Below are 140,738 nucleotides of genomic sequence, written 5' to 3' on the forward strand. Positions count from 1 at the left end.
CATGCTCTCCCTCCCTTTTCCTGAAATGGGGCAGGGAGGCTGGAGCCACAGCTTTGGCCTCTGGGAGCACTCAGTCCCACTCCCATAGGACAGAGTTGAACCATGATTATGCCTAGAGAAGCCAAGGATTATTGTCAGGGGCACGAGAGCCCCCAAACTGTCCCTCTCCCCATCAATATCCCATATACAGGCTGAGTTCCCTGTGCCTGCCTGAGAACAGGGCTGTTTTTGGTTGTCTGTGGCACACGTGTAGCTGTGTCTGGGCAATGGGAAATATGACTTGCTTCCTGCTCTCTCTCAGCCTCTGTCCCCAGAGTCATTTTGTTCTGGGGCTGGAGTCTCCCTTCTGTCCTCATCCTTTCCACTCTGTTTACACAGGTCAAGGCCAGGCATCAGCCACCAAACTGTATTCTCAGGAGTGGGCAAGCCTGGGTTACTTGAGAGACCTGGCTTTTTGAATTTTCATTTTATAGCTCTCTGCTCCTGCGGAGGTCATGGGGGTGGGGTGGGGAGGAACTAAAGTCCAGCGGTCAGTGCATAAGGGCCCAGACCCAAAGGCCAGGGGCCACAGTCTGGTGTGGTTAGGCTCCTCCCTGCCTCTGCCCGTGTGTGCACCCCCAAGCCTGCCCTGGGATTTTGGCTGAGGTCACAGTCCAGCATGACCCCACTGAACACTATCCTGTGCCCTGCCCCAGCAGGCAGGGTTTCTTTTTTTTTTTTTTTTTTTTGAGACGGAGTCTTGCTCTGTCACCCAGGCTGGAGTACAGTGGCCAGATCTCAGCTCACTGCAAGCTCCGCCTCCTGGGTTCACGCCATTCTCCTGCCTCAGCCTCCCAAGTAGCTGGGACTACAGGCGCCCGCCACCTCGCCCGGCTAGTTTTTTGTATTTTTTTAGTAGAGACGGGGTTTCACCGTGTTAGCCAGGATGGTCTCGATGGTCTCGATCTCCTGACCTTGTGATCCGCCCGTCTCGGCCTCCCAAAGTGCTGGGATTACAGGCTTGAGCCACAAATGCCCTTGCTCCCATCCTTTGTGATATAGGTGACAGAACTGGTACCCAAAGAAGGGTAAACCTTAGACCAAGTTCCAGATTGGCCATCTTTATTGGAGACCCTAACTCCCACACTGTTCTCCATGTGGCCATTTCCAGTCACTGGATGTTTAATCAATGACAGATATTAGCAAATAAATGGCAGTCATGGAAAATGCCTCAGAAAAGGCATGGATTGAAATCCTGGTTTTGCTACTTTGTAACCTCACACAGGTGTCCAAGCCTGTGGATTTAATAAGCCTATGTTCAAAAAGCAATTAGCATGGTCCCTGACAAGCAAGAGCTCAGAAAGATTCTGGCTACAATTGTTATTACTGGTATCTCTTTGGAGGCCAAGCTTCGGGCCCAAGGCAGGTAGGGGACTCCTCCTTACCTTCAAAGGATTTTCATGGCGGGAGGTGGTGGCAAGGGGATGAGTGGTGAGATGAGCAAATAAAAGCTATTTCTGTGCACTGTGGTCACTGTGGCCATAGGAGAGGTCCCAAAGCCAGATGAGGGACCCAAAGCCAGGCCACAGAGTATAGCTGTGCAGTACATGCACTGCAAAAAGGCACCTAGCAAAGGGACCTAGGAAGCTGAAAGGCAGTCTGTGACCTCCTTCGGGTTTCCTGTATCTGCCAAAAGTGGGTACCTTTTTCTGATTTGCACAAAGGCTAGTGGTGGCCCTGTAGGTATGGCCCGAACTCAGGCTGGAAGTGGCAGTCTGAGACGCTTCCCAGGTGATATGTGCTCCTGGTCTTCCATGAGGAGTTCATGAGCTGAGCTTGATGAGGCCTATCTTAGCAGAGGGAATGGTACATGCAAAGCTCTGGGAACCTGGAGAGGAGTCTTAGGGTGTCAGGGAACTGCCAGTGTTCAATGGCATTGGTCAGCAGGGCCTGGTGGGGAAGAGGGCCAATTAGGGAAGCCAGGCTGAGTAGGGTAGTCTGTGAGGAACCACTGCAGGATGTGAAGCAGATGAGCCTCACTGGAGGCTGTGGAAAGCCTCCCTAGAACAGCACATGGCCTCAGGGGTTCGAGAACAGCTCTGATGCCAATTTCATTTCAGTTTCCTCATCTGAATAAAGGGGATGACATTATTGCAGGGGCTGCTATAAGGACTAAATGAGATAATGTACCTTAACTGTTTAGCACAATGCCCTGCTCAGGGTAAGGGCTGCACAAATACCAGCCATGGGTGTTATCAGCAGGATCCAGGAGAGCACAATCCAGGATCCCGGGCGGACACACCCCTCCCTAGAAGACAAGGCCGGCGATGCAGGGGCCATCTTCCCCAGCGGTGCTGGAGACTGAAGGAACTTCTTCCTGACTTGAAGGCTGATTGTTTCAAAAAACTCAGCAAAAAGTTTAATAGCAAGGTGAGACTTCAATACTCCTTTTTGAGGTAGGGAGAGGTGGGAGAATAGTGAACCAGGCTTCCCTTCTTCTTGGAGAAGGGGGCTGTGTTGGGGACAGTCTCACCCAAGGGCAGAGACCCTCATCCCATCCTTCCTGAATGTCCCCCACTTGTCTCATTGGCATCTGTGGTGGAGAGTTCTTTGTGGATGGCTTGCACGTGACATTTTCTGTTTCTGTAACACTTTCTGTGGGGACAATTCTGCCCTTTTCCTCTGTGGCTCCCACATGGGTTGGATAGGTGAGAGTCTAGGTCTCCCTCCTGAGGTGTTAATTTCCAGCAAGGGAAAACTCCAAGATCCACCGTCTAAACTGGGCCAGACATGTCAACACCCCTTCCCTGCGGAAGCCATCACCACTGGGACCACCTGGCCTTCCTCAATTGCAGCCTGTGGCTCCTTGACCTTTGCCCGCCTGAGTTGGGGGTGGGGGTGGCGGCATGAGTCTCAAAAAAAAGTGGGTAATAGCAATTCTCTAAAGTGGAATTACTACCCACCCTCCCCCATGGACCCCAGCATAAAGCTTTTTGGGGGGTGTGCATGACCTGACTCCCGTACTGACCTTAGGCTTCAGGAGATCTGTGGCATAGAGTTTCACTTCATGGATCCTAACCCTCTGAGACCTGCTGCTGACTCCCAGGGAACAGGTCCTCCCTCACAGTCTGTGCCTCAGCTTCCCCAGAAAAGGCAGATGGAGGTGGGTTAAATGCTTGGAGATCCTACACCTGGGATTTTGCTTCCTTTTTCCTTGCACGGTCAGTGCCCAACGCAGTGCCTGATACTCACACTCAGGCCCAGAATACCCATCTTTAAGCAGTTTAGAAGTAATCTTATGGGGGTGATGGGCATCTTAAAACGGTTTCCATAGCAGGCACCTTACTTTTACTCACATGGCATGTTTGTTTGGAGGGAGGCATTAAAAGGGCTGCCGGTGAGGAGGAGAGAAACTAAACACCTCCCCAAGGGAGCCATTTCTTGGCATAGTAGTTAAGGGAGACCACTTCTCAGCATTCGGAAGGAACTGGTTGGGAGGAGGTGTCCACGATGTCTGGGGAAGGGTCACTTCGTGTGGTCTTGGATATCAGGAGTGGGAGAGAGGCGACACATTCCAGATGAGCTCTGCCCTTTGACACCTCCCCCCTCCACACCACTCTGGCTGGGTCAAGGCCCCAAGGCCACATATAGAAGGCGTGGAAGGTGGGCACCAGCTGCTGCTGCCAGGAGATCCATGCTCCACAGCCCTCGCGCCAGCCTCGGAGACAGCCAGGCTGCGCAGAGCAGAGGAGAGGAAGCAGCGAGGTGGGAGACAGTTTCGCTTCTCCCACCGAGGCCGCGCCTGTGGCTGCAGGCGCCCGGATCGCCTCAGTTAACTCCCTGTTATCTGGGCCCCAATCGATCTCAGGCTGTAACGTTTAACCCTAGGCTGACTTCCCCAACTTGTCCTCCCCCTCTCCCTCCCCTGCTCGGGTCTGGGGACCGCGTTTTCTTCGCCTCGCAGATGAAAGTCGGCCTTGCACAAACACGCCCCCACGAATCCCAAAGAATTGGAGAAAACTTCCACTTTGGGATTATATGCAGTTGGGATTATATGAGCCCGGGGCTTGCACCATGGGTACGTGAGGTTAAGACATCTGCAGCAGCAGGATTAGCCCAAGATGAGCAGATGAAGGGGGGTCAATGATGTGAAAGCGGGATATGTGGGTCCAACTCTGTCCCCACTGGGCGCCGACTCTGGCAAGGCTGAGTTTTCCTTCTGTCTTTCAACCAGTACCTATTGAGCGCTGCTGTTCCAAGCATTGTTTCGGGTTTTGAGTGCGTAGGCCATGGTCTCAAGGTACCAAATATAGGTAGTCATTTTAGCCCCGGGACTCGAGAGTTGAGGCTGGTGCCTGTCTAAGAGACAAACTATCCTTTCTCGCATCAGTTTCCTCATCTGAGAAATGGGAACGGGAATCTCCGCCCCTTTTCTCCCGGGGCCCTAGTGCCCACTGAATCCATTAAGGTGCTCTTGGAAGGGTGGGGTCTTGGAACACGCGACTCCTTCCCAAGAGCCCTAGGCTAGGAATCTCTGGCCCGCCGCGCACCTGAGCTGGGGGTCGCGGCCAAATTCTCCCTCCCGGTCCTCGAAGCTTCTGGCCCCGCTGAAGAGGGCACAGAAAGATAGCAGATTTCCCCGGAGGTGCGTCTCTAAACCCAGACCGCCTCACCAAAGCAGGGAGGTCGTCCTTTTTTTTTTTTTTTTTTTTTTTTTGTAAAGTTGGGGGAAATAGGCGAAGACAGGGCGCGCCAGGGAGCTGAGCCTGGGTGGACCGCGTAAGGGCGCGGGGAGCTCGAGGCGCAGCGGCTGCAGCTCCGGCCTCAGAGCCCGCGGCGTCCAAGTGGCCCGAGCTGCGCTGGGAGGGAGGCGGCGGGAGGAGGGAAGTGAGCCGAGGTGGAAGGCGGGTTGGCGGGGGGGAGGGAGCGGCGAGTCCGGTCCGGGTTTTGCCGGCAGCCCCCGGGCAGCGTTCATAGCTCCTGCTCGGGCGGGCGCGCGGCGGCGGCGGCAGAGGCGGCTGAGCCTGAGCGGGGATGTAGAGGCGGCGGCAGCAGAGGCGGCACTGGCGGCAAGAGCAGGCGCCCGAGCTGAGCGAGAAGAGCGGCAGAGCCTCACCCCCTGAAGCCGGGCCCCGCGTCCCAGTCCTGCCCAGCCCGCGCCCAGCCATGCGCGCCGCCTGCTGAGTCCGGGCGCCGGACGCTGAGCCCTCCGCCCGCCGAGCCGCGCTCCGCTCGGGGGTGATTAGTTGCTTTTTGTTGTTTTTTAATTTGGGCCGCGGGGAGGGGGAGGAGGGGCAGGTGCTGCAGGCTCCCCCCCCTCCCCGCCTCGGGCCAGCCGCGGCGGCGCGACTCCGGCTCCGGACCCGGGCACTGCTGGCTGCTGGAGCGGAGCGCACCGCGGCGGCGGTGCCCAGAGCGGAGCGCGGCTCCCTGCCCCGCCCCTCCCCCTCGGCCTCGCGGCGACGGCGGCGGTGGCGGCTTGGACGACTCGGAGAGCCGGTAGGTGTCGGGCCACGGCCCTCCCTCGACCCCCCCCGGAGGCCGGCCCCCTCCCCTTCCCCGCCTACCTCCCTCTCCTCCCCCGGGGTTCGGTGCGCGGCCGGGGCCGGAGTTCGCTGCAAGTCGGCGGAAAGTTTGGCTGCGCGGGTTCCCCCTAAGTTCAGGTGCGGAGAGCCGGGGACGGGGAAGGAGGGGTCCGTGTTTGGGAGGGGCGGGGGGGCGCCCGCAGCATGAGCCGCGGTGCTTGGGAGCCTGGGAGACCTAGCGCCGGTGATCGCTCGGTGGCCGCTGCTATACCCAAGCCTCCCTAAGCCGCAGTATGCTCGGTCGCAGATCACTGAGTTCAGACAAAAAGAGGGGTTTTAGGGTCTGGGACAGCGGCTTGGGCGCCGTGGAGTGGGGCTGGGACGCTCCCTGCGTGGTGCCGCCCCCCCCCCGCCACTACTCCAGCTCTCCGGCGCTGGGGCGGCGGGCGCCCGGGGTCCTCACCTCTTGGCGTTGGGCGGGCGCTCAGCCTGCGGGGGAGGCTGCTTGTAGATCTCTGGCGCGCACTCCCCTCATCAGACCCCACTCGCAGTCCTGTGTTGAGGGGCGACGTTAACTGCTCTGGGCGCCCTCGACCACGCGTGACTGAGCCTCCCCCACCACTTGGAAGAGGCGGCGGCTACTTCTGCATTTCTCCTCCGGCTCCTCGCCCCCGCTGCCCGCGGGGTGCCCGGCAGGCTGATGAAGTTTGACCTTTTTTTTCCATCAAAGTACCCCACCACCACGGTGCCCCGCGGCCCCTCCCTCCCTTCCCTGCCTTGGGGAGTCTTTGGGGCTGTCTCCCGAGCCCCGCGTGGGCCAAGCAGCGTGCAGAGCCTGGGAGGGAGAATGGGGGTGTTCCTCTAGCTGCGGAACTGTGGGGGGGCGTACGTCCCAGGTGCCTGCCACGCTGCTCCGGCCCCAAATTTACCCATGAAGTTCCGCCTGAGCCCCCCTCCCCTTCGCATCCCCGGAGCGGAGTGAGGGGCTGAACCGCCGCGAGAGGAATGTGTTAATTTTCTGGCTGGGGGAAGTTGTCCTCGCCCGTAATGGGCTGCTTTCCGGCGGGGAGCGCGGGGTGCGCCTGGCTTTGTTTATTTGTAGGATCGACGGAAAGTGAGTGACCCCGGTTTTTAAATGAGGGGCCACCTTCGGGACCTGTCAGAAGAGCTGAAGTGCCCAAAGTGGGAGCAAGATCTCTTTTTGTTCTTTATTCCCCCCCGGGAATCGGAAGGGGTGTGCGGAGTTGGACTGGTGCCTCCGGCTGCAAGGAAGCACCAGTAAATTTGGGGGGTTCTGTAGTGCCTCATTCGGAAAGACCCGCTCCCTGAAGTCTCCCGCGACAGGGGTCTGAAGGTTTGGCAACCGCGCCCTACTTTGCCCCCTGGACCTTGGGTGGTCTGAGAGAGTCGCGTCTTCGGATCGGGGCTGGGGGGAGGGGAGCTAAGGGGGTGGCCGGCGGACCAGACTCCTGACCCCCGCCTTTCCCCGCGCGGCGGGCGCTATTTGGAGCCCTTGGATTTGTGGTGGGCCCTGTCCCCGCCCCCCGCATTTTCTTTGGAAGTGTTGGGGAGGGGGCGAGTGTGCGATCGCTCGGCCCTCGCCCCCGCCGGAGCCGCCCCAGGGCCGCCGGCAAACAGAGTCCCTTTCAAGTTTTCCGCTGGGGCCGCCTGGCGGGGGCTGCGAGCGCAGTCGCTGCGGACTTGTTTGGAGCGCGATTTGAACGCCCGGCGCCACCTCAGCTGCCCCAGCCCGTGGGGTGGGGGGCGTCTGTCCTTTGCAGTTGGGAGTATTTAAATTGGACGTTTTGGGGGGCCTCTGGCCTAAGCGTCACCTGGTCGCCCTCCTGAAAGACGCCCGTGCCTTGGTTTCCAACCGCCACTAGAAAACCGGGAACTGAGACCGAAGCCCCCTCTAAACCCCTTTCTGAGAGCCGTGCGGGGAGACTCAGGCCGGCGGGCTACCTACCCGTAACTGCGTATTGTTGATTTAGCAGTTTCCCTAGATGAGAGTCAGGCTGGAGCTTGGGGGGGTGGGGAGTGGCTCGCTCTGCAGCTGTCACCCCCCTCCCAGAACGGAAATTGTCCTCTCCTTGGGGAGGAGGGAGAGGGGGTGACGGTTTGATTTTTGCCCTGGGAAGAGATGGGAACAGCTGAGGGAGGTTGGCCTCTGAGTTCCCAGCCAGCCCCCGGAACTTGGGTAGAACCCCCCTACCCCTCATCCTCGCAGGAGCTGGGTCTTTCCCAGGGACGTCCCTAGTCAGCCTTGGCCACCCTCTCCATGCCACCTCCCTTTCCAAGGTGAGCCTCTGCAGAAGACAGACCCTTGGCAGGCTGGCTGTCGGGTTGGTGCCTTATTTATGTGTGTATCTGGTCCTGGCTGTTTTCGCCGCTCAGCAGGTGACCCTGGCCAGGGCCTCCTATCTCTCCCGCGACAGAGCCTGTTGACTTACCCGAGGGCCAGTGGCCTCGTCTTTATCACGTGAGGCCTGGAATGTCCACCCGGCTGGGCTGGGCTGGGCTGGGCTGGGCTGGGCTGGGGTGGGTGGGGGAAGGGGAGGGGAGGATTCTACATCCAGGGCCCGGGCCAGCAAAGGCCCATGTTCCAAGGGTTCCCACTGTGACCCTAAACTCTTGCTGCCGCTTTCCAGCTCTGCCTGCCTCCTACCCATTTGGCACATGTGAAACTGAGACCCATAGGAGTGTGGGGGCAGGTTTGTATCTGGGTGAAGAAACAAGTCCAGGGGAATTAAATACCCTGCCTTCTTTTTTTTTTTTTTTTTTTTTTGAGACGGAGTCTGGCTCTGTTGCCCAGGCTGGAGTGCAGTGGCCGGATCTCAGCTCACTGCAAGCCCCGCCTCCCGGGTTCACGCCATTCTCCTGCCTCAGCCTCCCGAGTAGCTGGGAGTACAGGCGCCCGCCACCTCGCCCGGCTAATTTTTTTTGTATTTTAGTAGAGACGGGGTTTCACCGTGTTAGCCAGGATGGTCTCGATCTCCTGAACTCGTGATTCGCCCGTCTCGGCCTCCCAAAGTGCTGGGATTACAGGCTTGAGCCACCGCGCCCGGCCTACCCTGCCTTCTTTAGGAGTGACTGCACCTTGTTGTTTATGGGAGGATGGAATGGAGGGGGTCTTGCCAGGAGGGAGAGAGGGATGTGGGCTGGGCTGACTTTCCAGGTTGCAGGATAGGGTGGAGAAATGAGGGAATACGGGTGAGCCAGACCCAAGCCTGGGTTCCTAGAGCCCCTGTCTGGTGGCTTGACGATTTAGTCCGAATTAACAAGCATGATGCTCTGGGGCATGCTCTAATTGAACAACGATGGGGGTTCACACATTGTTATTACTGTTATTATTGCCCACTCTTTATATGTTATTCATTTGTTGGCCCAATATGTTTGTATTGAGCACCTACTGTGTATCAAACCCCACCCTTCTGGTGGTGCACAAATGAATCACTGCTCCAGCTCTGGAGGCAGGCCCAGGATAGAAGCTCCGCCCCCTTTCCCCGCCCTCTGGGGCCCTGATTGGGGCTTTCCCTCTTTTCTTTTTTCTGGGGCTCTCCCTCTCTTACCCCCACCACCTGGTCCCATCCTAGCTGCGTGCGTGCGTGTGTGTGTGTGTGTGTGTGTGTGTGTGTGTGTGTGTGTGTGTGGCGCTGTATGTGTGGCTGTGTATGTGTGTGTGAAGTGTCCTTGATTAAGTGTATTAATAGTTAAACTCTCACTCATAGCTGGAACTCACCAGACCACAAAAAACCTCCCCCGTTACTCACGCGCTACTGCCCAACAAGAATATCCCACTAAAGTTTTTTCCTGCTTTCTCTTACTCCCCCTCACCTCCCCCCAACACTGAGCCCACCCTTCCTGGATTCGAGCAATGAGAAAGGACTGCCCCCTCAAAGACCCAGGAATCTCCAACCCTCCACCTGCCCCCTAAAGCCAGAGGCAGTGTCAGCTGACAGAGATGAGGCTGTGTGGCACTAGTCTGTTGCTCTGGGATGTGGGAATCTGGGTGATGTGTGCTTATGACTCAGGACATGTGTGTCTCTAAGTCGTGTGTCTGTATTTGTGAATCTCTGTGTTGAATGTCTTTCTCAGGGTGACTTCTCAGAGTCTGAACATACATGGATTTATGAATCAGGGCATGTGTGTCTGTCCTGATCTAGAAGTATGTGGATCTGTAGTGTATGTGTACATGTGTGTTTGTGAATCTGAGATTGTATTTCTGAAGATTGGCTATGTCCCTGTGAATCTGGGAATGAATATATTCTGTGAGTTGTGTGTGCTTGGAATTTTGGAGAGTTTGGATTTGTGATTTGTGTGTATCTGTGTGCTTTGTATATGCTTATAAATCTGGGGGATCTGACTGAGTAGGGTGTGTCTGAATTGTGAATGTGGGAGTGGGCCTGTCTGTGCTGTATGGACAGTGGTTTCTCTCTGTCTGTGGCGGTGGCGGCTGGCTATGTTTTCCTTTCTCGTTCTGTATCTCTGTCTTACTGAATCTCCCCCTCTGGTTGTTTGAGGCCCTGAATGTGTGTGTGTAGAATTGAACCTCTCACACCCAGTCCTTTCCCCTGCAACCCCTACAACCCTTCCCTCCCCAGCAGTCACTGGGCAGCCTCCCCGTCTGCCTGCCTGCTGGGAGTTTTGGAAGCCACAGAGGGAGATAGGGCCAGGGTGACAGCGTATATCCACGGCAATGGTAGCATGTGATTACGGGAATAAAAGGATTTTAAGGTCATGGGTGGGTTTTCTTGAGGGAGGGGTTGTGCCCCCACAACCCACCATTTGGTGGAGCCAGTGGCAGCAAAGGGCTGGCCTGTGTGTCTCCAGGCTGGGAGACCTGCCCCTATGCAGGTGAATGTGGATATATGGGGCTTACCTGGGAGTGTAAGCACATGCTTGCACACATATGAATGGAGCCTGTGAGAGCATGTGAGTCTGGCTGCCAAATCCCCAGATGAGAATCCATAGACTTGTTCCCTGGGGGAGGATTCCCAGGAAAACTTGCTTCTGGGTATCACGTGGAGCTGGAACCTTGCGGTCCTCTATATGTTGAGAAGCAGTCTGGTCCCAACCTTTGCCTGTACCCATACTCCCAACTCCAAGTCTCGTGTCTCTGGCCAGAGATTGGCTGGGCCAAGTCACCTGGGCCAGGCCACATCTTGGGGTGTCAGTGCCCCTGGCCCCGCTCCAGCCCCTGTAATTGCATTCTGCCGCCTAATCCCCCGCCAGCTCAATTAGATCGCAAATTCTTCTTCATTTCCTGCCTCTGATGCTGGCCTCCCTCTGGGCTCACAGGGCCTAGGAGGGAGGGAGGGGGGGGATCCTGCCCCGTCTTCCACAGCACTGGGGGCTCTGAAGAGGTGATTAGTTCCAGGCACTCTGGCCCCGGAGCACAGGTTAGAACCCTGGGGACCAACAACACAGGGCTCCATTGGCCCTTTTTAGGTCAGCCTCAGTATCCTCACACTGGGGCAGGGCCAGTGTTACCTGGTTCAGGGGCTCTGGGTAGACCAAGCAGATTACTCTAGCCAGGACCCTAGCTTGTACCCTCACCTGGAGCTCCTACAGGCTCTGTGCCTCTCCCATCCTCAAAACAGTTGCCATTTCCCCAACCCCCACAGCAGTTGTGACCTTGTTTTTGACCTTTTCTGGGTATCCCTTGTCGGAGCCAATTGAACCACTGAGCTCCACTCCTACCAGGTCCTCCTAACCCCCACCCAGACAAGTGTGTATGAGCAGTGGCTCTAGAGTCCTTCAGATCTGACTCCAAATCCTGGCCATGTCACGGCCTAGCTGGATGTATGACATTTGGGCCAGTTGTGTTATCTCTACAAACCTCAGTTTCCTAATCTCTGAAATTGGACAGTAAGAGAATGCCTGCCTCACAAGGTCATTTTCAGATGGACACAGATGGTTGCATAGTGCCTGGCAGGGGGAGGTGCTCACCTACAATCTGTATTCAGTAAACACCGGCTTTTATAGAGACAAGGAATGCACATCCCCCGTGAATCCTAAGAAAATAACATGTGGCTCACACCTAGCACTTCTGTCTCCATTCTGCTGATTACCAGGTGTGTGACTGTGGGTGCATCACTTTGTCTGACTTTCTCTTCCCCATCTGTAAAATGGGACTGATAATAGGACAGACCCCATGGGGCACATGGTACCCTTCTCTGGGATGATGCGTGCAGATTCTTGGCCTCAGTATGTTTTCAAGGTGTTATTTGCCTTCTTTCTTTCCTCACACCAAGCCTAGGGTGGAGTGGAGCTGGTGAAGACACAGGCTCAGGGACAAGGGGACTGACCAAGGTCGTGAAGCTAGTAATGACGCCAGGCTGGGGTAGGGTGGGAGGGCTGGGGGGTGACCTGCTGGCTCAGCTGAGCTGTGAGGCCCAGTCGTCCCTCCCCGCAGGTCTCTGTGGAAAGTGGTGGCTTGGCTGATTTTTCCTGGGAAGGAGAAGCTGGATGTCTCCCGCTCCTTCCCCAGGAGGTGCCATGGCAGCGGCTGTGTTGACAGGCCTCCTGGCTTTCTTGATAGGGTGGCTGGCAGCTCTGGAAGGCCGGCTGTGCCCAGATCAGCCTGAGGGAAGAGGGAACCGCAGAGGTCTCCCTGCCATCACTAATCCCCACAGCCCCTCCCACCCTCAGCCTGTCCCTCTATCGCAGGAGACTGGCTATGATGGAGGTGGTGGAGAGACAGGCCAGAGGTGGGGCAGCCCTCCGCCTCAGGGTCCCCCATCGCTCCTCGGCTAGTCTCCTGCTTCCTATGACCTCTGTCACTCACTGGCCTAGCTCTTTAATATTTAATGGCCCTTCAAGCCGGCCCCCTGCCCCAGCCCACACAGCCCCCTTTGTCTCTGCCTGCCACCTGCCCCCCTGGGGCATCCCTGCTGCTGAATTACTGACCCAGAGGCTGCCTCTGCCCTAACTGTCCCCCACTGTGCCCGCCCCTGACACTTTCCCTGTCCCTCCTGACCTACCTCCCCCACACCTCTCCTTGTGACACCCTTCATCTCTTCGGGATTCTCTCCCCTTCCCTGACATCTCTGACCATCTCCCTGCCCTTTTCCTCCATTTTCCTCTTTTGTTGGCCTCCTCCTTCCCAGTGGGACAGAAACCGCGGCAACTGGTCCGCCTGCCTGTCCACCCCGCCAACCCCTGTCCATCCCTTCCTGCCCCCTCCCCCACCGGCTGTGCCGGCCGGCCGTGAGAGCTGGTTTTATTTATTTTTCTGTTTGTTTGGGAAGAGGGCAGTGGCGGCTCTGGGCCCTGGCTGCTGCGCTCTGCTTAGAGCAGCGGGCAGGCGGGCCTCACTGGCCTCCCAGGAATGTGGCCGGGACGCCCCAGCTATATTTACTCCCCTCCAGCTGCCGGCCCCAGCAGGGCAGAGCCAGGCCTGCCTGGTGGCCCCCGGGGAGCCCTGTACCCACCTTCCCCTGTCTGGCACACCCCACATCACCCTTGGACCCACCACTCCCTCCCTCGCCTGTGACCTTTTCTGACCTCCTCAGACGTGCCCAGCCTGCCAGCAGGAACACTTACTTGTGTGCCATGCCAGTACGGGCGTAATGTTCGGGCACTGGGGGCCTGGGTTCCTGTGGGGCAACACCTAGTGGCCCCTATACCCCTAAGTAGGGGCCTAGGCTGGGCCTGTAATCCGATGGCCAGAACTATGCAAAGCATCTTTCCAGGCCTCTCTCCATGGACCTGGCCCCTGCTCTTGCCACAGTCCCTTCAGCTCTGCTGTGATCACTGGCAGGGGTGATGTCAGGTGGGGGCCTGAGTGGGCTTGAGTGGCTGTGCTCCTGGCATCACTGGATCCCCAGGTCTCTCACACAGGCATACATACGTATGTGTAACACACCTGCTTATACACACACACGTGTGTGCAGAAAGACACACTCACCCATGAAAACATGCTGGCTTATACCTTCCTTGGAGGCAGGGCTATGCCTCCTGTCATTGATCCCCTCATTCATCAGATGCTTATTGGGGCTTTTTGAGCCTGCTCCTTGCCAGCCTTGCAATGGGATATGGCAGTGATTCTTCTTGTACCCCCAGTGCCTGGCACCAAATAAGTGTTTGAAGAACTTTAGCTGCTGCTGTAATCAGTTGTGGCCCCCAACTGTTAACTGCTTTTTTTTTTGTCTTTTTTTTTTTTTTTTTTCTTGAGATGGAGTCTCACTCTGTCACCCAGGCTGGAGTACAATGGCACCATCTCGGCTCACTGCAACCCCTGCCTCCTGGGTTCAGGCAGTTCTCCTGCCTCAGCCTCCGGAGTAGCTGGGATTACAGGCGCGCGCCACCACACCCGCCTAATTTTTGTATTTTTAGTAGACACGGGGTTTCTCCACGTTGGCCAGGCTGGTCTCGAACTCCTGACCTCAAGTGATTTACCTGCCTTGGCCTCCCGAAGTGCTGGGATTACAGGCGTGAGCCACTGCGCTGGCCAACTGCTATTGTTAGAATAGATTGTAACAAAGTCAGTGATAATGGGTAGCCCAACAAAAGTTCTCTCTGTGGCAGGCACCATGTTAACAGCTTTCTGACTTTCACCTTTTTTCATCCCCATAGTAGCCTCGGGTGACATGAGCCCGTACCTGGGACAGATGTGTGTTGTTAGCATCCCCATATACAGATGAGGAAACTGAGGCCTTGGGAGTTTGTGGCTTGCCACTGCCTAGTGGGATGGAGTCCTGGCAGAGCCCTTGACAGGCTGTTGGCCTTTGTATGCTGCTTCCTGAACCTTCCACACTACCTGGCACACAGAAGGGACTCCTTAAATGCTTGCTGGGCACAGGCCTTGCTCTTTCCTCTTTGAGGCCCCCATAACCCTTGGCAATGGGCCAGATGTGGTAGGGAGATGGGCTGATAGGCTAGTTGGGTGGATAAAAGTGGATGAATGAATGACTGGATGACTGGTGGTGAGGATGAGTACTGTCAGGGGACACTGGAATGGGGGTGTGCTGGTGGACAGGCTGGCATGTGGAGACCCACTGGCCCTGTGGAGGATTCTGGGAAGCAAGGTGGGGGCAAGGCGGAGAGATGTGACCAGAGAGCAACAGGCTGCTGAGCCAAGCCAGTGGGGCAGGTCCTATCTTCTTCATGGACCACAATTTTTCCATCTGTCAGATGGGCTTGGGAGCCTTTGCCCTGGCTGGCCGCCAGCTGGCCTGGGCTGGAACTGGCCTGGGAGGTGAGGGGACTGTGGCGGGAAGGAGGAAGCAGTGGGTGGTGAAGACAGGAAGATAAAGCGTGGAGCTTGGCTTGGAACCTGAGAAGCAGAGAGACCAGCCCTGACCTGACGCCCGCCCTCCCTCCCTCCTAGCTGCAGGATGGGGTGCAGGCATGCAAACCCCCCGCCACCCACTCTCTCACTCTCTCTGGTGTGGGCTGACTTCCTGACATCTGTGGCATTAGTGGCTGTGTGTGCCAGGAGGAGGTGGCCTGTCCCCTAGGACTAGACCAGTTTCTGTCCGGGCCAGGGGCCCCACACAGCTTCATGCCAGTTCCTGCTGACTCTGATGAGAGAGACCCAGCCCCTCTCCTGCCTGGCCCACCTTCCCCAGAGCTAGATGGGAAATTAGTTAACTGGGCTCATAGCAGTAGGCAGAAGTGGACCTGGTCCCCTTTCTTCCTGGGGGTGTCAGATCTTGGTGACCTAGAATTTCTTAGTCATGGGAGTCTAGAATTATAGAATGCTTGGAATGGAGGCATTTTTCAAGTCAGGATTCTTGTTGGGATTCTGGAGTCACAGAACCATGGATTTTGCTGCTAGAAGGAAGTGTAAATGGTCATGTTTCAGTCTCCTTGTTTGATGCCAGGGGACATTAAAGCTCTAGGGGTCAGGCTGCCCTGAGGTCACAGGGCCTGGTGCCCTCAGGTGACATGAGCCCATACCTGGGACAGAAATGCCTGTTCTGCCCCTAGCCAGCCCCTCTCTGGAACTCTAGCCGGCGTGGAGAGTGGGCTGTGGGCCCAGTCAGGCAGTGAGGGGATGTGGCTGGCCCACAGGCACAGGAGGGGTCCTCTCGGCGGTGCCCGCCGCCCGCTGCCCACGCTTCCCGAGGCACCAGCGTGAGGAGGAAATGCAGGCTGTTGCTTCCAGCAACAGCCGGCAGGGCCGGGCGGCTTCCCAGCTCCCCCTCTGACTCATGGCCGCCTGCAGCTCCCCCTCCCTTGGGGTCCTCAGCAGCCCCATCTGTGCAATGGGGAGAGGAGGCTTTATTCAAGGTCTAATGTCACCATGACAATACCTTGGGATTGTTTTCAAGACCACTGCTGAGCTGTGGGAGAGTTGGGATCGTCATCTAGAGCAGCCTAACTGGGCATTTGAACCCAGAACACTGAGAGGTTCTGTTTGGAGTCATCCTAATGCCTCCAGAAGCCTGGGAGGGCTCAATTGGCTCCCGAGGCAGAAAGTGTGTTGGGAGGCAAAGGAATAGTGAGGGGACCTGCAGTGAGCCCCTTTCAGGAAGAGCACAGTATGGGAGGCCTGGCTCTCTGGGCTCTCCCCTGACCTTGGTTTGCCCATCTGCAGAATGGAGGTTGTTACCCATGAGGTCATTCATTCAGTGCCCGTGCTGTGCCTAGATGCTGGGGCTAGTGGCAGATTGGCCGGGAGGGGAGGATTCCTCTGCTGTAGACGTGGGGTGGGGGTGTGATTTGGTGACTCCCAGGGAAGGACTGAGGTGGGGGGAGGTAAGGAGCCAGCCAGTGAGGCGTAGTGTCCAGCAGAGAATCCCAGCTGTTGTCAGGAAGTGTTTCCTCCACTGGTTTCCTGGGAGGGAGACGAGGCTAGCAGGAAGGAGGGCAGTGGGGACAAATAAGGCCCCCAGCCAGTCCAAGTGGAGACATCCCAAGCTTGGCAGCTGGGCGGGTGTGCCCTGCACACTGCAGGAGGGCTGGAATGCACCCCTCATGCTCTGAGGCTGGGCCTATGCTGGGGGGCTGGGACTGCCAAGAGGGGCTGGGCCCTGGTCCAGATTTCAAAGCCTTCCCTAGGGGCCTTGTAGTGCCCTCCGCCCTGTCCTGAGCTGCCGCCGCGGGGGTGGCAGATGCTGTTTCATCAGCCGAGGCAAGTGGGAGGCCTCCGGAAGGTCCTCCTGGGAAGTTCCGGGGGGCAACAGGGGTGTCGGGGGGCAGCGGGGGTGTCGGCAGCTGCTGCCCCGCCTGGGCTGGCTCTCTGTGGCCTCCCAGGTCCCTCAGGCCCCGGGGGATGGGGGTGGTGCTGCTGCATTGAGGCTGGTCCCTCCTGCCCTTGCTTTCTCCCACTGCCCACTGAGCTTCTTGACTCTGGCCCCCTCCCATCTCTGGCTGCGTCTGCAGAGCCCCCCGGGAAGGCAGGGAGGAGGCGCAGCAGGCTCAGAACAGCGGGTGCCCGCGCAGCCAAGTATTTGCGCGAGCTGTCAGAGACAGACAGGCATGTGGGGAATTTGGTGCGTGTGGGGCTGGGGGAAGCAGCCGGGTGGGCAGGCAGGCAGGAGGAGGGAAGCTGGGGCTGCCTCTCAGTCTGTGGAACCCTGCAGAGACCACCTCTCCCCAGTCCTAGAGGCGAGCTGCATTCACGCACCTTCCTCCTGCCTGTGCCAGTGCAGTGAGGGGAGTGGGATGATCCTGTAGGGTCTGATAATAGCTCTGACACGGGGAAGGGGGTGCCTTGTGGAGGGCCTGCAGCCTGGAAGAGGCTCTGGTGGAGTGTGGAGCCAGGCAGGAATCCGGGTTGTGCCCGACCGTGGCCTCCAGGAAATAGCAGCTGTCATGCTCCCGCCCCTCCACCCCAAGCCTGGCACAACTTGTTTCCTGGCCAGGATCCGGCCAGGGCAGATTGGAGGAGCCTGGTATTGCCCGGCCTGGGCAAAGAATGGGCAGGATGGAGGGGCCGTGTTTATAAGCCTAAAGGCGCTTGGGGTGCTCTGGGGAGGGGACCTCAGCCCTTATCTCCTATGCGAAGACCCCAACCCAGTCACCTTTGTGGTCTATACTCCAAAAGCACCCATTAGGTAGGGCAGGGCCCAGAGCTGAGAAATGCTTGTTTTTTTGTAGCTTGAGAGCCCAGAGAGGGGGATCCGCTGCCCCAAGCTCACACAGTGGGCTCCTCAGCCTTCCCCTCTGGTTGGGGTAGGGGGGGGTATGTGGGTGGAGCCTCATGTGGGTGGGGCCGCTGGGAATTGGTGAACATGGGGGGTTTGCTGGGGTGGGGGGCCTATATTTAGTCAGCCCTGCAGAGCCAGGGCGCCTCTGGGAGCAGCTGCTGGGGTGGGGGGGGTACACAGACAGAGGCCTAGAGCTGCATTTAGTCTGGACAGAAATATCCTCCCCCCACCCAACCACCCACTGGCTGGGAGGCCAGGCTGCGGGCCTGTCCCCTGAGGGGCAGCTTGCCTGGGCCTGGTGGCCGGCGGGACAGGCAAGATGACCCGATAGGCTTTTCCCAGCTCAGGTTTCGATGAAACAGGAACCCCGGAGCCTCAGCCTGGGCCGAGGGGGCCAGGGCATCCGGAGCCTAGGGGGCCAGGACAGCCTCCCCCACCTCCACCCTCATGCTCCTCCCCATGCTGCAGCCTCCCCTTTTCAGAGGCCTGGGGAAGCAGCAGGTTATTTATCAAGCCAGCCTCCCCGCCGTGGCTGCCCGCGCCACCCCCCCACCTCTTGTGCTGGCGGCCATCAGCCCAGCAGAGCAGGGTGAGCTGGGCGGGCGGGCGGCAGGATTAGCTCAGGAGACGTGAGTCACCCCATCCCCAGCAGCCCCAAGAGGCCCTGCGGCCTGGCAGGGAGAGTGCACACTCACGCACCCCACACGCGGCACAGCCGGGCACACACTTAGGACAGACACAGTCACTTGCAGCACACGTAGTTCCACACGACTCAGCACACCCAGCCGACACGCATGGTACAGACTCGGTCACATGCACCATGCACACACAGCTCCCATGTGGCGCTCCAGAAGCACACTCATGGTTCCAGCCACAGCCCAGCCTCTGGCGCACACACACACCAGCACATACCTAGGCGAATGCACATACACAGGCACACACGGGTGTGCCCCCTGCGAGGAGGCCACTCTCACCCCATTGGCCCCACACGCTGGGGTCTGATCATTCTCAGGCCATAGCTTACCCCCAGATGATGCCATTGGGTGGGCCAGGGCACTGGCACACACAGGCACACCTGCTGTGGTCAGGGCTCTGCTCCCCCAGACGCCCTGTGTTTAGGCTTACACAGAAGAGGCCTGGCCTTCAGCCATGTTGTGTCCACCGGGTTCTACAAGGTGTGGGTCGGGAGGTGGAGATGGTTTGTTCCCATAGCAAACCTGGCTCTGCCCTCTGGGGAGGAGGCCCAAGTATCAGGCATGAGAGTATTAAACCCACCTGCCCTCAGGCAGAGTGGGTTGGGTACATGGGGGAGGGATATAGGGGAGCTGGGAAAAGGAAAGGCTGGAGAGGGAGTGCCAGGGAAAGTCGATTTCCCCAGGACCACTAAGTGGCCGGCTGGTTCCCAGACCCAGGGCATGGGGTCCTTGGGAGGTGGCAGGGGTGTGCCAGAGATGGGGGAAGAATGATACCTCTGATCAAATGGACCCAGGAGTCTTTCTGCCCACCTTCCCTGCTTACCGCACACCTACTTCTCTCTGTTCCCTTAGTTGCCAAGGCCCTCATTATCCAGTGTCCCCACTTAGATTTTGGCCATGGCCCTGGTTCTTAAGTCTACAGCCCTGCAAAATGGGTAGAGAGCTGGCTTGTGTATAAGGGAGTCCTGGGGTGCTGAGAGCTGAGGATATGCCCTCAGGGAGCCTTTTTAAGCCTCTGCCCCACTTTGGGGTTGGGACCTGCCTTCCTCGCACTGGGCAGAAATAAGGGTATACCCATTTTCCATATGCTGCCAAAAAAGCAATTTTTCAGATGACAGAAGTGAGTCTGATGGGAATGGCTTCATGGTCATGAAGGGCTTTGGACACAGTCTCCTAACACCCAGACTACAGGTCATTCTGGGCCTACAGTACTGAGACAGCCTAGCAGTGGTCAAAGGGCATATGACTATAAGGACTTAGGCCCAGTTGGGCTCCCTCCTCCTGGCCACACAGGTCTCCATAAAGGACTGGGCCGTGGTTGAGGAGGAGAGAGGGACCCAAGCATCCTGAGGGACACAAATAGCAGTGGCCAGTCAGGAAACTGGATGCCCCTGTGCCACGGACTCTGGAGTTGGACAGGCCTGGGCTCCACACCTGGATTGGTCACTGCCTGCTGTGTAATCATGGGCAAGTCTGCTCACCTCTCTGACCTCATGTTTGTCACCTGTGAGATCGGTATGACTCTCATCTCTGTCTCAAAGCTGCAGGACCTGAAGTAGAGGGTGGGGTATGTTGTCATCAGTTCTCATTGTGTCACACGTGGATCTCCAAGCGAGTGTGCCCTTCCACCTGCTCCACTAGAGCTGGCATTTTTCTGGGGGTGGCATCCCATAACAAGGGCTCCTTAATTAGGTCTTGGCTTTAGCCTTCTCTAGGGCTGTTCTCAGATGGGGATGATGAGGTACCCGAGTGAAGAGGCTGAGCTGGGGGCCAGGGGTTGCGGGGAGGGATGGGAATGGGTTGGACCTAGGGCAGAGGAACCCATGGTCCTTGGGTGGAAAATCCTGGAGGCTTCCTAATATCAGAGGGAACAGAGAGCCGACTATAGTTTCAAGGATTTCTCTGTCTCCCACCCCCTACACTCACACAGCAAGTCTACAAGTTAGACTTGAGCAGGGACTTCCAAGTGGCAAATGGAGCCTTTGCAGGGTAGCGAGAGGCTTGGGATGTGCCTTTGTGAGGGCTGACAGGGCTGTGGGAGATGTAAGAAGAGCCAACATGAGCAGGCAGGGCTGAGGGCCAGAGAGGCAGGAGGAAAGGCTGTCCAGAAGTGTAGGTAGGCCTTCTTCCTTTGGGCAGAAGAGGAGATGCAAGCCTGACCAGTGGGGTGCTACCCTCATTGTAACCTTCAGGCTTCTACCACATGTCCATCTCCCCATGGTCCTGCAGGCTAGAGGGGGAATGCTCTGTATTTGGGGCTGGGGAAACTGAGGCATGAAGGATTGCCTCAGAGCTCAAAAGCAAACGGTGAGAGAACCGGGGCCATGACCTGGCTTACCCAACACGCCTGGCCTGACTTGTCCGTGACGTTCACGCTTATGCTGGCAGATGATGACAGTAAAAACAACAACACAGCTATCCTTAGTTGAGCACCTACTGCATGGGGACCCTACAGTGACCCCTTCACATAGGTTCTCTCCAGGACCTGACGAGGTGGGGGCTGTCAGCAGCTGCATTTCAGTGGCTAGCGGTTGGGCTCAGCGAGGGTCAGCAACCTGTCTAGGCTGGAGACAGCAGAGCTAGGACAGGAATCCCTACTCCAGCCTACTTGGACCCTGGCATGGCCTGAGCCTGTGTCTCTGAGATGAGGGGCTCCCCTTGCCCCATTACACACAAGATGCGTAGTGTTCTAGTTGAGCCAGCCCCCTCCCCCATGCCCAGCACCTTAACTCTCCTAGGACCCTCTGGTATCTCAAGGCACTGTCCAGGTTTGAACCTAAGAGCCTTGGAACTGCTAACCTAACCCCTTAACTCCAGGGGAGAGGGTGGGTGGGTGGGCGGGGGACCCCCTGGGGAGCAGATGGATGCCCCTTGGGGTTTCTGGGTTCTTCTGTAGACAGGTTCTGGGAAACTCCATGGTTAGGTCCGGGGAAGCTGCCTCGGGGCCTGGTCAGGGTTGCTTACCTTCTCCACCCCCTCCCCAGGGGCTCCATTTCCCTCTCCTGGGCACCCTTCAGGGAGGAGTTGAGCAAGTGCCCTTGAGCTGGCACTTCCTCTTTGGTATACAGGGACATAGCCACAATGACCCCCTATCCCGTGGTCCGTGTGTCACTTAGCACCAGGCGCTGCATGGCCCTGGGTCAGGGCTCACTAAAGTTCACTTCGTCGGGTTGACTTTACTACGGGCTGGTCCCAGCCTCAGGTCATTTCCCCTTTCTGGTCTCAGTTTCTTCATCTGTGAAATGACTGTGCAAGTCTGCCCTGCACATTCTCTGAAGCAGGGGTAAGTCCATTCCCTGCAGACACACACTTAGGAGCTTTGTGACTGGTGTTCCAGTTCCCCAGGCCCAGAGCTCCTGTAGCCCTCACACCTGCACGGGGGTCCAGGGGAAGAAGGGTGGGCTGTAGAGTTGGGCCAGCCTGCATTTCAGCGTCGCCTCCACTGTCCACACTTGCTTGACCTTGACCCACACCAGTGCCCCACTCAGCTCTGAGCCTCAGTGTCCTCATCTGCGAAACGGGAGAATCATGTTGCCTACTTCTGTGGGTTGCTGTGAGCATCAATCAAGATGATGTGGACAGAGCACCTGGCACAGAACCGACAGAGGGTGGTGACAGCGGAGCGCCTCCCCCCCAGACTATCCTCCTGGTCACTGTACCCCAGCCTTGGTCTTGAGGATTCTGGGAAGGAGACAGTGCCAATCTGCTGGCTCAGCCAGCTTGGCCAGTGACCTTCAGAGCACCCAGGCTGTCAAGGCCGCCGACTGCCTGCCGGGCGGGCAGGGGGGAGTGCCAACCAGCTCCTCGCCTGACGCTGCCCGCTCCTGCTCCCACTCTCCTCTCCCTCTCTGCGCCTGTGTGTGAGCTAATTAATCTCAGCCCCTTTGGGAAATTAGAACGCCGCAGCCGCGGCCTTCTCAGCCTCGCGGTGCCTGTGCTGCTACTGGGCCATGCCAAGACCCGCTGTGGTTTAGGGGCAATGGGGTGGGGGATGGGGCATCCCAGTGAGCTGGGCTGACCATGGGTCTCCCTGAGCCCCCACCTTCTTGCTGGAATGCTCTAATCTCTCAGCCTCCTCCCTTCCCAGATAGGATCCATAAGGATGCCAGGCCAGTGCCCGACTGTAGTGAAACCTAACCCCCAGTGGCCTCTCTGACCTGGCCCCAGGGCTGGTATGGCCACCCCCTTACACCACATTCCATCTCATTGCAGGGTCCTCTTGCCTGCCCAGCTTGGACTGATGGAGACAGATGTAATTATGGAATTTTGCTTGGGAAATTAATTTGAAAAAGTTAATTAATTGGCGGTTCCGGAGGTGGCGGGCTCCACGCCCGGCCAGTCTTGCTGACGTCAGTGCTGACCCACTGGAGATGTACAGCTTCCGGGCAGGCTGGGGAGAGGGACCCCAGTGACCTGGCTGGGCAGCCCTGAGACAGGTAGATGGACAGCGAGGAGCAAAGGGCAGACCAGTGTCCTGGCCCAGAGTCGGCACCTGGGAAGGATTTGTTGACCAGACCTGCTGAGGATAAGAACTTGGCCACTTGTTTGTGTGTTCAACAAGCCATTTTCAAGCTGCTATGGTACACTGACCCCAGTGTCCAAAGTGCCCCCAGCCGAAAATAGACCAGTTCTTCCAAACCCCTTTTCTCAAGGAAAACCTCTAAACCTATTCTCAAAAACTTTTTCAAAGCGCTCAAAGGACATTATCGGGCCAGTGTGCAGATGAAGCCACTGAGGCTCGGAGAGGGTGAGCCTTGCCTGGCTCCTCAGCAGTGTCCTCCAGCAGGGTGGAGCAGGGGCAGGTAGAACTTGGTCTCATTTCCAGAGGATGTGTGCCCCAGCTTCAGAATCCCATGGGCGGCCTCCTCCCAAGTATGGGTGATAGGGGCCTTGAAGTTGACTCTTCCCAGGAAGGAAGCCACAGAATATGGCCAGCCCCCTCACCCCCATCACCCCCATCCCTGTGTGTGCCTGTGGGAGCTTCCCCTACTACCCCATCCAAGCCTCAGAAGACCCCCATGCCCCAGGGGTCTCAGGGTACACAGACACCCCCACTACCTCCTGGACCTCCTGTGGGTCTTCTGACCACAAGCCTCGGCCGGATCAAGTCCTAGTTTCTGGAGGAGTGTGGGCTTTGGTGTGGTCTTTGTCTAGACAGGAGAAGGGTCAGGGTTGGGGCAAGAATGGCCAGGCCTGGGACAGGTCAAGGATACTGAGCCACAAAGAGGCCAGCAAGATGAGGAACGTGGGCCCTCCTGAGCTATGTGGTGTTGGGCAGGTCCCTTAGCTTCTCTAAGCCTCATTTTGCTCATCCGGGAAATGGGGATGATCATAGATGCCATTCAGAGAGCTGCAGAGAGGTGCAGGGATGCATAACCACTTGAAGTGGTGCTGGCCCTGGCACGGGCTGTTTCACTGCCCACTGGAGGCAGGCTGGGTGGGAGAGCAGCGAGCTGACTGGCACTGTGCTGTGGCTGGGGCCTGAGGACCAGGTTTTGAGAGGGGAGCCTGGTGCATGTGTCAGAGGAACTGAAGGATACAAGAGATGATATTTGTGAGACCCTGAGCCCTGCTCCAAGGGAGTCAGGCCACCCAGTATTTACCTTCCGACTTGTTTCATGTGTTCCCTCACCTTCAGGATTTCCAGGGGCCAGGTGGGCCCTGCTCAGTTTAGTATGCCTCACCTCCCATAGCTGTTCAGGATCAAAGGGAGCATCATGGGCAGGCTGAGCTGGGCACTTTGCATCCCTGTCACTCCGATGTGGTCTGTAGTTCTGGGTTTCTTCAAGGTCCAACCCCAGTCTTGGGTTTAAGTGGACCACACCCACTCCTGAGCATCCTGTGTGGGCTGGTTATGGGGTCAGAGGAGAGGCATTTCCTCCTCCCACCTCACCTCCTCCAAGAAGCCCTCCGGGTACTGCTCCCCGGCACTTTACCCATTGACTGAGCGCTCAGGGTTCTCTGCACAGACTTTGTTAAACCATGGGGTCCATGGTATCTCCTGTCTATCCTAGTGCCTGGCACTGGGTTAGCACTCAATGTGGGGGCATAGGGCTCACGTGCTCCTATTTTACAGAAGGGTCAGTTAAGGCCCTGCGAGGTTGCACAGCCTGTTGAGGGGCAGAGCCAGCCTGGCTCAGGTGGGTGTGGGGCCACTTGGTACCGACTGGGGTCTTTTTTCAGGCCTCAGGACCATTCCCAGGCTTCCTTAGGCCCTGCAGCTCCTGACCCTCCTGGCAGGCACTATTCCTGGAGGGTGAATAGTCAGTCCCGTGCTCTTGAGAGCTTGGGGGTTGGGGGCTAAGGGATTGTGGCATCAGACTGAGGGTCAGAGGGCAGGCCTTTGAGCCTCAGTTTCTTCATCTGTAAAACAGATACTAGTGTTTGGGGGAGCAGGGGTGGCTGAAAGAGATCACGTATATGTTGTTCTCGCCATCCTTATTATTACTACTGACACTGTTATTTTGTTATCATCACATTATTATTCATGCTCCCAGGGCCCCAGCAGCTGCGGTGGCTTCAGGCCTGGATGCAGAGCTCTGGTGTGCTGAAAAGAAGTTGCAGTTCCTAATTAGTCGGCGCTCCAAGGAGAGGGCCTGGGTTTTAATTTTTGCTGCAGGGTCCCACCTGCCCGAGGCTTCCCAGCCCCTCTCATCCCTTCCTGGGCTGGGGCTGCGGCACCCTCCCCAACCTCAGGTAGGGAGCCTGGCCCCAGGCAAAAGCCTCCCCAAATTTCCCCTGCCACTCCCTCCGCCTCCCAGACCTCTGGGGCCATGAATCATTTATGAGGCAAAAATGAAACCAATTAAGGACAAACTTTGAAAGCCTCTAATTGCTGCGCCTGGTGGCACCGAGGAATGAGGGGAGGCCGGCCTTCTCGGTGCGGAATCTCCTTGGCCCAGGCCTTCCCAGGCTGCCCGTCCCGCCGCGGCTCAGGGCGCCTCCCGGCTCCCTGCCGCCTCCCAGCCGGACGCGGACGTGCCTGCGCGGCTCTGGCGGCCGCGTCTGCCGCCCCGGCGCCCGCCCGGGTCCCAGGCCGACTAATTAGGCCCGGCTCCCTCCCGCGCCGCCCACTGCCCGCTCCAGGCCCGCTGCCCGCTCCAGGCCCGAGGTGATGGCGGCTGTTCCTGCCGTTCTGGGGCCTGTGCCCCAGAGCTGGCCGCGTTTCTTGGGGCGGGAGCCAGGTCTGCTCGCCTGGCTTAACCCAGACGAGCCCAGGACGCCCTGTCCCTGAACCCCATCGTGGCGTGCAGGTCTGAGTAGGCTCTGGGCCATGCCGGGGTACCTGGGTTGGAGGCTCTCTTCAGTCTCTAGGAGAGATACGCTTATCCCAGGCGGAGCGGAGAAGGCTGGGGGATGACTGATGATAGGGGGAGTCACGAGGGGGTGTTGAGCCCTGAGGTGTTGCACTGAGCACGGATCTAGTTCCTCTTGGCTTTGCCACAAACACAGTGACCTTATGTAGATTCCTTAGCCTCAGTTTCCCCGTTTGTAAACCATCAGCACCAGCCCATTTTCTCCTGAATTTGGGATTTAGGGAGCTGGGCTTTGTATCCCCCTGCCAGTCTCCTCTCTTGGGGGGCTGCTGAGGGAGTGGAGGTAATGTCTGGACCCAGGAGGGCCTGCCTTACTTCCGTGAGTCCTGGGTGCCACTGGCCAGCCTGCTCGCTGTGCTGAGGGCCAGGCAGGCCCTGGGCACTCAGGCACGTTGTTTGCTGAAACCAAATTTCCGTGCTTGTGTTTTTCCATAATTATATTAGCAGGTGGGATTTTTCCTCGGGGAAGCAGTGGGAGGGGGAGTGCCATGGCAGTGTCCCCGCCCGCTCTGAGCGTGAGCTCACACTCAGCTCTGCCCGCCTGCAGTAATGATTTTTTAATTATGCAGCCAGTGCTCGGAATTGCTAATCCACCTCCAGCCCAGCATCCCCTCCTGCAACTCACCCCAGCCCCTGGCTGATGTCCCTAGAGTGGCGGTGCGCAGCCCCGTGCCCATCACTGAGTGCCTGGGACAACCGCTATAGCAGGAGAGAGGGTAGGTCAGGAAGGGCCGGAGAGGCGCCTCTCCCCCATCTGCAAGTGACAGGACTTGTGGCTCTCTTTGTCTCCCATCCTACCCCTAGACCCAGCACAGCTCGCACCCACCAGGACAGCTGTGACTCTAAATGAGTTTGGGGAGTGATCAGTGCCAACACCGAGTGATGTGGCCACACCCATTTCAGGGACATGAGCCTGTCTTCCCAGCCTCGTGTGACCCCGAGGACACATGCACACAAGTACAATTTTTGTCACACCAACACTCACGCTTTACTTCCCTTCTCCACACACACAGCCCCACAGCCAAGCTACACACACACAATGGCAGGCTCTGTGCGCTTCTCACACATGTAGCCTTACCTGAGGGCAGGGGCACCCTCAGAAGACCCCACTACTGCCTTTTGTGCCCTGCAGTGGCCCTGCTCCCACTCCCTTGCCTCCAGACACCCCTACCCCATCCCCCCTACTGGGAGGTGCTCCGAGTCCTTCTGGCTCCCACCTCATGGGGTGGCTGCCTCTGGCTGGGGCCAGCTTGAGCCTCCATCGACCCTGGCCTGGGGGAGGTGCTGGGGGGGTTCTGCAGCACTGTGGCGCGGCTCCTCTCCAGGCGCCCAGCTGTGGCATCTGTCAAGGTCAGATAGCGACTCCGGAACTAGCCGGCTTGGCCCCATGGCCCCTCTCGCCTCATTATTTTTCTGTTCCGGGGCTGCGGCGACACCTCCCTCCCTCCTCCTCAGCCTCCCGCCTCTTGCCTGCCTCCCCTACGCCTCTGCAGGGAGGGCCTGCGGTCTGGGGGCTTTTGTTTTCCAGTTTTTTCCACGCTCAGGCCAGGCAGGCGGTAGACACTGGCCAGAGCTGTTGGACCTTGAACAGCAGACAAGGCAGGTGTCCCCCTTACAGCTGGGACAGATTCTCGGCTAGTGGAACCCTGGGTTGGTTTCATAGAGGCACAAACTGAACCTGGATGGAACCCAGCCCCCACCACAGCCCAGGTGCACCTGTGGGCAGCTTCCTGTTTCCATAGGGGCCCTAGCAGCTGGCACCAGTTCCTGTCTACACTATCCCCGTTCCATTAGGGCCCCAGACTCTCATACAGCCCAGAGCTCCTGACACAACTCACAGTGCATGTGAACACACACACACTGACATTCATGCGGCAAAGATAATGTTGACATGTACAGACCAGAAGAACCCACAAACATTCTCTCACCACATAAACCACCCTATTCGCACATGCGTGCACTTGGACATCCATATACATTCACAGACGTGGGTCGCACACACATACCTCCACTTTACCCTCAGAGGTCACAGAGTCAAAGATCTCCCCCAGCACTGGTACGTGATCCCGGTATATGCTTTAATGCTGTGGTCTGTAGAGGGCGACATCTGAGACTACACACTCAACTGGGCACATTCAGAGTCCACTGGACGCACTCACACACAGTTGTGCAGCACACCTCCCGGGTAGACACGTGAAAACACACTGTATGCAGTGCTTTTGTCACCATACACACTCCAGCCCCCTGAGCTCACTCCCACATGCCCAGCATCCTTGGGCAGTTATGCCACCCGAGGGGCTTTTGTCCCCCAAAATACTGGGAAGTGAGCTTGAGGCCTCAGCTTGCTGAGCCTTGTGTGTCCGGGGAGCCTCGGAGAGTGGGAAATGGTTTGACATGGACTGCCTGGCCCACTGCCCAGCTTCACTGTGTGCACCACTCTAGGCCCAAGAGCGCCAGGATGGCGTGGGATGGGGGGTGTTCCAGGTGTGTCATGACAGGCTTGGTGGCTGCTGGCAGAGGCAGACTCGGGGGGGTGACCTCAACTCTGTCTCTGGGTCCCTCTTCCCACCTTCAGCCCCTGATTTGGGTGTGTAAATGTTGGAGGAATGGGGTGTGGGCAGACTCCAGGCCCCCAGGGTCTCTAGAGTGGCCCTGGCCATCCCCTCTCTTCCTCCTCCAGCTGTGGACTGCTGTGGCTGCCCCCAGGAGGGGAGCTAGATGGAGGCTTAGCAGTGGCTGGGCCCCCACCCCCCAGGAAACTCAAAACCCTGGGCCAGCCGCGGGTGGCGGGTTGGGGCAGGCACAAAGAGGGCCTCTGTGCGGCCGGCTGGGCTGCCCACAGGATTCTGGGGGAGGAGGCAGGAGCTGGTTTCCGTCCCGTTCTGCTTCCTGCGGAGGCCGCCGGAATGCCCGGAGCTCTGGCCCAGCCTGGCCCGTCTGGCCCACCCGCAGCCCCTTCCCCATCTTTTCCTGGGCCATGGGGTACAGCTGCAGACTTCTCTGCAACAGGGCCCTGAGAGCCACCCTCCAGGACCCAAGGGAAACCTAGGGGATTTCCCCAAGCCGAGAGCTGAACTGAACCTCACCCTTTAGCTGAAGTCTTCCCTCCATATGCTGTGGAGCCCTCAGCCAGGGTTGGAGCACCAGGCCCTGGAGTCGTACAGACCTGGATTTAAATCCTGGCTCTGCCACTTACTGACATTGTGACCTTAGGCAGGTGACTTTATGTCCCTGAACCTCAGTTGCCTCATCTGTAAAATTAGGATTATAATAATGGTAGTAGAATCTGGTGAGAAAATGCATGTGAAATGCTTAGCACAGTGCCTGGCAAACAGTGAGTGTGCGCTATTAGGACCTGCTGTTTATTTTTATTTACTTACTTATTATTTATTTATTTATTTATTCAAGGTGGAGTTTTGCTCTTGCTGCCCAGGCTGGAGTGCAGTGATGTGATCTTGGCTCACTGCAACCTCTGCCTCCCAGGTTCCAGCAATTCTCCTGCCTCAGCCTCCCGAGTAGCTGGGATTACAGGCATGCGCCACCGTGCCCGACTAATTTTTGTGTTATTAGTAAAGATGGGGTTTCTCTATGTTGGTCAGGCTGGTCTCAAACTCCCGACCTCAGATGATCCACCCGCCTCGGCTTCCCAAAGCGCTGGGATTACAGGCGTGAGCCACCGCACCTGGCCAGGACCTGCTGTTTATTTTAATGTCCTCTGGGGAACTTAAGAGTAGAAGGGACTGGATGTTCCTTGCCCCAATGGGTCTCACCTCTTCTAGCGTTCAGTCTCAGCCCTGCGTCCTGCTCAAAACCCTTCTCTCAAATCAGTTTCCTACCTGCAGATCATATCAGTGACTGATCGGGGCCTCTGGGGCCTTCCTCCTGAGGTCTGGAGGGTGGAGGGGATCACTGTCTGGAATCCTTTTTTTATTCCCTCTGTATCTCTACCTCCTTCCCCATAGTATGCCCTGGGATCGTGACTCCTCCAGTAGTTTGGAGTGAGGAGCAAGAGCCATTTGTTTCCATTTTACAAATGGGAGACAGGCTTAGTAGGGGAAAGAGCTTGGTAAAAGTCACTAGTCAGGGAGGGACAGGGTGGAGCCACAAACCTAGACCTCAGGACTCCAGTTCCCTAGCCAGTCCTATGCACATATGCCTCCCCAAACCCCAGACACGCAAACACACCTCACATAGGAGCCCCAGAAGAACAGTGCCCCATCTCTGATTTCTTGGCTCATGTATCCCCGGGCTAGCCTTCCCTGGCTTGTCCCATGGTGAGCCCATCAGGAGGGAGGTCCTGAGGGGGTACATGGGCCCTAATTTCTGATTGGTGTCAGCTCAGAGATCACCACATTGGAAAATGTTTACTACAAGATTCAGGGGATCCCAGATAGGCAGGGCATCATCACACCTGCTTAATAAAATTGCCTGCTCTAAATGGGGCAATAATAGGACTTCCTTTAGAGATGGGGTATGAGGATAACGTGAGATAAAGCATGGACAGTGTGGCACGTAGCAAGAGCCCCGTACGTGTTAGCTGTGGTTGGTCCTATGTGACAAATGGGAAAACTGTCTCGGAGGCCAGTTTTTTCCCACGGTCAAAAAATGAGGAAGGGTCTTCCTGAACTTTGACTCTTCCAGGAAAGGAACCTGGCCTGAGAGAGGTGCCTATTGAGGAAAGGGCCTGTCTTTATCAGAGGCATACCAGGCATCTCACTCCCTAGAGTCCCAGGTCAGAACATACATCCTGGCTGGGTGCGGTGGCTCACGCCTGTAATCCCAGCACTTTGGGAGGCTGAGGTGGGCGGATCACAAGGTCAGGAGATCAAGACCATCCTGGCTAACACGGTGAAACCCCGTCTCTACCAAAAATGCAAAAAATTAGCCGGGCGAGGCGGCGGGCGCCTGTAGTCCCAGCTACTTGGGAGGCTGAGGCAGGAGAATGGTGTGAACCCTGGAGGCGGAGCTTGCAGTGAGCTGAGATCGCACCACTGCACTCCAGCCTGGGCGACAGAGCGAGACTCCGTCTCAAAAAAAAAAGAACATACATCTGCCCGGGGCCTCAGTGTTGCTGTTCATGAATGGGCTGATCCCCTCCTCCAGCTGTGTTGGGGAGCCCTTTAAAACAGAACAGAGTCTGGCTGGGTGTGGTGGCTCACACCTGTAATCCCAGTACTTTGGGAGGCTGAGGTAGGTGGATCACCTAAGGTCAGGAGTTCAAGACCAGCCTGGCCAACATGGTGAAACCCCATCTCTACTAAAAATACAAAAATTAGCCAGGTATGGTGGTGTGCGCCCGTAATCCAAGCCACTCTGGAGGCTGAGGCAGGAGAATTGCTTGAACCCGGGAGGTAGAGGTTATAGTGAGCCGAGATCGGGGCTTTGCACTCCAGCCTGGGTGACAGAGCAAGACTCCGTCAAAAAAAAAAAAAAAAAAAAAAAGAGGGAGAAAACAGAGCTCTACGTACTCCAGGTTTGCTCAAACCCTTGTGTCCCAGCCCAAACCCTTTAGTCCTCAGGCCAAGGCATGGTTGGTACCTGCCCTGGGAGGAGCGGTGTAAGAGGGTCAGGGGTGTGGAGTCAGGGACATAGAAATGCTGTCCCTTGTTCTGTCTTTGGCAGTCAGTCTTGGGGTGACTCTAGTGGGGTTGAGGCCATGTCTCACCCCAGTCCACCCACAGGGTGCTCACAGTGGCCATCCATAGCTGGATGTGTGCCCTGTGCTCTCCGCCTGGGGCTGCATTTCTCCCTGCCTCCAAGACCAGTCTCCCTGGGCTTGAGCAGGGCTTCTTTTTTTCCCTCTGGAAACTCCCCAGGCTGAATCATGGAAATCAGAGACGGAACACCCTCCCTTCCACCCCACTGCCCGGCTTGGTTCAACCACCATAGCCTGTGGTCTGCTTTGCGCACCATCAGCCTGTCTGCCTATTTTGCCTCACTTGGAGGCCAAGGAGACCAGCCCACCAAGGTGGTGGGGAGGGGGCAAGTCGGGGGTGTCAAGTGCTGCATGGAAGCGTAGAAAGTGGTGCATTGAGCCAGGATGTGCAGCTCTGCTGGGCTGGTGTTGGTGGTCCTGAAACACAGCCTCTTCCACAAGCCTCCCTGGGTAGGCAGGATGGCTGCAAGGCTGGTCAGCCAGCAAGGAATAGAGGGGGGATGGTACCTTGGTCAAACCCTGCCCTTGGTAGTGGTGATGGTTGCATAACTCTGTAGATTTACTAAAAGTCATTAAATTATATGTATACTTTAATGTGGTAGAATTTTATAGTATGTAAACTATACCTCGATAAAACCATTTTTTAAGAATCCTGCCAGCCAGGCGCAGTGGCTCACGCCTATAATCCCAGCAGTTTGGGAGGCCCAGGTAAGAGGATTGCGTGATCCTCATAGGAAGACCTCATCCCTACTAAAAAATTTAAAAAATAATAATAATAAAAATGCTGCCCTTGGCCTCAAGGCTCTGCACAGTTGGGACCCTGTCAGCCTCACAGACATACCTCACGCCCACTTCCCCGCCTGCCTAGGCTCTCTTTCATGCCTTTGTCCCCTCTCGTTGCTTCTCCTTATCCTTAACTCTCAGCCTAGCAGTCCCTTCCTCCAGGAAGGCCCCAGATAGTTCACTGTGTCCCCTTCCGGCTCTTGTTTCACACTGGTTCATGTGACTATGGGCCCAGCTCCTGTGTGCTCCTGGAAGACAGTGCTGGAGTCTGAGTCTGTGCTCTGCTGTCTCTCCGGTATCATAAGGTACAGGGCTGCTCTCCGGGTATGTGCAGGGAAGATGTGTGCAAATGAATATCTAGAACATCCAGCTGTGGGCCACCTGTGTACATGTCTGTATGCAGATGGCACCATCTCATCCCAGGATGTCCCCTCCTTCCCAGTGCTTTCTGGCCCAAAAGTTCAAGATTGAACCCTGCAGGGGGTGAAGTGAGGCTCTTCTAGGGCTGAGGGTTGAATAAGGGCACTGCCACCACCTCCAGTGACCTCACTACCAGCTGGCATTATGATGTCACTGGCTTAGCATTCCGGGCCCTGGGCATCTCCAAGTCCCCCAGGTGGGGGCACTCTCCTGGGGTCTGTGACAGCTTGCCCCCAACCACGGAGAGGTGACAGGCACGGTAACAATCCTGGGGATTAAGAGCAGCCTTAGGGGTACCTAGGTCACCTGCCGTGGGCCACTTTGTCAGTTGCCAAGGTGGCCACAGAGCAGGGTGACTAACACTTGGGCTCTGGGTTCAAGCTCTACCCCTGCTAGGCACCAGCTGTTTGACCTCAGACTGACAGCTTGAACCTCTCTGAGCCTAAATTTCCTCATGTCTGAAATTGGCAATTAGTTTTTGTCTCCCCAGGTTCTAGGGAGGCATTCAGGAGCTAAGACTTGTAAAGCATAAAAACACAGGGCATGGGACACAGTGGATACTCAGTAAATGCTAGTTGATAGGGTCCATTGGTTAAGGAAACCGGAGTGGCAACACAGGTGGTGGGGGCTGGCTAGAAGGGGGCAGGCTCCCTGCCTTCTGGGGCTGGCCAGAGCCTTAGGGTAGAGGCATGGGGTGGCCTATACTGCCAGGAGGGTGGCCCCAGGTATGACTCTCCCTCTCTTTCCAGCTCAGCCAGTGAGCTGGAGCCTACAGGAGGCATTGGGCCCTGCAGCCATGCTCTGGGGTCAAGAACCCATTGCCCCACCTCCTCCTCAGTCCTCACCAGTCCTCCTCCCCACCTCCTCCTCAGCCCTCCTCCCCAGCCTCCTCCCCACCTTCCCCCAAGCCCTCCTCCCCACCTCCCCCCAGTCCTTCTCCCCACCCTCCTCCCCATCTCCTCCCCACCTCCTCCCCACCTCCTCTTCTCAGGCCTTGGGCTACACAGTGGGTCTGATCTGGTGTCCTCGGCACTTCTCCTCTACCCTTCCCTCTGCGTCCCTCTCCTATGGGCATGCCCAGCTGCCTTCTGGGACTCCCTCCTGAAGGCTGTTTACTTGTCTTTTAGACCCTTAAGTCCCTGAGCCTAGACAAGGTGTCGTGGGTCCCTGGGTCTCTGAACCCTGTTGCCCCAGACACTGCTTCCCATGACACTGTCTCCACTAACCTTGACCCTCTGCCCCCTCCTCTCGAGCTCTCCTTTTCTCTGACCCACCCCTCTAGTTCTCTGTCTCAAGATTCTGCCCCCACCACCTGTCTCTGTTCTGCCCCCACATGCCCCTCTGCCCCCCAGCTTTCCGTAACTTGTCCCCCCCTCAGCCCCCCGTGCTCTGTCCCCGCCCGTCAGCCCCTGGTCCCAGCGCCCGGCTGGCCGGCTCCTGCATGGACAAAGGGGTCCTTTGTGGGCTGACCGCGGCTGGCGGGGCGGCGGGGCGCTGGCTCCGCATTGCTGATGAAACGGAGCCCTTTGTTGTCCCTCCTCAGGCGCAGTATTTCTTTTTGGGGGCTGGATGCGTTCCTGGCAGGGCCGATGATGGATGCGCCCGCCGCCGCCCGCCTGCCCGCCAGCTTTCCCTCCCGCTCATTCCCGCTCTGCTTCAACACAGCCCTGACTCCTCCCCTGCTGCCTGGGCACTGCCAGGCCCTTCCTGGCCTGGAATGGGGTGGCTGTGCGCCCTAGAGTAGAAGGCTGGGACCTGGGAGAACGTCCCCTCTATGTCCTCCCCTTCCATGAGTAGGGCAAATGGGATTTTTGGTCAGTGGTCCACTGGGACCAGGGCATCAGTTTTTCCTAAGGTCTGAAGGAGAAGATGAGCCAGGTACCAGGGCCGATTTGGAACAAGCTTGAGGACCAGATGTTCATGTCTGTCCACTCTGGATTTGAAAACAGAGTTGTCCCTGTGAGCCAGTCCCCCTGTGTACCCACCTCCCTCCTACTTCTGTGACTGAAAAACCATAGTGTTCTGCCTGCAGCACCTGTTTGGTGACATATCACATCCTCTGGTCCCAAGCTCAGCATGTCCCAGGACCTCAGAGGGTGGGGGTGGGTGGGCCCTGAGGAAGGACAGAATAGTGGAAGATCAGAGAAATTCCAAGAGAGGAGCAGAACATGAGGTTTGGTCCCCACCAGGAGAGACTCAGGACAGAGACAAAAGCCGAGACATTCAGCCAGAGCGCCAGCCCTGAGCGCAGGCTGGCTGTGTTGGAGGGAGCTGACTTCTAATTGACCTGCCCGCCCCGCACGCAGAGCCAGATCCTGGAGCTGGGAGGAGGGAGGGGGCGAGCGAGCAGAGCAGGAGCAGCGTTAATGCAGCTATCGATTTCTGCCACCAGCCAGCAGGCCGCAGAGGCGGGGGATGCACACAGGGTCTGGGGCACAGCCTGCCCTCCTCCCCATCACGCCAGCCCACAAGACACCTGCCTTCTGCCTTCTCCCCTCACCCAGTATCTGGGCTGCCGGCGTTGTCATCCGGGGCAGGGCAGATGTGCTTAGTTGAGCAGGAGCTGGATGAGCTGACTTGATGGTTTCTGTCTCTGACCTCACTGACCCTGGTCCCCAACACCTAGCCAGAGTCACTGATTCCTGTAGGGGTCACCAATCTCTAAGGAGAGGGGCTGAAAAGACCATCCTGGTCTTGGCCCTTATTAAGTGGGAAGGAACACAGCTATCCTTGGACACACATGGTCTTCTTGCTTCAGCTCTGACCTCTGATGCCCCCCATCCCAGCATGGATTTTCTGCCAGGGCCCCCCGGCTCTGTCCTGGTGGAATCTGCCAGCTTGCCCAGCTCTTCCTCCCCACCCATTTCCCTCTGCAAGGAAGGAGCCCTAGGTGGTTCGGTGCCCACTGGGGAGGGAGAGGGAGTACCTGGCTGTTGATGCCAGCTACTCTTCTTACCCTAGAGACAGAGCTTTTCCTTTCCCCACACGCAGTCCTCTTTGGCCACTCCTTAGTCCTGGGGAAGCCTCCCTCTCTCCTACTTGGGGGCCTCAGTTTCCCCCTCTGTAAATGCAGAGGGTTGGACTAGATGCTCTCTTGGGACAGGCTTGAGTCCTGTGACTAGGGGGGTGGTGGGGTTGCCTGGGGACAAAGATCCAGTGTGTGCTGCCCTCAAGCCCAGGGCGCAATGGGGCCCGCCAGATGTGCGCCTCCCCCTTGAGCCGCCAGCTGCTCTGGGGCTGGGCCCTGTCCTCCCACCCCTCTCCTGGGGGATGCTAGGCCACAGCAGGCAGACGGAAGGGAGGCTGGAGAGCCAGGACTGATGAGGAAACCGCCGCCCTGCTCCATCTGGCCCAGTTCCTTTAGCTGAGGAGGCAGCTCAGACGCCTTAGCCTTGAGACCTGAGTAGAGCAGGCCCTGTCCCATGAAGGGCTGCCTCGGAAACGTGGAGGTGGCCAGAGGACAGGTTCCTGCTGGGCTCCACTCCCTTGAGGGTCATGCCTACTCCTCAGTGCCAGCCTGCCCCAGCCAGAGGCCCCTGGGTTCTCACTGAGGCAACAGCCCACCCCGGCTCTCTGGGTTCTCACTGAGGCCTCCACCCAGGCCCTACTCTGCAGGCCTTGTGAGGCCTCGGCCCCCCCCAATCTGGGAGCGAGGCCAGAGCACCACAGTGAGGCCTGAGTAGAGACAAGAATGGGGTCTGAGACGATAATGATTGTGGTTCGGGGGTTGAGGAGGAAGTGTGTGCCAGGGTATGCACAAGCATGTCCTCTCACTGTGGCAGGGGACGGTTTGTCCTCTGGCCCTGTGCTGCTCGCCCTGTAGGAGGGGAGAAGATCCCTGAAATAAGTGTTCTGCACTCATTAGCAAACTCTAGGTTACACAAAGGCAACCAGGTTCCTTTGCCTGCAGGACATGTCAGAGCCTTGAAATAACTGATGTGTATTAGGAATCCCCAGATGAGGATTCAGGGGCCACCTTCCGGAGTGTATAATCTGTACCATTAAGCACTCTTCCCCTCGGACAGAGAAGGAAGATTAGGATGTGGAGGTAGTTTTTTGTTTTTTGTTTTTTGTTTTTGACAGGGCTTCACTGTCACCCAAGCTGGAATGCAGTGGCATGATTATAACTCATTGCATCCTCAACCTCCTGGGCTCAAGCAGTCATCCCATCTCAGTCTCCTGAGTAGCTGGGACTACAGGCATGTACCACCACACCTGGTTAACTTTTGTATTTTTTGCAGAGATAAGAGTTTCACCATGTTGTCCAGGGTGGCCTCAAAACTCCTGAGCTCAAGCGATCTGCCTGCCTCTGCCTCCCAAAGTGCTGAGATTACAGGCGTGAGCCACTGCACCCAGCTAATAAGCATCTCCAACACTCTCCCACCCCAGCACGAGGAGGACTGCCTGCTTCCGGCAGGTTTTCCTAGACCCTAGCAGGGCAGATTTGGGCTGCGGAGGCCTGGACTAGGGCCTCCACCCTGCCACTTGGTGTCTGTGCGTTCATAGAGTGGTAGTTCTCCTAAATCTTGTTTCCATCATCTATAAAGTAGAGAATTACCAGCCACTGCTTCTAGAGTTCTTGTGGATCTTAACTGAGATAGTACAAATAAGAAATTTCTCACCAGGGTGGATCTGATGATTAATAAATGCCTGGTCAAGCTCATGGTGGTCAGGATGACAGGACAGTTGATAGTGGCGGTGGTGGCGATGTTGAAGAGGGAGGTGTTCACTGCTGCCCTGACCCTATATCCTCTTGTTGTGACAGAGTGAAGACATTTCCACCTGGACACCTGACCATGTGCCTGCCCTGAGCAGCGAGGCCCACCAGGCATCTCTGTTGTGGGCAGCAGGGCCAGGTCCTGGTCTGTGGACCCTTGGCAGTTGGCAGGCTCCCTCTTCAGCAGGGTCTGGGCCTCGGCCCCACCATGTCGAGCCTCGGCGGTGGCTCCCAGGACACCGGCGGCAATAGCAGCAGCAACACCAATGCCAGCGGTGGCAGTGGCAGCAGTGGCCCAAAGGCAGGAGCAGCAGACAAGAGTGCAGCAGTGGCTGCCGCTGCACCAGCCTCCGTGGCAGATGATGCACCACCCCCCGAGCGTCGAAACAAGAGCGGTATCATCAGCGAGCCCCTCAACAAGAGCCTGCGCCGCTCCCGCCCGCTCTCCCACTACTCTTCTTTTGGCAGCAGTGGTGGCAGTGGCAGTGGCAGTGGCAGCATGATGGGCGGGGAGTCTGCTGACAAGGCCACTGCAGCTGCAGCCGCTGCTTCCCTGTTGGCCAATGGGCATGACCTGGCAGCGGCCATGGCAGTGGACAAAAGCAACCCTACCTCAAAGCACAAAAGTGGTGCTGTGGCCAGCCTGCTGAGCAAGGCAGAGCGGGCCACGGAGCTGGCAGCCGAGGGACAGCTGACGCTGCAGCAGTTTGCGCAGTCCACGGAGATGCTGAAGCGCGTGGTGCAGGAGCACCTCCCGCTGATGAGCGAGGCGGGTGCTGGCCTGCCTGACATGGAGGCTGTGGCAGGTGCCGAAGCCCTCAATGGCCAGTCCGACTTCCCCTACCTGGGCGCTTTCCCCATCAACCCAGGCCTCTTCATTATGACCCCGGCAGGTGTGTTCCTGGCCGAGAGCGCGCTGCACATGGCGGGCCTGGCCGAGTACCCCATGCAGGGAGAGCTGGCTTCTGCCATCAGCTCCGGCAAGAAGAAGCGGAAACGCTGCGGCATGTGCGCGCCCTGCCGGCGGCGCATCAACTGCGAGCAGTGCAGCAGTTGTAGGAACCGAAAGACTGGCCATCAGATTTGCAAATTCAGAAAATGTGAGGAACTCAAAAAGAAGCCTTCCGCTGCTCTGGAGGTAACAGCGCCTTAGAGGGAGGTGTGTGGGCTCTTGTGTCTGTCTGGCAGTCCAAACCCACCCCCATCCCCTGACCCCACCTTTCCTACCTGGGCAAGTGTCTGGGGGATGCCCCCCCAGTCCTTGGGGTCTGGGGGTCTGGCTTCAAGACACCAGTTTACTGCCCCAAAAGTCAGAACCACATTCTGAGAATTCCATCAGGCCATAATTTGCAAGGCAAGCTTGAAATTCCAGGTAAGGACCTAGCATTCTCAGCCAGGCCCTAGAATTCTGATTCCTCTCCTGGGGTTCTGGGTCAGGTATTGATATTTCCATACAGGTCCTAAGTTTCTTTTTTTTTTTTTTGATACGGAGTCTCGCTGTGTTGCCCAGGCTGGAGTGCAGTGGCCGGATCTCAGCTCACTGCAAGCTCCACCTTCCAGGTTTATGCCATTCTCCTGCCTCAGCCTCCCGAGTAGCTGGGACTACAGGCGCCCACCACCTCGCCCGGCTAGTTTTTTGTATTTTTTTAGTAGAGACGGGGTTTCACCGTGTTAGCCAGGATGGTCTCGATCTCCTGACCTCGTGATCCGCCCGTCTCGGCCTCCCAAAGTGCTGGGATTACAGGCTTGAGCCACCGCGCCCGGCCAGGTCCTAAGTTTCTGATGTTCAGACATGGCCTAAAGCATCCAGTCCATGACTTAGAACTCTGCGTCTCTCCCCTGCCCTGTTTAAGGGATTCTGTTTCACAGGCTCTGTGCCCTTAAGCCCTTCATTTGCCCCTCCAGGGCCATTTTTCCCCCAAGGCCACCCAAGGATAGAGCTGCTCCAGTGCTGGGTGCCCTGCTCTGAGGCCTGGAAGAACCCTTGGTCTGGGCACCTACTTGACAGATTTTTGGGGCTGGGGTAAGGGAAGGTGACCATGAGCCCAGAGTGGTCAAGGACCTAGCCACTGTGGGATTGGCTTGGAGAAGGCAAGGGGTTCCCATGCTGCTGTCTCTGCATCCCTGTGGCAGGGCCCGTCCCTGTGCCCCTGGATGCAGCAACCTAGCTGGAGTGCCAGGCCTGGGTACAAAAGCATCTTTTCAGCCTGCAGTCCCTGCCCCTATCCCCGCCCCTCTACGAGTGGGCTTGACGCAAATGTCCAGAATGGTTGGAAAACAACAGTGGTGTATCCCAGCCATGGCCTCCTGGTTACCCTCCCCAACCCAACCCCAACCCCAACCCCAACCCCAGCCCCAGCCCCAGCCCCAGCCTTTCCATTTCTGCTCTCCTATGTACACACAAAGGCACCCACTTTAGTCCAGTGTAGACACACATGCACACACACATAGACAGGGCTGCTTGAGAAATAGCCCAAATACCCACCTCCCACAGCTCCATACCGCACAGCTCAGCATAGCACGAGGCACACACCCATATGCACACCCGCTGCACGTGCTCGCACGCTCATTTACGGAAACATGCCACAGCCACCTGGCGCTGTTGCCTTTGGGCCAGGGGAAGGGTCTTCCTCTCTGGAAGGAGGGTTCCTGGGCACAGTGGCTCAGGAGGCCTCAGAGTCCTCCGGGCCTTCCAGCAGCCCAGCAGGTTGAGCTCCTCCTTTTGCCTGGCTGGGGTGGCAGGAGCTCCGAGGGGTGGCTGCTCTTCCTCCATGCCTGTCCCTCCACCATGAGGCCATCCACGGGGGAACGTCTTTGCTCCAGGCCTACCCGGACCCTGACTGAACTCTCTCCTTGTTTTTGTCTCCTGCCCCCGCCAGAAGGTGATGCTTCCGACAGGAGCCGCCTTCCGGTGGTTTCAGTGACGGCGGCGGAACCCAAAGCTGCCCTCTCCGTGCAATGTCACTGCTCGTGTGGTCTCCAGCAAGGGATTCGGGCGAAGACAAACGGATGCACCCGTCTTTAGAACCAAAAATATTCTCTCACAGATTTCATTCCTGTTTTTATATATATATTTTTTGTTGTCGTTTTAACATCTCCACGTCCCTAGTATAAAAAGAAAAAGAAAAGAAAAAAAAATTTAACTGCTTTTTCGGAAGAACAACAACAAAAAAGAGGTAAAGACGAATCTATAAAGTACCGAGACTTCCTGGGCAAAGAATGGACAATCAGTTTCCTTCCTGTGTCGATGTCGATGTTGTCTGTGCAGGAGATGCAGTTTTTGTGTAGAGAATGTAAATTTTCTGTAACCTTTTGAAATCTAGTTACTAATAAGCACTACTGTAATTTAGCACAGTTTAACTCCACCCTCATTTAAACTTCCTTTGATTCTTTCCGACCATGAAATAGTGCATAGTTTGCCTGGAGAATCCACTCACGTTCATAAAGAGAATGTTGATGGCGCCGTGTAGAAGCCCCTCTGTATCCATCCACGCGTGCAGAGCTGCCAGCAGGGAGCTCACAGAAGGGGAGGGAGCACCAGGCCGGCTGAGCTGCACCCACAGTCCCCAGACTGGGATCCCCTACCCCAACAGTGATGATTTTGAAAAAAAAAAATGAAAGTTCTGTTCGTTTATCCTTTGCGATCTGGGGAGCCCCGTCTCGATATTTCCAATCCTGGCTACTTTTCTTAGAGAAAATAAGTCCTTTTTTTCTGGCCTCTCTAATGGCAACAGAAGAAAGGGCTTCTTTGCGTGGTCCCCTGCCGGTGGGGGTGGGTGCCCAGGGGGCCCCCTGCGGCCTGGGCCCCCCTGCCCACGGCCAGCTTCCTGCTGATGAACATGCTGTTTGTATTGTTTTAGGAAACCAGGCTGTTTTGTGAATAAAACGAATGCATGTTTGTGTCACGAAGCACCTCTGGCTTCTTGCTCTCCGGTTTTGGGGGGCTGACTTGGGGGCCGTTCTTGAGCAGGGGTTGTCTGGGACCACCTGGAGGAGGAAGAAGGATGGCCCAGGGACATTTAGAATGGGAATTTCTTGGGGAATAGAGGCCTCTGGATCCAGAATGGGCAAGAGCAGGAGCAACCAGCCCAGCAGACAGGAGGGAAAGGCTCTTAATCTGGAAGTCGCTGGTACCAGAGTACCTCATCTGCCTGGTTGCACCCCATGCCCCAGAACCTGGACCTCCAGGGACCTTCACTCACCTGGGGCCACCTCTGTTCACCGAAGTTCATCAGGGCCCGATGAGTAAAGCAACCAGCAGCATAAGGTGGGTGGGGGTAAGGCTGAGCCGCCTGTTCAGCGTCTTCTTTCTTTCTTCTTACCTGGCAGGGATCTGGTGTTCCCGAAGCCACCAATGTCATTCTCCAGGGAATAGTTTCAGCTCAGCTTCGTGGGGACCTGGCTGTGCATACACGCCCATTTCTCTTTAGGCCTGAGGGCTGCTAGACTGAGTTATAGGGGTGTCCTTGGCTTTGACTGTCCCCACTCTCAGAGAGTTTGTGGTACAAGGTTGTCGGGGACCTCAGAGGTCAAATGTCTGGGGAAGTCACCACACAGCCACATGGTCTGGGCCAGGGCAGCCTGAACAGGAAGGGGTGGCAGTGGCATGCCCCTCCCTGTACATCACAGAGGCCAACCTGAAGGAGGAGGCTTAGCCATCCTCTGGGGGAGCGTTCTTGTCATCCAGCTGCTTTGAGCCTGGCTGAGATGGAGGCTAGACTTGAGGAAGGACTTCCTGACAGTGTTGGGCCCTGGCTTCAGGTGGGTGAGAGCTGGAGCGATTTCTGAGGCTGAGTGAGCAGTGAGGTGGGGGAGATGGGCTATCTCTGCCATTGTCCTGAGAGGAGAAAGCAGCGATGTTGAGTGGGGGTGGCGCTGACCCCCAACCCCTTCCTAGGTGTCACAAGCTCCCTTCGAGCACCAGGGCCTCAGCAGCCTGGCCTGGCACAGCGGGGGCAGGCAGGGGCGGTGGGAGGCAGCTTTCAACTTCAGCTCTGCCTGGGAAAAATTCCCTTTCATGTGGCCGCCTGTGATCTCTCCAGGCGGCTCTGCCGAAGGGGGGTGTCCAGCAGGGAGTAGGGGGAGGTGTTGCAGCTGGGGGGCACCCTCACCCCCAGCACAAGGCAAACGGCGGCACCTCCAGAACCTCGAGGAGGGTGGGGAGAGTCCTCCCGTGGGGAGTGGGGGGAGCCTGGCCAGCAGGGGGCACCGGGCAGGAGGCCCCTTCCTGCCCCCGCCCGCTGCTGGCAGCACACAGGCTGCAGATGGCCTCAGCCGGCCCTCGTTGGCACACCTACAGGTGTGGGGTGGATGGCTCTGGTGCCAGCCCCGAGGGGGTGCTGTGACTCAGCCGGCCTGTACCTTTCAGTGTGCCAACCCACAGCCCAACGCGTCTCCTGAGCCCACTCCCCAGCACACAGCCGAAGCTCAGAGCTCCTCACCTGTTCCAGTTTCACGCTGCTTTGTGGAAATGGTAAGCCAGCCCCTCTGTGTTTGGAGGCCAGGGGTGGGGACAGCTGTGAGGCTGGCTGAAAACATGCTGAGGACTCAGTTACCTCATCTGGGAAACGGGACAATAATTGTTTCCCCCATAAAGTTGCCTGAGGATGAAATGCGATCACACTTGGGAAGGACCTGGCTTGTAGTAAGCTCTGTCAATGGCAGCTGGTGTTGCTATTTTTAAACTATTATTCACCTAAATCTCACCAAGATGTCCCTCACCTTCTGCCCGGCTGTGTGTCCTCCCTGAAGCCCTGGCCACCCCCACCTCCATAGAGTGGCCAAGCCTCTGGCCCTTCCCCTATCTGGGTGCAGGCCGACCCCAGCCTGCACCAGCTTTCTGTCTGTCTCTGGCTCACTCTCTGCATGTCCTGAAGGTCTCTTTCAGTCCCTGACGCTCCTGTGTCTTTGGGTCTCCATCTTTCCTGATCTCTAAGCCTCTCTGTGTCTCTGCCCCTCCTGTCTCTCCATCTCTATATCTTGTCCTCTGTCTGTTGTAGGCTCACCCCTGCTGTTCCCTGGCTGACAGAGACATCCTTAGAGGCAGGCTCCCTGGCAGGGTTGTGTACCCAATTCCTCTCGCCTCAGGTGCCCTCACCTCTCCTCTGCTACAGTTGGGAAACTGACTTCCTGGTGACCCAGGAGCCTTTCCTCTGGGTGATCTGGCATTCAGAGCCAGCTCTGGACACAGAACGGTGGGGGTTTGAGAGGCTGCGTGCACACACTGGGCTGGAGACAAGTCCAGCCTCCAGGTAGCCCTGCATGGAGAGTGTGTGTGTGTGTGTGTGTGTGTGTGTGTGTGTGTGTGAGAGAGAGAGAGATGCTTTAAGGGCCTCACAATTGCGTGAGGCTTTGTGCAGTAATGTGGCTATGTGTGACATTGGGTGTGATATGCAGATGGGTTTGTGACAGTGTATTGGAGACTCAGATGTGAGACCTGTGGCTATGGGTTGGTGTATGTCAGTGGCCACACTTTGGAATGTTCTGTGACATTGCATGTGTGATCTTGTGACATTGTACAGTTCTGTAACAGACCTGGTGTGATACCGGCTTGTACAACTGAATGTGTGACTTTGGGTGATTCTATATGAGTGTGTGACATTGGGTGATTCTATGTGAGTGTATAACTTTGGGTTTACAACACACATGGCATTGTGTGACCCTGTGGCAAAACTGGGTGATTCAATAAGTGTGTGACTTTGTGTCTGTGTGGCCATCATGGATGTGGGCTGGGACTGACCAGGGGTTGTGTGTGTGTGATGTCTGTGTGACTATGGTGTGACCCTGTGATACTGCCTACATCACCCTGGGTGTGTGGTCATGGCTTTGTGTCAGTGTGCACCTGTGATCCTCTCAGTGATGCTGACGCTATTGCCTTGTGTGTCTGCCTCCAGCATTTCCTGGGTCGCCACCCTGAAAGCCGTGCATCTCTGGGGAGAGAGTGGGGGATCTGACAGCCCCTCTCACCCGCAGCCTGCGCCCTCGCATGGTCCTGAGGCCCACTCTGGATGGGGGAGCTGGCGTGGGGGCAGCAGGCGCAGTTCCCACGGCTGCTGCGGCCCCTCTCCCAGCCCCATCACCACCGGCTTCAGCTCCACAGAATATCCTGGCAACCCCAGCCTCTTTGTTCTCTGAGGCCGCCAAAGGCCTCCCCCTACCCCAGCCTGCCCAGCGCCTGCCAGGCGCCCCCTCCCCCGACAGCAGCCAGTCAGCCTGACCTAGTCTCTAGCTGCCTTTATCCCCCACCCAGACTGAGGCCCCTGTCCCATGCCCTGGACTTGACTCAGGACTCCAGACGGGGCCTTTGACCCTCTGCTCTGAGCTTGCTGTGGTTGTGCTGTGCAGGAAGAAGGAAGCAGGATAGGTCCTGCGGCTATGCTGGGTGATTGTGGGCCAGGAGCTGGGATGTCTGTATGGGTACTTCCCCTTGGCCCAAGGCTGGTTGGAGGCCCAGGGGTGGTTTCAGTTTGTCCAGTAAGTTTACTTCTTTAGCCCCCGGAGGTCATCAGGACAGGACTATTACCCATTTTACTGGTAAGAAACTGAAGCCTAGAGAGGGTATATGACTTCCCCAAGAACAAGAACAAGATGGTAGCAGGGACCTGATTAGAACCCAGGTTCCTGGCTACCTTGGGAGAAAGACCAGGTGCTTCCAAAAGAATGGAGAGGGGGCCTGGGAGTCTGGACACATGGGTCCCTACTTATTTTTTGGTCACCATGTGTCAAAGCCATGTTTGTGTTTGTGTGTGTATGTGTGTGTCCTTGCTGAATGACCTTGGCCAAGTGCCCTTACCTCTCTGTGTTCCAAGAAAGAAGGACAACATAGCCAGGGGTTGTGGGGTGGTGAGCTTGACAGGGTGCTTTGCAGAGCAACAAGGTCACCTCACAGTTAGTGCCAAGACCCACACCATCTCCAACAGGGATAGATTCTGGCTCGGGGCCCCAGGCTCAGCCCAGCTCTGTGCTGCCACAAAAAAGGAGGCAGTGATGGCTACATGGCTCGGCTGTAGTCAAGGCCACTTGGGTCTGACCTGATTGCAGCACAGGCTCCCACCCGCTCCCAGGTGCCAGAGATGGATGGATGGAGGTCACTGCACAGCCTGGCCCCAGCCCCCCACTGCCCACCCACAGCCCTGGGCTAACCAGGGACTGCTGAAGACAGCCAGCCAGGGTTAGGGGAGGGATAGGCAGCCACCAGCATGGTAATAACCCATACCTTGGCCCTAACACCCTGCAGGCATGGCACAGAGAGGCCCAGCTGTCCCCTAGGGTCACAGAGCCCTGCAGGGAGTCCTGTCCCCAAAGGCCCACATCTCCCTTGAGGGCTGTTCCTGCCACACAGGAGTAGAGAATGGCTGGGGAGGGTGGTGGAGGTGCAAGAGGGTCCCCCAAGGCTGCCGGCCAGGCTGCCAGTGCAGACACTTTCATCTCTTTCTGCCTGTCGACGTGCCAGCTCTCAGCGGCATTAAATTCCCCTCCTGCCAGAGAACAAGGGCTGCCTCAGATTCCAAGCAGCAGGGTGTGAAGATAGGGCAGTCCCAGAGGAGGTGAGCCGGGTCCTCCAGGGCTCCAGGCTTGGGTGCAAAGCGACTGGACTCTCAGGGCACAGCTGAGGGGTTCAGGTGGCTGCCTACTGCAGCCTCCCAATGCTTCGTCAGATGCTGCTTCGTTTCCTGTTGCCATCTCCCACCTGTATGATGCCTTCCTCCCGCCTTCGGAGCTTTCTTGTCCCTTGCAAACGGGGTCAAGTGTCCCTTGCCCCCTGCCCCCCACCCCCAGCCCATCACAACACTGGTCATTCCTGGTGACATCGCCTGGTCTCAGGGCTGTGGTCTGCAGCTCAGCAAGGGCAGCGCTGGCACCCGACGCATGGAAGGGGTAGGAAACATCTGTGGGCTGAGTAACACATTCTCTCCTCTTTCTGGACATTATTTTTCTGTCACGCATTTCCAGCCTAATTGGGGGTCTGTCCACAGGTGAGGGAAGCTTACTACAAAGAGCCGCCTTTCTCCAGCCCCTGGAGCCTCCGTACCCTTTGGCTAGAGGCCTTAAACAAGATCCTCCTGCCTCAAGGTATAGAGCCTGTGGCCTGTGTGCCAGGGACTGGGCCATTCCATTGCACTGACAGGCTCACAGCAACCTATGAGGGGGGCTTTAGGCAGTTCTCTCCATTTGACAGATGAGAAAGTTAAGGCTCAGAGAGGTAGCGAGACATACATGGTCACATAGCCAGGTCTGTCTGCTTTCGGAAGCTAGCCCTTAAGCACCTGGCCATGCTGCAGGCTTTGGCTGGAAGGACCTCCTCCGTCATCCCACACGCTGCCTGTGATTGTGCCCAGATGTGGGATTAGGGTCGAGTATTACTTACTTAAACTTGTCTGCACTTCTTTTTTTTTTTTTTTTATACCTTTGCTATTCAAATTGGAATACCTAATTTATTAATAAATTTATTTAAGTTATTTAACCAAATGTTCTCAAGCCCAGAAAGGTCACAGTCTGGAGCAAGGATAGGGGATTAGGGGGTAACCTAGGATCACCGCTTCCTCCCCTGCAATGACAGGGTGTGCGTATTTCGGGGGCCTGAAGTGGGTACAGCCTGAATCCACAAAGGCTCCTGCCTGCCGCTTTCCCTGGTGTCTTCCCACCAGGCTCCCAGTCCCTAGTCCCTCTTCCAGCTTTGAGGCCTGCCCGGGAGGGGCACCCCGGGTGGCTGAGGTTTGGCTCTGCAGCAGTGGGTCCATAGGCAACTGCTGGGAGTGAGGGTGAGCAGTGGCCGCTGCCGTTGATAAGGCGACGGAACCCTCAGGAGCAAGGACGCAATGAAGCCATGGAAACATGGCTGAGGTGTGAGGCTGGCTCAGCAGCTTCCCCCAGGTGGCCGCCTCCCAGGCCTGGCAGGGTCCTGCGAGACAGGTCCTGCCACTGGCTGCCTCGCTCCCTGCCCTCTTGGGGGCCAGGTCTGGGCTGCTGACTGGGCTGGCTTGGTGTCACCCAGCCATCTCCCCAGGGCCAGGCTGGGGTCAACCCTGGGTCTAAGTAGGGAGGGCTGAGGACAGAGGCAGGAGTGCTCTGAGTTCTCAGGCCCCAAAGCCCCCTTACCCTGATCAATCCCTCCCCTTCTACCACCTCCTCCTTTCCTATAAATATGTGTGCATTATTTACCTTAAGCATTTTGATAAATCATAATAGCAGAGACATCTGCTGTCAAAACTGCAAACTGCATTTGGGGCTCAGCTGGTGAACGATGAGGGCTAGAGGCCAGGGGTACAAGAGCTCTGATGGTCTGGGGGAAAAATAGGGATGCCCCCACCCCTCATCCAGGGCTGGGCCTTGAAGGAGACCCAGGCCCCATCCTTTGAGACCCTTCCTCACCAGCCACTTAATCACAAAACCCTCCCAAGGAAGCTGCCCACCAGCCCCCAGCTGCGTCCCCTCCTTCCTGCCTCCCTCTGCCTAGAATTAATGCAGCAGTGACAGCGGCTGAGAAGTCCCCCAGAGCGGAGATTAACTCCCAGGGCAGCGCAGGCGGGTTGGCCATGGGAGGCTTGGGGGTGGGGGTCTGACGCACAGACCTCGCAAGATTAATCGCCCTGCAGCGGGCCTCATCACGAGGGCGCCCAGAGCTCCGGGCCCCCACCCCGAGGAGGGGTGCTGGGTCCCGTGTCAGGAGCCTGCTCCGCCTCCCGCAGCCCTCATGGCCCTCAGTCCAACTCGTGGGAGGATTTTGGGAGCTGAGTTTCCTTCTCTTCCCATTTTGGTGGCCCTCAGGGACCCTGAGGACTGAGCAGCAATCCTGTGGTCTCGTTCCCTCCCCCAGTTTCTGGCCTGGCTCAGCAGCCCTACCTCTTGCTGGCCCTACTGGCCCTGCTCCCATGGCTCTCCCAGCCTGCCAGTCCCCTAACATAGAGCTAGAGGTGGGGGGCACTGAAAGAGGTCCCTGGACCTGCCGTATTTATTTGGGGGACTCAAAGAGATGTGTGAGGGATCAGATGGCTCTGGGCCTGCTATCCAGCCAGCCCTCTTGAACTGTCCTGGGGGGCTTGTGGAGGTGGTGGAGAGAGAAGATCCTGGGCAGGTACAGAGTGAGGCTACTGGGTGATAAAGCACTGGGGTCAGTACCTGGGTACTGGCCTTTGTCAGCTAGTCACTCACTTAGAAAGTCTTTGAGGGGTTGCAGCAAGTGGAATTGAGCTTAGACATGGAATAAGGTTCCCAGGCAGGTGGGACCTAAGAGAGGTTGAGCTGTTTTGCATAGAAGACTCCTAAGGTCAGAGTTGGCCTTTACTCTGTAAGTCACAGCTGGAGTATCCTCTTCTATGCACCCACTGCCCTAAGTGCTCCCATCACAACCCTGGTGGCATCACACTGGATGAACTCACCTGTTCACTTGCTGATCTTCTGAACTAGAAGGAGCACTCCGGGAGGGAGGGGCTTGTCTGCCTGGCAAATGCCAAATGCTCAATAATGTTGAATCAATGGATGAATTGGAGGAGGACATGGGTCAGCCTGTTGTATATGAGGGGCTGGGGAAAGAACTGTTAGGTCTGAGCTTGGGGAGCCCAGCTGCAGGGCCACAGGCTGGCAAATGCTAAGAGGGGGCCCCAAGAAGTTCCAAGAGAAAAGGGGGTCTGGATCCAGGCACCAAGTGGACGTTCACAGGCTATGTGACCTATAAAGTCTCCTTTCTGGGCCTCAGTTTACTCATCAGCAAGTAACATTGCTTTTCAGATATCCTATGAAGGTGGAATGAGAAATCCTGTGTGAGGTCCCTGTGAACTCTCTAGCCTTGTACCCCTTGGTAAGCAAGAGATTTGAATGCATGAGAAGAGCCAAGAAGGCTTCTTGGAGGAGGTGAGTGAAGCTGAGGCTCAAAGGACCATGCTGTCTACCTAGGAGGCTTGGAGACTGGTACTTCTGGGGCAGTGAGGAGACCACACTGGAGAGAGCCCAGGGGACGATGGGCCTATCTCGAGATCCAAGACAAATGGGTATATATTGTCTTGGGGACAGTGGGAGCCAATGATGGTTCTGGAACCTTTGGCCTTTAGGCTTTGGAGGGGCTAACATGTATCTGGAGTGAAGCCTTTAGTCAATCTGGGTATGTGGGGCAACTCCCCAACCCCACTCTGGGGCCCTGAGACTGAGGTAGGAAGTAAGCCAGAGGCTGATCTCTCACATATCTCCTTCCAGAGGAACGAAAACATATCCCATGTTAAAAAGTGCAGGGCTGGGCCAGGCGCCGTGGCTCACGCGTGTATCCCAGCACTTTGGGAGGCCAAGGTGGGCAGATCACCTGATGTCAGGAGTTCTTGACCAGCCTGGCCAACATGGTGAAACCCCATATCTACTGAAAATACAAAACTTAGCTAGGTGTGCTAGTGCACGCCTGTAATCCCAGCTACTCAGGAGGCTGAAGCAAGAGAATCTCCTGAACCCGAGAGGTGGAGGTTGCAGTGAGCCGAGATCATGCCACTGCACTCCAGCCTGGGTGACAGAGCAAGACTCTGTCTCAAAAAATAAAGTGAGGGGCTAGGCTTGATCACAAGTAATCTGTTAGTGTGAGGACCTTGAATACTCATTACAGGATGGGGAATCCAAGTCACAGGATGGCCAGGCCAGTCAGAGAGCTTCAGGACCCACACCTTTCCTGGAGGTGGGGATAAGGGGACATCTGACCTCATGCCTAGCCTAGAAGCAGCAGAGTCCCGGGCTGGGAGGCATGGGGATAGGATTTCCATCCAAGCCCTACCCATAACTGGATTCATGATCACATGACCAAAGGTATAGCCAGCCCTTCCTGAACCTAGCTTTCCCAATTAGTGCAATGGACCTTCCAGTATCAATCAGGCATGGTTCTAGACCTTTTCTGGGGGTTCAAGACTCAGGAGGGAGCTGCAATTTGGGGGTCCTTCACTCTATCCCCTCCCCCACCCCCATGCTGGGCCCCTTCCCTTCTCCTGCTCTTCCACCCATACTCCTCTCACCCCTGACCCTGCGGCCAGCAGCCTCTGCTGCTGTCATCCGTTGTCATGGGAACCTTGCAGCGCTGACCTGATGCAGGCGAGAGCTGGCCCAGAGCTCCTAGCAAGGGAAGCTGAGGTTAGCAGGGGGCAGATGGGGGCACCTGTCCCTGCCAGCTTAGCTGGGTGCTGACACACCCCCAAGGGAATGGGGCATTGGAAGGACGGCCTGGATGGGTGTGGGCAGGGGTGCAGGGGGTCAGGGCCTGACTGCCCCCAGTCATTGGGGTGCCTGCTCCTTTTCAGGCCCACCCCCACCCAACCCGGCTCCAGGCTGCTGGTGGGAGGGAGGGGTGGTGGGGACCTTCCCATTTCCCTCACTGTCGATGGGAGCTCAGAGCCCTGAGCTCAGCTCATTCTCAAGGCTAAAAATACCAGGGAGGCAGCAGCAGCAGCTCCCCCAGCACACTGTCCACTGCCGCCCCACTCCCAGTAATAGACACACACAACTCACACACACACACACACCCCAAGCCCAGCCTGGACCACACATCAAGGTGCTGCTTAACCATACTGTGCTGTGGTCCATGGAGGTTCCCAAAGTCCTGGCCCTATGTGAGACCCAGATGTGGGGTCGACTTCCACCTCTGACCCCAATTTGCCATGTGATTGTGGGGTAGTCCTTTGGATTCTCTGGGCCTGGTTTCCCCTTTTGTGTACTAAGGGAGCTACATGGAAGACGGGAGGCTCAGGAATGGAGTAGAGGGTCAGGGCCTTAGCTGCCCCATCTCATTTAGTTACTGGAGCAGTCCTGACAACTCCTTGAAGGATGTATTGAGTCAGAATCTGCTTTTTCTAGATGAGTACACTGAGGCCAGAGACGGTGGCTCAAGGGATGCTACTCCAGGCCTTTGAGTTCCAGGTGGCCCTCTCCTGCCTTGCGGTGGCCAACTGAGCTACTGAGACCTCCAGGCATTTGTTGAAAAATAGATCTGTGCCCCACAGTGGGGCAGCAGGTTAGTGGCATCAAATCTCAGAGAAGTTCCCAGTTCTGTGAGCGTGACTGAGAATGGGGTGGGGAGGCCATACTGCCCTCTGCCCAGGGTCTGGGTGAAACTTGAGGTGAGGCCGGGCGCGGTGGCTCAAGCCTGTAATCCCAGCACTTTGGGAGGCCGAGACGGGCGGATCACAAGGTCAGGAGATCGAGACCATCCTGGTGAACACGGTGAAACCCCGTCTCTACTAAAACATACAAAAAAACTAGCCGGGCGAGCTGGCAGGTGCCTGTAGTCCCAGCTACTCGGGAGGCTGAGGCGGGAGAATGGCGTAAACCTAGGAGGCGGAGCTTGCAGTGAGCTGAGATCCGGCCACTGCACTCCAGCCTGGGCGACAGAGCCAGACTCCATCTCAAAAAAAAAAAAAAAAAAAAGAAACTTGAGGTGAGTGTTGACAATACCTGTCTGCTAAGTGCTTGGCCAAGGCCAGGGTGAAGGTCCACACTGCCCATCCAGGATGGGTGTGGTTGAGATACAGAGGAGTATCCACACTGTCCATTTGGCCAAGGCCTGGCTCTGTGTGAGACCCATATTGTTCATCTATCTGGGCTTGACCAAGACTGGGGTGAGTGTCCATGCTACCTGCCTGCTCAGCCTGGCTGGGGCCGGGTTGAGTGTTTACACTGCTCTGTTGGAGCTAAGGTCAAGATGATTAAATGCACTGTCCATTTGCCCTGGGCCTAAGTCTTCTTTCCACCAGTTCTGGGCTCAGGATTTCATTTTGGGTGTCATATTCTCTCTTCTTTCCTGGAAATTTAGAATCATCTTCTCTGCTTATTATTTCTGATTTAGAGGAGGCCTAGTTTCATCTAGGGGCCAATGGGAGAAAGATGGGAGCCCCTTGTCATTCCTGGGACCCTCCAGGAGGAACCAGGGAAAATCCATTATAGAAATCACAGCCACTGGGCACTGAGAAGCCTGGAAAGCTAGACCCTGGCCTCTGGGATGCCTGAGAGATCCACTGCTGTTTGATCTGAGTCACTGAGTTCCTATACTTCTCCCCACTAGCCCTGTCACCCAGTAACACTGACATCTTGAGAATAGCAAGGCATACTTCTCCCACAGACCCAAGGCCTCACAGTTTGAAGCCAGTATCTGCAGGACCAGAGTCTGGATTTTCTGAGGGGGCCAACCAATACTGGAGTGCAGACAGTGGACTTTGTGTCCCACACCCTAGTTTTGCAATGCCAGCTCTTCCCTTCAGCTGTCATGTGTGACCCTGGGCAAGACACTTCATTCTCCTGGTTCTCAGTGTTTCCATCTCTAAAACAGGTGTTTATACCTTACCTGTTTGTAAAGGTTGGGAAAAGGATTAAATGAGATAGTCCCATAAAGTGTCTGGCAGAGTAATAATTATTTCTGGAGGCTAGCAGGGAAGGGACATGCTCCAAAAGAATTCTGGGACATGTGGTTGGTTGGTTTTTTTTTTTTTTTTTTTCAGAGGCAGGGTCTTGCTCAGGCTAGCATGCTCACTGCAGCCTAGACCTCTCAGGCTCAAGCAATCTTCCCACCTCAGCTTCCTGAGTAGCTGGGACTACAGGCACATGCCACCATGCCCAGCCAATTTTTAAATTTCTGTAGATATGGAGTCTTGCTATGATGCTCAAGTTGGTCTTGAATTCCTGGGCTCAAGTGATTCTTCTGCTTCTGCCTCCATAAGTGTTGGGATTATAAGCATGAGCCACCACGACTGGGCATTTGTTTATTAATTAGTGCAGTGCAGGGAGTTGTGTTGGTCGCTGGGTCTCAGGGCCTAAAACCCCAGCTGGGATCCTCCACTCTGAACTAGGAGCCTCCAAAACAGAAGCAATGCCCATTAGTTTTGTGAATGTGTTTTCAGTCCATGAATGGATGCTCTTAGGTAAAACATTAATAAACTGCATCACATTGTTGAGGAAAATTAAATGTAAATTAGATAATTAAAAACGAAGCTGATGCCCGCTGCTTGGTGCTATTACCTCTTATTAAAAGTTATGAGAGGTGGCCCTGGGTGGAGGCTGGTTGCAGGGTTCCAGTGAGGGTGGGGGCAGCAAGGGGCTGGCTATTGGAGCCCAGTGTGATCTTTGAAAGAGGCAGACAGACCTAGAGGATACTCTGGTATGGGCTCTGGAGAGCTCTGGGTGTGCTGGGGTCACAGCCCTGTTGTCTCTTGTGGGTGCCTGGGTCAGTGCCTTCCCCTTGCCAAACCTCAGTATTTCCTTATCTGTACAGGAAGGATAGTAACAGAACCTACCTCATAGGACTGAGGCAGAGACTAGATGAGATGATATGTAGAAAGTACCCAGCCTAGTAGATCATCTGAGGTCAGGAGTTCAAGACCAGCCTGGCCAACATGGTGAAACCCATCTCTACAAAAATTAGCCAGGCATGGTAGCACGTGCCTGTAATCCCAGCTACTCAGGAGGCTGAGACAGGAGAATCGCTTGAACCTGGGAGGCAGAGGTTGCAGTGAGCTGAGATCGCATCATTGCACTCTAGCCTGGGTAACAGAGTGAGACTCAGTCTCAACAAAAAACAAGAAAGTACCCAACCTAGGGCCTGGTACATAGTAGGTGTTCATTAAATAGCCTTGATTACCAGGGATATCATCAACACCATCATCATGACTGAGTCCCTTCCAGCAGCCGGCCCTGAGCTGAGGGCTTTAGAGATACCTCTCCCCATTAGCACATGGAGTAGATACCGTCGTCCCATTCTGCAGAAAGCAAGACTCAGGCCAGGGGAATAAGGGTCCAGGGTCACACAGCCGTTGAGGTAGGTGGCCTTGCTGTATTTCAGTTTCCTAGAGGAAGAGCCCTAGGAACAGCATTCCCACACGGTGCTCTGCTTCTCACGCTGAAGAGGTTTCATTGACTCCTTTTTTCTGCACCTGCCCTGTGCTCCTGGCCTGGTCCTGTAGCGGGACGGGGGCGATCATTCTGGAGAGAAGAAGACAGCCCCGGGGAACTAAGTCCCAAAGGAGTGTTCTAACCACTTGTCAAGGATAGACGGGCCTCCTTGGGGGAGGGGGCTGTGACTGTTGGACTGCGCCGAGGTGCGAGCTGGTTCAGTGTTCTAAGAAACAGAGAATGGAGGATGGGCAAGGCAGGTAGCAGGACCCGCAGGAGCAGAACAGGGAGGCTGGAAAGCCTGGGGCCAGGCCTGTGGTGGGCAGGGGAGGGTGCATGATGAGGGGGTGGGAACACGGAGCGGGTGAGTCACCGTTTCTGGGCCAGGCAGGCGGCGGCTGCAGAGCGGGGGGCGCATTCCTGGCTGGCAGGGCGGCCGGCACTAATGTCTTTCCCACATGGCCCCGAATTCCCCGCTCGGCACGATCACACGGGCAAGACGCTCCCGCGGCCACCCCCGCCCCAGCTGCCTCCTTCCCACAGAGCAGGGAAGGGGGAGGGAGTGTGGTGGAGGCTGGCGGAACCGGCCCCTCCTGGGGCGGGGTGGGGGTCTCTGGCATGCCCTCCCTGGGGCCTGCGCCCACGGTGTCGGCACGCGATGAGCGACTCACAGGGCAGCTGCAGTCACAGTGAGAGCAGGGCCGCTCTTGTGAAGCGGGGAAGGAAGGAGGCCGGGAACCGCCATGGGTCCTTGGCCACGTCTCTGCTTCCCTGGCCCCCATTCACCCACCCCCGCCCTGGGTCAGGCTTTCCCTCGCGCAGCGGCTGTCGGAGGGCCGCGGCCGGATAGGGACAAGCGGCAGAGCAGCAGCAACCCCAGCCGCCTCCGATCCTACGCCTTCTGGCCCTCTCCTCCTTCCCGACCTCTGGGCCTGGCTGACGGGGGACGGGGAGGGGGGGACTGTGCCGCTGCCGCTGCATCCGGCGAGGGCCTAGTGGGGTGGTTCCTGGAAGAGGCCACACCCAGTCCCTCCCTCCGTGAGGTGGAGGCCAGCCCTTGGTAAGGCGAAGGGAACTAGGAGCGCCGCTCTCCCACGCAGCCTCTGTCCCCAGGCCAGGCCCCGGAGAGGGGGGAAACTGAGGCTGCTGAGAGGGCGGCCCACCCAGAGCTCCCTGTGCTGGGAGAGGTTGGCCGCTGTCCCTCCCAGCTGGGCTCAGAGGCGCTAATGAGAGTTAAATGTAGGACATGAGTCACCTCTGAGAGGGGGCTGGGACCACCCCCAGATGTGGGTCCAGATGCTTAGCCTTTTCCCTACTCCGCTGTGTGTCATCCCCTACCCTTGGCAGAGTGGGGCATGAGTTCTGACCTTGCTGACCAGGCTCTGTCACCCTGGACCAGCCTCACTTAAATGGCTGGCTGCCTCAGGAGCGGGTGCTGTGGGACCACAGGAGACTCTAAATCCCAGGATAGGCCCAGCGCACCCTGAAGACTTAGGGGATGGACCAACACCTGGGGTCTCTAGTGGCCGTGAGCCCTGGGGTGTGGTTATGGGTCTTGGGATGTGGGTGGGCAAAGGGCCCAGGCCACCATGAAGATTCCCCCCACCCTACTGCCTACCTGGCTTTGCTCAGGCCACCAGGCTCTGACCACACAGGGTGCCTGTTCCCCCACTCCCCAAAGTCCCACTCTCTCTGACCTCCGGCCAGCACAAGGACCTCAGTCTGAAGTCCTCATGGCAGGGCAGGCAGTGAGTGTATGTGTGTGTGTGAGTGTGTGTGTGTACACACATGTGCCTCTGCGGCTGGGTCTATTTGTGCCGCTGTGTGTATTTATGACTGAATGTACAATTGTGTATATTTATGTGTGACTGGCTGTCTCTGAGTGGGTCTCAGTGTTGCAGGGGGCTTGACAGGGAATGTGCGTTTCTGCGTCTATATCTGTTTATTCCTTCTATATCTACGTGTGGGTCTTTCTGTGTGACTGTGTTTGTGTCAGCCTGGCCCCTTCTATGGGGTCCCTGCCTCCTCCTCAAGCACCCCACCATTACCAGGAGCCACAGGCGTCTGGGAGGAGACTCGGGAGGTGAAGCGCCTGCTGTTCCCCAAATGGAATGGCTTAGCTGGGTGGGCAGCACCAGGGGGTGGGCGTGGGCAGTCACAGGAGACAGAAAAGTGGGGGCCGGGGAGGAGCCCTGTTCAGCAGTCCCCTCCCTGCTCCCTCTGCTCCCAGCTCTGCGCCTCCTGGCAAGAGCTTATTTGCATGGTATTTACATTTCATTTGCATCGTGTTCAATTAAAAACCTGACCAGCTCCCGCCTGCCTGGCGCTGCCCGCCCAGCCTGGTGAAAATGTTGGTTGGGCAAGACGGCCTTCCCACCCCCCCCCCATGCCCCCACGGACTGACCAATGTGGGAGGCGTCCTCCCCTCATTGAGATCGTGCAAGTCACCCACTCTGGGAGTGAGAGGGCTGGAAGTCCAAATGGAGAAACTGAGGTCCAGAAAGGGCTGCCTTGAGCTCCAGGCTAAGGGCCAGTCAAAGCTAGAAGAATACTAGTAGTAACAGTTGCCCTTTCATGGAAGAATCTCTTGTGCCAAGAGTGGTGCCAACACCTGGTGTGCAATATCTCTTTGGAACTTTGCCATTCCTTGAGGTCTGGCCTTCCTTGCATTATCCTCATTTTCCTGATGAGAAGACCAAGGCTAGAGGGGCAAGTCCAATATCACTCAGCTGACCTAGAATTCAAGTCTCTATCAGTATGACTTCCAAGTTCATGCTCCAAACACATGAGCATGGCTGCCAGAAGTCTGGTGTCTCCTGCTTCTGGCAAGTGAACCCAACTCATTATTTCCAGGGTCATTGGTTCCAGGATGGGCTGCTGCAGTGCTCACCCTAACCTGGAGGCTGGCCTGGCTGCTGACTGCTTCATAAGACTGAGAGCCATACCCATTCCTGGCTATAGGGTGCAAGGCTCTCCCTGTGGCAGTCATTCCTGGCACCTGGCCGTAGTCTTTCCTATTCCAAGACTGCCCTTCCTGGGCTCTAGCCAGAGCGGGTAACTTTGTAAAAGGCAAGTAAAGACTCTTGATAATGAAACTCTAGGAGGAAGTTCACAGCTGAGCTAAGAAGTGAAGGATGGGTGGAGAGATGAGATGGGCCCATGGAGACTTCCAAGGCACCAGAGCAGGCCTGGCAGGAAAAACTCCCAAGACCTCTCCTGTCCTAGATCAGGAAGCTTCCTGGAGGCCCCTGTCACCTAGCCAGAGCTGGACTGCTGGTTGTCATCTACACAGGTGGAACTCTTAGCATTGGGGAGAAAGTGGGGGTCCTTAGGCTGCCCATAGAGGGGTCATCCAGGGCCCAGAATCCAGCCCTGGGACTAGGGCATCCTAGTGTTGACAGGCCCCCAGTGCCCACTCTCCTCTGGAAGGACTACCTTTCACCTCTACCACCAGCCTTAAGGCTCTAGAAGAACTCCACCTACCCATGGTGCTGAGGGACCAGGCCAAGCAGCTAACTCATCCTCCCTGGCCACAGTGATTGGTTCAGAGATAGACATGTGACTTGGGCCTGACCAATCAGGCTGAATCCCAAGACTTTGGTTAGAATTACTGGGAAGAGGCGGGGCTCGGTGGCTCACACCTGTAATCCCAGCACCTTGGGAGGCTGAGGCAGGTGGATCACGAGGTCAGGAGTTCAAGGCCAGCCTGGCCAAGATGGTGAAACCCTGTCTCTCCAAAAAATACAAAAACTTAGCCAGGCGTGGTGGCACGTGCCTGTAATCTCAGCTACTCCAGAGGCTGAGGCAGAGAATTGCTTAGACCTGGAGGGGTGGAGGTTGCAGTGAGCCGAGATCACACCACTGCACTCCAGCCTGGGTGACAGAGCGAGACTCCACTCGTCTCAAAAAAAAAAAAAAAAATTACTGGGAAGAAGTAGGGGTTCTCTGATCTGGTATTGTGGGGATCTGAGGCCACCCGCCTTTTGAGGAGAGCTACCCATGAATGAAGCGAGCAAAGGGATACTGAACTTGAAGCCAAACACTCTTCTACTTGAGCCTTAGAATTAGCCAGGACGTTCCAATTTTACTTAAGCCAGTGTGTGTTGGCTTTTTGTCACTTGCAGCCTGAAGGTCTGACCAGGTAGTGCATGCCTTGCCCATTTCTGCCTTCAAGGCTTTGTCCATGCACTTCTCCTCTGCCTGGAATCGGAGAGCCTTCCTCTTGCCCTCTCCTGACCAGCCTTGCCTGTGTTTTGAGGCCCAGCCACTCTCCTCCAGGGGGCTGGCTTCCATGCGGTACCCTCCCCTTTTGGCCCCACCCTCCTGGAGAGTTACCTGGAATTCTGACCCCCAGCTTGGCGCTCAGTGTCTATGCCTACAACTGCTGTGTTAATTTCCCTTTTGGGGGGCTTGTATCGCACAGCCCCAAAGTAGACTGTAAATTCTTTTTTTTTTTTTTTTTTTTGAGACGGAGTCTCGCTCTGTCGCCCAAGCTGGAGTGCAGTGGCCGGATCTCAGCTCACTGCAAGCTCCGCCGCCCGAGTTTACGCCGTTCTCCTGCCTCAGCCTCCCGAGTAGCTGGGACTACAGGCGCCTGCCACCTCGCCCGGCTAGTTTTTTGTATTTCTTAGTAGAGACGGGGTTTCACCGTGTTAGCCAGGATGGTCTTGATCTCCTGACCTCGTGATCCGCCCGTCTCGGCCTCCCAAAGTGCTGGGATTACAGGCTTGAGCCACCGCGCCCGGCCGACTGTAAATTCTTGAGTGGCATGAGCTGAGTCCCCTCCTACAGAGAGGGGTGATAAAGTACAGTGGTTAGAAGCTTGGCTTTGGCGTCAGGTAGTCTCAGCTCAAATTCTAGCCCATCGGTGTGACCTTTGGACCAGTCTCTTCTTTTCTGAGTTTCCTGTAGGTCCACCCACCCAGTGCCGAGGGTGCCACTGTGAAGCACTCACAAACATACTCTCTGCCCTCAGAGGAGTTAAGGATGGAAGTTGGGGCAGTGGCCCCAACCGGAAGCAGCCAATCAGGAGGCTGAGGTGGTCCTCCCCAGCCTGCCAGCACTGGGCTCTTGGGGAAAGAATCCCCTCCACCCTCACACACTTCCTTCCAAGGCGCTAGGGGACCTTGCTGGGGGGAGGTCTGGTCGTCCCCTCCCCCTTCCGCCCCTTCCTGTCGTCCCTTCGAGCTGGCGCTGCTCTGAGTTAATCTCCTTGCCCGTCAGGGGGTGACAGGAGGTGTCTGTCATTCGAAGCTGAGGCCGTCAGCCTTGCCGGCTAATTGGGGCGCGGGCACCAGGAGCACGGGAAATGGCCGGAGGGAAGGAGAGGGAATGTGAGGGGAAGCCACCCTCACCTCCTACCCACCAGCTTGGGGCTGATCCACATGGCTTCTTAGGGGAGGGGGAAAGGAGGAAGGGACTGTGGGATGGGAACTTTGTGACCTTCGGCATTGCTGTTCCTCTCTGGGCTTCATATTGTCATTCACAATGATAACAGCAGGCCTTTAATGAGCAATTACTGTGTAAATCAAGCACACCTGTTGAAAAACCTCTGATTTTTTTCTTTTTTTTTTTTTTTTTTATGGAGACGGAGTTTTGCTCTTGTTTCCCAGGCTGGAGTGCAATGGCGCGATCCCAGCTTCTCGCAACCTCTACCTCCTGGGTTCAAGTGATTCTCCTGCCTCACCCTCCCGAGTAGCTGGGATTACAGGCATGTGCCACCACGCCCAGCTAATTTTGTATTTTTAGTAGAGACAGGGTTTCTCCAAGTTGGTCAGGCTCCTCTCGAACTCCTGACCTCAGGTGATCCACCCGCCTCAGCTTCCCAAAGTGCTGGGACTACAGGCGTAAGCCACTGCGCCTGACCCCTCTGATGGTTTTCTATAGCCCTTGGAATTCAAGCCAGACTTCTCCCAAGGTCCTTGGGGACCCCCAGTATCCATGCCTCTTTCCTCCCTGCTCCTCCTGCTCCAGCCACTCCAGCCTCACCACAGAGCAAGCTCTTCCTGCCTCAGGACTTTTGCACTTGCTGTTTCTGCTCTGTGGAACACCCTTTCCCTACCTCTTAGCATGGCTGGCTCTGCATTCTTCAGGTCTCAGCTCAAATGACACCTCAGAGACAAGGTCCCTGACCACTTTATCCAAAATCACTCTTGGCTGGGTGCGGTGGCTCACACATGTAATCCCAGCACTTTCAGAGGCCAAGGCAGGTGGATCACTTGAGGTCAGGAGTTCGAGACCAGCCTAGCCAACATGGGAAAACCCTGTCTCTAGTAAAATACAAAAATTAGCCAGTCCTTTTGTGGCGGGTGCCTGTAATCCCAGCTACGCAGGAGGCAGAGGCAGGAGAATCGCTTGAACCTGGGAGGCAGAGGTTGTAGTGAGCCGGGATCCCGCCATTATACTCCAGCCCGGACAACAGAGCAAGACTCTATCTCAAAAAAACAAAAGAAAACAAAATCACTCTTCCACCTCCAGTTACTCTGTTATGTCCCCCTGTTACCTTATCCTATTTATAATTTCACAGCATTTGCCATAATGTGAAACGACTTCATTTTTACATTCATTTTCCCCCTCTAGAATGGAAACCCTTAAGAACAGGGGGCTGTGCAATTTACTGCTGAAGCCCCAGTGCCTGAAAGAATGCCAGGCACAGGCCAGGCACAGTGGCTCACGCTTGTAATCCCAGCACTTTGAGAGGCCGAGGCAGGTAGATCACAAGGTCAGGAGTTGCAGACCAGCCTGGCCAACATGATGAAACCCTGTTTCTACTAAAAATACAAAAACTAGCTGGGTATGGTGGCAGGCGCCTGTAATCCCAGCTACTTGGGAGGCTGAGGTGGGAGAATTGCTTGACACTGGAAAACGGAGGTTGCAGTGAACCGAGATCGCGCCACCGCACACTCCAGACTGGGCAACAAAGCAAAAAAAAAAAAAAAAAAAAATGCCGGGCGCGGTGGCTCAAGCCTGTAATCCCAGCACTTTGGGAGGCCGAGACGGGCGGATCACGAGGTCAGGAGATCGAGACCATCCTGGCTAACACGGTGAAACCCCGTCTCTACTAAAAAATACAAAAAATTAGCCGGGCGCGGTGGCAGCGCCTGTATTCCCAGCTACTCGGGAGGCTGAGGCAGGAGAATGGCGTGAACCCGGGAGGTGGAGCTTGCAGTGAGCTGAGATCCGGCCACTGCACTCCAGCCTGGGCGACAGAGCGAGACTCCGTCTCAAAAAAAAAAAAAAAAAAAAAAAAAAAAAGGCCAGGCACGGTGGCTCACACCTGTAATCTCAGCACTTTGGGAGGCCAAGGCGGGCGGGGATCACGAGGTCAGGAGATCGAGACCATCCTGGCCAACATGGTGAAACTCCATCTCTACTAAAAATACCAAAATTAGCTGGGCTTGGTGGCATGTGCCTGTAATCCCAGCTACTCAGGAGGCTGAGGCAGGAGAATCGCTTGAACCAGGGAATCAGAGGTTGCAGTGAGCCGAGATAACACCACTGTATTCCAGCCTGGCAACAGAGCGAGACTCCGTCTTAAAAAAAAAAAAAAGAAAGGAAAAAAGAAACGTGGTATTGCCGGGCACGGTGGCTCAAGCCTGTAATCCCAGCACTTTGGGAGGCCGAGACGGGTGGATCACGAGGTCAAGAGATCGAGACCATCCTGGCTAACACGGTGAAACCCCGTCTCTACTAAAAAAAAAATACAAAAAAACTAGCCGGGCGAGGTGGCGGGCGTCTGTAGTCCCAGCTACTCGGGAGGCTGAGGCAGGAGAATGGCGTGAACCCGGGAGGCGGAGCTTGAGGTGAGCTGAGATCTCGCCACTGCACTCCAGCCTGGGTGACAGAGCAAGACTCCGTCTCAAAAAAAAAAAAAAAAAAAAAAAAGAAACGTGGTATTATGTCCACTTTGAGGTGAGGAAACTGAGGTTTGAGGAGATTATGTGACTTTAAGTTATCGTAACTGGAATGAAGCCTGAGACTGTGTGACCATAGAGGTATAAGGGCTGTGGGAATGATTGTGAGGGTCTGCCAGCACGGCCGCTAAGCTGAGCCCAGGCTGGTGAGGGGGACGTGCACAAGGAGAAGACCCAGGGCCCAGGAGACTCCACTCCGGGGTAGAAGCTTCCTCTGGGAACTCAGCTGAGGGCAGCAAAGGAACTGCTCCGGGGCCTGGGGACAAGACCCAGTGTGCTGTGTGTAGGTGGTAGATGGAGCGGATGGTGCACTGGGGACCTCCATGCAGGCCTGGTATTTTGCCTGCCAGAGCACAGGTAAGGATGCAAGTGTAGGGGCAGGTAGGGGGAATCTCCACCTCCCTCTCCAGTCTGCATCTACCTTTCATGCCCCCTCCTGCCTGTCAAACTCCTGCCTCCTGGCCCTGGCACAACCCAGCCTTGCTGCCTTTTCTCTTCTCCTCTACTGCCGTGGTCCCTGACACCCTGGAGAAGTCCCTGCCCACTGTGCCTTCAGTCATGTGTTGTCACTTTGTGTGTATTTATTTATTTATTTGTGAGACAGGGTCTCACTCTGTCACCCAGGCTGGAGTACAGTGGCATAATCAGGGTTTACTGCAACCTCGATCTCTCGTGCTCAATCCATCCTCTCACCTGGGCCTCCCAAGTAGCTGGGACTACAGGTACATGCCACCACACCCACCTAATTTTTTTTTTTTTTTGAGACAGTCTTGCTCTGTCGTTCAGGCTGGAGTGCAGTGGTGCGATCTCAGCTCACTGCAAGCTCCGCCTCCCGGGTTCACGCCATTCTCCTGCCTCAGCCTCCCAAGTGGCTGGGACTATAGGCGCCCGCCACCATGCCCAGTAATTTTTTACATTTTTAGTAGAGACGGGGTTTCACCGTGTTAGCCAGGATGGTCTTTTATCTCCTGACCTCATGTTCCTCCCACCTCGGCCTCCCAAAGTTCTGGGATTACAGGCATGAGCCAGTGCACCTGGCCAATTTTTGTATTTTTTGTAGAGATGGGGTTTTGCCTTGTTGCCCAGGCTGGTCTTGAACTCCTGGGCTCCAGTGATCCTCCTGTCTCGACTTCCCAAAGTGCTGGGATTACAGGTGTGAGCCGCTGCGCCTGACCTCTATGTGTTTTTAAAAAATTATTTGCAGAAACAAGGTCTGAGGCCTTGGGTCTCACTGTGTTGCCCAAGCTGGTCTTGAACTCCTGGCCTCTGGTGATTGTCCCACCTCGGTCTCCTAAAGCGCTGGGATTGCAAGTGTGAGCCACCGTGCTGGCCCTCTAACCCATCCATTGAAGCCCAGCCCCTGTGCTGCCTCCTCCAGGAAGGGCTCTCAGGTTAGTGTTTGTGCAGTGGTTGTCTTCAGATCTGAGGATCCCTGCCAGGCTGTCAGCACCCTCAGCACCCATCACATGGCTGGCCCAAAGCCACTCAGTAAGTATCCTATCTATGGACCCCAGGTGAACCCAGCATTCTGAGTTCCTGAGTCTCTGGTTCTTACCCAGGTACCCACTGGGTGCCTCCAAGCCTGAAATCTCCACCTGACATAGCGACAGGGGATGTGTGGGCTGCAAGATGCTACTGCTAACCCCAGTCTTCAACTGCAGACACCTCATGGCCAATTAGACCCCAAGACACTCATGGGAACAATGATGGCTGGATCCAATCAAGACAGGTTATTGGCCTGTTAACTCACATGGGTCACACCTCATCAGCCAATCACAGGAGCTCCCTCCTCCTGTATTTTCATATCAGGGTCTCTTAGGGGGCCCTGACCTGGTTAAAGCTCCAGGCTGAGGCTGGGCTGTTTCCAGACTCTCCCCATTCTCTCCCCAGGATCGCCGAGCCACAGTTTCTTTTCTAGTCCTTGCTACCCTCCCATTACTGGCATCTCCATTTCTTCCTGTCCCTCCCCTCTCCTTCCCTCCAGACGAAGCAGCCCAATCAGAAGGGTGTGTAGTGGTGAGCTCCTAAGATGGCAGCCTAGCCCTGTGTGAAGAGAGGCTAGGGCATGAGGATCCTGCTAGGCGCAGTCAAGCCAGCCTTCAGCATCAGTAGCTGTAGCAGCAATGCCTCCTTTCCCTTCTCCTCAACCTCAGGCTCCCAGGCAGGCTCCCAGACGCGGGGTAGTTCCTGCTGCCCTGCTCTGTGTGTGTGTGCTGCCTAGGTTTCCTGCCCTGACCCACCACACTTCCCCCAGGAAGGGATGGAGGGGAGGGAGGGGCAGAGATGAGGGCAGGAGCCTTCCCATCTCCCTCACCAGCACACTGGAAGTAGACAAGCTTAGGTGGAGCCTAAATGGGTCCCCCAAGAACCCTAACCCCTGGTCTGGGTCAGCAGGTGGGTGGGCTTAGGAGCCCAAGAGGGGGAATAGGGTGCCAGCGCCAAGGACTCCGTACATTTTGATGTTAGGTGAACAGCATTCAAAGCAGATGCAAATATGCAAAGTAGAACTTTCTTTTTCTAGTCCACAGCTCTGAGGTGCTCTGAAATGGGCTGAAAGGGAGACCCACAACTCAAGGGGAGGTGTGGAGGTGAGGGCAGGTATCATCACTGCTTTGTCAAGAGGTTGCCACACTGAAGTATAGCTACTGTGTACCTAGCACCTGGCTGGACTTGATTCAGCCTCCGCCCTTGAAACTTCAGGCACACAGGGAAATCAAGGGCAGAAGGGGTAGATCCATCTCTACAGGATATTGGTTGAAGGCCTTTAAGAAGCATTTGTCCATTAAATGACATATGAGACCAGATAGCAGAATGGCTCAATTCTCCTGTTCTGGCTTCAGCCAGGCCTGGGTTTGATTCCCAGCCCTACCACTTAATGGTAGATCTTGGGCAAGGCACATCACCTCTGGAAGTTTCTGTTTATTTACTCATACATTAAGAACAATGATTGTGCTGGGTGCAGTGGCTCATGCCTGTAATCCCAGCACTTTGGGAGGCTGAGGCGGGTGGATCACCTGAGGTCAGGAGTTCAAGACCAGCCTGGCCAACATAGTGAAACCCCGTCTCTACTAAAAATACAAAAATTGCCCGGGCATGGTGGTACATGCCTGTGGTCCCAGCTACTTGGGAGGCTGAGGCAGGAGAATCACTTGAACCTGGGAGGTGGAGGTTGCAGTGACTCGAGATCGCGCCACTGCACTCCAGCCTGGGTGACAGAGTGAGACTGCAACTCAGAAAAACAAAAACAAAAAATTGTACCAGTCTCATGGTGTGGATGGGGTGGTTATAAGGACTCGATGACATGTATGTGTGACATTCATGGACCAGAGCAAAGTGCCTGGCCCTGGGTAAAGTTTCCATAAATGGGAGTTGTAATTTAGGCCTGCACCCCCACCCCTCTACTTGCTCTGCTCAGCTCTTTCAGCTCCTAGAGCCTAAAATGCCATAACTAACTGCAACTCAGGAAAGAGTACAGGCCTCTGCCTGAGGGCGGGGCCTGCGTTTGCTTTTGTCTGTCCCCACCACCACCCTGGGCCCTGGAGGGCCACTCAACTGATTGAATGAGTGATAACTGAATGGTCTCAACTCTTCAGGAAGGCAGTTGGGGAGGGCTCACCTTGAGACCTTTGAGCAACTCCTACGGTAACCAGCGGATGGAGAGTTAGGGTCCTGAGATGAGGAGGATCCCAGTAGACAGTTTAGTGAACAAGGACTGGGTGGGTCTCTTCCCAGTGACCTCCACCCCCTCAAACAGCCTTCCAAACAAAGGTGTGTGGTGGGGGGAGCAGTGGTTGATGGGAGGAGGAGCTTCTACACTCAGCAAATGAAAACAAAGCCAGAGGTCGGGTGGAAAGGCCAGGCTGTGTGTTGAGGACTGTTCTGGTACTAAGAGGCAGGTGTGTGGGGGTGGGTGGAGCAGCAACAACCCCCACAATAACAGCCAACACTTATAGAGCACCTACTCCTCCCAGGCTCTATGCTAAACACTTCCACCTTACATCATACTTAAACCTCACAATGACAATCTGGATTATGATCCCATCCTTTTCTTTTCAAATGCTTGAGGAAACTGATCTACCCAAGGAAATTGATGTTTACCCAAGGTCACTCAGCTAGTGAATATCAGTACCAGCATTTCAACCCTGGCTTCTTGCTCCATAGCTTTACCCTTAACCTCTTAAGCTGGGCCTCCATGCTCCCAAAGACCGACCTAGGTTCAAATCCTGCCTGTTTCAGCAAACGTCTATTACCCTACCTCACCCACACATCCAATTCATCTGCCAAAATATCTCTAAGCCAGCAACCTCTCCACCACCATCTTTCCCTTGCTATCCCAACCCCCAGCCCCTCCTCCCAGGTCTCCTTACTTGATCCTTTGCCTTCCATTGGTCTACAGGGTGGCCAGGGGGATCTTTAAAAAGTTTAAGTCAGACCTCCCAGCTTAAAACCCACCGAAGGCTGCCATGGCACTTTGCATAAACCCTGACCCCTCAGGGGGCCTGCAAGGCCCAGCCCTATAGGCATACCCTTTGGGCTTACAAAGGCCTTCCCCTCACCTTCAAGAGGCACATTCTTTGCAGACTTGGAGCCTTTGCAGCTTTGGAGCCTCTGTGCCGGCTGTGCCCTCTGCCTGGCATGCTCTGCCCCCTCTCCTTTGCTTGGCTGGCTCTTCCTGGTCTTTCAGGCCCCAGCTCAGATATCTTCTCCTCAGAGGCCTCCCCTGATGACAATAGCTCATATGGACCCCTCCCTGAAGTCAGTCTCACATGACCTATTTTAATGTCCTCATGGCTCCTCACGCTCTCTGAAGTGATCTTGGTCAACTATTTGTTTACTTGAACGTCACTAGAACGCAAGTTCTGAGAGGCTGGGGACAAGACTGTGCTCTCGTGTTCTCATGGTCTAAATAGTGCCTTGCACGTAGTAGGCACTCAGTAAACATCTGAACAATATGTATTTGATGTGACCTGGATCAAGAAGTCCCAGCCTCAGCTTCCTTTTTCTGTTAGGTTCTGCCTTCTCTCAGCCTCCCAGGGAGGCTCTGGATGAGATCAGAGATGGCAAAACGCTCTCTCCGGGAGAGGGAGGGCACGGCGCCCGCCTGGGGATGAGGTCAGTGCAGCAGGCACCTCTCCTCAGTGCAGGAGGCAAGCAGAACCGCAAAGATCATCTTGGCCAGACCCATGCCCCTGGAATCCCAGACGGGCAGGGCAGGGCAGGGCGTGTGACCCCTTCCCCTGGTGGGAAGCTCCTCCCGGCGGGGCCTCCTCTTCCCTTCCCCGGGGAGGCAGGTGGAGCTGCGTCCTCATCTTTGTTCCCATCTGGAGCGCGTTTGGCGCGGCGTGGCGGGGGCGGGGCTGAGCCCCCGCAGTGCCCGGAGAGACGGGCCCGCCCGCTTATCTGATCTGCGGCTAATTGAAACTCCCTGCTCGCGAAGGTCAGCTCGGTCCCCTGACAGCTGCCGAGCCGAGCCGGGCCGGATGGAAAACCCGGGCTGTGCAGGGCCCGGCGGGGCGCTGGGGGGAGGGGTTGTGGGGGGCTGCCTCTGCGGCAAAGTAGACAAAGGCGGCCCCTCCCTCCCTGTGCGCGCTGCTGGGGGTCGCCAGAGGTAGCGGCCTTCGCCCTCACCCTGCAGGGTGTTCCAGCCGGGGTCACATGGCCTAAGGCTACAGAGGAGGGGGGCGCCCTTAATCCCTACGTGCCCGCCCACCCCGCTCCCACGCCGGGGCCCTGTCTGGGGTCTCTGGGAGAGTCACCCCCAACTTCCTGCCCCCACCCCGCCTCCACGCCCCGGCTCTGAGACTTCCTGCCTCCCCGGCTCCGGGCAGCTCAGGCTGTGGGAAGCTGGCGGGGCGGGGGCGGCCCGATCCCCTCCCTCTGTGCACTCGACGGGGCGCTGGGGGTCCGGGAGGAAGTGTGCACGCTGGGGGGCACGGCTCGGCCCAGAAGCCGCCATCCGGTGGGTCAGGTGCGGCCTCAGCCTGGGAGGGCGGGCGGGCAGGCCTGTTGCTAATGGTGCTGGGACGGGCGGTGGGCGGGGGGGCGGGGGGATGGTAGCTTGGGAGTCTCTGGGAGCCCCGTTTCCAGGGTTCCGGGTGCGGACGTGGCGAGCTCTGGAGACTGCAACCCCGCCCGCCGCGCCCCAGGCGGTCCCAGTCCCTAAGCAGCCCGCACGGGCCTCCCGCTAGCTGCCTGTGCGCCTAGGCTGAGGTGCTGGGGAGCTCCCGAAGCGGAACTCCTAGCCTCCGGGCTAAGCGTGCGCCCCTAATCGAAGTCTTTGGGGCCTTGGCTTTCACAGCCAAGAAGAAATAATTCCAACCACAGATTTTCAGAACCACGTGCCAAACACCATGATAAGCGTTGAACGTATTTTGTATCAATTAGGCCTCACAATTCCATTTTGCTGATGAGCAAGCTGAGGCGCAGAGAGGTGGTGACTTGGCCGAAGTCACACAGCTAGTAAGTTATCGAGGCGGGGCTCGGCTGTGACTCCAAAGCCAGCGTTGTTAGCCTCGGGTGGTCACGTCTTAGCAAGAGCTCTGCAGTTGTGCGCCAATATAGGTCGATTACCCAGGGCATCCACGAATGCAGACAGCCCCTTGGCGGCGTCTTGCCGCACGTGTTCTCGTCTTGGGGTTGGGCACGTGTTTCGTGGTGCAGTCCCGCGTGTCAGAGCCCGGGGACAGAGGTATAGCCTAGCGCACTGGTGCCCAGGTGCGCCATTCGCCGTTGGGACCTGGCAGTCATATGGCTGGGGCCTGAGCTGCGAGCAGGGCGGAGCGGGGGCGGAGAACTCGGAGCTGAGTCCACGCGGGCCGCGGCGCCTGGGAGGCCGCAATCCCGGCGCCTGCAGCCGGCGAGGCGCGGGGTGACGCGCGGGGGCCCAGCTACCGTGACCTCCTCCGCGGTTGCCATGGAGACCGTGCACTATAAATAAAAAAAAAAAAAAAAGGAGGAGGAATTTCAAACCCGTTTTCTACGGCGCTTGGCGGGAGGGGGGAGGAAAGCTCTCTTTGAATCGAGTTTCCCATTTCACCTTCCCAGGCGGCGGGAGCGCTTCCCCCGCAGCCCAGCCGGGAAATTGCCGCCCCTCACGCCGCGTGGCGCCCCCTGAGGAAGCTAATTAGCGCAGCCCAGGGAGCTGGAGACAGGGGGACCGAGCCCCGGGGGGCCAGGACCCGCCTCTTTTGTGGGGGGAAGCGCCTACAAATTGGCCCCCATCTCTCCAGGCGCGCGCGCAGCCCAGCGCGGGCCGGGGCACGGGGCGCAGGCGGGAGGTCGCATCTGCAGCTTTGGCGCAATGAATCAGGCGCGGCCGCCGCCGCCGCCGCCGCCGCCGAGCGCGTCTGGCATCCGGAGTCTCCCGGGATCGAAAATAATTTGGGCAAAGCGGTGGGAGGTGTGTGTGCGCGCGCTCCGAGGGGAGGGCGGGGGAGCAGGCCGGGCGGGGTGCGCGGGGCGGGGGGAGGTGCCATCCGACAGCCCCGCTGTGGTGAGAACAGAGTTGACACTTCTTTCCTTTCCACTTACTGCGGCAAGTACTGCGAGGAAGTTTAACCCTCTCGCTGCTTGGAGGGTTAGAGGCTCTGGGAGCGCCCTCATGAGGGCGCGCCGGAGCGGGGGGTTCCAGGTGTGCAGACTCCTTTGGAGTGGGCTGTTGTGGCGCGCTGGAGTCAGCCTTTTAGCTCCTCAGACCAGCGCGCCTACCCGACATTCCTCAAGGCATCCTTCTGGGACTTTCTTAATCCTTCCGTTTGCCTTCTGTGCATCTGGCTAGTGTCAGCGCTATGGCCTCAGTTTCCCCACCTATACAAGAGGGTGGGGATTCTATAGCACCTTCCCTGTCGGTCTGGTGACCCTGGTTTCGTGACCCTCTCTCTGGCTTGATCCCTGGGCCTGGGCAGGGGTGAGCCCGTTAGGGCAGCCGGGTGCAGGAGTCAGAACCTGACCCTCCTTGTCTCCCGCCAGCGCTCTGGGCGCCGTTCGTCAAAATGGCCGGGTTCCTGTTTTTGCCTCTGAAGGCAGAAATGTCACTGCCGCTGCATTAAGCACGCTCGGCGGGAACTCGGTTTGGAGCGAGGAGCTGGCGCTCAGCCCTGCCAAGCTGCCTGCCGCAGGGGGGTGGGGATGGGCTGGCTGGCCAGCCGGCCTGGCTGGGGTCAGTCTTTGTCTATGAGGGGCTCCCACCTTCCTGTCTCTAGGCCGACATGGCCCACTCCCCTAAACCGTGCTGGTTGCTCCCACCCCACTCAAGTTTGGCGGGGGCGGGGCGGGGGAGATGGGGGGGGGATTAAAGGGGAGGATCTGTGCCCCTCTGGCTCGGGGATAGCAGGGAGGTGATTGGGCAGAACTCATTTCCTTCTCCCCACCCCCATAATTGGCAACACCTCTGGAATTCATGGATCATCTCCCCCCTAATGTTGCCCATTTGACGAGGAAGGAATGGTAGCCAGGCCTCAGGGCATCCTCAGTCTTCCGACCTGAAGTTTCTCCAGGAGGGCTTGGGGGAGAGGGTGCATTTCACCTTTTCGTAGCTTCCTTCTGGCCAAGGGATCCCACCACCCCAGGAATTCTCCAATCCTGGTGCACAGCAGACCACTTGTCCTTGTGAGCACACAGATGTGAGGAGGAGGGGGCAGGCCAGTGTGGAGAGTCTGATTTAGTGGGTGTGAAGTGGTCCTGTGATCTGCACACCTCACAAGACCTGAGGGAAGGCCCCCACCCTCACTGAGAGGCATGCTGGGAGTCCCACAGAAATCGGAGGTGATGGGGTTTAGCAAGTCACTGAACAATGGGAGATTGAGAGAGGGATCACTTAGTAAGGTAGGAACTTGGTGGTTGAGAGTGTGGGCTCTGGACTCAGGAGGACCAAGCTTAAATCCTGGCTCTACCACTAATTGACTGCATGCTGGAGGGCAGATGACCCAAACTGAGCCTTGGTTGTCTCAGTTTTAAAATGGTGGTAACACTGATGGTCTTTAACCCCACCAAAACAATGTGTGGCTTCTATGGGACAGTGCATGGAAAGTGCTGAATGTAGGTCCAGGTACTTAGTAACTGCATGATACATGTGAGCTTCTGTCATTGTCATCCCTATTAAAACTGTTGGAACTCAGATTTGTAGTTCAGACTTTAGTTTTGGGGTAGAGGACAGTCTGGCCCAAACGTCTCTGGTTCTCCTAGTCTCATCCTTTAGGGGTCCACCAGGTCCTGGTCAGGGGAGAGTGAGCGTGGGGTAGGGGTCAGTCCCCTGGGTATGGTCTCATCTGTGGTTCTCCACTCCCTACCCCAAGCCCTAGTGCCTTAGGTCTCTTTCACCCTTGGGTGTCCCCTCACAGCTCCCATTTGGAGCTACAGATGCCCACTGGGCATTGGCTTGGCTAGTACTTGAGGGCTTGCCCCTCCTAGACCCATATCCAGCCTCCCTTCTCTATGAAGCATCAGATTCTGTGATGGTACAAGCGCCCGGGTAAATTAGGCCCCTGCACCCTAGGTGGTAGGGGAACTGGGAGTGTTAATGTTGAGCATGTAGGGTGCAGGAATAGGACACCCAAATTGGAGCAGCCTTTGGAAAGTGGAATCCCACTTCCCTCTTTGGAAAGATAGATTGAGGGGAGCTGAGTAAGGACATAGTACGAATGTGTGCCTGGAATCTAGGGCTGATATCTGTTTCATTCAGGATATTTGGGACTGCTGGTTTCAGAATACAGGAAGGACTAACTGAAAACCAAGGCTACACACTGGGGAGGATCCTGGGGCAGATGCCTTGGCATGGGAGCATTCTTTTTTCTTTTTCTTTTGTTTTTTGAGACGGAGTCTCACTCTGTCGCCCAGGCTGGAGTGCAATCTTGCGATCTCAGCTCACTGCAACCTCTGCCTCCCAGGTTCAAGAGATTGTCCTGTCTCAGCCTCCTGCGTAGCTGGGATTACAGGCACACACCATCACGCCTGGCTAATATTTTTGTATTTTAGTAGAGACGGAGTTTCACCGAGTTTCCCAGACTGGTCTTGAACTCCTGAGCTCAGGCAATCCACCCACCTCGGCCTCCCAAAGCGCTAGGATTACAGGCGTGAGCCACGGCGCCCGGCCTGGCATGGAAGCATTCTAACTTGACTTGGGGAAGGGGTGTCTGTCCACTTGAGGCTGCCAGGTGGCTGAGGCTGAGATGACCTCATAGAGCTCCTTCTTGGGCTGTAGGCAGCAAAGGGCACCAGCTTTGGACTCTACTCTTCTCACGCGTGCTTGCACATCTGCCCATGCTCGCCACACTGACCCAGATTCATACTGGCCCATATGTTCTCATGCCCCCACGTGTACATTCATGTACATGCTAACGTACATGTGCACACGTGGTATACCACCACATGTACAACACACATGTATGCTTATGCATGCACAAGTACACACAGGTACACACTTGGATAACCAGACGCACACATACTAACTTGCACACGGGCACTTCGATGCACCCATGCATACATTAACACCATGTACACACACAGTAACAAATGCACACGCATGGGCAAACCTACAGCCATTTGTTCTTCCATCAGCCAATTCGTGTGTATGTAAACTGTATCTCCCATGAGAATAGTACTATCTTTGTTCATTGTCAAGTCCCCCAAGATAAGAGAGATTTGTTCAACCTCAAGGCTCACATGCTTGGTACTTGGGAGGTAAACAATACAGTATTGTTTGGAATATATGAGTAATTGTATAAGTGTATATAGAAATGAGTAATCTATGGTGAATAATAACCATAATAGTAAATGCCACCCCCATTTATTGAGTAGGTGCTATGTGCCTAACCCTGTGCTACCAGTACCATCTCATCTCAGCCTCATAGCAACTTATGAGGCAAGTACTTGTTTTTGGAATTTTTTTCTTTCTTTTTTTCTTTTTGAGACGGAGTCAACGCCTAGGCTGGAGTGCAGTGGTGCGATCTCAGTTCACTGCAAGCTCCTCCTCCTGGGTTCACGCCATTCTCCTGCGTCAGCCTCCTGAGTAGCTGGGACTACAAGCGCTGCCACCATGCCTGGCCAATTTTTTGTATTTTTAGTAGAGACGGGGTTTCACCGTGTTAGTTGGGATGATCTCGATCTCCTGACCTCGTGATCCACCCATCTCAGCCTCCCAAAGTGCTGGGATTATAGGCGTGAGACACCGCGCCCGGCCTTTTTTTTTTTTTTTTTTTTTTTTGAGATAGAGTCTTACTCTGTCACCAGGCTGGAGTGCAGTGGGGCGATCTCAGCTCACTGCAGCCTTCGCCTCCCAGGTTTAAGAGATTCTCCTGCCTCAGCCTCCCAAGTAGCTGGGATTACAGGCACGCGCCACTGCGCCCAGCTAATTTTTTGTATTTTAGTAGAGACGGGGTTTCACCATGTTGGCCAAGATGGTCTCAATCTCCTGACCTTGTGATCCACCCACCTCCACCTCTCAAAGTGCTGGAATTACAGGCATGAGCCACCGTGCCCAACCGAGGCAAGTACTCTTATAATTTCTGCTTAGGCGTTTGGGAGCTGAGGCTGCAAGAAACAGTCATTGCCTGTATCGGCTTGCTAGGGCTCGCATAACAAAATATCCCAGACTGGGTGGCTTACAGTTCTGGAAACCAGATGTCCAAATTCAAGGTCTTGGGAGGACCCTTCTGAGGGCTGTGAAGGAAGGATCTGTTCAGGCCTTTTTCCTTGGCTTGTAGATGGCCACCTTCTCCCTGCGTCTCTTCTTCTCTTCACCTTGTCTAACCTCTGTGCATATCTGTTTCCAAACTACCCCTGCTTATGAGGACACCAGTCATATTGATTAGGGCCCACCCCAAAGACCTCTTTTTTTTTTTTTTTTTTTTTGAGACAGAGTCTCTCTATGTTGCCGAGGCTAGAGTGCAATGGTACGATCTCGGCACACTGCAGCCTCCGTCTCCTGGGTTCAAGCAATTCTCCTGCCTCAGCCTCCTGAGTAGCTGGGATTACAGGCTCCTACCACCACGCCAGGGTAATTTTTGTATTTTTAGTAGAGATGGGCTTTTACCATGTTGGCCAGGCTGGTGTTGAACTCCTGACCTCAGGTGATCCACCTGCTTTGGCCTCCCAAAGTCCTGGGATTACAGGCGAGAGCCACTGCTCCCAGCTTTTTTTTTTTTTTTTTGGAAACGCAGTTTCACTCTTGTTGCCCAGGATTTTTGGTAGATACAGGGTTTCACCATGTTAGTCAGGCTGGTCTCAAACTCCTGACCTCAGGTGATCCACCCGCCTCAGCCTCCCAAAGTGCTGGGATTACGGGCGTGAGCCACTGCGCCTGGCCAAAGACCTCATTTTAACTTGAATTTATCTGTAAAGACTCTATTCCCAAGTAAGGTCACATTCTGAGATACTGAAGGCTTATTAAAGACTTTAACTTATGAATTTTTGGAGGTACCCAATTCAACCCATAATACTACCCAAGTTTGCACAACTGGGAAGTAGTGTAAACAGGATTTGATCCTGAGTCTGGAATGCCAGGGCCCATGGTATCACTCTACTAAGTGGTGCAGAGTTTGGTGTGTGTGTGTGTGTGTGTGTGTGTGTGTGTCCTGGTGGTTGCTATCTGATGCTATTATTTCCTGCTAGCAGATGGGCATCTAGAGCCTGCTTGCATGAAGGAGTTGGCCCCTATTCACCCTGGCTTGCTGGTGCGCTGGAAGCTTTTATACTTCTTCTGTCATGGCATGGGCACCCAGAGCCATCCCCCAGGGCTGTGGTGGCCAATGCTGACCAGCCAATACTGATAGGAGTGCCTAGAGGGGGACATGGGGGGCCAGGGAGCTGCTGACTCCCCCCTACCCCACCACTAGCCATCATCTCCAATGCTGCAGCCTCATTTCAAAGGCTTAGCCTATTCAGGTGGGAAGCTGGAGACATTTTGGAGGTGGATAGGGACAGTCATGAGGCCTCCCTGCATCAACTGGGACAGCTAAGACCAGGCAGGCCTGTGCTGACCTTTGTCCATAGCCTGAACCTCTCCTTGTGCCACACAGGAGGCAGGGAGGCTGGACCTCACCCCTCTTCTCCTCTGAGCTTAGCTGGAGGCCTAAAAAAGAGCCCTGGCAAAGGAGGGAGGCAAAACACCTAGTCTGATGGGGAGACACAGCCTCTGTTCTAAGAGGAGCACAGGTTTGGGAGGGAAGGCCTCTGTCTTCTGGAATTTTTCAGTCTGAAAAGCCCCAGACTCTCTAAGCCTCACTTTGCTCATCTGGGAAGTGGGGATGACAGTGTAGTCATCTGTGAGGGTTCCAGGAGTTATGATGTGGAAGGACCAAGGACCAGGATCAACATGGATATCTTAAACCGTGCATAGCCACAGCATTCAGGGGTATGATGATGACGATGATGATTATTATTATTGGTAATATTTACTGGGCACTTACTAGACCTCAAGTCAAATGCTAAGTGCATGCTTTACCCAATTATCTCAGTTAATCATTTTTTTTTTTTTTTTTTTTCTGAGATTGAGTCTCACTCTGTTGCCCAGGCTGGGGTGCAGTGGTGTGATCTCAACTCCCTGTGACCTCCCCCCTCAAGTGATTCTCAAGTGGTTCAAGTGATTCTTCCCCCTCAACCTCCAGAGTAGCTGGAACTACAGACATGTACCACCACACCTGGCTAATTTTTATTTTTATTTATTTTTTGTCTCGGTTTGTCGCCCAGGCTGGAGTGCAGTGGTGCAATCTTGGCTCACTGCAAACCATTTGGCTCACCCCTGTAATTGCAACACTTTGGGAGGCTGAGGTGGGTGGATAACTTGAGCTCAGGAGTTCAAGACCAGTCTGAACAACATGGTTGATATGATTTGGCTGTGTCCCCACCCAAATCTCAACTTGAATTGTATCTCCCGTAATTCCCATGTGTTGTGGGAGGGACCCAGAGGGAGGTAATTGAATCATGGGGGCTGGTCTTTCCTGTGCTATTTTTGTGATAGTGAATAAGTATCATGAGATCTGATGGATTTGTCAGGGATTTCTGTTTTTGCTTCTTCCTCATCTTTCTCTTGCTGCTACCATGTAAGAAGTGCCTTTCACCTCTCACCATGATTCTGAGGCCTCCTCAGCCATGTGGAACTGTAATTTCAATTAAATTTTTTTTTATTCCCAGTTTCAGGTATGTCCTTATCAACAGTATGAAAACGGACGAATACAGTAAATTGGTACCAGGAGTGGGGTGTTGCTGAAAAGATACCGAAAAAAGTGGAAGCAACTTTGGAACTGGGTAACAGGCAGAAGTTGGAACAGTTTGGAGGGCTCAGAAGAAGACAGGAAAATGAGGGAATGTTTGGAACTTCCTAGAGACTTGTCAAATGGCTTTGCCCAAAATGCTGATAACGATATGGACAATAAGGTCCAGGCTGAGGTGGTCTCAGATGGCCATGAGGAACTTGTTGGGAACTGGAGTAAAGGTGACTCTCATTATTTATTTATTTATTTAATTAATTTTTTTTTTTTTTTGAAATGGAGTCTCGCTCTGTCGTCCAGGCTGGAGTGCAGTGGCTGGATCTCAGCTCACTGCAAGCTCTGCCTCCCGGGTTCCCGCCATTCTCCTGCCTCAGCCTCCCGAGTAGCTGGGACTACAGGCGCCCGCCATCTCGCCCGGCTAATTTTTGTATTTTTTAGTAGAGATGGGGTTTCACTGGGTTAGCCAGGATGGTTTCGATCTCCTGACCTCATGATCCGCCCATCTCGGCCTCCCAAAGTGCTGGGATTACAGGCATGAGCCACCGCGCCCAGCCAATTAATTTTTTTTTTTGAGACAGAGTCTTGCTCTGTCACTCAGGCTGGAGTGCAATGGCATGATCTGGGCTTACTGCAAACTCTGCCTTCCAGGTTCAAGTGATTCTCCTGCCTCAGCCTCCCAAGCAGCTGGGATTACAGGTGCCCACCACCATGCCTGGCTAATTTTTGTATTTTTAGTAGAGACGGAGTTTTGCCATGTTGGCCGGGCTGGTCTTGAACTCCTGATCTCAGGTGATCTGCCCGCCTTGGCCTTCCAAAGTGCTGGGATTACAGGTGTGAGCCACCACACCTGGGTTTTTTTTTTTTTTTTTTTTTTTGAGATGGAGTCTCACTCTGTGGCCCAGGCTGGAGTAGTGGTGCAATCTCTGCTCACTGCAAGCTCTGCCTCCTGGGTTCCTGCCATTCTTCTGCCTCAGCCTCCTGAGTACCTGGGCCTACAGGCGCCCACCACCACACTCGGTTAATTTTTCGTATTTTTAGTAGAGACAAGATTTCATTGTGTTAGCCAGGATGGTCTCAATCTCCTGACCTCGTGATCTTCCTGCCTCGGCCTCCCAAAGTGCTGGGATTACAGGCGTGAGCCACCATATGTGGCCTTTTTTTTTTTTTTTTTTTTTTTTTTTTTTTTTTTTTTTAGATAGAGTCTCACTCTGTCACCAGGCTAGAGTGCAGTGGCGCAATCTCGGCTCACTGCAACCTCTCTCTGCCTCCTGGGTTCAAGTGATTCCCCTGCCTCAGCCTTCTGAGTAGCTAGGACTATAGGCGCACGCCACTACGCCTAGCTAATTTTTGTATTTTTAGTAGAGACGAGGTTTTACCATGTTGGCCAGGATGGTCTCAATCCCCTGACCTTGTGATCTGCCCACCTTGGCCTCCCAAAGTACTGGGATTACAGGCTTGAGCCACTGTGCCTGGCCTCTTGTTATGTGTTAGCAAAGAGACTGGTGGCATTTTGCCTCTGTCCTAGAGATTTATGGAACTTTGAACTTGAGAAAGATGATTTAGGGTATCTGGTAGAAGACTGTTCTAAGCAGTAAAGCATTCAGGAGGTGACTTGGGTGCTGTTAAAGGCATTCAGTCTTATTAGGGTAGCAGAGCAAAGTTTGGAAAATTTGCAGCCTGACTATGCAATAGAAAAGAAAAACCCTTTTTCTGGGGAGAAATTCAAGCTGGCTGCAGAAATTTGCATAAGTAGTAAGGAGCCTAATGTTAATCCCCAAGACCATGGGGAAAACGTCTCCAGGCCATGTCAGAGACCTTCATGGCGGCCTCTCCCATCACAGGCCCGGAGGCCCAGGAGAAAAAAGTTGTTTCATGGGCTGGACCCAGGGTCCCCATGCTGTGTGCAGCCTAGGGATTTGGTGCCCTGTGTTCCAGCTGCTCCAGCCGTTGTTGAAAGGGTCCAATATACATAATGGACTTTGGCTTCAGAGGGTGGAAACCCCAAGCCTTGGCAGCTTCCACGTTATGTTGAACTTGCAGATGCACAGAAGTCAAGAATTGAGGTTTTGGAACCTCCACCTAGATTTCAGAAGATGTATGGAAAGTCCTGGATGCCCAGGCAAAAATTGCTACAGGACAGGGCTGTCATGGAGGACCTCTGCTAGGGCAGTGTGAAAGGGAAATGTGGGGTCAGAGCCCCCACACAGAGTCTCAGCTGGGGCACTGCCTAGTGGAGTTGTGAGAAGATGGCCACCACCCTCCAGACCCCAGGATGGTAGATCCACCAACAGCTTGCACCATGCGCCTGGAAAAGCTGCAGACACTCAACACCAGCCCGTGAAAGCAGCCAGGAGGGAGGCTGTACCCTGCAAAGCTACAGGGGCGGAGCTGCCCAAGACCATGGGAACCTACCTCTTGCATCAGTGTGACCTGGATGTGAGACCTGGAGTCAAAGGAGACCATTTTGAAGCTTTAAAATTTGACTGCCCCGCTGGATTTTGAACTTGCATGGGGCCTATAACCCCTTTGTTTTGGCCAATTTTTCCCATTCGGAATGGCTATATTTACCCAATACCTGTACCCCCATTGTATGTAGGAAGTAACTAGCTTGCTTTAGTTTTTGTTTTTTTTTTTTGAGATGGAGTCTCACTCTGTCACCCAGACTGAAATGCAGTGGCATGATCTTGGCTCACTGCAACCTCTGCCTCCCAGGTTCAAGCGATTCTCCTGCCTCAACCTCCCGAGTAGCTGGGACTGCAGGCATGTGCCACCACACTTGGCTGATTTTTTATTTTTACTAGAGATGGAATTTCACCATATTGGCCAGGCTGGTCTGAAACTCCTGACCTCAGGTGATTAACCTGCCTTGGCCTCCCAAATGCTGGGATTACAAGCGTGAGCCACCACACCTGGCTTTTTTTTTTTTTTTTTTTAAGACAGAGTCTCACTCTGTTGCCCAGGCTGGAGTGTAGTGGCACGATTTCAGCTCACTGCAGCCTCCACCTCCCAGGTTCAAGTGATTCTCCTGGCCAGGCGCGGTGGCTTAAGCCTTTAATCCCAGCACTTTGGGAGGCCGAGACGGGCGGATCACGAGGTCAGGAGATCGAGACCATCCTGGCTAACACGGTGAAACCCTGTCTCTACTAAAAATACAAAAAAAATTAGCCGGGCGAGGTGGCGGGCACCTGTAATCCCAGCTACTCGGGAGGCTGAGGCAGGAGAATGGCGTGAACCTGGGAGGCAGAGCTTGCAGTGAGCTGAGATCCGGCCACTGCACTCCAGCCTGGGCAACAGAGCGAGACTCCGTCTCAAAAAAAAAAAAAAAAAAAAAAATCAAGTGATTCTCCTGCCTCAGCCTCCTAAGTAGTTGGGACTACAGGCGCATGCCACCACGCCCAGCTAATTTTGTAGTTTTAGTAGAGGCAGAGTTTCACCATGTTGGCCAGGCTGGTCTCAAATTCCTGACTTCAAATGACCCACCCACCCTGGCCTCCCAAAGTGCTGTGATTACAGGTGCGAGCCACTGCACCTGGCTGCTTGCTTTTGATTTTATAGGCTCATAGGTGGAAGGGACTTGCCTTGTCTCAGATGAGACTTTGGACTGTGGACTTTTGGGTTAATGGTAAAATGAGTAAGACTTTGGGGGGCCGGGCGCGGTGGCTCACACCTGTGGTCCCAGCACTTTGGAAGGCCGAGACGGGCGGATCACGAGGTCAGAAGATCGAGACCATCCTGGCTAACACTGTGAAACACTGTCTCTAAAAAAAAAAGAAAGAAAAAAAAAGACTTTGGGGGACTGTTGGGAAGGCATGATTGGTTTTGAAATGTGAGGACATGAGATTTGGGGGAGCCAGGGTCGGAATCATATGGTTTGGCTGTGTCCCCACCCAAATCTCAACTTGAATTGTGTCTCCCATAATTTCCACCTGTTGTGGGAGGGACCCAGTGGGAGGTAATTGAATCGTAGGGTCTGGTCTTTCTGTGCTATTCTTTTTTTTTTTTTTTTTTGAGACGGAGTCTTGCTTTGTCGCCCAGGCTGGAATGCAGTGGCGCGATCTCGGCTCACTGCGAGCTCCACCTCCCGGATTCACGCCATTCTCCTCCCTCAGCCTCCGAGTAGCTGGGACTACAGGCGCCCGCCACCTCGCCCGGCTAATTTTTTTTGTATTTTTAGTAGAGACGGGATTTCACCGTGTTAGCCAGGATGGTCTCGATCTCCCGACCTCGTGATCCACCCGCCTCGGCCTCCCAAAGTGCTGGGATTACAGGCGTGAGCCACCGCGCCTGGCCTTTCTGTGCTATTCTTGTGATAGTGAATAAGTCTCATAAGATCTGATGGGTTTATCAGGGGTCTCCACTTTTGCTTATTCTCATTTTTCTCTTGCCAGCCTCATGTAAGAAGTGCTTTTCACCTCCCGCCATGATTCTGAGGCCTCCCCAGCCATGTGGAACTGTAAGTCCAATTAAACCTGTTTTTGTTCCCAGTTTCAGGTATGTCTTTTTTTTTTTTTTTTTTTTTTTTGAGACGGAGTCTCGCTCTGTCGCCCAGGCTGGCATGCAGTCGCGCAATCTCGGCTCACTGCAAGCTCCACCTCCCAGGTTCACGCCATTCTCCTGCTTCAGCCTCCTGAGTAGCTGGGACTACAGGTGCCCACCACCATGCCTGGCTAAGTTTTTTGTATTTTTAGTAGAGACAGGGTTTCACCATGTTAGCCAGGATGGTCTTGATCTTCTGACCTCGTGATCCACTTGCCTCGGCCTCCCAAAGTGCTTGGATTACAGGTGTGAGCTACCGTGCCCTGCCAGTTTCGCGTATATCTTTATCAGCCATGTGAAAACAGACTAATACAATGGTGAAACTTTGTCTCTACAAAAAATACCAAAATTAGCCAGGCGTGGTGGTACACGCCGGTAGTCCCAGCTACTAGGGAGGCCGAGGTGAAAGGATCGCTGGAGCTCAGGAGGTCGAGGCTTCAGTGAGCTGTGAGTGTGCCACCACTCCAGGCTGGGTGACGGCATAAGGCCCTGTCTCAAAAATAAATAAATAAATGAAGAAACAGATCCAGTGAGGTGGACTTGCCCAGTGTCACACAGCTGGAGAGCGAGAGTGGAGGTTTGACCCTGCTCTGAAGATTTTACTGGCTGGGCACAGTGAGTGACTCACGCCTGTAATCTCAGCACTTTGGGAGGCCAAGGCAGAAGGGTAGTTTGAGCCTAGGAGTTCAAGACCAACCTGGGAGACCCTGTCTTTACAAAAATTACAAAAATTAGCTGGGCATGGTAGTCCCAGTTACTTGGGAGGCTGAAGTGGGAGGAGCTCTTGAGTCTGGGAGGTCTAGGCTGCAGTGAGCTGTGATTGTGCTACTGCCCTCCAGCCAGGGTGACAGTGAGACCTTGTCTCTAAAGAAAAAAAAGGTTTCACAGTAGGCCCTACAATTGTGTGAAGACAGGGGATGTCAGGGTGGGGGCCTAGGAGTAAGGACTCTACCATGGCTGGTAATGGCCCTAGTTCTGGGGTCCCCACCCTCTGAGCCTATACCCAGTCCTCAGAGGTGTAGGCTGAGGAGTGTTCTTTGTCAGGGTGAACCAGGCCCCTGTGTCTGGATGTATTTTTTTTTTTTTTTTTTGAGATGGAGTCTTGCTCTGTTGCCCAGGCTGGAGTGCAGTGAGATCTCGGCTCACTGCAACCTCCCCCTCCCGGGTTCAAGCAATTATCTGCCTCAGCCTCCCGAGTAGCTGGGATTATAGGCGCTCATCACCACTTCTGGCTAATTTTTTGTATTTTTAGTAGAGACAGGGTTTCACCATCTTGGCCAGGCTGGTCTTGAACTCTTGACCTCGTGATTCACCTGCCTCAGCCTCCCAAAGTGCTGGGATTACCGGCGTGAGCCACCGCGCCTGTACAATTGTTTTTTGTTTTTGTTTTTTTTTGAGACGGAGTTTCACTCTTGTCACCTGGGCTGGACTGCGACGGCGCGGTCTCGGCTCACTGCAACATCTACCTCCCAGGTTCAAGTGATTCTCCTGCCTCAGCCTCCCGAGTAGCTGGGATTACAGGCGCCCGCCATCACGCCTGGCTAATTTTTGTATTTTTAGTGGAAATGGGGTTTCACCATGTTGGCCAGGCTGGTCTCAAACTCATGGCCTCAGGTGATCCACTTACCTCTTTCCAAAGTGCTGGGATTACAGGCGTGAGCCACTGCGCTCGACCTGCCTCTGGATTTTTGAAGTTGGTCCTTACAGCTCCCTGTAAGGTGAGAACTATTCCTGTTTTATAGGTGAAAATACTGAGACCCAGAGTCAGAATCAGTCCCCTAAGCAAGTCAGCAGGGCAGTGCCAGTCTCAAACTCAGGACTCCTGACTCCATGTTGATATTCTTTCTGTTGGAGGCAGGTGTCTTTAGGTAATTTGAGAACAGAAGTCCTTTTTGGTTCCCTTCCCCAACCCTGGGTTGCCACAAATGTGAGACTAAGGACAGGTTAGCGGAGGGTGCAGATCTTAAAAACCAACTCCCAATAGCAACACCAGTGTTAATTTAGCAGCGGACGTGTATTGATGGCTCACTTTGTGCCGGGCATGGTGCTTCTGTGTGCATGTGTGTGCAGCCTCAGAATCCTCCTCAACACAGTGCTTCAGACAGCAACTGTCAGCTAACGGGAAAAGACATAGGCCTGCAGTTCAGATCAGCCCATGTTAGTGAGCAGCAGGCATGAGGAGAGAACTGGCCAGTACTGGGGAGAACAAGGCCAGCATCTAGGAGGCAGATGTGAGACAATGGCGATAATGTAGGGGAACAGCTAGACTGTGGGGACACAGACATGGGGCCCCTGATGTCAAACTGAGGGGTTTGACAAGAAAGGTTTCTTGGAGGAAGTGATATTTCAGCTGAACTCCTCTGCACCCTTAGGTGTTCCCCAAACCAGACTATGCCCCATCCTACCTCATACCATCCATCCTCCAAGATGCTGAGAGTTAGGGGTTCAATAGGATTGAGCCAGGCAAAGAAGATAGGGTGGGAAGGAAGAGTTCCCAGTTCTAGGCTGGGAGAATAGCACCCCAGAGGCCTGAAATAGGAAGGAGCGCAGCCTATCTGTGGAACTTAAAGATGCTAAATGAGGGCCGGGCGTGGTGGCTCACATCTATAATCCCAGCACTTTGGGAGGCCGAGGCAAGTGGATCACGAGGTCAGGAGATCGAGACCATCCTGGCTAACACAGTGAAACCCCGTCTCTACTAAAAATACAAAAAATTAGCCGGGCGTGGCGGTGGGCACCTGTAGTCCTAGCTACTTGGGAGGCTGAGGCAGGAGAATGGCATGAACCCGGGATGCAGAGCTTGCAGTGAGCTGAGATCACGCCACTGCACTCCAGCCTGGGCAACTGAGCAAGACTCCGTCTCAAAAAAAAAAAAAGATGCTAAATGAGGCAGAAGGTGGAGTATAAGGGGGCAGAGGGGAGGGCATTCATTTAGGGCACTGCAGACCAGGAGAAGAGGTCTGGGTTTAATGTTGTGGCATGGGGGTCCACGGATCTAGCTTCCTATCCGCCCCTCACATGGTACTTTCCTATCTCCAAGACCTTCTCACATCAGCCAGATTCACCCAATACTTCTTGGGAGTAGATGGGGCAGGGGTCACCATGGCCATTTTACAGATGAAGAAACTGAATCTCAGACGTTACAGTGCTGGTCCACTTTGCCTGGCTGGTAAGAGGGGCAGCGGGCCTAGGTTCTGAGCCAAAGTCCTGGACTATTTGCAGGACCATCAGTGTGGATTCTGGAGGACGGATGGTATGGAGTAGGGTAGTGCACAGTCTGGTTTGGGGAACCCCTAAGGGTGCAGAGGGAGGGTGAGGATTCCTGCCAAAGCTCCAGGCTGGAGGGGACTGCGACCTCCCTCCTGCAGTCCATCCCCAGTGGCCTACTGGGGTGAGTCAGCCTGGATGAAGTCATCTACTTCCATGCAGACTGCACCCCTGACGTGGGAGGCGCCTGTCAGGGGCACCAGCCGAGACTGAGGACAGGCTGGGCAGCACTCCAGGTCACTGTGTGGCAGCTGATTTAGGGGGACTGGAAATGTCCAGAGCCATCAGAAGCAGCTGGGTGTCTGGGGCCTTGACGCCCATAAGTCATACTGCTGCCTGCTGTTCCCTGCATTGCTACCCCAGGGGTCTGTGAAGACTCGCCAGGGACTGGGCTCATCAAAATCAGTTTATACCAAAGGAAATTAATTTTTGCCTCTCTGAGATGGGGTGTGGGGAAGGGAGGTTGGCTCCAAAGGTAGGCCTGTGACAGCACTGCAGGGAGGGGTTGGATCCCACAGTGTGACCACGATGGCACTGATCGAAGAGCCTCAGGGCTAGAGGGCCTGCGCATTCTACAGAGCGGGTGACTGAGGTTTCAAAGGAGCCTCCTAGTCTTTGGGACCAGAACCCATATTTTGTTCTTTATTAATCTGTCTTTATTCATTTATGTCCTCCCTCACGCCTGTTCCTTCTTTCCGTCTCTATCTCCATAAGTATTTACACTGGCACCTGCTATGTGCCAGGCACTGTCCTGTGTGGTAAGGACACAGAGATGCACAAGACAGACAAAGTCCTGCTCTCATGGAGCATGCAGTCTGGTTGAGTAAGACAGACTGGTCATAGCTAAATAAGAAAGTATCAGATGGGGAGGAGTGCTAGGTGAGCATTAAAGTAGAGTGATGTGAGGCGAGGCACAGTGGCTCACACCTGTAATCCCAGCACTTTGGGAGGCCGAGGCGGGTGGATCACCTGAGGTCAGAAGTTCGAGACCAGCCTGGTGAAACCTTGTCTCTACTAAAAATACAAAAATCAGATGGGCGTGGTGGTGGGTGCCTGTAGTCCCAGCTACTCAGGAGGCTGAGGCAGGAAAATCGCTTGAACCTGGGAGCTGGAAGTTGCAGTAAGCTGAGATCACACCACTGCACTCCAGCCTGGGTGACAGAACAAAACTCTGTCTCAAAAAATAAATAATAAAAATAAAAGCAAAAATTAGCTGGGTGTGGTGACGTACTTGTAGGCCCACGTATTTGGGAGGCTGAGATAGGAGGATCGCTTGAGCCCAGGAAGTTGAGGCTGCAGTGAGCCGTGATTGTGCCAGTGCACTCCAGCCTGGGTGATAGAGCAAGGCCTGTCTTGAAAAAAAAAAGACAAAACAGGAGTTGTCAAAGAAACCTTCAATGAGGCAGCTGGCCCAGACCCAGGATCTGCTTCCACACTTCTTGAGCTCCAGGCTTCTTTGTGGTGAGGGTGAGCAGCTAGCTGGGTCAGCCCTTTCCCTGCCCAGCTTTACTCGTGTCCCTGTCTGTCAGGAGCCCTCAGCGGCTCCCCATTGCTCAGTAACAACAGTTCTCAGTTCTTGAGTGATTACCTTAGTCTGGGCATAGAGCCTTTTTGCGAATCCCTACAACAACCCTGCTAGGCAGATACCATTATTATTTCCATTTTACAAATGAGGAAACTGAGGCTTGGAGAGGAGAAGAGATTTTTTCCAAGGTACCTCAACTGGTTGGTGACAAAGCCAGGATTCAGATTCGCTGAGCCATTAGTTGCCACTGCTGATGGAATGAAGTCCACTGCCCTCCCTGGAGTCACAGCCTTGCTCTTACCTGCTCAGGACCCACTTTCCCACCATCCTGTGCTCCACAGACTGAACAAATAGCCACTTCCATCTCCCTTAACGCTACACAGGTTCCCACCTGAGAACCTTTCTTTGCCTGTGCTGTTCCCTCCACCTAGAGTCCCCTCGCCTCCCCACATAAGCAAGGGGGTGCCCTTTATCTCTTATGCCCCCACAATTCTATTTGTGAGGCTCTCTGGGCCCTTATCACACACATTTTGTGTGCCCAGGGATTGGAGGTGTGACAGACTGGTATTTAGATCTAAGTCTTTTTTTTTTTTTTTTTTGAGATGGAATTTTGCTCTTGTCGCCCAGGCTGGAGTGCAGTGGCATAATCTCGGCTCACTGCAACCTCCACCTCATGGGTTCAAACGATTCTCCTGCCTCAGCCTCCCGAGTAGCTGGGATTACAGGTGCACACTACTATGCCCAGGTAATTTTTGGTAGAGATGGGGTTTCATCATGTTGGTCAGGCTGGTCTCAAACTCCTGACCTCGTGATCCATCTGCCTGGGCCTCCCAAAGTGCTGGGATTAAAGGCATGAGCCACCGTGCCCAGCCTTTTCTTTTTTTCCTAGATAGAGTTTCCCTCTTATTGCCCAGAATGGAGTGCAGTGGTGTCATCTCAGCTCACTGCAACCTCTGCCTCCCGGGTTCAAGCAATTCTCCTGTCTCAGCCTCCTGAGTAGCTGGAATTACAGGTGTGCACCACCACACCTGGATAACTTTTTTTGTATTTTTAGTATAGACAGGGTTTCACCATGTTGGCCAGGCTGGTCTCGAACTCCTGACTTCAGGTGATCCACTCACTTCAGCCTCCTAATGTGCTGGGATTATAGTGTGAGCCACTGCCCTTTTTTTTTTTTTTTTTAAGAGACAAGGTCTCACTCTCTTGCCCAGGGTGGAGTGCAGTAGCAGGATCTCGTCTCACTGCAACCTCAATCTCCCACGCTCAAGTGATCCTCCCACCTCAGCCTTCCGAGTAGCCGGGATTACCAGTGTGTGCCACCATGCTCAGCTAATTTTTTTTTTTTTTTGAGACGGAGTCTCGCTCTGTAGCCCAGGCTGGAGTGCAGTGGCGCAATCTCGGCTCACTGCAAGCTCCGCTTCCCGGGTTCACGCCATTCTCCTGCCTCAGCCTCCCGAATAGCTGGGACTACAGGCGCCCACCGCCACGCCTGGCTAATTTTTTGTATTTTTAGTAGAGACGGGGTTTCACCGTGTTAGCCAGGATGGTCTTGAACTCCTGACCTCGTGACTCGCCTGCCTCGGCCTCCCAAAGTGCTGGGATTACAGGTGTGAGTCACTGCGCCCGGCCTAATTTTTTTTTTTTTTTTTTTTCATGATAGAGTATTGCTTTGTCGCCCAGGCTGGAGTGCACAGGTGATCACAGCTCACTGCAAGCTCCGCGTCACGGGTTCACGCCATTCTCCTGCCTCAGCCTCCGAGTAGCTGGGACTACAGGTGCCCCCAGCATGCTGGCTAATTTTTTGTATTTTTATTAGAGAAGGGTTTCACTGTGTTGGCCAGGATAGTCTCGATCTCGTGACCTCGTGATCCACCTGCCTTGGCCTCCCAAAGTGTTCAGATTATAGGCATGGTCCACCACACCTGGCTAATTTTTATATTTTTGTAGAGACAGAACCTCCATATATTGCCCAGGCTGGTCTCGAACTCCCAGGATCAAGTGATCCTTCCGCCTTCGCCTCCCAAAATCCTGGGATTACAGGCATGAGCCACCATGCCTGGCCTGGGGCCTGGGTTTAAATCTTATTTGTATTACATATCGGCTCTGTGATCTTGAGAGGGCAACAAACTTTATAAGCCTCAGAGTTTTTGTTTGTTTGTTTGTTTTTTATTAATAAAATGGGACTGTAGTGGGGAGCAAATAGATGATAAATGCTCAGCATAATTCAGGAGGCTGAGATGGCAGGATGGCTTGAGCCTAGGACTTCAAAGCTGCAGTGCACTGCCCTCCAGCCTGGGTGACAAAGCCAGTCTTTTAGACTGGGTGTGGTGGTTCACGCCTGTAATCCCAACAATTTGGGAGCCCAGGAGTTCGAGACCAGCCTGGGCAGCATAGCAAGACCCTGACTCTAAAAAAATTAAAAAATTAGCCAGGCATAGTGGCATGTGTCTGTATTCCCAGCTACTCTGGAGGCTGAGGTGGGAGGATAACTTGAGCCAGGGAGGTCAAGGCTGCAGTGAGCCATGATTGTGCCACTGCACTACACTACAGGTGACAAAGTAAGGCCCCATCTTTTTATTTTTCTTTTGAGACACAGTCTCTTTCTGTTGCCCAGGCTGACCTTCAACTGCTAAGTTCAAGAGATCTCCCCACCTCGGCCGGGCGCGGTGGCTCAAGCCTGTAATCCCAGCACTTTGGGAGGCCGAGATGGGAGGATCACGAGGTCAAGAGATCGAGACCATCCTGGCTAACACGGTGAAACCCCATCTCTACTAAAAAATACAAAAAACTAGCCGGGCAAGGTGGCAGGCTACTGCACTCCAGCCTGGGGGACAGAGCGAGACTCCGTCTCAAAAAAAAAATAAAAAATAAAATAAAAAAAAAGAGATCTCCCCACCTCAACCTCCCAAGTAGCTGGGACTACAGTCCATGCCACTGCACCCAGCTCAATAATTAATTGTTTTATATGGGCAACTGACATTTTCTTCATTTTATATGAAGCACTTTTAGAAAACATTGCTGTTTTTATTGATCTACTATAACTTATTATTTAAGTACAAACAGCAGTTATACATATAGCTTCAAGCAAGGCCCCCAGCTCCCTTTCAAACAGACTGCTACCTGAAGTCCTTGCTGAATAGGAGTTTGGGAGCTGCCTCTGTCCAGCCACACACACATGCGCATGCACACACATGCGCATGCACACACACGTGCACGCGCACACACACACACACACACACACACCCTCCATGAGGGTTGGGAAGACCCCAGCTCCTTTCATGGAGGTGTTATCTTCAGTCACCTTCACAGATGACACCAGGTTTGAATAGCATTAACAGATGAGCTAACCCTTTGGTAGGCCAGGAAATATACCCTTGAGGTGGGAGAGGGGACAGGGACTCCTCCCTAAAGATCTGCAACCTGGTCGGACACTGTGGCTCATGTCTGTAATCCTAACACTTTGGGAGGCTGAGGTAGGTGGATCCCTTGAGCCCAGGAATTCAAGAACAACATGGTGAAACCCTGTCTCTACAAAATTAAAAAAAAAAAAATCAGTCGCCTGTAATCCCAGCACTTTGGGAGGCCAAGAGGAGCAGATCACGAAGTCAGACTGAGACCCATCCTGGCTAATATGGTGAAACCTCATCTCTACTAAAAATACAAAAAATTAGCCAGGCAAGGCGGTGTGTGCCTGTAATCCCAGCTACTCGGGAGACTGATGCAGGAGAATCGCTTGAACCTCGGAGGCGGGTTTTAATGAGCCGAGATCACGCCACTGCACTCCAGCCTGGGCAACAGAGAGAGACTCCATCTCCAAAAAAATAAAAAAAAAATAAAATAAAAAAGATTTTAAAAAATTAGCTGGGCATGGTGATGCAGGCCTGTGGTCCCAGCTACTCCGGAGACTGAGACAGATCATTTGAGCCTGGGAAGTTGAGGCTGCAGTGAACCATGCACTCCAGCCTAGGTGACAAAGTGACAAAATAAATACAAAATATTTGCAACCTTTTTCTGCCCATTTTGTAGGGTACTCACTGAGCCCAATTTCAGGGCTGGGAAGACTGGACTGAAGTGCCAGTGGGGCCTATCCTGGGGCTATTTTTCCGGGTGTGGATATTGATCGCTTTAAAAGTGCAGAGACAGTCAATGAGAGGCTGGAACTTGGTTGTGTTTCCTGTTGGGGCCACAGACAATGGAAATAGAGCTTCTAGAGGAAGGGGCTCTGTCCGGAGGACAACACTGAAGTGTGAGGGCCCAGCAGTCTGGCTAGTCTACCGGGTGCAGCTGCCCCTCTCCATCCTTATCTCTCTACTGGCTGGGGTCTGAGCAGCAGTTTGGAAACCTTAGATGGAAGCTAGAAAAACTAACCAGTTGGCTGGAAATTTGGGTCTAAGAAGAGAACAATGGGGCTGCAGACCCGAAAATGACCCTCTCTTTTTGGTTCATGGTGCCTGAGAATTTCAAGAGACCCTTTGCCTGGAGGGACATGGAGACCTGGGAGCAGCTAGGCCTTCAGGTGTCCCTGTGGGCCTAGTAGTCCCTCCTTTTCTCCCTCCCCAGTTTCCCACAGCCCCAGGTACCCAGGGACAGCAGAGGCCTTGCAGCAAGTGGCAGAGCAGATGATGTGGGGAGGGGAGAGAGCTCCTTAGGCCTTTCTGGGCACCCCCTACCCCCTCCCGCCTTGAGTAGTGGGAGTCCAGCCATCCTTCTTATGCTTTTGGTTATTTGGTCAATAACCCATGAGCCAGGTGTTGTGCTAGAGGCTGTACTCCTGGGATCCAGAAAAAATGTATTCCTATGGGAACCCTCAAGCGTGTCACCATCAGGAGAAGGGAGCCAAACCAGTGACACCTGATGGATTTAGGACTGGGGATGCTCACAACAAAGGCTCCTGATCTGGTTTGAGAGGCTGGGGAAGGCTGCCTGAAAGAAATGACTTTCCGGGTTCCGATGATAGCCCTGTGACCTTGGAAGAGTTATTTAACCTCACTGTGCTTGACTTTCCTTATCTTTAAAATGGGCATAATAAGGCCAGATACAGTGGCTCACACCTCTAATCTCAGCATTTTGGCAAGGCGAGACAGGAGGATTGCTTGAGGCCGGGAGTTTGAGACTAGTCTGGGCAACACAGGGAGACCTCCCTCTCTAAAATAAAATAAAATTTTTAATGATTTATTTACTATTTATTTATTTATTTATTTATTACAGGCATGAGCCACCACATCCGGCTAAAAAAATTTTTTTTAATGAGCATCATAATAGTACTATTTCAAAGGTTGTTGTGAGGATTCAGTGAGTTAATATGTACATGTAAATCCACTAGAACAGTGCCTGGCACACAGTACATGCTCTGTAAGTGTTAAATAAAATATAAAAACAGCTACCAGCCAGGCACAGTGGCTCACACTTGTAATCCCAGCACTTTGGGAGGCCGAGGCAGGTGGATCACTTGAGGTCAGGAGTTCGAGACCAGCCTGGCCAACATGGTGAAACCCCGTCTCTACTAAAAATACAAAAATTAGCTGGCCATGGGGGCGCATGCATGTAATCTCAGCTACTCAGAAGATTGAGGCAGGAGAATCACTTGAACCTGGGAGATGGAGGTTGTAGTGAGCTGAGATCACGCAACTGCACTCCAGCCTGGGTGACAGAGCGAGACTCTGTCTCAATAAATAAATAAATAAATAAATAAATAAATAAAAACAGCTATGACTTGGATGAGTCGGACTTGGCAATGGGTGAGAAAGCAGGTCCTAGGCAAGGAGGACGAAGACCTGCATGTTCGACAGCAGGCTTCTTCGGAGGATTCTCCTGTGTCCTTCCGTGTCCCTGGATGGGGTGGCTAGTGACTCTCCCGGTCTAAGACCTGGCTTCATAACTGCCCCCTTCCCTCTGCTGCCTCAGTGTGGTCTTGGGGTTGCTCAGTCCTCAACCTGAGATGTGACTGAGTCCATGGCCCAGCTTTGCCCACTTACCCCTTCCTCTGATGGTGCTGCAGCTCCCTGTGAGCCCACCCCAGGCTGGGCAGGGCGGTGTGGTGCTGGGGACCCCCCTGTGAGCATCGGGAGCTCCCTGTTTGGTGGGGCAGCACAGACGAGTAACTGGCTCAGCCCAGGGATCAGGAGGGCTTCTTGGGGGAGGTGCTCTCTGAACAACGTCCTAAAGGAAAATGAAAACTTCTCCAGAGAAGAGGAGGGGAGGGAATTCCCAGGCAGAGGGAACAAGCTGCACAAATGTTGGGAGGGAGAGAGATCCTGACTCAGGAGAAATAAGACCCCAGTATAGTTCAAGCTCTGGACTTGGGAGCCTTCTTCTGGCACGTTTTATCCTGAGGCCTGAGTTTCTTCCTGCTTGCCCTCTGGCCCAAACACTAGTAGTGGCCTAAGAGGTTAAAGTCCAGTCTTGCTCCGGGGCCAGCCCAGGAGCTGGGGGTAGGGGCGCCAGTTGCCCAGGTCCCTCCCTCCCACTTCAGAGCTGGGAGTATTTGGCAAAGCAACAACGCCGCCTTTGTGTCCTTCTGTGGGTCCAGGCACGTCTGGCCCAGCCTAGGCGGCTGCTGGTTTCAGTGCCCTGTGATCCCAGCCAGGCGGTGCAGGGCAATGCAGGCAGGGTGCGCTTCCTCAGGGCCCTGTGGCTGTCTCATGTCCCTTGCACCCCCACGGGGTTCCCCAGGTGGGAACCTGTGCCACGGAGTCCATGGGCATGTGTGGGGCTGGTAGTGTGGGCCCACAGCGGGTAGTGGTGAGTGGGGGTTTGCACAGAAGCTGGAGAGGGACATCCAAAGGCTCCTGTGTGCCACAGCATGCACCCGAGGGGCATCCCGGGGTGAGTCCATGAGTGTGCATTTGGGTGAGGACGTGATTCTGGGTGTGAGGGGTCTTGCTTGAGCACACGAGCAGCCCCCAGCCTGCTCAGAACAGAGCACTGCTGTCTCTGCTGCGCCAACAACGAGGCCTCTCTGTCTCAGCGCATAATGTCCCCTCTGTATTGTCTGCTGCACCGCTGTGGTGACGATAATTTTAAGGCCCAAATCCTTTTCATGGGTGAGGGTGAGGGTTGGGTTGGGGATAGGGCAGGGTGGAAGCCTTCTGGGGAGGGTGGGAGCTCTGGGGCTGTGTTTCAGCTCTACGTATGTGGTGGTCTGTTGTATGTTTGGGGCCTTCCCCTACATACTCACAACCCCTACAGGGGCCGCAGAGAGAAGTCAGGGACTCCCAGAAGCCTCTGCCAGAACCCCTTGCCCTGAAGTCATGTGGTCCCCGCCCTGCTCCAAGCCCTCCTCCCCCACCCTGCCCGCCCAGACTTCAAAGGCACTCTCTCTCTCTGGGAGCCCCTTTTGGTCCCTGCCTGCCTCTGCTGATCCAGGCTTTCTGCAGGCCTATTCCTGTCTTTCCTATCCTGAAACCACTAGGCCAGCGGCTGTCAACCTTTTTGTTCCCAGGACTCCTTTACATGCTTAATAATTACTAAGGACCCCCAAAGAACTTTTGTTTACATGAGTTGTATCTATCAAGACTTGCCATATTAGAAATTCAGACTGGGAAAATTTAAAAACAGGTATTTATTCATTTTATTTATTTATTTATTTATTTATTTATTTATTTATTTATTTATTTTGAGATGGAGTTTTGCTCTGTCGCCCAGGCTGGAGTGCAGTGGCATAACCTTGGCTCACTGCAACCTCCTCTTCCCGGGTTCAAGTGATTCTCCTGCCTCAGCCTCCTGAGTAGCTAGGACTACAGGTTCACACCACCATGCCCTGCTAATTTTTTTTTTTTTAAGACAGAGTCTCACTCTGTCATCCAGGCTGAGTGCCGTGGTGTGATCTTGGCTCACTGCAACCTCCGTCTCCTGGGTTCAAGCGATTCTCATGCCTTGGTCTCCTGGGATTACAGGCATGCACCACCGTGCCTGGCTAATTTTTGTATTAGTAGAGACGAGGTTTCACCATGTTGGCCAGGGTGGTCTCAAACTCATGACCTCAAGTGATCCTCCTGCCTTGGCCTCCCAAAGTGCTGAGATTACAGATGTGAGCCCTATGCCTGGTCAATAATAATTCATTTTAAAATAACAGTAATAATACCATTACCAGTTATCATAGATAATATATTTTTATGAAAAATAGCAACCTTGACTGGCTCAGTGGCTCATGCCTGTAATCCTAGCACTTTGGGAGGCTGAGGCGGGCAGATCACTTGAGGTCAGGAGTTCGAGACCAGCCTGGCCAACATGGTGAAACCCCGTCTACACTAAAAATACAAAAATTAGCCGGGTGTGGTGGCACACACCTGTAGTCCCAGCTACTCAGGAGACTGAGGCACAAGAATCTCTTGAACCTTGGAGGCAGAGGTTGCAGTGAGCCGAGATCGCACCACTGCATTCCAGCCTGGGTGACAGAGCGAGACTCCTTCTCAACTAAGAAAAAAAAGAAAGAAAGAAAGAAAAATAACCTTGTTTTCTAGAACAAAACAAAATGAGCAAGAAGAGTGGCACTGTTTTTACATTTTTGCAAATCTCGTTAATATTTGGTTTGATAGGCCGGGCGTGGTGGCTCAAGCCTGTAATCCCAGCACTTTGGGAGGCCGAGACGGGCAGATCACGAGGTCAGGAGATCAAGACCATCCTGGCTAACACGGTGAAACCCCGTCTCCACTAAAAAATACAAAAAACTAGCTGGGTGAGGTGGCGGGCGCCAATAGTCCCAGCTACACAGTCCAGCCCGGGCGACAGAGCGAGACTCCGTCTCAAAAAAAAAAAAAAAAAAAAAAAAAATTTGGTTTAATAGAGCAAACAGGCCTCATGGGACTGGGCTGGATTCTCATATCTGCTTTTACTTTGAATTGGTGGTGATTATAGATAGGCACATAGTTTTGTTTTTGTTGTGGTTAAAGTATATGAGGAAAACCTGGCCTCACACAGATTTATAGTTGAAAGAGTGGGGCCGGGCGCGGTGGCTCAAGCCTGTAATCCCAGCACTTTGGGAGGCCGAGACGGGCGGATCACAAGGTCAGGAGATCGAGACCATCCTGGCTAACACGGTGAAACCCCGTCTCTACTAAAAAATACAAAAAAACCTAGCCGGGCGAGGTGGCGGGCGTCTGTAGTCCCAGCTACTAGGGAGGCTGAAGCAGGAGAATGGCGTGAACCCGGGAGGCGGAGCTTGCAGTGAGCTGAGATCCGGCCACTGCACTCCAGTCTGGGCACAAAGCGAGACTCTGTCTCAACAAAAAAAAAAAAAAAAAAAAAAGAAAGAAAGAAAGAGTGAGTAGTGCTTTATTAACCTTTTCAGATAATTTGATACTACACCAAAACTCGACAAGTGGCAGTTTCCTAAAGGTTAATATCATTTGGGGCCTGAAACCATATCAGTGAGCTTTTCATATTCTATCACTATTAAAGTCCACTTGTCTAACTCACATTTTGAGTGGATCTTTTATCCACACATGATTTTATAACAGCATGCATATCATTTAGAAAATTTTTCTGGGCTGGGTGCGGTGGCTTACGCCTGTAATCCCAGCACTTTGGGAGGCCAAGGCGGGCGGATCACCTAAGGTCAGGAGTTCAAGACTAGCCTGACGAACATGGAGAAACCCCATCTCCACTAAAAATACAAAAAAATTAGCCGGGCGTGGTGGCACATGCCTGTAATCTCAGCTACTCAGGAGGCTGAGGCAGGTGAATCGCTTGAACCCGGGAGGTGGAGGTTGAAGTGAGCCAAGATCATGCCATTTCACTCCAGCCTGGGCAACAAGAGTGAAACTTGGTCAAAAAAAAAAAAAGAAAAGAAAATTTTTCTGAAGGCTGGGCGCGGTGGCTCACGCCTGTAATCCCAACACTTTGGGTGGCCGAGGCGGGCAGATCATGAGGTCAGGAGTTCAAGACCAGCCTGGCCAACATAGTGAAACCCTACCTCTACTAAAAATACACACACACACACACACACACACCCAAACTAGCTGGGATTGGTGGCAGGTGCCTGTAATCCCAGGTACTCGGGAGGCTGAGACAGGAGAATCGCTTGAATCTGGGAGGTGGCGGTTGCAGTGAGCCCAGATCTCACCACTGCACTCCAGCCCAGGCGACAGTGTGAAACTCCGTCTCAGGGGAAAAAAAAGAAAATGCCGGAGTCCCAGCTACTTGGAAGGCTGAGGCAGGAGGATTGCTTGAGTCTAGGAGTTCGAAGCTAGTCTGGACAACATAGCAAGACTCTGTCTCTAAAACATGAACAACAAACAAAATAATTTTTTAAATAAAAAATATTAGTTCACTGAGTTATGAAGATCTCTCAAGTATTAACACATTTCATTATGCCATATTAAAAAATCACATCCGTGGATGTGATTGACAAAATTTCTTCAGAAAGGTACCAGGAAACTGTGAAGCTTATGGTGTTATAGTGTTGTATACCTGTCTTTCAAAATTTAAATTTCGCTTAAAAACTACAATTTTATACATAAGCAGAATATGCAAAATAAAAATAGAATTTTAGCTGGGCATAGCGGTGTGTACCTGTAGACCCAGCTATTCAGGAAGCTGAGGCGAGAAGATCCTTTGAGCCCAGGAGTTTGCATCCAGCCTGGGTAACATAATGAGACCTGTCCCCAAAAAGAACAACAACAAAACAAAAAAAAGACTGTTATCATTGGCAACAAATAGTGTGTGTTGTTTTCCTTGAAGTGACTGACTGACTTCATTATTTGTGAGAGAATAACTGCCAAATATCTAAGACTGCCTGTCAGTCTTTCTGTCAAGTAAAAATGACGTGCCATAAAAAAATCAGCTAGTTCAGCTCGCAACTCAAACAATAGCGTAAGTGCTTTTCTTGAGGCAACCAACATACTTTGGTGTGTGTGTGTGTGTGTGTATATATATATATATATATTTTTTTTTTTTTTTTGAGACGGAGTCCTGCTCTGTTGCCCAGTCTGGAATGCAGCAGCGGGATCTCGGCTCACCACAACCTCTGCCTCCTGGGTTCAAGCGATTCTCCTGCCTCAGCCTCCCAAGTAGCTGGGACTACAGGTGCATGCCACCACACCCAGCTAATTTTTGTATTTTTATTAGAGACAGGGTTTCACTATGTTGGCCAGGCTGGTCTCGAACTCCTGACTTATGATCTGCCCACTTCGGCCTCCCAAAGTGCTGGGATTACAGGCATGAGTCACCACGTTCGATGAACTCTGGTATGGTATAGAAGTGTTTTATGTGAATTCTGTGTACATGTGCCGAATATGACTCCTAGTACAGTTTGATTTGTGCTAAGCCACCAACAGTTTTACCCAGTGTGGCTTAGACATAATAAAGAAGTCAAATAATGTCTTAGTACTATTAGTAAAATAATTTTGACCTCACCTACCCCTGAAAAGGTCTGGGAGACTCCCAGGGGTCTGTGAACCCTACTTTGGGAATCACTGTACTTGTTGTTCTGTCTCTTCGGCTCTCAGGGGTGATGGGCCGTGTCTTTCGTATTTTGCTGATTAGGAAACTGGGGTCCAGCAGAGCCCCACATGGGTCCTCATCTCTCATTCCAGCACTGAAGTGAGAATTTTTTTCCTGGCAGTGACTGGGGAGGTTTCTTGGGGGGATGGCATTGATTTTGATGGATGGAGAGGCCACCAAAAGTGGGGGCTGGGAATGCACCCTTGGTGGAAGAAACAGCATTGGTGAAGGCCTGGAGAAAAGAGCTCTAGATGGGGTCAGATAACTAGGACCCTCAAATGCCAGTGCCAAGGCAGTGGGCACCACAGAGCAGTGGCCAGAGATGGGAAGCAATGGATGAGATGTGCCAGGGACAGGGAAAGTCAGAGAGGAGGGCCTTTGTCCTTCATGAGGAGGCCTTCCCATGCTGGCTGGCCTCAGGGCTGTGTTCTCAGGGCTGGGTTGATGTGTGGCCGCTGGGATGAACTTACCCTTCCTGACTGATCATGATTGGCAGAGGGTGGTCTGATGCCCAGAATTCCCTGCTGACAAGTGTCTCCACACCTGCACTGACACTCAACCTCTCTTTGCCTTTGTATTGGCTTTTATGGTGACAGTGAGTAGCCTCATCCAGTTTCTTATGCCATGCATGAGTGTGAGAGTGACCTGGGCAGAGGTGGCTGCTGAGAGGAGACACTGGTAGTGACACGTCAATGTGATTAGGGGTGAGAGTTCTGACTTTTTTACCACAAAAAAACCTGCTTGTTGCAGGCACTGATGCCTCAGCCTGAGTCCTGTAAAAGTGGGGGTTGCAGAGCTGACCCCGACACACCCCCCACCCTGGGCCCGGCCTGCCCTCTTCCTCTTCCTCTTCCTCTTCCAATGGCCCTGTGTCCCTACCCCAACCTGTCCCTGAGCTGCTGGTCTGGTATGGGGAGACAGACCTCTGCTTCGGTGCAAGACTGGCCTCACACCTCCTGCTGCGCACATCTGTGCTCCTGAGCTATGTACCTGGGCTGGGTTGTGCCACACATGTGTTCACAGCCATGCTGTGTGACGGTGTGGATACACCCTGCACTGGCTGCACATGGCTGCTCTGTGTCACAGACATTGAGAGCTTGTGTACCTTGCCATGCACAGAGTCGCTGTTTGTTTCTGTGCCTTTAGTTAGTTGGGTGGTGTATGTTTGTGTGTATATGCTTTGTATATCTTTACAGGGTGTGAGTGTCACTGTGGTGGGTGGTGTTTTTGTGTGCTGGTTTGTCAGTGTGTATCTTGGCCCAGCCCCAGAAGGCCAGCTGAGGTGTGGCAGGGGGTTGGGGGTTGGACTGTGCTGGGATAGGGAGCCCACAGCCAGGAAGCCTGACTGGGAATAGACATGTCCTCACCTGCCCAGAAAGCGTCCCAAGCCCTCAAAGAGCCCTTGTCCAGCTTCACCGCCCCTGGCCAGTCAGGGTGGGTGGCTGGAGAAGGGGGCATGAGGGAACCAAAACAACCTCAGCCCAACTCCCACACTTGGCTGGCACCCAGGCCTATTATGGGCCCCCCCCCCGCGCCCATGGCCCGCCCCCTAAAGCTCCAAGCACTTTGCATTGTGGGGCTTGGGGAGGGGCCTAGAGACAAGGCTCTGTTTGGCTCTTGTGACCAACTTCAGCTCCTAGTGGGCCACTGAGGCAGAGCTGGCCCCAGGCCTTGTTGAGGGTGGGGCTGCAGGGAGGACCAGCTCCACAGAGCCAGGGCTGATGCTCATCTCATTACCTGTGTCATTCATTTAACAGATACGCATTGAGCACACACTGTGTTCCAGGCCCTGCTTTAGGTGCTGGGAATATAGCAGTCACTCATTGAATTAGGGGTAAAGATAGGCGATACTGCTGCTGTGCATTTACAGATGAAGAAACAGGTCCTGGGAGGTGAAGTGATTTGCCCAAAGTCATAACAAAGCTGGGATTTGAAACCAGGCCTGTCTCATGCAAGCGGCCTCCTCCTGCATTTGTCCATCCTGCCTTCGGTAGTCACAATTACAGCCGAATGCCCACTGAGCCAGGACCAGCTAGCTGGCTAGCCCCGTGCCCTGGGCTACAAGTTGATGCAGGAGAGTGGGCACAATGAAATAGTTCCTAGGAAGACAAGTTGCCTGGAATAGGCATAGGGGTGGTAAGGTAGAGGATTGAGGGGTGGGGAAGGAGCAGAAGGAGCCTGTGTCTGTCTCCAGGGTGCACTGGGACCCAAGGGAATGCCTCCTCTCCTGCTGTGTGATCTGGAATGGTCCCTGCTTCACTCTGAGCCTTAACTTCCTCATCTGTAAAGTGGGCACAGTAACTGCCCTCTCCCAGTGGTACCATGCTCATGGCATGATGCCTGGCACACAGTAGGGCAGCTAGGAGGATGGGGCAGAGCTGCAAGTGGGCAGGGCCTCCCCAGGGCTCTCTGCTCAGCCTCAGGAAATGGGTAGGGGGTAGGGAGGAGGAGGCGCAGATGTGCGCTTGTCTCACACGAGCAGCCGCATTTAGCCACGGAGTCGGGACTGAAATATTCCTGAGGGAGAAGAACCCTGAGGCTTCAGGGCGGCAACGGCTCGTCAGTGGGGAGCGGGGAAGGGATGTTGTCACCATCTGCCTCGTGTCTGTCTGCGACTAAAATAATACTGGGGTGAGACTCGCCGCAGGCACGGGCCCAGCCGCAAGGTTCCCCAGAAGAGGGAGGGGCTGGGGGTGCTGGAAACCTTGTGGGGAGCAGTGGCAGAGAGAGGTCTGCTGGGGGCAACTCTTGGCCAAGGCTGGGCCCTGGTCCTGCTCCCCTACTGAGGAGCCAAAAGAACCCATGGGGGGGATGTGCATAGGCATGAATACTTCCTGGGGGGATCAGCCCTGGGAGTGCAGGACCAGGAGACCCCCCCCAGACCCAGCTGGGGTCTGCTTCAGAGGGGAGACCAAGCGTGTGCTGAGATCCCTGCAAAGCAGGGGCAACAGCAGAAACAAAGCAAGAGACAGACAAATTGCCTGATTCAGCTTCCATGAGCTTATCCAGAATATTGAAACCAGAAAACGTAGCAAGAAGCTATTTTAATTTCAGCCGACGTGTAAGTTTTGGGTCTATGGTTTACTGTGGTATTTATTTTGAATCAAATATGGAGGATGTTCCATAATTTTCTCGGGGCTCTGGGCTCTGGGGACTGAGTGTCTCTGCCTTTCTCTACTGGGCACAGTAGTCACATGCCAGCTGCCTCTAGGAGTTGGCACCCCTGGGTCTGGGCAGGTGCCCCTTCAGGTCAGGGACATGGCTTGGAGCCTGATGCTTTGCTTCTGGGTGAAGCCACCACATTCTGATCTTTTGCTATGGTTCTCATCAGACATGACTAGTGGGGTATTTTTGTTTTTGCAGAGAACAGACCCATGACCTCAGTGGTTTAACTGTGGATGCACCTAAAATGCTGGTTGCTTTGTGCTGACGTGGGCTGTCAGTTTAGCAGGCAACGTGCGAGCACCTGCTATGTGCAGACCCTGAGCTGGGACAGACTGGGCTCACCCTCAGCATACAAGGTAGAGAAGCCAGCAAGACCCATAGGAGATCAGCCACCTGGGTGCCAAGGAAGGCAGTGGGGAGCAGCAAGGGGGTGTTGGATATGGCAGGAGTTCATGGCTGTCATCCTGGAGAAAGTGGCAGAAGCACTCATCCTTGAAAAGGAGACAACAGCAAAGGACAGTAAAGAGTATACCCCAGGCAGAGAGTACGTGTATGTGCAGACCACCATTTTGTGGCTGTCTCTCTTTGTGGCAAGGATATCCGTATCACAATTTAGGTGCAATGTGGAGCCCTTCTTTCAGACCAGACCCAGGTTAACTGGCTTAGGTGTGTTTTCCCGGTTAGTCCTCACCAACATCCCATGAGGCCAATACACTTAGTGCCCATCTTATAGATGAGGAAACTGAGGCTCAGAGAGGTTTAGCAACTTGGGTAAGAGGCGGAGTATGGCCCCGGGCTACTCTGTGCTGCCTCTGCCCAATGCCCTCATTTGGCAGGCAGCAACTGAGCGCCTACTATGTGCAGGCCCTGAGCCAGGTGCTTCGTGGATTCAGGCCACAGCATCACATTCCAGAGTGTCCTCAGATGGCTGGCATCTCTCATTGTAATCTGGGCACGATGACCAGAGGAAGCTCCCTCTAGGGTATATGTGGGTATGGGGGAGAGGAGTGTGGGTGGGAGTCTGGAGGCCCCTGCTTTATAGCTGTGAGTTCTCCCTCATGAAAGCCTCAGTTTCTTCACCTGGAAAACGGGGCCATGATGCCTGCTGTGCAGGCCCATGTGAGGATGTTCATTGAAAGCATGTGGAAAAAGTGCTCTGTGTGTTTGGTGAGCCCTCAAACTGGGCTGACTCTCCTCAAACCACTGGGAGCGAGCTTCCCGGAACAATCTAGCCACCAGCCTTTCCTTGCAGCTGACAGGCTGCGGTCACCACTGCCACCACCACTCTGAATTATTCAAGACCCTCCAGGCCTCAGTGGCAGCCCTTCCCCTCTCCCTGCACAACCGGGCTGTCAACACCAGCCTCTGAGCCTCTGCCAGTGATCTATGGACCTCAGGGCCCCTGAGCTTCGGCCTGCTCAGGTAGGGCCATGAGTGTGATAGGGTGAGGTGTGGCTGAGCATGTGACAGTGAGCGTGTGAGAGCAGGAGGGTGTGACAGTGTGAGTGTGTGTGTGAGGGTGGCTGTGAGGGTGCGTGAGGATGTATGCAGGTGAGCATCTGTGTGAGGGCAGGTGTGAGTGTGCCACATTGTGTGTGAATGAGTGTGTGAGTGTATCTGGAGCCTGGGCTTTCCTTAGCTGCAGAAGAGCCGGGCTCAGGGAGGAGCTCCCTGTGGCTCAAGAGAACACAGTGATCTGAGAGCAAAATTCCAGCCTGGAGTGGGAGGGTGTCAGTTCACCTTTGCTTCCAGGGTCCCTTAAGGGCTGGTTGGAGTGGGGAAAAGGCAGAGAAGCAGCAGTTTAGAAAGAAGGGTATGTAGTGGTTGGATCATGAACAGGACTTGGAGTCTGTGGTCCTGTGGGGGCTCAGAACACTGTCAGATTATTTGGGTATGTGCCATTTCCCAGCAAGCTGAGACCCTCAGAAGAGAGGCAGTTGCCTCCCCCAGTCCCTGTCCTCCTCCTGGGCCTAGGAGAGCTGTGAGCCCCTGTGGGCAAGAGGTGAGGACTGTTCTCTTGGATCTGTGGCCAGGTGGAAGTTCTCCAAAGTCTTGGGGGATGGGGAGGGTACGGGGGCTCACCAGCACCTTAGTGGAGGGCCCTCACCCATAGGCAGGAAGGACAGAGCAGACCTCTCTCTGGTCCCCCCTCCTACCAATGTACTGGCCCTGGAGGGTTACTGCTTCATGTGGGGTAAGATGGAGTACCTGGGAGGTTGGGAGCTGGTGAGATTTAGGAACTGGGAGCCTACAGTGTGTGGAGGTTGTGGGGGTGGAATGTGTGTTTGGTGTGAGTGTTGGGGGCTGTGTGTTGGTGTGAGGAGGTGAGAGGCTGTCTGAGTTTGCCTTTGTATCTGTAAGATTGTATGTTTTCAAGCCCTGTAAGTGTGACTGTTTATCTGTCTTTTTGTGAGTGAGGACCTGTGTGATCACATGAGTGTGTACGATCTGTATTTGAGAGTGTATGTGTGTGGAAGCATGCTAATTGTGTGGGAGAGGTGAAAGATGATTGACAGGGAGGGGGTGGCGGGTGGGAGCCCACACTGAGTGCACAGTTTCATCCTTCCTCAGGCTCTGCTTGTCATGGCTGAAATCCCCTGGACTGCATTGGGACCATACTGCTGAGAGTCTGGTCGCTGGGCTTCAGCTGACAGAACATCAGAGCCCCAGGACCGGAGAGCCACAGGTTGGGAAGGTGAGGCAGGGTGAGGGACTTGATGATGGGGAGCAGGCAGATAGAACTGGCTACAGAGCTAGGGCTGCTGGAGCCTGATGTCTGGTCCAAGTCCCAGCTCCTCCACTCATGGGGTGAGCTGGGGCAAGTCATTTCGCTCTCTGAGCCTCAGTTTCCTCATCAGAACAATGGGCCTGTACACTAAGCATTACCCGCCCAAAATCCTAGAAGCCTGCCTTCTCCTCCTGGCTCTGGGAAGTTGACCACTGGGGAGGCCTGGGACACTGGCCTGTCTGGAGGCTGGGGAAGGATGAGATGACCCCTTCTTCCTTTCCCTGGGTCCAGAGGGCCTGACTTGTCCTATTGTACCCCTCCCATCACAGTGATCTGTGTGGGCTCATGAGAACATAAGCTAGACAGTGATCCTGTTCACCTTCCTGCATTCCGGGAAGCTTGGCCTCCAACCCCCACACCAGGGAGTGTCTTCACTCCTCCACTCCTTCCCAGGTTCAGAAGCCGGAGTGGGGGAAGTCCTGCCTGTCCCCTCTCTGACTTTACTTTCCCTTTCTAGAGCAGGGGTATTCTGGTATGGGAGGACTGAGTGTCCCTGCTGCCTGGTCCTCAGAGTTGGCTAGCTCCCCCCATACCCCTCATTCCCCTGCCTGCTTGCCTATAGAGCTGTGGCCCGGGCAGCTGTCCGGCTGAGTGGGTTAGCAACACAAGACAGATGGCGAGGGATTATCTCAGCTTCTCAGAGCACGATGGCGGCAGCGGCGGGGGTGGGGGGAAGGCTCTCACACCCTCCCCATGTGTGTGTACACACACACACACACAAATGCACACATGCAGCTCCCCGTTCCTGCCCCAGACCCAGCCCAGCCTCATGCTATTTATGAGGCAGGCAGGAAAACAAGAGGAGAGATGAGATTATGAGAATTGGTGAGAACCGTGGGACTTGGCAATCTTGTCTCTGCCCCACTTGGCTCCCAGACCACAGGCTGAACCAGCTTCTCAGGCCCTTCTTGGACCCTGCCCCTGCTATTATGATTTCTCTGCAGCTGCCACCACTGGGAATGGTACATTCAAGAGGGCATGGTTTTACAGAGAAGTTTGAGGCCCAGAGATGTGCGAGCCGCACTCCAAGTCACACAGCAAGTTTGGTTCATTAGCAGGGTAAGTTCTGGGGATTGGCAGGTGGTGGAGTCTCTTAGATGTCCTGCACTGGCTGTGGGGTCCTTGGGTCTTCTGCAAACAATGTGTGTTTGCCCTAGCACTTGATACTGCAACCCAGGGTCCCACAGGGGCATGTCACAAGGCCAGCTGCTGGCACGCAAGGACTCACAGGTGCAGCCTGTCCTTCATATACACTGTCAGGCTCTGGGTGAAGGCTATGTAGAGTTGAGTGACAGAGCTGGATCTCCAGACTGTGTCACTGTGAAAGAATTGGGGCAGGGTTAGAACCCCACTAGAGTGAATTCTCCTACCTGCCCCTCAATTTGCTACAGGCAGATGGTGGAGGGACTTTCCAGCCTCAGCCACACACTCAGGCCCCCCTACCACCACATTTGCCCCTTAACAGCCCCACTCCAAGTCCTGAGTCATCTATGCTGAGTCCCCTGGGGAGAAGTGTGGGCCAGGAAGCCAGGCAGGATTTTCGAATGGCAACCCCAGGGGGCCCTTTTCCCAGCATGGGTGGGCGGGGCCGACTCAGTGGGGAAGGCAGGGTGGAGGCCTTCTGAGAGAACTTCTCTGCTCCTAGCTGCCAATGTCTTGGCTTCGCCCCCATCCCCAAGAGTGACTCAGTGTCTGCTGGACCCGGGAGTGCGGATGCGGGGCAGTGCGAAGCTGCTTCAGGTTGCCCAGTGCCACTCCCTGCAGAGCAAACCCACTCCTCGAGGCCCCGAGGCTCCGTCCTGTCGCTGGGCTCTCCTGTGTTCACGTGTGCCTGCGTAGGCTGTCAAGTGAGACATGACCTCAGGGTCAGCCTGGCCTGCCTCTGGGGCTGCATTATTTGCGGGGTTTCCAACATTGTGATACCACCCACACTGCCCCGTCACAAACAAGACCATTATGGCGATACCACCCACACTGTCCGGTCACATACAAGACTGGCACCGCCAGGTTTCCCTGCTCCTGCTCCCTCAAACCATTGAATCAGCCCCTCTCTCGCTATTGGATGAGGGGGGCTGCCAGGACCACGCCCCTCCTCCCCATGGCCAAGGTGACCACACATCTAGGTGTCAGGGGTGGTGGGCCCACTGCAGAGCGCTAGGCCGAACTCATCTCCTGGATCCAGGCCAAGCTCCACCTCTCTGTCCCTCCAGACTCAAGTTGGTCATTTGTATCGTGAGAGCTGGACAAAACTATATCTAAGCTCCCCATCTTCCCTCAAAGCTTGGCCTGGGGAGCCCTACATGAAACCCTGGAGGTTCTGAGCCTTCCGCCACCCCCAGCGGGGGACTTTACGTTCTGTGAAGGTCTCAAAGTAACATTCTAAAGAGGCAACGTGAGAGCCAATCAGAGAGCCTATGTAAATAACGGCCATCTGATTGGCTGTCTCCTTCACGCCCTGAACGAAACTTCAACTTCATCAACTCAGCGAAGATTTTTTCCTCTGGCCTTGCGCGCCCTGCAGGAGGCGGGGCTGGGGGTCACCCGAGCCTTCTCCCAGCCGCAGGGTACCTGGGCCTGCCGAATGGGACCGCGCTGGGACAGGCGGGGGCGAGTTCGCCGCCCTGACCCTGGTCCCGCGGGCGTTATTCTGGTGCAGAATCCCCCGCGGGGAGGCCCGATAAGTAAGCCACCCTTTCTTTGTAGGACCGCCAGGGAACGGGCTGCAGGCCGCGAGTATAGAGCTTGGCTGGGCCGGATCGATATCTGCCCGCTGGACTGATGCGCGAGGGAGGCTGCGAGACAGGCTGGCTTTGCTGCCGTGTGATGGCCGCGCAGCACCCACCGACCCCCACAGCTCCCCCACCCCGCCATTTCCTTCATCTAGCGCTCCCGGGGAAACCGAGGCGGGCAAGTGGCGTAGCGATGGAGGGCGCACCCAGGGGCAGCGACGCTCCCTCGCTCTGGCTCCCAGCTCTGGTGGCGGGGGTGCGGGGGTGAGGGTAGCCCAGGGTCGCACCCTGCTCCCAACCTCGGCTCGTCCCCACCCTCCACGGTCGTCCGCAGCTCTGCATTTCTGCCAGTATCGTGTCCCCTCGCCTGGTCCTTCGCCCTCCTCCCACTTTCATTGTGTGTCTTCTCTCTGGCTCTGAGGTTGCTCCTCCCTCCCTTCTCTCTCTGGGTGTCTCCGTGTCTATCTCCACATCTCCATCTCCATTTCTTTCTCTGCTTGTCTCTGCCTCTAGCTGTCTCTGTCCCTCAGTCTCTGCTCAGGTCTCCGCTCGCCTCTTGCTCATTTTCGTTCCTCCCTTTGTCTGACTGACTCTCTCTTCTCTCCCCCTCTTCAGTCACCCCCCAACCCCCCGCACACACACACACCTCACAGCCCTGTTTACCACATCCCCTGGGCTGGCAGGTGGGCGGGGCTGCAGCAGAGCGGGGGTGAGAGAGGGAGACGCAGCCTCCCCCCCAGCTGTTAACCTTCACGCTTCAGGCCTCTGCGGATGGCAGAGGAGGGGGAAAGCCCAGCTGCCAGCTTGGCGGAGGTGACCGGGCGGGGGCTGGGGGCTGTCCCTCCCTCTGGGCTCGTCTCTGGGGAGATCTGGGGCCGGAAGGAATGTGGTGGAGGCTGCCTTCGGCTGAGGAAGGCTGTTGCCGGATGGGTGGCCTCCTGAAAGGCTTGTGCTGGCGAGGCGGGTGCCCAAAGGGGGCTCTGAGCGGTGTCGGCCCTGCCCGCAGCCCGGCCGGACGTGGGGGCCGGCGTGAGAATCCCGCCCATCTGTGAGCCGGCCTCACGCCGTCAGACCCAATTTATCTCGCCGCCAAAGTTTCACAGCCATCTGCTCGAGTGGAACGGCTTCCAGCGCTGGCCCCACCGGGCCCCCCAGCCAGCGCGGGGATGTTTTCCAATACGACAGCATTGCCCCCCCCAAAGCAAGGAGGGGGTGTAGGGGGAGGTGGCAGAGCGCGGTGCGCGGGGCTGGCAGGCAGCCCTCTCCCGCGAGCGAGCCGACCCTGAATTTTAAGCGATTGATCAGGAAGCGCAGGCCGTTCCCATCACTTTGAGCAGCCAAATGCGACGGCGCAGGGATTTCAAGGGGCCTTTGCGGAGGCGGTAATGAGGTCACCGTCACTGCGCCAGCCCGCGGGCGGGAGGGGGCGAAGGTCTGCGGACACGTGTGAACACAGCCTGTGAACGGAGCCACATCTGTATTCACGTGACCCCCGGGGCCCCAGCACTGACCCAGGAGAACTCCGCATTTGGATCTGAGCTGATTCACACTCCGCCGCCCCCAGCCCACCTCCCCGACCAGACAGGGTCGGAGAGACTGAGCTAGAACCCACCCTTGCCACATCCATGATTCCATGATCACCTCAGACAGCTTCAGCGCAGGAGCTTCAACTCTCTTCTCCTCCCCGCTATGTGCCTAAAATACACATATTTGGGCACCTGCCCATTGCACTTCTGAACAAGCCTGCAGAGACAGATGTACCCTAGACCCCCGGTAATCACACAGGTGCACACATTCCAATTACACACCTGACCGCAATGCTCATGCATTGGTACACTCCCAACCACCACCACTACTAGCCCCAAACATGCACACAGGTACTCCATCATTCTCAAGCCAGCACCCAGCAACGCATGAGACCCCAAACTCCCCTCCCCCCGGGCGCACGCATGTGCACACTCATTCCCAAGACCCCGAGCTTGCTGCCATGTCCGCGCGGGTGGGCGCCTCCACTGCCCGCCAGGCAGCGCGGGTGCAGACCTCGAAGAGAACAAAGGCCGGGCAGGTGGGAGGGAGGGGGGCTGAGCCCCCGGCCCGTCCTCCTAGGCAATGCTCGTCTGTCTCGGCTCCGCGGCCACCGCATCGAGCGGCTCTGATTACCAAGTAAATCACCGCGATGATCTGAATAATTATCGTCTCCTGAAAAGGGAAAAAACAGGGAATAAATAAAGGGAGAAGGGAGCAGCCACCTGATTTCTAGAAGCCCTGGTGTATGTCAGGGGTGTGAATACATAGGGGTGGGTGTCAGTGGCCCCCTGCAGATCCTCAGGACTTCTGCTGGGATGCAGTGCAGGTGGGGTAGGATGGGCCTCAGGGCAGACAGTCATTCCTTAGAGGTGGCAGTTAGCATCCAGTCTCCCCCCTTCCTCTCCCCAGGGTAAGTCAGGCCCCCTGGAGCACCCAACCAACTCCAGCTGGCCTCTCTGCTCCTCACACACTCAGGCCCACCCGACTTGTAGGACACCCTCCTGTTCCAGGGCTTTGCTCAGCAGGTTCCCCTCTAGCATGCCCTCTTCCCAATTCTCTGGCTGGCCTCACTCTCCCATCTCTGAAGTCCAGCCCCACCTTACTTCCTCTGAGAACTTCCTGACTGCCCAGCCCTCCAGGATCCTCCTTTCCCAGAGTTCCAGTGTCTGATTGCATTTTCCCTGACTGATTTGGGTGTGTTCTCCTGATCTTCTCAGCCGGATGGCAGCTTTGGTGGAAGTAGCTATGTTTTAAGCAAAGCAGTAATGGTGGCAACAGCAGCAGCCACTACCCCATTCTGAGCATTTAGGATGTGTTGGCCCTGTGCCAAAACACGCTTTCACCATGGATCCTCCCCAGAATCCTGTGTGGAAAGTAATGTCTCCATTTTAGTAATGGGGAAACTGAGGCTTACCAAGAATGAAGCTTGGATTCCTTTCCTCCGGGATGAAGATGCTGGTCATCTACGGCATCCTTTCTGCACTTGTCACCTGATCCCACATATTGGAGGAGCTGCTCCTCTTCCAGTGCTGAGCATTAAGAACACAATTACCTCAACTGGCTGGGCACAGTGGCTCATGCCTGTAATCCCAACACTTTGGGAGGCCAAGGTGGGCAGATTGCTTAAGCCTAGGAGTTTGAGACCAGCTTGGGCAACATGACAGAACACGATCTCTACAAAACAAACAGACGAAAAACACCAAAAATTAGCTGGGTGTGGTGGTGTGAGCCTATAGTTCCAGCAATTTGGGAGGCTGAAGAGGAAGGATGATTTGAGCCCAGGAGGTTGAGGTTGCAGTGAGCTGTGATTATGCCACTATACTCCAGCCCAGGCAACAGAGTGAGACTGTCTTAAAACAAACAAACAAACAAACAAAAAACCAGGCCGGACATGGTGGCTCACGCCTGTAATCCCAGCACTTTGGGAGGCCGAGGAGGGTGGATATGAGGTCAGGAGATCGAGACCATCCTGGCTAACATGGTGAAACCCCGTCTCTACTAAAAATACAAAAAAATTAGCCAGGTGTGGTGGTGGGCGGCTGTAGTCGCAGCTACTCGGGAGGCTGAGGCAGGAGAATGGCATGAACCTGGGAGGTGGAGCTTGCAGTGAGCTGAGATGGCACCACTGCACTCCAGCCTGGGTGACAGAGCAAGACTCCGTCTCAAAAACAAAAAAACAAAAAAACAAAAAAACCCAAAATATGAATACCTCAACTCCAACCTGCCCAGCCTCCACCAGCACTGCCCATTCCTGTTGCTCCCTCTCCTCGCTTTTCCTAGCCTCAAGAGGGGTGCCATCCATGCATTGTGACCCCCAACCTCCCAAAGGGCATGACCCTTCCCCATAGCCACATCTTCAAAGGAGGGGCAGCTCAGCCCTATGCTTCTTCCTGAAATGGTTCCAGATGTGGGGCCTGCAGAAAAGGCAGGGTGAAGGTTCAGCACAAAGCTAGGTTTCCTCCTGGAGGTTGCCCTAGGGAAGGCCCATGCCCCTCCCACCCCTGGCACCTGGTCAGTAAATGAGAGCAGAACGAGGCCACTGACGGGATGGTGGTTCAGGGAAAGAGTCTCCCAAGAGCCTGGGGAAGAGGAACCTTTGTGGGGCCTGGGTGTCTGGGGCAAGAGGGAGACCAAAGCCCATTCTGGGTTTGCGTTCCTCACCCTATCCAACCTTGCTGGATCTGAGACCTGGGGTGATTTCTGGGGTGGGTTTCTCCAGGGAGCAAGGAGGCCCAGGACTGAGTGATTTAGAGCCCTCCTAGTCCTCCTCAAAAAATGCCATTATAGATGGGGGAAACTAAGTCCAGGGCTCCAAATTGGCTCCTGGCTAATGGTGCCTATGCAGGCCTCTCCCGTGGGGATCCTGATTCAGGGCCCCAAGTGTTCCTGGGGGCATGACAGGGTCTGGATGTCACTGTGGCTTGGGTAGAGGAGGGATAGGTGAGACATGATGCTGGTCTAGAGATACATCCAGGTGGTTCAGCTCTGGGTATGAATGAAGATGAGGCAGAGCCCAGCTTAGCTCTGGGAAAATCTCAGCTCCTATTCCACAGTTTTCTGGGACTCAGGACAGCACCTCCTACCTGGGAGGGGGACGGAGGTGGCCAGTATCCTTGGGATGGTTCACAGACTCCTCTCCCCACCCCAAGCTCCCTTCTGGCAGCTACTCTTGGTTCCCTACTTAGATATTTCTTTGGCACATTTCTGTGCCCTAGGGGCACAGCAGCCTGGGGTTCAAAGAGTGCCCAGGCAGATGGGGAGGCATACCCACCCACCTACACATACTCACACGGACTCTCCTCCCACCCCCTTCAAGTGTGACCCACTGGGAAACTTGGGGAAACAGTAAAGAATGTGGCAAGACCTTTGCAATTAGACAAACCCAGGTTCAGACCCTGGCTCTACTTTACTTGTTGAGAGCAAGTCAATGAGCCTCAGTTTTGGTATCTACGAAGTGGACATTATAATAGTGCATGGTTCACAGTGTGCCTGTGAGCGTTCTGTGAGATAATCGAGATGTCGATGCTTATCACTGCCCATCATCAGGGAAGGAGAGATGACCTCTAAGGTTGCTCCTTGGCCACGCTAGGACAGTGTTTCCATGGCATGGCTAGGGTCCAGCTTTTTTTTTTTTTTGAGACAGGGTCTCGTTCTGTCACCCAGGCTGGAGTGCTGTGGCGTGATCTCTGCTCACTGCAGCCTTAGCCTCCTAGGCTCAGCAATCCTCCCACATCAGCCTCCCAAGTAGCTGGGACTACAGGCACATGTCACCATGCCTGGCTAATGTTTACATTTTTTTGTAGAGACTGGGTCTCCCTATGTTGCCCAGGCAGGTCTGGAACTCCTGACCTCGGGTAATCTTCTCACCTTAGCCTCCAAAATTGCTGAGATTACATGTGTGAGCCACCGCACCCAGCCAGTCCAGCCTCTTGACTCAGTGGTGGAGGTGGTTGGCCTTGGCAGGTCTTCCACACTGCCAAGCCCCTCATGCTCCTCAAAGCTTAGTTCCCTTACCGGTCACGTCTCTCTCTACTAAGTTCCTCTGGCTCTCACTCTCTCTCTGCCTGCCCATAATTCCATCGATCCATGTCTCTTTTTCTGTTTCTGCCTCTCCCTAAATACACGTAACTCTCCCCTACCATAAGAACACCCTTCCATTCCCACCCACACATCCAGCCCAGCTCAACTCATCACCAGCATGCACTCTCACCTGGGTGCACACAGGCAAGGAGGCATACAGAGGCAAAGTGATGGAGAGACACAATCACACACACACTCACACTTGAGTGCACATGGACACGAGGACAGCCACCCATCCAACACACACACAAGTGCACACACAGCACAAATAGGCATGAACAGGTGCATACAGATGCACCTGGTGACAAACACAAGGACGTTGGGGCATATTGTATATGCAAGAGTCCACAGGCATATATACTCTCCCCCCACCACAGGCACACATGGGTCAGGCACAGACAGGTACACACAGGCACAGAAACACAAGGGCACACAAGCACATCTGCACAGTAAGACACAGGCACACACATACACACACGTAGGCACACACAAGCTCTCGCCCCCACCCCCCTCAGAGAGCTGGCTGCCCGCCAAGAGCGGAGCTTTCTGCTGGGTGTGCACAACCTTTCACAGGCTCTAATTGAGTCGAGGGTGATTTATAACATGGCAGCTCCCCTGCCCGTGTGGGCTGCCCCCTCCTGCTGCAGCCCTGGCTAGTCTTTGACCACCCCCTCTGCCCCCCTACCCCCCATAAAGCATCACATGCACAGGCCCCTTTGAGGGAGAAGGGGGCATTTTCTTCCTTGCCACCAGCTCCTGTCTTCATTCTTGCCTTTCTCCTGGGCTAGACACCGGACTCCAAGAAGTTATGCCTCAACCCACCCACCCCACCATCGCCATCAAACTCAGTGTTACTCAGCCCAGCCATTGGGAGACCAATCTAACTAACCTGCCTGATTAGAGACAGCCAGGACCCTGACTGCAGATCCCACGTGCTTCCTGAGCTGCAGCAGGAGAAGCTGGATTTGGACACGAGAAGCGACTTGCCCAGTAAGCTGGGGCTGCAGGATGGGCGCTGATTAGCAGGGCATAGGAAAGCCTCCATTCAGGGCCATGCGGGAGGAGAAGGCCACCAATAACCTTGTTTCCTGCCCCTCCATCATTTTGGGTAACTGAGCTGTGACCCTCCATCCCAGCTGTCCCCATGGCTAGTGTGGCTGGGCCTGTGATTAACTGCATTAATTAGGCTCTGAGGTTTGGCTCATAAAGTCCCCTTATCCACCTAAGAAGGAGTGGCAGTGAGGACTTTTGTCCTAGTGGGAGGGGTGTGTGCATCCTGACCCCTCACTTCTGACCGTAACATGGACCATCAACTCTAGCCATGGCCCATGAACTCAGCCTAAGAGCTATTTCATCCTCCCAGAAGCATCTTGTGTTGGATGCTGATGCTGTTAACCCATTTGATGGTGAAGACAACCAAGGCCCAGAGAGGCCAAGCCCTAGAGACTGATCCCACAGGAGTCCCATCTGCCCTCAGGACCCCTGTTGCACATGGGGCTGCTTTTTGGAGCAGGAAAGGCTAGATGTCCCTGTTCCCAGAGTTGGTTTTTTTGTTTGTTTTGTTTTGTTTTGTTTGGTTTGGTTTTTGAGATGGAGTTTCACTCTTGTTGCCCAGGCTGGAGTGCAATGGTACAATCTCGGCTCACTGCAACCTCTGCCTCCCAGGTTCAAGCGATTCTCCTGCCTCAGCCTCCCAAATAGCTGGGATGACAGGCATGCGCTACTACACTGTGCTAATTTTGTATTTTTAATAGAGATGGGGTTTCACCATGTTGGCCATGGTGATCCAGCTGTCTTGGCCTCCCAAAGTGCTGGGGTTACAGGCGTGAGCCACTGCACCTGACCCAGAGTTGGGTTTAGATTACAGAATGAGGAACTCAGATTAGATTTAAGAGGGGTTGGGCATGATGGCTCATGCCTATAATCCCAGTACTTTGGGAGGCCAGCCTGGGCAACATGGGGAAATCCCATCTCTACAAAAACATTTAAAAAATAAGCTGGGTGGGGTGTTGCATATCTGTAGTCCTGGCTACTTGGGAGGCTTAGGTTGTAGGATCACTTGAGCCCAGGAGTTCAAGACCAGCCTGGGCAACATGGTGAAACCCCATCTCTAAAATTAAAAAATTAGCAGAGTGTGGTGGCTCACACCTGTAATCTCAGCACTTTGGGAGGTTGGACAGATCGCTTGAGCTCAGAAGTTTGAGACCAGCCTGCGCAACATGGTGAGACCTTATCTCTACTAAAAATACAAAAAAATAACCGGGGCGTGGTGGTGCGTGTCTGTGGTCCTAGCTACTTGGGAGGCTGAGGTGGGAGGATTGCTTGATCCCAGGAGGCGGAGGCTGCAGTGAGCTGAGATCATACCACTGCACTCCAGCGTGGGTGATAGAGTGAGACCCTGCTTCAAATAAAAAAAAAAAATAAAATAAGTTAAAAAAAATTAGCCAGTATGGTGGCACCCACCTGTAATCCCAACTACTTGGGAGGCTGAGGTTGGGGGATCACTTGAACCTGGAAAGTTGAAGCTGCAGTGAGCTGTGATTGCATCACTGCACTCCAGCTTGGGTGACCCCGTCTCAAAAAAACAAAAAAAAGAGGGACCTCCTTAGCAGCAGAGTTTGATTGGGAGCCAAGGGGTGTGTGTGTGTGTGTGTGTGTGTGTGCAGTGGAGAGGGTCTGGGCTGCCCCCAAGGGAATCCACATGATAATGGCAGCTAACATTTAGTGCTTGCTTATTGAGTCGCAGACAGTCCCGTAGGGGAGGAGCTGAACCCCATTCTATAGACGAATAAAACTGAAATTCTGACAATTTAAGCCATCTGCCCCAGCCTCATGGATTTGAGGCAGCACCACTCACGCCCCTTCCCACTGTCATGTCCTGGGTAGGTAGATGGATCCTCTGGGGTCTGTATTCCAGCCACACCACCCCATCTCTGCTGTGGGTCAACCCAGTCGTGGGCTCTAGCTCAAATACACTTGAACATGTGTGAGTGTGGGTGTGAAATGGGTGGCTGAGAGGGTATATAGGGTGTGTCCCAGAGATGCTAGTGGGGAGGGGATTTGTGCTTGGATGTGTGTGTGTCCCAGCATGCCTGGGTGTTTGTGTGCATGGGTATCTTTGGGACGTCATAGGTTTGTGCTGGTCTCTATATTGTTGCATGTTTGTGTTTGTAGCTCTGCCTGCATCATTCTGTGTCCCTCTCTGCACAGCTTGTGTGATGTGTGTATGTTCCTGGGAGCTTCCTCTCTATTTGTCTCTCTCTGTGTGTGTCTTTGACATGTCTGTGTCTGTCCTGCTTCTGGGTGTGTTTCTGTGTGAGCATCTCTGCGGCCCTGTTGGGTATGTGTGCGTGTGCATGAGGCTCCGTGCCTGTTTCCGAAAGAGACTCTAGGTGCCACAGTGTGTGATGCTGTGACTGTGTCTCTGTATCCGTGTGTGACTGTGAGACTGTAACTGTTCTGTGTGTATGCGACACACCGTGTGCATGACTAAATGGTGCTGTCTGTGTGACTGTTTCAGGATCTGGACTAGTGTCGGCACAGAACTTAAGCGGACTCCAACAAATCTCAGTAATTAGGAAATAAAATATTTTCGTATACTTAAAAAATACACAACGCAAAAAAATGATGAAGATAGACTATTAAAGACAGGCTCAGTGTATTCGCCTGTCAGTGTGGCTGTGTCTGTGCCTCCGCGAGTGTCCCCGTGGCTGCCGCCCGCCCTCCCGCGCTCCGCCAGGTGAGCGCAGCCCCCAACTCCCGGTCACGCTGCTCTGGGCTGAGCCTCCGTAATTTCCGAGTCGGCGGCGGCTTTGTGTGCACCGGTCGCGGTCTGGAGGCGGGGAGGGAAGGGAGGGTTATTTCTCCCCCCCTTCCTTTTTATTGGGTCATTAACAACGGCCCGGACTGCCGCTGCGCCCCCACTTTCATGTCTGCCGCTCCTCCCGCCATTATCTGCCTCCGCCGCGCGGCGTAATTCGATGCCAATCAGGTTCGGGGCGCAGAGGCAGCCGGATCAAAGCCCGGGCCGCGGCTCTGGAGGGAGTGGGGTTGGGGAGCGGGCTGCGCTCCCCTGGGGTTGGGGCACCCACCAGGGATCCCGCTCAAGCATTTAGGGTCAGACTGGGGAGTCCTTGCCCAACCCGTGCGGGGTTCAGAGGGTTGCCTGGGGTGATCAGGTGGTCAGTGGCTGGGCTGCGCGGTTCAGCCGGGCACAGGGTCCCTTGGGGATAGTTTCGTGGAGGGAGCGGCGTTTAGGTGGAGATTCTAGGTGGAGGGACCAGCTTGGGTACAGGCCGGGAGGCAGGACTCAGCAAAGCGCCCTAGGAATAGGGAAGAACCCAGCTGGTGGGATTCTTCTGGCTGGGAGACTGTGTTGTCTTCCAAGGGTTAGGAGCAATGGAGGGACTTGAGAGGGGGCGGGCAGAATCATGGCTGGCCTTCGGGATCCTTTATCTGGTGATGTCCTCTGTCCGCTAGAGGCTATGCCCTGACTCAGTTTCCTCCGCTGGGAAATGGGGAAGCTATTAGCTTCCCCCACTCTTCCACAAGGGATAGTGAGGTGATGAAGGTGATAAAACCACTCAAAACAAGCACAACTCAAATTTCTTGAGCACTTCCTAATTGCAGGTCAGGCCCCAGTCTCCATTCATGTTTTTACAGACGAAGAAACAGAGGCACAGAGAGGGAAAGTGACCTGCTCAAGGTCCAGGGTAGTGAGGGGCGTGGCTGGGATTGGAATCAGGCCCATAGATTGTATGAAGCGGGTTATCTCCTGGGAGGCCCCCTAGCCAAGCCATCTGCCCTTCTCCCACCCCTCCTGGGCTCTAGGATGGGGGTAAAGGGTTTAGAGCTGCCTCTGTGAGAAGCTAGTGGAGCCACAGAGTGGGCTGGGTGGGCAGTGGGTCTAGAATCATCCTCCTCACACTCACAGCCATCTCCACTGCTTACAGCAATTGGGCAAATCACCTGCCACCACCACCCCAACCCTGGTCTTTGCCTGCATCTGTAAAAGGGGGTTCACAAGCTTCTTCAGCTTGTCCCTTAAGAGTCAGTGAGAACGCAGCAAAGCGTGTTTTGAGCATCAGATGTAGTGTGGATGGGTGTTTTTATCACCATCAACCAAAGACTCAAGGGGGGTAGTGTCTGCCAGGCAGTCCCTGAAGGGAATGGAAAGCCCCCTTCTTCCCCCAAATAAAATGCCGGTGTTAGTCCCAATGATTTTGGAAAGAGTTGTTCCCCCGTCCCCACCCTTAAGAGGGAGAGAAAGAGATTTTCTCTTCCAAACAGTGCTGGGTCTTCACAACTCTAAATATCTCCAACCCTAGAATGTTCTGAGCAAACCAACGTATACATAATATATGCTTCTGTTCTTAACTAAAAGGAGGCCTCCAGACCTTGAGGACAGCAGCCAGCAAGGACTCTCACCTCTGTCCTCTCCCCAGCATACCCTAGTTCTGGGGCCTGACAAGTCGACAAGTCGGGGTTGTGGGCTGAGGAGAGTGGAGGAGTGCAGGTCCCTCACCAGCCCCTGGTGTCTTACAAATGCTTTCTTGAGGCTGAGCATGGTGACTCATGTCCGTTGTCTTAGCACTTTAGGAGGCCAAGGTGGGAGGATAGATTAAGCCTAGGAGATAGAGGCTGCAGTGAGCTAGGATTGTGCCACTGCACTCCAGCCAGGGCAACTGAGTGAGACTCTGTTTCAAAAACAAAACAAAACGAAACAAAACACCCAAATGGTTTCTTGAGTACCAACTTGGGTTGGGTTAGTCTGCCCTGCACTGGGGAGACAGGTGTAGTAGGCCACAGATAGATGTAGGAGTGCCTTGTCTGCTGGGAGAGGCCAGTGTAGTGTGCTTTCTGCATGGGGTGGTGATCTGTGCTCACAAGGGCGAAGCTTCTAGTGGGCCCGGGAGCACCCTTTCTTTCTGAAGAGACAAGTGAGCTGGATAGAGCAAGATAAATGGAAGTTTGCCAGTTGAGAGCTGGGGACGGGAAGTACATTTCAGGAATGTTTGAAGCCCAGAGACCTGAAAGAATAGTGCACAGTGAGGTGTTTCTGGAGGTGGGGAGAAGGGCAGGGGGTTGGGCTGTAAAGTGCTGCGGACCATGCAGGCAGCAAGGGCAGGGCCTCGAAAGATCTCGAAAGTAATCCTGAGGGTGCTGGAGAGCCAGGGCAGCTTCAGGGCAGGAAGTTACCTTCCTTCAGCCTCCTCACTTGTGTGGTGTGGGCACAAACCATCCTCCCTGCAGGGTTGGCTGGAAGGTAAATTAGAGACTGGAAGAGGAGGCACTTATGCCTTTTACTACCCTGCTCCCAGCATCCAGGAACTAGAGGTTGGGGAGTGAGGCCAGAGTGAGGAGGCAGGGTTTGGGGACTTTGTATCCACTGTTCTCCACGCGCAGGGAGACAGGCCAGGGATTCCATGCTTCCTCCCAGACCTGGCCTGGGCTGCCAGACAGAGGTGGCCATGATTAGCAGCTCCAGTTGACCTGGGCATGTGGCTTGGGCAGTGTCTCCCACTGGGGGAATGGGATCTTGGTTCTGGCTCCAAGGTCAGGAAAGCTGCCTTTGCCCAGGGCCCCCTTCTTGCCGCTGGCGGGAGGTTCTGCCGGGCCCAGCCTCAGTCCTCACCACGTTCTTCTTGCTGGATTGGCAGGGGCCTTCGTAAGTGGATTCTCCTCCAGCTCGCATTCCATGCTCCAGGTAGCACTGAAGGGGAGACCTAGGGGTGGTGCAGGTCACAGAGCTGGGGGCTGAAATCTCTGCCCTGGTCTGATTCTACATTTCCTATCTTCCTGAAGGAGGCCCATGGCCTCCCCCGTTCTCCGTCTCTCCTGGGGAGTCCCTGCCTGTCTGGAGCTGGGTGCCTGTGTGTGTTGGAAAGGGAGGATTGGCTGCACCGCACACCGCAGATCCCAGCTGCCTCTGGACGCTGAAAAATCCAATTTTCTTCCTAATTGCCACCGCCCGCGCGCTCTCTCTCCACTCACAGCCTACTTCTGCTTGGCGGCGCCTCGTTTCCCCCACATTCTCCCTGCTCCTGCCTCCTGCTGCCCACCACACGGGCGGATGCTGCCCCCCCTCGTGGTCACCCGTGTCGGGACGCACCATATATCATGTCTGCAGCCAGGAGGGGCCCAGGAGCTGGCTGGCCCCCGCCCTGGGCTCCCTGACGAAATCGTCCTTTTCTGCGGCGGATGACAGGTTGTGGGAACAACAGCTTGAATTACGGAAAGAAGTTTCCCCACTGAGTTAATCTGCAGTGGCTGGAGGTGACCTTCTGGAGACGGCGATTAATCACGGGCCGTGGCGGGCGCCGCGCCACGCCGGGCCCTTTGGGGGAATACTAATTCCACTACAAGATAAATCATAATTTGACAATAATCATCTGCCCTAATCACTCCAATTCTTCCGTTTAATTATTTGTATACACCGTGCTTCTTCAGTGAAGACCCTGTGTGCCCATGGGTGGGGAGAGGACGGCCGCCTGGGCACAGGCCCCTCTCTGGCCCCTCAAGCCTGTCAGCCCTGCTGGCATGCCTGGGGAGGCCTGACTTGGAACTGATAGGGAGAGTGTTGGAGCTCAGAGTTTTCATAGGGTAACTGGGGAAACTGAGGCTCAGAAAAAGGCCAGGGCTTGCCCAAGGTCACATGATAAGCTTGGGGTGAGCCAGGCTGAGGACAAAGGCCTTCGATGTTTAGGCCCAGGTTGTAGCCCACTGCCCAGAATGCCTCATTTCTCCTGCCCTACTCCCTGACCTTCAGTCCTCAATCTCCTGTGATGCCTGGTCCCACCCTCCATCTGCCAGTATGGACAGGGTTGCTGACTGCTTCTATTCCCCCTACCCCAGCCCTGGGCCTGGCCATGCACTCAGGACATGAGGATCAGGCATTGTAGGCATCTGAGCAGGCATTGCCTGAACCTTCTTACCAGGTGCTGTGTGACCTCTGGTAGCTGATGGAACCTCTCCGAGTCTGTAGCCTTTACCTGCAATTGGGTTGATCTCTCTGTCTCCCAGGGTGGTGGAGACTTTGCCTGGTGCCAGATCCACAGGTGTGTTCCCGGGGTGACCCACAGGTGTGCTCACAGATGCCTGCCATTGCCCCTTCTTGTTCTGTCAGGGTCCAGCCACTGGAGTCCTGCATTTCCTACCTCCACTTCCTCTCCCAAATCTGGCTCCTGGTGCCACCATGCTCAGCCCCTGGGTTGTGCTGCCAGGAGAGTCCCAGGATTCTAGCTCTGCCCCTGATCCTCCCTTGGATGGGCTGGCTGGCTCTGCTGCTGATTCTGGCTCCCTGAGCAGGAATCAGAATGACTCAGTGGCTTTCTTCTTCCAGGCAGGCTCCTGGCACCCTATGGAGGAGGGTAGTGGCAAATGGGGTATAATGAGAGCTGCTAGATCCAGGGTGCACCCTGCATAGGGCTTGTGGTCTGCCTTTGCGGCAATATGAGGAGCAATGGCTCTCCCAAACAACCCACAAGCCTGTTGGGTGTGTGCTGATGGTGCTACAGCCAATAGAGAATGATATACTGATGACAATGAAAATAACGAAAACAGCAATGAATGCTCATTCCCAACAGCAGCCTGCCCTGGGGATCTCCTGCTCCCGAGGTCAATGTTAGGCTGATGGAGGAAATGTAGCCCTTCCCTGGTGGTCTAGTGGTTAGGATAATAAAAATAAATACGCAAATAAATAAAAGGGAAATACAGCCCTTATCCTCAAGATGCCCTCGTCTCAGGGAAGATCTGTGAGAGAAGAAAGACTCAGGGGCAAATACAAACCACAGCATTGCCCGTCAACATCTTGGAGTCCCTGCTGCGTGCCAGGCCTGGTGCTCAGTTTTTTGCCTGATCCACATCATTGAGTCCTCACGACCACTTGTGAGTAAGATGTGATGTCAGCCCATTTTACAGATGGGAAAATCAAGTCACAGAGAGGCGAAGTCACTTGCTCAATGTCACTATGCTTGTGAGCACAAGGTTGGGATTTGAACTCAGCCTTCTCCTCTATTCTTTCCTGTCTCCCAGAAATCGTTTAATCAGTGTTGTAGAATTTCTGGCCAGAGGATCTGGACAAAGCTGAATCAGTCTGTTCACCTGTCAGGGTTTCCATGCTTCTGGCTGTAAAAGGGGCTTTGCACAGTTGTGAAGCGGGGATGTGAAAGAGCAGCCGGTCCCTGCCTCAGCCTTATATGCCTGTAAGTCCCTCATGGGGTCTTCTTTCTGTCCTTTCTGCTGTAGTTCCCCTTCACTCCTCCATGGACACCTGATTCCCTTATTCCCTGTACTTGGCTAGATCAGCACCCTCTAACCTCTGCTCTTGCATGACCATTGCTTGGAGGAAGAGATGTGTGTGCGACAGGCAGTGTTCTGTAGCCTAGTGGCCTCCATCTGGTGCTGTTTCCTGACAGTGCTCAGGGAGATCATCCATGGCTTAGGACCAGTGGGGACACTGTTGACTTTGTGAGATATGTTTTGGTCAGGAACCCCTGGCTGTCTGCAGCCCTCACCCTGCCTGCCTTTTAAGGTGAGTTTCCAATACCAGGCAGAGCTCTGGAAGGCAGCTGTCCAGGAGTACCTCATCCCAACCATGAGGACCTGAGGAGGGTCATTTAGCCTTTCTGAGCCTCTGTTTCCATATCTGCAAATGAAGGATAATAATAATGCTTGACACATAGTAAGCATTCAATAATTTTTCTTTCTTTCTTTCTTTCTTTTTTTTTTTTTTGAGATGGAGTCTCGCTCTGTCACCAGGCTGGAGTGCAGTGGCACAATCTCGGCTCACCATAACCTCCGCCTCCTGGGTTCAAGTGAGTCTCCTGCCTCACCCTCCCGAGTAGCTAGGACTATAGGTGTGCACCACCATGCCCAGCTAATTTTTGGATTTTTAGTAGAGGCAGGGTTTCACCATGTTTGGTCGGGCTGGTCTTGAACTCCTGACCTCAGGTGATCCACCCGCCTTGGCCTCCCAAAGTGCTGGGATTACAGGCATGAGCCACCACGCCCAGTCCTTCATTTGTTTTTTCTTAAGACAAGGTCTTGCTCTGTTGCCCAGGCTGGAGTGCAGTGGCACAATCATAGCTCACTGTAGCCTCAAACTTGGACTCAAACAATCCTCCCACCTCAGCCTCTTGACTAGCTAGGACTACAGGTGTGCACCACCGTGCCTAAGTAAAGAAATGTTATGCATAGACTCTGGTATCCCCTATGTTGCCCCTGCTGAGCACTCAATAATTGTTGCCTATTATTAGTTGAAGTACCAGACTGCTTGTTGAGGTCACAGAGGGGTCAACCAATTGTCATCCTCTAGCTTGGCCCTAGATTGCCTTTTTTAGGGTGTCCAAGAGGAGAGGGGCATCTCCCCTGCAGATAGCACTCCACTCGGAAAGGCTACTGGTCAGACCCCTCCCAGCAGAGCCAGCCCCCTTTCCTGCCAGGGGGATGGCAGGACAGGAGGCCCGGCTGGGGAGGTGGGCAGCAGAGAGGAGAGGCAAAGGTTGGCCGAGTGGGGAGAGATGGCCTGGGGGGAGAGCAGCGGAGTCGCTGGGGAGAGAGGGAGGCTGTTGCGCTATAAATACCTTCCAGGTAACAGGACCCATAAATGAAGGGAGGGAATTAGTCACATTCTGCAGCGCCTCAGAGAGAGGACAGAGAGCAATGACCTGAATCCACGGAAGGGAAAAAATTAGGCTAACCTTGTTGGGTGCGGGGGGAGGTTAGGGGCCGGATGCTGTGCCTCCTCAGTGGGGTACCTGAACAGGCTCTGCTGGGCGGGGCCAGGGAGGAATAACCCTGGGGAGGGTCTGGAAGAAACATCTTGTCTGTTCCCGTGTCCAGATGTGTGAGGTGTGTGGGGCTCTTTCTTTTCTTCTCAAGGATCTCCTGGCCTGCCTCAGAACCTCACACTCATTCCTCCTGGGAAGTCCTTCCAGGAGTCTAGCTCAGTTGTTCCTCACGTCACTCTGAAGCATGTTTCCATTCACTGTGCTCACTGTCTTTAAGCCCTGGCTCCCCCTGGGGTGCCCACCTTGTCAGGCATCTAGCTCTGGGGTCATTCCCTGGATTCCCAATCAGGCAGAAGATCTTTGCCAGGGAAGACAAGAAGGCCGTGTCCTGCTTCCACTTTGGACTGAAGCCGAGTGGGCCCACTTGTCGCTTGCTGGGATGATGACCATGACCTGTGCTCTAGTCTCCCAGCTCCAGCTTCACTCGTCCTGGACCAGCCCTCACCCTCAGGGTTGCCAGAGCAACAGTCATGCATGCCCTCCCTTGCTCACACCTTCCCTACTCCTCTCGGAATGGAGGCCAGTCCCCTCGACCTGGCACAGCGAGCCTCCAGGATTGGCCTCCAAGCAGCTTCCTAACCACATTTTCTGCCCTTGCTGTCACACCCAGCTTGCCAGTCTACATTCTCCAGGTCTTTGCACCAGCTGTTCTTTCAGCCTAGTGTTCCTGCCTCTTGCTATGCCTGGCCGACTTGCGTTTTCTCCCAAGACCCAAGCTTGAGTCTAAAATTCTCTCTGCTGCCTCCCCAGTTGAGTCGGGTCCTCCCTCATCTGTGCTTGGGAAATTCTCCGGCAGGGGTAATGTGGGGAAGTCACCAAGATCCAAGTGGGAAGTCCAGCTCTGCCTCACCCTAACTACATGGCCTCTGGTGAATAGATGAGCTCTCCTGTGCCTCAGTTTCCCCATCTGTGGAAAGGAGTTCTCACAGTGCTTCCCAAGGGTTTTACAGTTTAGGCAAGACCCTGCATGAGGAGGGCTGAGCACACAGTCAGCGGGTGGCTGTTGTTGGGGTCACAGTATTGATCACACTGTTTCTGTGTCTGCCTCCCCTGCGGGCTGTGAGATGGGGGGGAAGGGGGGCAATGCGGCGTCCCCGTGTGACTTGTCGCTGCCACAACCGCAGTGGCCAGCTCGCGCCTGGCACTGAGACCGTCGGCAAATGTTTGCTGAATTAATGAGTGGGGGCTGCAGGCAGGGCTTGGGCTGCAGTTCCGCCTGGGCTGCTGCAGCTGGGGCGCGTATGTACATCGTGTGCCCCTGGGAGTGTGAGTGAGGGGCGCCTGTGGGTGGGGGAGCCATATCCATGTCCCAGGGGTCTGGCGGCGCCGTGGGCAGCCTGGCGCGCCCGCTCCCTGGGGTCCCCGCCGAGCGCCTGCCTGGCTGCGGGACCCCGTTGCCAGGAGCAGTCAGGATGCGGCAGCGTCTCCATGGCAACGCGGCATCTCGAGCCTCGCGCCGCCCTCCCCCGGCGCCCCGCAGTGGGCAGGAGGCCGAGCCTGGCAGCCCCTCCCGGCCCAGCAGCCAGCAAGCTGGGCCAGGAGGCCGAAGCCTGATGGGAGGAGCTGAGCAGGGGGCTCCTTATTTTTCTAGGGATAAGGGGCTGACCTGCCTTTACTTCCCCCCTCTTCTCGGGGAGGTAGATAATAGAGGTTGTTCTCTGTCTATGAGCAGCACCCTCCACACCGGCCAGGAAAGCAGGAATAGGTTCTGGTCAGGGCAGGAGACCCTCACTGGCGAAGGGACATTTCTGATCTAAGTCCTGGCTGTGAAAATGGCGCTGTTGTGAGAGGCACTGAGGCACAGCCAGGGAAGTGCCATACTGTTCCAGGGTTTCAGTGTGACCCCAGTGACTTCCATGACCCACCCGATGTCCACCCATGTCCCCACTTCTCATAGATAATGCCCAGTACCTTCCACGAACCCTTCCAATGCCCCCTCACCCTCTCAGTTGTGCCATATCCCCAGACCCACTCAGTACTTCCCACTGCGCGTTCCGTGACCCTCCCACCCCTGGTTCCCACTCAGTGCTCCTTGCACTCGCTATCTTCCCACTGCCTTCCAGTACTTCCCAGCACACAATGTCTCCAGTTGTTAGGCAGTACCCCCAGTGCCTATGCAGTGGTACTTCCGATGTGCACTCAGGGCCCCCATTACCACCAGGAAACCACCCAGCGCCTTCTTTCCAGTTTAGGCTTGGTACCACTTAAATAGCCCCCAGGGACCACCACTGTCCCCAGTACCTGCCCACTGGCCCCTCCGTGCCCTCCTATTAATCGGCCCAGTACCCTGCACATCCACTGTAGTTCCCAGTACCTCTTCATACTTCTGTTCACCTAGTGCTAACCACTACAACCTCGTTCTGCCCAGTATATTCCCACCACGCAGCCCCTTGCCACATTATTTCCAGGTAAATCCTCGTTCGCCCCCTTGCCCACCTTCCACCCTCCAAGTCCAAGCTCCGCCGGGCCGCAGTGCTCACAGCGGCCAGGAGGGGGAGAGCGCGAGTAGTCAGCAGGAGGCCGAAGCGCGGGGCGCGGCTGGGGAGAGGGTCGAGGGTGGCATCCAAGGCCCTCTTCTTACAGGGACTGAATCCGAGCCCAGGGTGTGGCTGCGTTCTGGGGGCGTTCCTCCCGGAGTGACCGCACCCCTGCCCCGCATCTTCTGCAAACCCCTCCGGGTCCGCCACCGCCGCCGTCGTGGCTTTGGCTCTGAGAAGGGGCGCGCGCCCTCTGGTGGCTGCTGAGCAGTGCAGCTTCCTAGGCTGATGGGGAGAGGACGCCGCTCTGGCCCGGGGTGGTGCGTTCGTTCCCTCTCTCTTCCCCTGTCCTCCTTTATTGGGCCTGTCCTCAAGCTGGCGGCGATGGGGTGACGGCAAGCCAGGCCCCTCTGTGGGGTCTGGATAGAGAGCCTGGGGTCTGGATGAAGGGAGAACATTGGGTAGGGAGGTGTGGAACCAGGGCCTGGGGAGAGGGACCGTGGAGCAGAATGGTGGTGGGGTGGATCACTGAGTCCACAGATGAAGGACTCACAGATGGATCTGAACTCAGGAAGTCTACAATCTGAGCTGTGATTTGTTGTGCTGTTTGTAGAAGGGGGCGATACAGGGTTGGGGGCAGTAGGGTGAGGCCTCCCTTCCAGGCCTGGCAGTTCTATCTGGCCCTAAGCCCTTCATGGGATTCTTGTTGATGGACCTACCCTTGGATGACTGTTTCTGCCTCTGCCCGTCTACCAGTGCCTAGCCTTCTTTGCACCTGCCTGGGCCTGTTTCTCAGTCTTCAGCAGTCCTGGAAGGGTGGGAGGCACCCTTTCCCCCTCCCACAATACGGGGCTTCCTCTCTTCTGTGTATGGGGGAAATGGATAGAGCTAGAGCAGAAGGGACTCAGGTTAGACTCTTGCAGTCTGTCCTGAGTTTAGATGACCTTGGCCTGTAGGACCCTCCAGGGTTAGATCTGTGATTTTGTGCCCATTCAGCAAGCCCCACCTCGATGGATTAGTGAGTAAGTTCCCTCAGACTTAAAGGTCCTTAGAAATGCCTCCTCCATCTTCCCCATTGCCTGGCTGGGGAAACTGAGACACCCAGCAGGTTAAGAATTGTTCTAGGGCAAATAGAAGGGAAGGTGTCAGGATAGTAAGGTGATAAAGAGCACTGGCTGGCCTGGGTTTGAGTTTGAGCAAGTCCCTTCCATCTTTCTGTCTTTCTTCCTTTTTTTTAAAGACAGAGTCCCACTCTATTGCCCAGGCTGGAGTGCAGTGTCACGATCTCAGATCACTGCAACCTCTGCCTCCCGGATTCAAGGGATTCTTATGCCTCAGTCTCCCAAGTAGCTGGGATTACAGGCATGCACCATCATGCCCAGCTACTTTTTGTATTTTTAGTAGAGACGTGGTTTCCCCGTGTTGGCCAGGCTGGTCTCGAACTCCTGACCTCAAGTGATCTGCCCGCCCTGGCCTCCCAAAGTGCTGGGATTACAGATGTGAGACACTGCGCCTGGCCCCTCTGTCTTTGTAAGCCTCAGTTTTCTCATTTATAAAATGAAGATAAAAACTCTACCTACTTCCCAGGAGAGTTGTGAAGATGGAGTCACATGAGGATGATATTGGAAAGAATAATAACAATGATTGGAGCTGTTAATAATGTTAACTGAGCAGTCACTTTGTGCCAGGTACTGTGCAAAGTGATTCAGCACATGCAATCCAAGAGGATATATACCAGTTTGATAGGGGTAAGGCTCCTGCTCAGAGGCTGTCAGTGATGACCATCTCATAGGCAGGGTGACAAAGCCCCTACCAAGTCTAGTGCCTGACCCCAGGGCACCAGGATGAGTTCCAGAGTCCTCTGTCTGAGCTAGGGCTGGAGGCAGAGAGAGGGACAAGAAGACCGTGAGCTGTCCCCTGTGCAGTGCTCCCCTGTCCCCTGGGCCTGGCTCAGATATCCGGCCCCCCCGGGGAGGGCAAAGGGGGCTGGTTGATGGAGGAAGCATGTGTCCCGGCCTGGGCAGCTGAACCTGGGAGCCTTGCCCTGGAACCTGGAACCTTTCCTGCAAAGGGAATATCCTAGAGCAGGAAGGAAGGAAGTGGGGAGGGGGAGGAAGAGGAGGGAGAAAGGATAGGACAGGTCCCAGCTGTGAGAGAGTTCTCTCCTGGACCGGCCAATAAAAGAGGACCTCTGGACTCCAGGCCGAGAGGCCAGTGGGCTGGTCACCCTGGCTGCGGTTTAGATGTGTGTGGTGGGGGAGAGGAGGGCAAAAAAAGAGAGTGTGACCCACTCGCTGCTCTCTGTTTCCTCATCTGTGTAACAGGTATAAGAACACCTCCCTTGGCCACGCGTGGTGGCTCATGCTTGTAATCCCAGCACTTTGGGAGGCCGAGATTGGTGGATCACCTGAGGTCAGGAGTTCGAGACCAGCCTGACCAACATGGAGAAAACCCCTCTCTACTAAAAATACAAAATTAGCCAGGTGTGGTGGAACATGCCTGTAATCCCAGCTACTTGGGAGGCTGAGGCAGGAGAATTGCTTGAACCTGGGAGGCGGAGGTTGGGGTGAGCCGAGATCAAGCCATTGCACTGGGCAACAAGAGCAAAACTCCATCTAAAACAAACAAACAAACAAACAAAAAACACCTCCCTCCTGGGCTGGATGGGAGTAAAAAAGTGAGATCAGGAATGCAAAGAGCCAATCAGGCCTGCAACATGGTGGGTGCATCATGCCACTCAGTCCCTCTACCATGGACTAACTGCCTGATCTGTAAGACAAGACAGTAGCTCATGCAAAGTCCAGGCTCCCACAGCCTGTGAACTCAAGCGTTCAGTCAACATTATTGAGCACCTACTATGTGTTGGGGTCCGGGGCTATTACCTTGAACAGGAGCCAGTCCCTGCCCTCATGGAATTCTGTCATCGGTGGGGGCAGGGGAAGATGAGTCACCAGGCAGTGGTGTTGGAGAAGCACAGGGCCTGTGACCCAGCCTGGCGGGTTGGGGAAGGCTTCCTGAAGGAGGTGATACTCACGCCAGGACCCGGAGGGAGTGTGCATAGTCCGAAGAAGCAGCATGGTGGGAAGAGGGATACAGGCAGAGGGAAGAACAGGCCCAAGAGCCTATGACCCAGGGCGAGCAGGGCTATGGCTGCAGCAGAGCAGGTGGCGGCAGGGGTAGGGGGAGAGGAGGCCAGGCCTCGGGCCTCAGGAATAAGGCTGTGGGTTTTTTCCTGAGAGCAATGGGGTGGCAGAGAAGCTTCTAGACATGGGTGGTATGGTCAGAGTGTGATAAGTCCCAGTGGAAGGCACTCAGGGCCTCCATGTGACCCGCTACCTCTATGCCCTCATCTCTCCCAGCTCCTCTGTGGGGGGCAGCCAGGCTGTAGCACTTATGGCTCCTCAGGCTTCCCATCTCCCTTCGTTATAAAGGCTTCTCCCCTGCCTGAACTGCCCTCCTGCACTGACCCTCACCCATGGGCAGGGGACTGTGGTGGCTTGAGTCCTCATCTGTCCAGCACTTCCCCAGCCCTTCAGGACATGCCTTTGTTCCCTAAGGGTGAAGTGAATCACAGATGCCCCACCTCCACCTCCTACCTGGCCATGGGTGGCTTAGTGACCCAGGCTGGGTCAGTCACTGCACTTCGGACTCAAGACACTGATGGGGGTTGGGGGAGGCAGTGCCCTGAGTTGAGCCAGCCACAGTCCTCCTTGGAAGTTTCCATCTGGCTTGCGGTGAGGATGGAGGCAGAGCAGCTTCATGGATGTGGGGTCACACACGGCCCCATGCTCACCAGGGCCTGCTTAGCTTAATGCTCTGCTGTAGCTGTCTTGAAACGTCTCATAATTTCATCTTTGAACTTGTGTTTTGTAGGTGGGGTCCAGTGGGACAGGGGAGCATGCGGTGCACAGAGGAGAGGGTAAAACCTGGGTGTCATGAGGGCCGGCTGGGGCTCTCGTGTGCACGCAGTGCTTGTGATGCCCGTGAGCACAGGATTCTGATGACCCCACCACATGTAGGGGCTCAGCAAGACTCAAAGTGAGTGTAAGGTAAGCATGCTATGTCTACAGCTGAGTAAGGGGAAACTCTGACAGCCCTTAGGGACCTCGCCGTCCATTTTAACCAGAGCTTGCCAGATGCAAGAAGAAGGCAATGGTGTGCTAAGAAACATGAGCAGGGCCTGGCATGGTGCCTCACACCTGTAATCCCAGCACTTTGGGGAGCCGAGGCAGGCGGATCGCCTGAGGTCAGGAGTTCGAGACCAGCTGGCCAACATGGTGAAACCCCATCTCTACTAAAATACAAAAATTAGCTGGGCATGGTGGCAGGCAGCCTATAATCCCAGCTGCTCAGGAGGCTGAGGCAGGAGAATTGCTTGAACTGGGGAGTTGGAGGTTACAGTGAGCTGAGTTTGCGCCACTACAGTCTAAAAAAAAAAAAAAAAAAAGAAAAGAAACAAGAACGGCGCAGGAAACCTGCCATAGCCTTCTTCCTCGTGTTATTTCGCTGGATAAGCCAACCGCTGACACTGATCATGATGAGCTAGGACAGGGACAGATCAGGCAACCTATAGTTCTTTCCTTTCAGCCCCTCCTCACACATCGTAAGCTAAAAGCAGAGCATGTTGAGAGAATGTGCATAAGTCAAGAAGAGAAAAGAAATGAAAACAGTTGAGTAAGTTTTGTGCCCTTTCCCACCATTTGAGGTAAGAATGAAATACACATGTGTGCACAAGGTACAGAATACAAATTATACAATTTCGATGATTCTGCATATGAGTTAAACATCCTTATATTTGCATTTAAAACTGACATTGCACAATATAAAGATGAATAGTAAAATTCATGCTAGTCATTTAGATTTTTCATTTTTTTTACTTAAGATGATATTTAACAAATACAAACTCATGACAAATCAAGAGGCAGACCAACAGAAAAGAAGCAAAGCTTTATATATCTGTAGGTGTAGATATATAGACACAGTTTTATATTTTAGCGCCTTTATTGTTAGGCATCTTCCTTCTGCTTTTTGGACAAGAAGCTCCACATTTTCATTTTGTGCTGGGTCCCACGTTGTGACTGGCCCAGGTGGCAGAGTCTCTATTTTAGGGTGAGGAATTGCGAGCTTGGGGACCTGGGGCTGCCCCACCCCTGGGCACTCCCGCTAGGGTGGAGCCACTGTGGCGGGTGAGGCCCTGAATGGCCTGAGCGAAGGAGTGCAGGCAGGAAGCAGGCCTGCTTTCCTTTTTTTTGAGACGGAGTCTTGCTCTGTCGCCCAGGCTGGAGTGCAGTGGTGCGATCTCGGCTCACTGCAAGCTCCGCCTCCCGGGTTCACGCCATTCTCCTGCCTCAGCCTCCCGAGTAGCCAGGACTACAGGCGCCCACCACCACGCCCGGCTAATTTTTTGTATTTTTAGTAGAGATGGAGTTTCATCGTATTAGCCAGGATGGTCTCGATCTCCTGACCTCGTGATCCGCCTGCCTCGGCCTCCCAAAGTGCTGGGATTACAGGCGTGAGCCACCGCGCCTCTATAACATTCCTCCCAGATGGTGGAAGGTCTGGCTGTCCCTGGAGTCTGGCTTTCTCCCTGGTGTACCACAGGCTATTTAGGGTCCGGAGCAGTGTAAAACATCTGAAGAAATCAGTTCTCTCAGACTTCAAGATGCTGTTGCCCCTGGCCTTGGTGGGCATCTTCACTGATCACTAGGCTGCCATCCAAGGACCGTGGTCCATCCCCTTCCAAGGGCAGGGCATGCAGAGGGGCCTCAGAAACGGTGTTGCGGAACTGGAGATGGGCTTCTGTCTCCTCGCTCCCAGTACCCATCTCCAGCCAGGTGAGGGAGAGGTGGTGGGTTCTCTCCTTGGCTTGCTCTTAGGGGACGGTGAGAGGAGGAACAGAAAGCCCTTGGCAGGGATCAGTTAGCAGCCAGGCCTCCTGTGCAAGGCCCTCTCCCTTGAGGCAGAGGGAGTGGGAGTGGGAGTGGAAGGGCAGCTGGGTGGGAGGAAACAGCGTCCCCAGAGTGGGTCCTTGAAGGTAGCACAGGGGGCATTAGATCCCTCCTCCCACTCTATGACTTTGACTGTAGTCTCAGACCCAGCAGCTCAGCCGAGCTCTCTGAGCCTGTTTCCTTCTTTTTATTGTGGCTAATGACTGCACCTGCCCCAAGGACTGTTGAGAGCATTCTCTGAGCTGATCTTTAAAAAGCATTTAGTGCAGAGCTGGGTGCTAGAGGTCTCGGTTCATGGAGCCCTCCTCCCCTGCTGTGAGGAGGAGGTTGGTGATTCAGTGAGGCCTCCCTCCTCTGTGAGCAGGACACCTTCCATCCCCTCTCCCTCTCCGAGGCCTCCTTATTTCATCTCTCCTCCGTGTCCCCTTCTTTTCTCTCTGCTGTTCCTCTAGCATGCCACACTCATGCCTGGCATAGGGCCTTTGCACTGGCTGTTTCTTTGGTGTGCAGCTTGGGTCTCCTGGATGCTTGATGGCTGACTCTTGATCGTTCCTTGGGTCTTTGTACAAATGTCACCTCCTCTGAGATGGTATGCCTGACTGCTCCAGTTGAAACCCCTCCTCATGCAGCCACTCTGTTACATTTCACTTTTTAATTTTCTGCACAGCAGGTAATAGGTGATAATATTCTTGTTTATTTGTTTGTTCAGTATCTTTCTCCCCTCCCCCCAGGCTGTGAGCTCCAGGTGAGTGGGCATCTTGTCTGTCTTGGTCCCCAAGTCTTCAGTGACTAGCAGCACATAGTAGGTGCACCAGGCAGATACAGGTCCTGTTCTTATGGAGGTCATAGTTTAATGAATGAAGCAGGATTGAAAAAGCAAAGAAATGTTTCGATACATGCTTTTTATTTACGGTAAAGTATATATAATGAAATTTATCATCTTAACCATTTTTAAGTGTACAGTTCAGTGACATTAAATACATTCACACTATTGTGCAACCATCACCACCATCCATCTTTGGAAGTCATTCATCTTGCAAAACTGAAACTCTGAACTCATTAAAACAGTAACTCCCCCCACCTCCTTTCCCAGCACCCTCCATCCCTGCAACCACCTACCTTCCTTTCTTCCTACCTTCCTTCCTTACTTTCTTTTTTCAGATTGGGTCTCGCTTTTGTCACCCAGGCTGGAGTGCAGTGGCACAATCATAGCTCACTGCAGCCTTGAATTCCTGGGCTCAAGGGATCCTCCTGCCTCAGCCTCTTGGTAGCTGGGACTACAGGCACACACCACCACACCCTGCTTTTTTTCATTTCTTTTTCTAGAGACAGAGTCTTACTGTGTTGCCCAGACTGGTCTTGAACACCTGACCTCAAGCAATTATCCTGTCTTGGCCTCCCATTTTACTTTCTGTCTCTATGAATTTGACTACCCTAGGTACATCATACAAGTGGAATCATACCATATTTGTCCTTCTGTGACTGGCTTATTTCATCAGCACAGTGCCTTTGAGGCTCACTCATATTGTGTATGTCATAATTCTTTCCTTTTTAAGACTGAGTAGTACTCCACTGTGTGGATAGGCCACGATGGATCTGCTGATGGGTTCTTGGGTCGCTGCCACTGCTTGGCTGTTGTGAATGATGCTGTTATGAATGTAGGGATATAAGAATGTCTTTGAGTTCCTGTTTCAATTCTTTTGGGAATATATCCAGATGGGGAATTGGTGGATCATATAATTCTATATTTAATTGTTTGAGGAACCACCATACTATTTTCTAGACTGGCTGAACCCTCTTATATTCCTACCAACAGTGCACAAGGGACAAGGGTTTCAATGTCTTTATATCACCGCTCACTGTAGCCTCGAACTTCTGGACTCAGGTGATCCTCCCGCTTCAACCTCCTAAAGTGAGGGATTGGGCGGGAGCCACAGCACTCGGTCTCATTTTTTGTTTTGGATGTGCATTGTCCTAATGATTAGATTACACATTAGGCAGGAAACATGTTTTTCAGGAATGGAGGGTGGGGAGCCTCTTAGCTTCAGTGGTCTCAAAGGACTCTTTGGGGAGGTGGTATTTGAACTGAGGCCTAAAAGAAGGGAAGGAAGCAGCCAGTGGTGGATCTGGGGTAAGGAGTGGAGATTCAGGGAGAGGGAACAGTAAGTGCACGGGACCTGAAGTGTGGAGTGAGCACTGTGTATTTTTGCTGGAAAATAGTAAATAATGGGCAGGGGGAATGGGGGAAGAGGTGGTTTAAGAGGTGGGCAGGGCTGGTGGATGCAGGGCTGTGGGCCTTGGAAAGGCTTTTCTTTTCTTGAGATGGAGTCTTACTTTGTCGCCCAGGCTGGAGTGCAGTGGCACGATCTCGGCTCACTGCAGCCTCCGCCTCGCCTCCCGGGTTCAAGCGATTCTCCCGCTTCAGCCTCCTGAGTAGCTGGGATTACAGGCGCCAACCACCGCACCCGGCTAATTTTTGTATTTTTAGTAGAGACAGGGGTTTCACCATGTTGGTCAGGCTGGTCTGGAACTCCTGATCTCATGATCCGCCCACCTCGGCCTCCCAAAGTGCCAGGATTACAGGCGTGAGCCACCGCGCCCGGCCCCTGGAAAGGCTTTCTATTTGCAATTTAGAGTAAGCATCGCTTTCCTCGGGGTCCGCAGGGCACAGGGGAGGGACAGGGCCTGATTAGGTAGTGATGTTGCTGTGTCCACCATGGGAGTGCGGTGCTTGTGGATGTGTGCACTTGGGGGCGTGGAGTGTGCGCCTGGACATCGCCAGCAGCCCAGATCATGATTTGACCTCTGTGGAGACCGTGCTGTGCCGTCCCCTCCTGCCTGCAGTGCCATTGGCCGCCCCAGCCAAGGTTGCTTCCGGCGCCCACCACCAGCCTGGGATCAGCAAGATGGATCTGGAACCCATACCCAGGAGTTGAGGCTAGATTCCGAGAAGGACAGCCAAGACTTCGAAGGTTTGGAGACAAGGGCTTGCCGGATTGAGGTCAGGAGATTACTCCACACCCGATCTTTGCAAGGCAGCGGGGGACGCAGGAGTGTGGGGGGCACTGTCTCCGGGAGTGGCGGGGGCTGCTGCAGTACCTGGGAGGGCCGCGCGGGGGCGGGCGAGGACGTCGAGCTATGAGAGGAGGGAGGGCGCGGCAGACCGAGTGCCGAGCTTGGAGCAGCGAGAAGGTCGGGGGCGCCCATCTGCGGCGCTCTGCGGTTTGGCTCAGTTTCTGCCTACAAATGTCTGTGCGTGTGAGGAGAAAATACAGTCATGAGCTCATCACCATCCCAGTGGCGTCTCATTTAATCGTCATACCAACATCCTCACAGGCCCAGAGATGTAGAGCCACTTACCCAAGATCACTTAGCACGGGAATTCAGACCAGGCCCGCCTTACCCCCGGCCTGTGCGCTGCCCACTGCCCCACCCTAAATGAACTCATCTGTAGGGGAGGGAGTTTCTTCTCCTGTCTTCTTCTCTTCTTCTCCTAATTCCTTTTTTTTTTTTTTTTTTTTTTTTTTTTTTAGAGGGAGCCTCACTCTTGTCGCCCAGGCTGGAGTGCAATGGCACGATCTCAGCTCACTGCAACCTTCGCCTCCCAGGTTCAAGCGATTCTCCTGCCTCAGCCTACTGAGTCGCTGGAATTATAGGCATGCGCCCCCATGCCCTGCTAATTTTTGTATTTTTAGTAGAGACGGGGTTTCACTATGTTGGTCAGGCTGGTCTCAAACTCCAGACTTCAGGTGATTCACCTGCCTCGGTCTCCCAAAATGTTGGGATTACAGGCATAAGCCACTGCGTCCAGCCTCTTCACCTGTCTTGTGTCCTCACTTTGCCCCACCACACTCTGCCTCATCAGAGAATAACCCCCTCCAAGACCCCTCCCCAAAGTCCCTGAGGAGGGGTTCAGGGGCCCTGGGGAGAGCTCAGATATATACCCCATCACCATGGTAACGACACTGACAGGATAACATCTAGTCTCCTTCCTGACCTCCTGCCGCTGAGGGCTGGGGAGGGGTATCCAGGGAGCCTGGCTGAGCCCCTGGCCTGCTTCCGGGACCCCTGCCACCTCTGCTGAATCTCCTCTGGGCATTGGGCCCAAGTCCCAAGGGCTGTAAACTGGAATACAACCGGGGTCCCCCTAAAAAACCCAGCAGCCTCCCTCCCCCAAGTGCATGACTGGCAGTTTGGCCTGCCCGGGAGGAAAAAGCATGGGTAATTTCAGCTGAGAACATTGAGCAGAAGGGCATCCTGATGCCCAGAGAGGAGCAGGGCATTATCTAGGATCCTGCAGCAAGGCAGGGGCTGAGGCTTTGTTTGTTTTGTCCAGAAACAGCTGGATGACCCCAGAAAAAGGGATCAATAAGATACGTACCCAGAGGTTGGAGATTGAGGGGCCATGAGGTCAGTTCTCTGAACTCCTCCAGGAAGTCCTCCCTGACCATCCCCTCTATTCACCAATGTTAGACATGGTCGCAGCGCTCCTTTGACACTTTGCTCAGGGAGGCGAAAAACTCACTCTGAGCTTTTTTTTTTTTTTTAAGATAGGGTCTTGTTCTGTCACCCAGACTGGAGTGCAGTGGCATGATCAAGGCTCACTGCAGCCTCAAATTCCTGGGCTCAAATGATCCTCTTTCCTCAGCCTCCTGAGTAGCTGGTGAGCTTCTTTAAGGCACCTCAAAGAACCACAGTCCATTCTCCTGGCCAGCCTATAAATCCCCTCTCTAACCCTCCTGACAATGGGCTGCCCATCTTGTTGCACACCTCATGTGATGGGGAGATCACTGCCTTAAAAGGCATGCAGTTTCCACTGTAGGACAGTTTCTTCTAGTGAGACCAAGCTGGCCTTCTTGTGCTGTCCAGCTGTTGGAACTAGCTCACTCTGTGGAGCACAGAACAAGTGACTCCATCTGCTGCGCACAGGCCCCAGATGGCTGCAGAGAGGTCTGTGTCCTCCCACCCCATTCCAGCCTTCTCTCGAGCTTAAGTGGTGCCAGTTCCCTATAAACCTTTTCAGCGCTTCATCTCCTGGGCAACCCTCCACTGGGCATACCCTAATTGGCAATGGCCCCTTCTGTAGTGACTTTTTCTCAAAACACAAGAAAATATGTTTGTTATACGGAAAGTAGAAAATATTCACAAGGGAAAAATATCCCCAATCCCACCACCCAGAGATAACCTCTTTTAGCTCCTTGGGGTCTTTTGTTGCAAACAGATACCAATGCGTGCATTAAAGTGAGAGGCAAAAGCAAGATTATTTCAAAGCTGGTGGGAGGGAGCCCTTGTAGGGGAGAAAGGCAACTTCTGCCTAACTTAGTAGCTTGAAGGGCCATTTGGTTGTAAGACAGGTTTGCTCGGGAAGACTAAGGATTGGGACAAAAATAATAAGATAATTTTGAGGCTGGGCACGGTGGCTCAAGCCTGTAATCCCAGCACTTTGGGAGGCCGAGACGGGAGGATCACGAGGTCAGGAGATCGAGACCATCCTGGCTAACACGGTGAAACCCCGTCTCTACTAAAAAATACAAAAAACTAGCTGGGCAAGGTGGCGAGCGCCTGTAGTCCCAGCTACTCTGGAGGCTGAGGCAGGAGAATGGCGTAAACCCGGGAGGCGGAGCTTGCAGTGAGCTGAGATCCGGCCACTGCACTCCAGCCTGGGTGACAGAGCGAGACTCCGTCTCAAAAAAAAAAATTAAAAAAAATAAAATAAAATAATTTTGATGATAAAGAAAAATTTAGTTCCCAAAGGCCATGCTAGAAATGTGGGGGGCAGCCTGGGCACTGTGGCTCATGCCCCTAATCCCAGCACTTTGGGAGGCTGATGTGGGTGGAGTGCTTGAGCTCAGGAGTTCGAGATGAGTCTGGGCAACATGGCCAGACCTCATCTCTACAAAAATACAAAAATTAACTGTGTGTGGTGGTATGCACCTGTGTTCCCAGCTACCCGGGAGGCTGAGGAAGGAGGATCGCTTGAGCTCAGGAGGTTGAGGCTGCAGTGAACCATGATAGCCCCACTGTACTCCAGCCTGGGTGACAGAGGGAGATCCTGTTTCAAAAACAAACAAATAAAAAAAAGAAATGTGGGAGCATTTGCTGAAGCACTGCCCTCCCGACAGGCTCCTAAGAACCATTCCCTCTCAGTCTCTACCACCTTCCTCCTCTTAGAGCCTGGGAGCAAGGCAAACCCAGGCCCCCATGGGCGGGGCCTCTTTCAGAATGAAGAAGCGAGGACTTCAGTGCTGACCCCCTAGGAAAGTCCCACATAAGGTCCAGTTATGCCTTCACCACAAATGTCAGTCAAAGTTGTATGCCCAATTAGTGGCACTCGAGGTGTGAAGGAATAAGTGGCACTCGAGGTGTGAAGGAATAACAAGGGACAGTGCAGGGGGAAATGGGACAGTGCACAAGAGGTACAAGGCATATGGGAAGTGGAGAATGTCATGAAAATAGGAAAACAGCTAGTCACAATAAAGATACATTAAGGCCCCCCAAGAACTCTAAGTCTTGGGACAGGGGGTGGTACATTCAGTAGCCTATGTCATGGGATGGGGTCTCTAGTCAAGAGAACGGTGTCTCCAGAGGCTCTGCTTCCTTCTTAACTGTATAGATAGAGAATGTCTTTCCATTTCAGCAAATATTTGTGATGCATCATTTTAATGACATAATACTCCAGTGCATAAAGACACCACAGTTTCTTTAACCAATACCCTGTTTTAGGACATTTAAGTTGTTTACAACTTTTTGCCATTATAATCAATATTGTAATGAACATCCTTGTAGCTATATCTTTGCCCACATCCATCTTCATTTTCTTCGGATAAATCCCTAGCAATGAGGGCCAGGTGTGGTGACTTACGCCTGTAATACTAGCACTTTGGGAGGCCAAGGATCACTTGAGCCCAGGAGTTTGAGATCTTGAGCCTGGCAACTTGACAAAAACCCCTCTCTACTAAAAAATGCAAATAATTAGCTGGGTGTGGTGGCATGTGTCTGTAGTCCCAGCTACTTGGGAGGCTGAGGTGGGTGGATCGCTTGAACCCAGGAGGTTGAGGCTGCAGTGAGCCATGATAGCGCCCTTGCACTCCAGCCTGGATGACCAAGCGAGCTGATGTCGAAAGAAAGAAAGAAAGAAAGAAAGAAAGAAAGAGAGAGAGAGAGAGAGAGAGAGGGAGGGAGGGAGGGAGGGAGGGAGGGAGGGAGGGAGGGTTGGGTTACAGAACAGAAACTTTTATTTATTTATTTATTTACTTTTGAGACGGAGTCTAGCTGTGTCCCCCAGGCTGGAGTGCAGTGGCGTGATCTTGGCTCATTGCAAGCTCCGCCTCCCAGGTCCACACCATTCTCCTGCCTCAGCCTCCTGAGTAGCTGGGACTACAGGTGCCCATCACCATGCCTGGCTAATTTTTTGTATTTTTAGTAGAGACAGGGTTTCACCGTGGTCTCGATCTCCTGACCTTGTGATCCGCCCGCCTCGGCCTCCGAAAGTGCTGGGATTACAGGCGTGAGCCGACCAGAAACATTTTTAAGGCTTTTGGTGCATATTGACAAATTGCTTCCGAAAAGGTGGCACTGCATTTGCCTCCTAACTGCTGACAGCTGTGGGCCTGTGCTGATTTCCCCAGGCCTTAGCCATCAGTTGTCTTTTAATTTATTTATTAATTTTTTTTTAATTTCCATAGGTTATTGGGGAACAGGTGGTGTTTAGTTACATGAGTAAGTTCTTTGGTGGTGATTGTGAGATTTTGGTGGACCCATCACCTAAGCAGTGTACACTGCACCCAATTTGTAGTCTTTTGGCTGTCTTTTTCTCCACGTTTTATTGTTAAAATTCCAAACATATAAAAAAGTTGAACAAATTTTATAGTGAACATCTACGTAGCCACCCACTCCCGGGTTTTCTAATTTATGTTAATGCCATCTTTGTCTTGTCATTATCTATGCATCCCTCCTCCATCCATCAAGTCATCTTTTTTGAATGTATATTAGAGCAAGTTACAGCTATCAGTACACTTTGACCCCCAAACACTTCAACATGTTTATCATGAACTAGAGTTCAATGCTTATGTATGGTTCTTTGTTCTATGAAGGCAAAATTTTTATACAATGAAATGCACAAATTTTAAGTATACCATTTATTGAGTTTTAACAAATGCATATCATATATTTGTATAAGCCCATCTCTGTCAAGATATGGAATATTTCCATCACCCAAAAAGTTTCCTAGTTTCCGGTTGCCCCCATTTTTCTGATTTCTTTCCAGCATCGCTTAGTTTTGCTCATCCTAGAACGTCATAATCATGGAATCATGCAGTATCTACTCTTTTTACCTGGCTGGTTTCATTCAGCATAATGTTCTGGAGCTTCATGCTGTTGTTGCATATATCAGTAGTTTGTTCCTTTTTATCGTTGAGTAGGATTCCATTGTATGGATGTGTAATAGTTTGTTAATCCATTTACTTCTTGACAGACACCTGGGCTGTTTCTAGTTTTGGAACCATGGTAAATAAAGCTGCTATGAAATTGTTGTACAATCTTTGTGTAAGTATATGTTTTCATTTTTTCTTGGGGACTTGAGTGGAAATGCTGGGTCATAGAGTGGACATATGTTTAGTTGTCTAAGAAACTGCTTGACCTATTAACAAAGCAGTTCTACCATTTTACACTTCCACTCCCACCAACATTTTACACTCTACCACTGAGTTCTCAGCTCAGAACACAAAGGGGTTGTCACCTTCTCGGTGTCAGATGCTGCACCTTGGCGGATACCAGTGAAGGTCACAATGACAGGGTTGGCTGCAGTTGACCTGGCAATCAACTGTACACCTCAGGCTGTTTCTCATGGACAGATGAATGGATGGATGCTCAGCCAGCTCTCCTTGCCCCTGAACTTGTATAATTGCTTTGTTAGAACCTGAATGTTGTCTTTTTCATTTGTCCTCATTAAATTTCTTTTTTCTTTTTTTGTTTTTTTTTTGAGACATGGTCTTGCTCTATTGCCCAGGCTGGGGTGCAGTGGCGTGATCTTGGCTCACTGCAACCTCTGCCTCCTGGGTTCAAGCGATTCTCCTGCCTCAGCCTCCCAAGTAGCTGGGATTACAGGTGCGCACCACCATGCCCGACTAATTTTTGTATCTTTAGTAAAGACAGGGTTTCACCATGTTGGCTAGACTGATATTGAACTACTGGTCTCAAATGATCCACCAGCCTTGGCCTCCCAAAGTGCTGGGATTACAGGTGTGAGCCACCATGCCTGGCTGTCCTCATTAAATTCCATCTTGTTGGTTTTGAATTCGGCCTCCAGCCAGTCCTGTTAATGATGAGAGTAGCAAACTTTCATATATGTGCCATGTCCAGACCCTTGGTTAACTCATTCAGACTTTGGGAGAATCCTGTGAGGGAGCTACTATTATCCCCATTTTAGAGATGAGGAAATTGAGGCACAAAGAAGAGGTTGACTCTGTCATAAATGGTGAGATTAGAACCCAGGTAGTTCAGATTCAGACATTGTGGTCTTAACCATTCACTCTGTTGCCTCTTTTCAGCTTCTGATGCCATCCCCTTTCATCTTCCAGTCCTTGAAAAACACATTAAGCATGCCTCTAATTCTTTGTTCAAATTATTGGTTAAAAAAACAAAACAAAACAAAAACCCCATGGACCAGAGAAGTCCAGGGCCAAGGATGGAGCCTCTAGAGATCTCCTTTTGCACATGCCTTATTCTATTTGTCCAGAATTCTTGACAGTGATTACTTGACCAGCTGCAAGGTTATAAGACTGGGATCCAGCCATGGCTCTTCACCATAGTCTCAGGACAGCATTCATCACATCTCTCTCTCTCTCTTTTTTTTTTTTTGAGATGCAGTCTCGCTCTGTCACCCAGGCTGGAGTGCAGTGGCACGATCTCAGCTCACTGCAAGCTCTGCCTCCCAGGTTCACGCCATTCTCCTGCCTCAGCCTCCCAAGTAGCTGGGACTACAGGCGCCCGCCACCACGCCTGGCTAATTTTTTTTATTTTTAGCAGAGACAGGGTTTCACCATGTTGGTCAGGCTGGTCTTGAACTCCTGACCTCGTGATCTGCCTGTCTTGGCCTCCCAAAATGCTGGAATTACAGGCGTGAGCCACTGTGCTCGGCCTTATCACATATCTCTCTGAAATCGCACACACACAGCATTTCATATCATAATAATTGCCTGCCTGGATTTACCTGCCCAGGGGCCCAAGAAAACAAGGGGGCCAGAAGGTGGGGCTGGGGCAGTACTGAGCCCACGTAGGCTCCCAGTGGCCCTTCACAGGACCTTTCATAGGCCTTA

At 54.4% G+C, this 140,738-nt stretch overlaps 1 protein-coding gene and 2 long non-coding RNA genes across 29 annotated transcripts; 1 reads left to right on the top strand and 2 right to left on the bottom strand.

Annotated features, from left to right (window-relative positions):
• Positions 1-3,920: 3,920 nt before the first annotated feature.
• On the top strand, positions 3,921-89,318 carry CXXC5 (CXXC finger protein 5). 27 transcript variants are annotated; one of them, XM_078003734.1, is made up of 6 exons: positions 4,990-5,088; positions 5,287-5,478; positions 22,510-22,733; positions 36,556-36,671; positions 37,238-38,327; positions 40,069-41,098. In XM_078003734.1, the coding sequence occupies exons 5-6, from the start codon at positions 37,398-37,400 to the stop codon at positions 40,111-40,113; spliced, it is 975 nt and encodes a 324-aa protein (XP_077859860.1). In that variant the 5' UTR covers positions 4,990-5,088; positions 5,287-5,478; positions 22,510-22,733; positions 36,556-36,671; positions 37,238-37,397; the 3' UTR covers positions 40,114-41,098.
• Positions 43,307-51,581, bottom strand: LOC144329526 (uncharacterized). Its single transcript, XR_013394871.1, has 2 exons — positions 50,669-51,581; positions 43,307-43,412 (listed from the first exon to the last, which is right to left on the bottom strand). It is a non-coding gene; the product is annotated as an uncharacterized LOC144329526 (long non-coding RNA).
• A 10,973-nt stretch (positions 89,319-100,291) lies between the features above and the next one.
• LOC144329535 (uncharacterized) lies at positions 100,292-105,199 on the bottom strand. Its single transcript, XR_013394880.1, has 3 exons — positions 105,172-105,199; positions 104,100-104,189; positions 100,292-100,574 (listed from the first exon to the last, which is right to left on the bottom strand). It is a non-coding gene; the product is annotated as an uncharacterized LOC144329535 (long non-coding RNA).
• Between the last annotated feature and the right edge of the window lie 35,539 nt (positions 105,200-140,738).

Source organism: Macaca mulatta, chromosome 6 (assembly GCF_049350105.2).
Source record: "Macaca mulatta isolate MMU2019108-1 chromosome 6, T2T-MMU8v2.0, whole genome shotgun sequence".
Lineage (NCBI taxonomy): Eukaryota > Metazoa > Chordata > Mammalia > Primates > Cercopithecidae > Macaca > Macaca mulatta.

Bases quoted from the DNA above. Each gene is read 5' to 3' on its own strand.
- CXXC5 (XM_078003744.1), top strand. From the start codon at position 37,398: ATGTCGAGCCTCGGCGGTGGCTCCCAGGACACCGGCGGCAATAGCAGC. The intron at 38,328-40,068 runs GTAACAGCGCCT...TGCCCCCGCCAG, and splicing joins AGCCTTCCGCTGCTCTGGAG to AAGGTGATGCTTCCGACAGG.